The sequence below is a fragment of the Sphaeramia orbicularis genome, chromosome 17 (assembly GCF_902148855.1).
Source record: "Sphaeramia orbicularis chromosome 17, fSphaOr1.1, whole genome shotgun sequence".
NCBI lineage: Eukaryota > Metazoa > Chordata > Actinopteri > Kurtiformes > Apogonidae > Sphaeramia > Sphaeramia orbicularis.
This window is the reverse complement of record NC_043973.1, coordinates 5,338,885-5,456,546: the sequence shown is the minus strand read 5'-3', so window position 1 is coordinate 5,456,546 and position 117,662 is coordinate 5,338,885. Positions and strand designations below refer to the sequence as shown.

At 37.8% G+C, this 117,662-nt stretch overlaps 4 protein-coding genes and 1 long non-coding RNA gene across 10 annotated transcripts; 4 read left to right on the top strand and 1 right to left on the bottom strand.

The window, feature by feature from the left end:
- Window positions 1-898: 898 nt before the first annotated feature.
- exoc3 (exocyst complex component 3) lies at window positions 899-20,912 on the top strand. Of its 4 annotated transcripts, none has more exons than XM_030159538.1 (16): window positions 899-1,095; window positions 1,507-1,692; window positions 3,675-3,894; window positions 5,498-5,670; window positions 7,149-7,361; window positions 7,941-8,119; window positions 8,516-8,632; window positions 8,841-8,958; window positions 11,937-12,062; window positions 13,959-14,059; window positions 14,165-14,275; window positions 15,045-15,186; window positions 15,441-15,563; window positions 16,089-16,250; window positions 16,742-16,863; window positions 20,371-20,575. In XM_030159538.1, the coding sequence occupies exons 2-16, from the start codon at window positions 1,549-1,551 to the stop codon at window positions 20,573-20,575; spliced, it is 2,256 nt and encodes a 751-aa protein (XP_030015398.1). In that variant the 5' UTR covers window positions 899-1,095; window positions 1,507-1,548. The 4 variants fall into 4 exon arrangements, with proteins under 4 accessions (XP_030015398.1, XP_030015397.1, XP_030015396.1 ...); XM_030159537.1 differs by having other exon boundaries at window positions 1,494-1,692; XM_030159536.1 differs by having other exon boundaries at window positions 900-1,095; window positions 1,488-1,692.
- A 5,468-nt stretch (window positions 20,913-26,380) lies between these two features.
- dnajb6a (DnaJ heat shock protein family (Hsp40) member B6a) lies at window positions 26,381-35,948 on the top strand. The gene is made up of 8 exons (XM_030159544.1): window positions 26,381-26,553; window positions 27,828-27,934; window positions 28,886-28,995; window positions 29,104-29,169; window positions 29,826-29,936; window positions 30,473-30,613; window positions 30,718-30,913; window positions 35,057-35,948. The coding sequence occupies exons 2-8, from the start codon at window positions 27,870-27,872 to the stop codon at window positions 35,160-35,162; spliced, it is 795 nt and encodes a 264-aa protein (XP_030015404.1). The 5' UTR covers window positions 26,381-26,553; window positions 27,828-27,869; the 3' UTR covers window positions 35,163-35,948.
- A 5,236-nt stretch (window positions 35,949-41,184) lies between these two features.
- LOC115436636 (potassium voltage-gated channel subfamily B member 2-like) lies at window positions 41,185-64,603 on the top strand. Of its 3 annotated transcripts, none has more exons than XM_030159534.1 (4): window positions 41,185-41,413; window positions 43,748-43,787; window positions 43,900-44,504; window positions 58,521-64,603. In XM_030159534.1, the coding sequence occupies exons 3-4, from the start codon at window positions 43,920-43,922 to the stop codon at window positions 60,525-60,527; spliced, it is 2,592 nt and encodes an 863-aa protein (XP_030015394.1). In that variant the 5' UTR covers window positions 41,185-41,413; window positions 43,748-43,787; window positions 43,900-43,919; the 3' UTR covers window positions 60,528-64,603. The 3 variants fall into 3 exon arrangements, with proteins under 3 accessions (XP_030015394.1, XP_030015395.1, XP_030015393.1); XM_030159535.1 differs by having other exon boundaries at window positions 43,748-44,504; window positions 58,521-60,141; window positions 60,172-64,603; XM_030159533.1 differs by having other exon boundaries at window positions 43,748-44,504.
- Window positions 64,604-65,775: 1,172 nt separating this feature from the next.
- Window positions 65,776-114,601, top strand: LOC115436635 (E3 ubiquitin-protein ligase RNF31-like). The gene is made up of 24 exons (XM_030159532.1): window positions 65,776-66,289; window positions 70,188-70,386; window positions 73,726-73,872; window positions 74,778-74,933; window positions 77,844-77,900; window positions 81,587-81,773; window positions 82,699-82,873; window positions 83,038-83,171; window positions 83,858-84,030; window positions 84,788-85,021; window positions 85,103-85,288; window positions 90,852-91,019; window positions 91,390-91,575; window positions 92,465-92,671; window positions 93,280-93,453; window positions 99,205-99,303; window positions 99,982-100,071; window positions 101,628-101,742; window positions 102,796-102,908; window positions 105,624-105,734; window positions 105,998-106,046; window positions 112,622-112,718; window positions 112,910-113,075; window positions 114,360-114,601. The coding sequence occupies exons 2-24, from the start codon at window positions 70,189-70,191 to the stop codon at window positions 114,411-114,413; spliced, it is 3,276 nt and encodes a 1,091-aa protein (XP_030015392.1). The 5' UTR covers window positions 65,776-66,289; window position 70,188; the 3' UTR covers window positions 114,414-114,601.
- Window positions 85,570-102,694, bottom strand: LOC115436645 (uncharacterized). The gene is made up of 3 exons (XR_003937857.1): window positions 102,683-102,694; window positions 101,382-101,391; window positions 85,570-85,696 (listed from the first exon to the last, which is right to left on the bottom strand). It is a non-coding gene; the product is annotated as an uncharacterized LOC115436645 (long non-coding RNA).
- Window positions 114,602-117,662: the final 3,061 nt, after the last annotated feature.

Here is a 117,662-nt window from a genome sequence, read left to right as displayed (position 1 = left end):
AACATTTAGCAGCAGCAATGAATTTTTTTCCCCCTTTCCTCATACAGCCCCAGACAACAACCAGTGACCACAACAATCTCCTGATCTAAACTGTTTGACACCTGCTGATCCACTAATCCTATCAATAATAAAATACAATTCTTCATCTTTACATGATCATCAGATATCAGACCATATTTGGATGTTCGGATACTCCATAGTTACCGTGGAAACATTTTCATCTTCTACAACATTAAGTCACCAGTAAAACCCATTGAGTTGGATCAATGACAGTATATGGGAACACTGGGTTTATGTTCAGTTGTTTATATTTTTTTCTTCGGTTTTCTCTGTTTAGATACAATAACCTTTGAATTTACTATGAATATTCATGAAGATTTGAATTTAAAATTGGAAATTAAATATAGGAAAATACATGATTTATGGTGAAAATGCAAAATATAGAGGATAATATTACAGTTAAAGCTGCTACATCACTTGAAAAAGGTTAAATGGAGAGAAACATTTATTTGGGAATTGGAATTGAATTTGGAGCACATTGTCCTCTTCATGGCTGATTTAAGAAGGGGGAGCAGTTTTTGTTAGGGAGTAGAATTCGGCACAACACCGGTATCCTGCATGTTTTAGATGTATCCCTCTTCCAACACACCTGATTCAAACGATAAGCCTGTCATCAAGCTCTGCAGCAGCCTGATAACGACCATCAGGTGTGCTGGAAGAGGGAAATATCTAAAACATGCAGGATACCGGCCCTCCAGGACCAGGATTGGACACCCCGCAGAAAATCTTTTTTTTTTTTTTTTTTTTTTTTTTTTTTACACGCCTGTACCGTTTTCTGTACCCGCCCTTCCAGTTACGTAACAGGCGGCACATCGGTACAAGCAAATGGAGCACACCGGAAGGAAAGCAGAAGCAGCTGGTATTAGGCGGAGTTCTAAAAGAGGAAGTGGAACCTCTATATACTGTATTTAATAACACATAATAGAAATATAGCCATATTCTAAAAACCCTCATTCTGGGAGTGATATCAGTTTTGTATTTGTAGAAATGCAACGTCGCTTCTCTTTTTTCGCTGTGATTCGTTGAGTGCGCGAGGTGAGACTGTTTCATGGTTTAGTTAGCTTAGATAGGCCTAACAGTTGTGTAGCAAATGTCTGTTGTAGTATCCCGTTATATTATCCCGTCCCCTGTTGGGCTATGTAATAACATCAAAGGGTCTGCGAGATGTGATATATTGATAAACTGACTTGGCCTGCTACTGAAATGGCGATGTCATGTCCCAGCAGTCGAACTAAAAACGACATAAAGTAAGCTAGGTAGCTGCTAGCTCTGCAGCTGTCAGTCACCTCTGTTTACTGAAGAACTCCAAGAAAAACTGGACTAGAGACTGAAGAAACATTTTCAAATTTTACTCTCGTTAACGCTTCTAACTCCCCCCATTTACAACAATTTATAATGTGTGATGCTAAAGTGTCATTTTCTTTCAGCCTCAGTGCTCTGCTGAAGCCTTTAAACAGAACTAGTGACGGCTCATTGGGCATCATCACAATGGAGGAGACCAGTCGGGAAGCAGTGGCCACGGCAGTGCAGCGCGTGGCTGGGATGCTGCAAAGATCCGATCAGCTGGACAAAGTAGAGCAGTACAGAAGAAGAGAAGCTCGCAAGAAGGCATCTGTGGAAGCTAGACTGAAGGTGAAGTGGTAATATTAGCATTATAAATTTTATCCTGTCTGCTAAAGAGAACGTATTTCCATCCATGACTGTTACGTGAACAAAAGGTACAATGTTTTGAAAAACACTTTCAAACAGTACAGATTGTTCAAACTAATAATGTAAGTGTTGTAATTACTTAATGAGCATAATATAATGTACATGTCCCACATTGTCCCAGATAAACATACAGTATTGTCTGCACTACATTTTGATCATTGGAATCCGGCCTCTTAATTAATATACAGTGCATACAATGCCACTTCAGGCATGGCAAGGTTTATTTATATCAAGCATTTCATATACAAAAAGCAATTTAGTGTGCCTTACTTAAAATAACATCTATAGGGAAATAAATATATGAATATGATTAAAGATCAGAACATTAAAAATTATAATTAGAGGAGTGTACAGGATAGATAAAATCAATAGTAAAGAATAAAATTCTTTTATAAAATCCATATTAAAGGATCAATATTTACATAACTATAAGAATTAAGACTTACAGCACAATAAGAAAAGAGTGTAAGTTATAGAAATCATTCATAGACACATGAATTTGATTTAAAATTTTCAATATTTGGGACAAATCTAAGCTCTGCAGACAATGTGCTCTGGTTGTTCGTCTGTATAATAACATAAAAAAAACATATCATTTATGTACTCTGAGCTTAAACCATTGAGTGATTTGTGCAGTCATCTGGTGACAGACACATTTATCTGTATCATCTTTCTGCATAATTGCATAACTGTAGTGTATGTTGGGTCAGTTTTAATTTGTGAAACCATTGTGTTCTGTTACCATATGTGACATTTACCTAGGGAAAAAGCATCCACTTTATGATCTACATTTGTTTTTCTTTTTAATTAAATAATATGTAACATTAATCTTTAAAGCAGCGTATGACTTTCATCTCAAATTTTTCTTCAAATTTGTAAAACCCGAGTGATACTGTAATTGTCACTAATCCATTAGTCTTTTTGTGCTTACACACCTAAATCACTTCTCTCATGGTGAACAACTTTGAAGATGACTCCATCACAAGCATCACAAGGAATCTCTGTAGTCAATTGTTATCTTATAATAGTGTGATAGTGGAAAAAATACCTAAACATCAGCTTCATGGCATTTTCGGAATATGTCATTGTGTATGCTTATCATACACACCTCGCAAGCATACAGGGTATGACCGGGCACTCACTGCTCACTCCCTCATTGCAGTATGTGTATGATAAGCCTACACAATGACATATTCCGAAAATGCCATGAAACTGATTATATATTAAGCAAGTCGTATGAAGATCTCTGATGAAGTATTGTTTTTTAACGGTCACACACCCCATATTATAAGATCACAGTTGACTGACAGTGATTCCCTCCATTTCTTCTGACCCAGTAGCAGTTTCATTGCTTGTCTCCATGTTTGTTGCTGCTGCGGCTGCATGGAATTCCCATTCCCACAATTCACTTTGTGACAAAATTTCCAAGAAGGCCTGAGTGACGTTTCAGCTTGATATGTAAACAAACGGACTGCTTGTGATGGATTCATCCCTGAAGTTGTTCACCGTGAGGGAAGTGATTTAGGTACGTAAACTCAGAAAGACTAATGGATTAGTGGTAATTAGGCTCTCACTCGGGTTTTACAAATTTGAAGAAAAATTTGTGACGAAAGTCATACTCTGCTTTAAGTCCAGATTTTTCCATCTTAACAGAATCCAGACAATTTCCAATAGCATGTATTTCACCCTAAGTACATTAGTTTAGAAATTCATGAAATGAGTGTCTGATAATTGGCTCAACAGCAATCATACTTAAGGCAGACTAGTCTGTTATGGATGGTGGGATGAGTAAAAGTCAAGTAAATATTCAGAACATACACTGCCGTCTTTATTTGTCAGTGATGGTAAAATCGACACTAATGAACAGTATTACATTGCAGTGGATGTTCTCTCATGTCATTTAGGCAGCCATCCAGTCACAGCTTGATGGTGTTCGTACTGGACTGACCCAGCTGCACTGTGCCCTGCTGGATGTCAAAGAAATTCAAAGCTCACTTGCTGATGTGAGCAAAGACTGGAGACAGAGCATCAACACCATTGAGAACCTGAAGGATGTCAAGGATGCTGTGGTTCAACACAGTCAACTTGCCTCTGCTGTGGAAAACCTTAAAAACATCTTCTCAGGTACATAAGACCAGTGGACATGGCTTGTAATATTGGTTCACAGTTACTGTTCATTCACACTAACTGCCCAGGTGTAAAGCAGTTGCACTCATTAAATCAAGTATGAACGCAAATGAGATCTAGTTTGGCTCAGATTCATCTGATAAGAAAGATTGGCCAATAAATTTCTACTTTTGTATTTTTTTTACAGCCATTATCACACTTGCCTCTTTACTATGCCTGCTGTTCTCACTGTGTGCTTTTTACAAATACACACTTCAACACATCAGTAAACTTCTGGTGCCAAATGCGCCATTAAAACATTAGAGGTTGTGCTCTTCACCATAAGACTACGATGTCCCTCAATCTAGAGTGAACTACAAAACACAAACAGCCTGAAGCATTGCTGAGACGAAGAAATCGATCTCAGTGTCTCAGTTCCTAAAATGGTCACTTGGATTGGTTTAACTTGTTTCATCTTCCACTCTTCTATACAATCAATAACTCAAACAATCTATGTTATTCATAAAATGGGAAAAAAATAAATGAAAGCCTCTTCCAGGTTATTATAGAAACATACCTATGCTATTCTCCAGGTGGGCAACCAGTTCCCCTGTAGATATGCAACCCCACAATTCCAGAAAAGTGTGGCCGCTGTGTATACTGTAAATAAAATATTGCAATGAGCACAATGGAAAAGACAAAACAAATGAAATGTTTAAACTGAGGGGAAAAAAATAAGGTAATTTAAAAAATTTTTGCAGCAACATGTCTTCAAAAAGTTAGGATGGGAAACAACAGGCTGAAAAAGTAAGTAATACTGAAAACAAACAGAGGAACATTTTGCAACTAATTAGGTAACAGGTCAATAACTGGACTGGACATAAGAAAGATAATCCTAGAGAGGCACCATTTCTTCCAAGTGAAAATTGGATGATGTTGACCAATCTTGAAATGTTCATTTCTTAAAATTTCACTTTTCTCAGTTGAAACACATTTTTATGTTTTTTTATTTACATTTTACACAACATCTCAACTTTTCTGGAATTTGGGTGGCATGTGACTTGAAGGGTAAAAAAAACATAATGATAATTATTCAGGTGATGTCACTAATGAAAACCAATAAAAATTTGGAGTATAATATTTTATTTCTGTAACTGGATCCCCATAATTCTCCTAAATTTTACACACTGGATCTGAAGTGTTGTGAACAAGAAGGAGACGTTCAGTCAGATCTGTCTACTGTCTTTGCATTATACTTGAGTCCTCATGAACATTTATACCAAAAAACATTTTTTATGACATTACAGTGACCTTACATTTGACCAGCCAAATATACTCAGGTCTTTGAAGTGAATGTTTTACCTAATTTTAAGACTTCAGACTTCAGACTTGCTTTATCGTCATTCAATAAATGCACCATCAGTACTTAAGATATTCAGTCTGGTTATAATGGTTGTTAAACATAACAGAGACCAATGAATGGCTGGACAGACTTTGTTATAGAAGTGCACTGTGGATGCATCTAATAAGTGGACATTAAAATGAGACAAATGTGACCAGAAAAAATAAATGATAACAAACTGGCTGTGTTTATAGCATTGTAACACAACTTTGTATCCAGTTCCAGAGATTGTGGCAGAAACCCAGCAGTTGATAGAGCAGGCTGAACTGCTGCAGGCACACAGGAAGCTGATGGAGCTGGAGTGTTCACGTGATGACCTCATGTATGAGCAATACCGCATGGACAGCAAGAACACCAGCGACATGAACCTGATCTCCAACTACTTTGAAGATGTAGGTATAAATGACAGAGTATTTCCGTTGAGGACACAAATTTCATGTCTTCATCATACTTAGATTCGTTATATAGCCTACCTGTTTTACCGTTTCTTTTCTCCAGATTCTGAATCCTAAACACAGGTCCAGCTAGGAAATATGAATATTATATGGAAGTTTTTTAATCTTTGTTCTCATTTCTGCAACTCATACATTATTAAATTGTATCCTACCTGCCACCACAGCTTGCCTCACCTTGGAAAAGACTTGCATAAGCACTACATTTACTTGCTGTCATTGTACACAGCCAGGCCAAAAGAAAGTACCACAGTCTTATATTTGACAGGGATGCCTTTAGCTTCGATTATGGAATGCATTTGCTATGGCATTGTTTTCATTAGCTTATGCAGTATCACATCCATAGTTGTGTTCAATTTTGGCCAAAATCTTGTATTGATGATGGGAGGGTCAGGGTACTGCCTAAAGTCTTCTTCAGCACATTCAGAAGACTCTCAATGGAGTTAAGATCTGCACTCTATGGTGGCCAACCATCACAAAAAAATCCACTGATTGGAAAAATCTGTATATTCAGGTAGTCAGCTGACGTCTTTTTTTGGAGTGATAATGTTGCTGAACCTAGATGAGACCAATGGGGGCAACACTCATAACTCAGCTCCCACAGGCTTGTACAGTTTTTAGCTGTTACAACTTGTCATATGGAGCATATTAACCACTGCAATAATTATCCAATGAAAGGTTCTCACCAAGCTCTTACCAATTTGCCTGGTTCAACCTCTACAGCAATGTTTTTTGGCCAGGCAGTTGTTGGCTATTGCAGGGGGTCAAGCTATTACATGAGCAAACAAAATAAAAACTCAAAAACTGTAAAACTTCAGTTTGGCTTTTATTTGTATTTCAAGGTAAACGTGACAATGTAGCACTGTGTCCAGTACACTGGTTTTGTGTTGAGTTCATTGTCATATCAGGTCATGTCAGAATACCTCCCACAACACTTGGAAAGTTCTTCTAAAGCCATTAACTCTAAGTGTGTGTGTGTGTGTGTGTGTGTGTGTGTGTGTGTGTGTGTGTGTGTGTGTGTGTGTGTGTGTGTGTGTGTGTGTTGGTTTGTTTGTGCTGATTTAGCAATGGATGATACAGATTGGGGAGGCATTGATTGTGAAATTCTAAGCACATACTAATGTTTAGAATTATTATTTGGCTGATGTTGATGTTTTACTTTGTTGTTATTAATTCCACCTTTTGTGCAAAAGAAACAAGGAACATTAAGAATATCTACACTGTTTTAAAGCAGTATAATATCCTCAGACCATCTGATAAATTACAAATTATTTCTTACAAATTTATGAAACAGCTTAGATATTGGCTTACCCAAATGTTGAGTCATTATATTGGTACATCCCTAGTATAGACAAGAAGCTAACAAATTGTTAAACCTAATTAATTTTGATTTTAAAGCACTGACACTTTCCACACAGGTCCAGGGGTTGTCAGATGAACTGGCCAAACAGTTATGGATGGTACTACAGAGATCCATGGTAACAGTTCGCCGTGACCCAACCATGTTAGTGTCTGTAGTTCGTATCATTGAGCGGGAAGAGAAGATAGATCGGCGTATGGTTGACCGTAAGAAGCAAACTGGCTTCATCCCACCTGGGCGACCCAAACAGTGGAAGGACAAGATGTTTGAGGTATGTGGAAAAAGGATTCATTTGAATAATAATGCTCTAAAGATCCTCAAGGAGATTAAAATGTATACAGAGGCATTTGAATATTAAAGTGGAGATGAAACGCCTCTGCAAAGTGTATTGAAAAGAGACCCATATTAATCACATGTGACCCTTTTACTAATTATAAAAACTTCATAACACAACAGTTGTTACACAATATTTACCATTTTTACTAAAACTGTTTATTTAGCAACTGTTTGGTACATACTGATACCTTCATATATTTGGGGGGCCAAGCAAACCCTATAAACCATATTAGTCCCTTCATTGTATGCATGATGAACCACCACTCTCTCAGTGTGAACAGCGCAGATCACACTTCCACTCTTTGTTCCAAGTAGTTTTAACATCTTCAGTCTCTTTTTCAACTTTTTTTTGTTTTTTTAATTCTTCCTCTGTTACCCCTTTTGTCCTTACAACATCTTTATCCATTTTGGTTTTGATCAACAGTAAGGCAGATCTACATTGCATAGAGAATATTAAAACAAATTTCTGTCTTGCATCACTTAATTTAGCTTCATTTTGATCTCTTACCCACAGGTCTTGGAGGGTACAGTTAGCACTCGCATCGAAGGTACCCAGGCAGTGACAAGGGAGGCTGACAAAATGTGGCTTGTTCGCCTTCTGGAAATAACCAGGAAATATGTTCTAGATGACCTCATTGTTGTCAAGAACCTCATGGTGCAGTGTTTTCCTCCACACTACAACACTTTCAATAGGTAACAGCTACAAAGAAATGTCAGAATGAAATGACAGTGTGACAAATATTTGATAAAATTATAGGTAGAACATTTGAAAAAATTGTCGTTTAGATTAAAATTAGTCTAGATGTTGCAATGAAAATGAGGATGTTACAATATAACATCCTCATATATGCTATGTGTATATTGGTCTAAAATCCATTATAATTAAAGAGCTTCATAATGGGCATTTGCAGGGTCACTGAGGCCTTTACTGCATCTGCTTTTGTAGAGTGACTTTTGCAACTTTTTCCTCCCATTTCCAGTCGTATGTGTAAAATCATTGGAAAATGCTGAAGTTATTGATATTGTGTGGAGTCCTGTTACACATTAAGGTGTGTGTGCGTGTCCTTTCACATGCATTTGTGTTTCCAGGTTTTTCAGTCTTTATCACAATGCTGTTTCCTCTCGTGTAAAAGAATTGGCCTCTGAGGATTTGGAGGCTAATGAGATTGTGTCCCTGTTAACATGGGTCCTCAACACATACAAGAGGTACACACACACTTACACTGCTCAAATAAAGTCTTTTTTTTCCCTAATAGCTTTCTAAAGTATTGTGCAGAAGATCTATTGATATATTCATTTTGTAACATCTTATCAGACTTGCATAATATACTAAGGGCTGTCAGAAGGGTTGTTTTTTTTTTCTAATTGCAGACTGTATGTATATGCTGTTTGTGTGTGCACATGGACATTTCAGTGTGGATATGATGGGCCATCCAGAACTTCGTTCAGAGTGTGATATCAACCAGTTGGAGCTTTTGCTGCCCCAGGATGTGGTGGATGACCTGCTCAGCAAATATGTCCAGACTTTCACAGTAAGCAGCACAGACACCAACAGGACAAGTTGTCAGTACAGTGGAACCTCAGAGCATGAATTTAATTCATTCCATGACTGTGTTTGTTATCCGATTTACTCTTTTTTACAAATCAGTTTTCCCCATTGAAATGAATTGAAATATAATTAATTCATTCCAGGCCCCAAAACTACTCAAAAATCCTTTTTAAGGGTTTTTGAAATAGAAAAAGTGCAATAATAACAATGATTAAAAACAAATAAACTGGTTTTATTAACTTATTTACCTTTAATTGAGGAGGAGGAGGAGGAGGATTATTTCTGGCATTTTCTCTCTCTCTTCACTTAATTTTTTTTTTCTGGCCTCACTTTCAATCAGTTGAAATTCAGTCGCTTTTAATTTCACTGTCCACAGTTGCAGGTTGTTTCATTTTCATTCAAAATAGAAACCTTTTGCCTGTGAGGTTTGAAATGAGCCTGTAGAGGCATCACCTGTTGGGAGGAGCACCTGCTCTTACTGTGAATTTCCTCTTGTATTTCAAGAGCCACGGCTTATAAAGTAAATTTCTTGTACTATGGTGCACTTGTACTGTGTGGTTCTACTGTATATCACTGAAACGATTCAGGTTGTTGCCCCTTTTCATCCTGTAAGTAAGGAAGATGAAAGAAGTTAGGTCACAATTGGTCACAATATAGGTAACAGTTAAATCAGTGAGATGCTGCTGGGAGTAAAAGGTAGTGTTCAGAAACTCATATAGTATGCTTTTAAGCCTTGAACTTTCCCACATGAATGTTTGCGTAGTTGTGTTAAGATTAGGCCTGATGACAAAGGATCATGATTAAATTAATGTCGACTGTAATGATTACCGTGTTTTCCGGACTATGCACCTGAATATAAGCCGCACCCATGAAATTTTAAAAGAACAAAATATTTTTACATATATAGGCTGCACCTGACTATAAGCCACAGGTGTCCACATTGTAACATGAGATATTTACAAAGAAAGATGGTAAACAGAAAGATGATTTAAATATTTATTTACATACATTAACTGCTTTTTTCCAACCAGTGTCTGTAACACGGCAGTAAAATGGCAGTAACATGGCTGGTTAAAAAACCCAGAAAAGTCATTGATCACTATCTTCATCTTCCTTCTGTGCATTGAAACCCCTGAAGTCGTCTTCTTCAGTGTCAGAGTTGAACAGCCTCAGAAAGGCTCCGTCACACACTTTCTCAGTCTCTGTTCCGCTGTCGCTCTCACTGGCAGTTGCATGCAGCAGCTCTACTTCCTTCTTGGACAGCCAGATCAGTTGCTTTTAACTTAAAAGCTGCATCATATGCATTTCTTCGTGTGTTTTCCATGATGAGGGTTTGTGCATGACATGCAAAATGACTGTTAAAAGTTAAGCTTAAAACTCCTCCTCTTCGCATCACCTCTTCTACCTGTCTGTCTCACTTTTGCACTTCCTGCTAGAACGCCCCCTGGAGGCAGTTAGCCCGTCAAAATCTATACTTGAGCCGCATTGTTGTATAAGCCGCAGGGTTCAAAGTGTGAGAAAAAAGTAGCGGCTTATAGTCCGGAAAATACGGTACATTTAGACATTGTTATTTAATTTGGATAGATCTAGTAGCCTGTGGTGCAGACTAAATAAATATTAAATACAGACAAAGCACCACATGTTAATTATTTACGTTTCTGAATCTGTTTGGGATAAAGGCAGGTCAATGTTTGGACCAAGTTAGTCATATGACAAAACCTCTGCTGTCACTGTGTCTTTGTCTCATTCATAGTAAAGGTGCTTTTGTTGTTCCTGTTTTGTGCATTGGAGCATTACACACAGACAAAAAGCTCCTCCGGCGGCCTCCTCAGGCCTGGCACCTTGAAATGCATTTTAGCAGAGATTTCCATAACAAAGATCATACACTGTTTGCTGCAGCACTGATATGAAACTGTGTACACTTCCTGACTCCTAATTGGGTGTGGTCAGGAGGGTTGAGAATGTTGTGCCAATAAAATAAATGTAAGGTTTACATAAAATAATACCATAATATATTTTTTACTTGTAAGTAACAATATTAGATTAAATTATCTTTGATTCTTTGGTTTTGTCTTTGCATTTTTTACCTCCTTTAGCCTCCTGAGAACCAGGAAAGTACAAGTTCTGGCTTTTTTTAATCAAATAATTGCCTATGTTGGAAACATGATGCAACAGTTTTTTCGGATGCATTTTTTTTTTTTTTAACTTATGGAATGTCCTTTGCAGTGGACAGTTTTGGGTTTTTTTTTGTATAAAGCTGTGAAACTCTTGTCCACAAACATGGACAGAAAACCCATAGCTGGGTCTTAGGAGGTTCGATAAGACTTGTGCTGGTAGATCTTGCAGGAGTGTCAGAAGTTACAGAAGATATGGTGGTTGTGAAAAATTGATCCAGTTGTTACTATGGTGAAATGGTCATATTTCTTGATCACATTCACATCTTCCAATAGAATCAATGGGACAAAATCTGTAGAGGAGTGAGATAGTGTTGATACTCATATGGCACAAAAACATGAAATGACTATTTAGTGGACTGTCTGGTTTCGAAACCATCTTTGATTGTAGGAATTGAGCCAGACCCTTAAAGTTAGTGTATTAATATCAGTTTCTGGGTCACAAAGAGGAGGACTGAGGAGGCATGAAATATAGGGGGAAAAAAATGAGCGTCTTATCTTTCTATGTTACCTAGAAAGTGAATGACAATCACCTGACCTAATGAACGCCTCATTTCTTACAAGATAAATTTATGATGAAATGAAATCATATTAATGGCCCATCAAATAGAAATAGGACACATAAAATAGGACTGGAATTAGCAGCCTAGTGGTTTGCACTCACACATGAGCAAACATGCAACCGTGCAGTCAGCTAGCTGTCATGCACAGGTGAGGTAGGTAGTGTGTTCCAGGTGTACAAAGTGTTGTCTCTGTATGGGCACTGACTCTGTATCCATGTGTACAGTCTAATATAACTGGCTGGCTGCGTAAAGCACTGGAAACGGACAAGAAGGACTGGCAGAAAGACACAGAGCCTGAGGCTGACCAGGATGGATACTACCAAACCACACTGCCTGCCATCGTCTTTCAGGTAACGCTCAGGCACTCTCTGTCTTGCTGATTCTGAATGTCAGCCAAGTTAAAGGTTTAGACCAGATGCTGGTCAAGTTTCACTGATACCATTAAGTTAGCCTAACTCCTTATCTGAAGAGTAATGGTATGCTCTGTGGTATTTGCCTTCTGTCTTCTGTTTTGTTTTGTTTGTTGTTACAAGAAAATACATTATTTGCAGAGTCATAGAAACACCAAGGTATGGTTTGACAGCTCTAATTTTGGCAAAAAGGTTAATAGGCTCAAGGAAGGAAAAAGATTTTGGCAGACAAAGGTCAAAGGCCACTGTGACCTCATAAAACATATTATATTGTGAAAAAGTTGCAAGATACAGTTGTTATCAGGTATCTCTGGCAAATTAAAACAAAGGCTTCAAATATTTCTCTAAATGTGCAATAAATGTAAAATATATGAAAGTGTCACTGTTTCTATTTAAATTATAGAATAAAATTAACTTTCTGTAGTGGTCTAATTTTTATATACTCTGTATATATATACTTTGTACCTCTGCCTATGACTAGGATTATGTTTTTTTATTTTCTGTTGGCAGGTACTTGGACTCAAAAGACGCTCTGAGCCGTACATACAGTGGTATCTTGACTTACGAACGTACCAACTTACAACTTTTTTGAGTTACGAGCCGTTGCTCAACCAATTTTTTTTTTTTTTTTTTTTTTGCTTTAACTTGCAAGCCAAAATCCAAGTTACAAGTGAGCTTCAGATATGCTGCTGCTAATTGTCATAGCCAATAACAAGAAAAATGTTGGAAGACAGCTAGTAGGTATTCTCCTGCCGGATCTTCCATCTCTTTGCTCACCACAGTGTTTTGAGGAGTACTGATGGGTTCCTCCTGGCAACCTCATTTTTATTTAGCCTATCAGATGGCTCCGGAGCCACATGCGGTTCTTTCATCCCTCTGCTGCGGCTCCCTGAGGCTTTGGAAAATTAATAATGAATATTTAATATAAGTTTTTTTATTTTAGTTTTTCAGTTTTTTTTTTAAATGTAATTCTGAGTTTGATGATTATGATGATATTATGGATAGGTATTACAGGTATTATCTCCTGCTGCACAACAAAGTCCAGTCTCTGTCCAGAGGGGAGGTGCTGAAACGTTTTGTTGTGTGTGGAAGAGATGAAAAGAGGCTGTCCAGAGCAGGTCAATATGCATTGGAGATAAGTTTGGTATAAATTACACATAAGTTCAAAGCTCGTTACTCATAGGTTAGAAATATGTTTTGCATACGTGAGACGTTATCTCAATGTATTTGGACTTATGAGGCTGGTATGGAATTGGGATTATTGGCATTTCAGTTAAATTCAATAGGGAAAATTGATTTGATATAATAGCTGGGATAGTCTCTAGTGACCCCCATGACCCTAGTAAGGATAAAGCGGGTTTAAAAAATGAATGAATAAGTGAATGAATGATTTGATATACGAGCAAATTGAGTTATGAGTTGGTCACGGAACAAATTAAACTCATAAGTCAAGGTACCACTGTAGATTTTTACAATTGTACTGAACATTGAAAAAAATTGTTTTTTTTTTTTGTTTTTTGGTTTTTTTGAGCTGTAAACAAAACTATATGATGTAAACACACCAGTACTGGTGATGATACAATGATAAGCAGTAAAAAAAAAAAAAAGTCGAACACTTGTTTAGGACCTAGTGTGTTCTGTAGAGGTGTCCTCTTTGTCATGCCCTGAGCAACTCCTGTCACGCATATCCACTCCTAGCTAGCCACTCTTTCTTTTCTGAATTATGCAGTGGATGGAGTTAAACTACAAATAGGTAAAGTTATGCTTCAAGTACTTATTGAAATCACTGTTTGTTTGATTCCTATTCCTTCTTTCCATTCTCCACTCTGTTGTCAGATGTTTGAGCAGAATCTACAAGTTGCTGCCCAGATTGATGGGGATTTTAAAGAGCAAGTTTTAAAACTTTGCCTGAAACAAATGAACACATTCCTTATGAGGTAAGCTTTTCCACACAATTTGTAAAAAATGTCTCTCATGAGTGAAGTATTCAGTATTCATAACAAATCCAGTGTGAGGGTGCCAGCCATGTGTCTTGTGTTTAGGTACAGAGAGGAGGCAGTGGTCTACAAGGAGGAGCACCTGAGAGACCGTCAGTTGCCTCAGTGTTATGTTCAGTACATGATAGCCATCATTAACAACTGCCAGACATTCAAGTAAGAAGATTCTGTACTAAAGTCGCAACCAAATACTGGATTTGCATGCCATACTATGATTCCAATTAGATTCTCACCAAAGTTAATTGAAGCTAAGGTCTTAGTTCTGTCATTATTGTACCTACACTACCGGTCAAAAGTTTTAGAACACCCCAGTTTTTACAGTTTTTTGTCGAAATTCAAGCAGTTCAAGTCCAATGAACAGCTTGAAATGGTACAAAGGTAAGCGGTGAACTGCCAGAGGTTAAAAAAAAAGGTAAGGTTAAACAAAACTGAAAAATAATGTACATTTCAGAATTATACAAAAAGGAGAACAAGAAATGGGTTAACAACTTAAAGCAGTTCTGCAGCAATGGAGGTTGATCAAGCCTCGAAAGTTGGTGCTGTCAATGTGAAGAGAAGACTTCGAGTTGCAGGTTTGATCAGTCCATAACACCTTCTTCCAGTCTTCAGTAGTCCACTGGCGGTGTTTGTTGGCCCAGAGAAGCTTCTTTTTTTATTCTCAAGTCTCAGCAATGGCTTACCTTTGTACCATTTCAAGCTGTTCATTGGACTTGAACTGTTTGAATTTCAATACAAAACTGGAAAAATTGGGGTGTTTTAAAACTTTTGACCGGTAGTGTAAATAACATCATTCACTCATTAAAATGATAGTCATCTTTGTTGCTGTGGTTTCAGCCATTTTCTGTTTTGTTTACGACTGAATCATCTTTGAAGCTTAAAGATGCTGGCTTTAAAATGTTTGACAACTGTCCCATGTTTACCTCAGAGAGTCCATCAACAGTCTGAAGAGGAAGTACTCTCAGTCTTTGGAGCCTACAGACAGCGATGCTGCCATTGAGAAGACACTGAATGAGGTGGCCAAGGAGGGATGTCAGTTCCTATTGGATGAAGTTTTCTTAGACCTCGATGTAAGAAAGGCACTTACCAGACTAAATTGTAATAAGAGAGGATGTTTCCTATGTATTTAGATATCGTATTAATATAAAAGTATCAGCTAAATGATTGCTTCATAGTTTCATAGGATTAGGGAGTCTAAATCATCATTGCACAAGAGCACTGTATTTGGCAGTTTTGAGACTAGTATAGAGACAATTCTACCAATGAAAGAAAAAAAAAATCAACCCAATGATCTTTTTTTGTTGAACTCACTTGTGTGTCCCAGCATCATCTAAATGAACTGCTGACTAGGAAGTGGCTAACGGGCTCTCACGCTGTGGACACTATTTGTGTGACGGTAGAAGACTACTTCAATGACTTCAACAAGATCAAAAAACCCTTCAACCAGGTATGAATAGGAGATCACAGCATCTACACAGTGTTACATACCTGGTGACACATTCATGTTGTGCCAGGATTTCCCCTAGACCAGTTTGTAACACTATCTTTTTCACAAGTAATGGCAAGCATCAAATGTAACTTTTTCTTAGTGTTTACTATAAAATGAAATGTTGAGCTGCTATAATGTCAATATGCTAGCTGTGGTCTAGAAGGCTGGAGAAGCTGCTTGTGAGAGAAGGGTTGCCAGTTCAGTACCCTGGACCAGCAGAGAAATTGTTGGCCCATTCACCCATCATTTGCTGCCAGGGCAACTGACATGTGAGCCACTGCTCCAAGTCTGCAGTGTGTGGTGTGTTCCTGCATGTCAGTGATGGGTTAAAAGAGGGTCAATGTTGGTGTGTGTTGCAGTGTCCACATGTAAGAGATATATGTTGACAAATAATGACTATTCCTCTAATGCAGGCAGAATATAATTTTGAACACTGTCTTGATGCCCCCTATGCTAACATACTGTGATTTGTCTGGATGACAGGAGATGACGAGTGAGGCACTGCGCAGAGTGGTGGTGGAGTACATTAAGGCAGTAATGCAGAAGAGAATCACTTTTAAGAACGCAGATGAAAGGAGAGAAGGAGCTGAGAGGATGATTAAAGAGGCTGAACAGTTCAAATTCCTCTTCAATAAGCTGGCTGCTGTGAGTTAACATGTACAAGTTTTAATTTTTGTACTTAAAAATAATATACTCTGCACACACAAAGATTTATGTCTGACAGTTCACAACCACAAGTGCTAGATTTACTAATACATTGCATGCGTCTCTTTTTGGCACAAAAAAAATTACTGTTGAGATTTAATTGTGCATTGAATAATAATAATAATAATAATAATTATTATTATTATTATTATTATTATTTCATACAGCAATTTGCAACAAAGAAATAAAAAAACAAGAACTGAGGACCTGATAAGGAGGACAGTAAAAAAAACCTTAAAATAAAATAGTAAGTGTAAATTGAGGGGAGGAGGTTGGTGCTGTGGGGTGTCAACACTCGGGTTGAGTTTCCCTAGTGTTAACATAAAACATGAACCGATAAAAAATACCTTTAAAGTGTCAGATAAGCAGTAGTGATGTGTGGCAAATAGGCATGTGCATAACTTGTAATTTTGGTTGATCATTGAATGAAGGGTGAAGACACAGAGCGACTTTGCGGAGCCATTGCTGCCATCGCTGAAGTCTTTAAACTGACTGACCCAACTCTGCTTTTCCTGGAGGTCTCCACTCTAGTCTCAAAATATCCTGACATCAGGTTTGTACACAAACACATGACACACATGTACTTTACAAGTCTTTGTTGCAAGCATATTCAAATATAATCGATAATAATGTACATTTTGGTATGTAAAGGCAGTTGTGTGTTAACACTGTCTGGCTTGAAGCACCGCATATTAACCCAGAAGGAGCCAGTGTGACTTTTGTGGCAGTTCCCAAAAGAATTTTTCTCTCTGTTAAACATTTTTTAAGTGATTTATCACTATTCGTTATAATATTATCCTCTGAATTTTGTATTTTTTCCAGTGAAAATTGTCTATTTTCCTATGTTTATATCATCATATATATGTTCATAAAAGCCCAGATTAAAGTCAAATGTTATTGTATCAAAGCAGACTAAAATGAAGAAAATGTGTTTTTTTTGTCAGTCCAATCTGTCATTAGCTGAACATAAACCCAGTGTGTCCATCCAACTGTCATTGATCCAACTCCATGTGTTTTATTGGTGAATTAGTGTTGTAGAAGATGACGGTGTTTCCACGGTAACTATGGAGCCTCTGAACTTCCAAATGGGTCATATCTGATGACCATGAAATGTTGAATAACTGTATTTTACACCAATTGTTTACGTGGATTTAGAGGATTAGTGGATCAGCAGTTTAGATCAGTAGATGGTTGACGATGGATGTTTGGGTCTTTATGAGTTAATGTTAATAATGGTATGTTGGACACTCACTCACTCATTCTTCCCATGGCCCCATAAGCCATAGGGGTGTAATGACGGACGCTTGGGCAGTCAGCCATCTCCAGTGTTCATGATCTTCTGCTGTGCAAAGCAGGGTTTGGATGCTGCTACCAGTCCATTTTTTGATGTTATCCATCCAAGACTTCCTCCTTCTGCCTCTTTTTTGCATCCCATCTACTGACCCCTGTAGGATGGTCTTTGACAGGGGGGTTTGCCTTGTGATGTGCCCGTAACAAGTCAGTTTACAATGTTTTACTGTTGAGAGTAGTGACTCTTGTTCTCCAGCATGGGTGACAGCTATAGTTCTCTGAATGAATTGTACAGTCTGACTGTCACAGGAAAGCCAATGGAGTTGATTTTCCAGACACTGGAACGCCTTGTCATGGCTGTTGTTGCTATGCCTATTCTTGTTCTTATTTCTTTTGTGGAGCTGCCACCTTCACTCACAAATGACATGAGGTACTTGAAGTCCTTCACTTCATCCAGCGTTTGCCCATTCATTCTGATGTTGTTTAAGTTAAATAGTAGTAGTTGTTGACAAGGATCTTGCTTTTCTGTGTCAATATCATCAGTGAAGTGAAGGTTGGAGATCAGTCTTCCACCAATGATTATGGAGGTGTGGAAGCCTTGTAGTGCTTCTTGCATGATGTTTTTCAGAAGGATGTTGAATATGACAGGGGAGAGGGGGCAGCCTTAACAGACACCAATAGTTTTTTTTTTAAAGGTTCTCTGATATGGTTTTTTAATAAAACTGCACTGCTCGAGTCTGCATAAAATGCTTGGATGACCTGTATGAGGTTTTTATCAAAGTTGTAGTTTCTGAGAACCTGCCAAACACGATCAAAGGCTTTCTTGAAGTCAATGAAGGTATGGTACAAGTCGCACTGGTACTGAAGACTTTTCAGTCAGTAGTCTGATGTTGAAGATCTGTTCAGTGGTGCTCCTTTTTGGTCTGAATCCTGCCTGTTCTGGTAAAATTTCCTCTCCTTTGTTCCTCAGTCTGTTCAGGATGATCTATAGCATTGCTTTGCTAATGTGACAGATAAGGTTGTTTTGCAGTTTTGGCCTTGTCTTGGGTTTTCTTTCTTGGGAATGGGGATAATCAAGGATCAATTTTTGGGGCCTCTACCTGATTTCCCATACCCTTTGTCAGATATGTCTGAGTGCTCTTATCATGCCTAGTCCTTTATGTTTCAGAAACTCTTCTGGAATGTTATTGATGTCTGGCAGTTTACCAGTTTTTAAACCCCTTTACTGTGTCCTCTACTTCGACTTGAAGTATTGGTGGTCATTGCTGGTCATTGTGGCATTAGCTAGAATGTTGGGGTCTGGGGTCAACGTAAAGTTGTATAGCTCCTAACAGTCCATCTTTTGATTACTGCTGTTTTCTCTATTAATAACTAGCCGTACAGTACAGTTGGTGTCGGCTGCTGCCTTATCGGTACAGACAGCTGCCTGTCAGCCAGCTGAGCCCATAAAAAAAAAAAAAGAAGCAAAAAATAAATAGATAAATAAATTTAAAAAATAACAAGCCAACCTTGTCCTCGAATATTGTTGATGCTGGTTGCTGTGTTCTTGTCAGTGTCTTTCACGTAGTGAAGGCTGCTTTGCTGTTTCTCTTTTGCATCCCTGCCTCTAGGCTTTCACACTGTGCTGTGATCCACTTCTCTTTATCCTCCATTTTCTGGCTCGTCCTCCTTTGTTTTCTTCAAGGTCCTCCTCTGGTCACACAGGTTTAGGATGTCGTCAGTGACCAATGATTTGTTATTCCTCCTGTCCTTCTGTTTCAGTTGCTACTTCTGTCAATGTTTCCTCCATGCTATCAGGACAGTGATCAACAGAAAACTAGACTTAGGGCCCAACTCACTGCGGTCCTTTTTTCATCCACAAATGTGACATCTTTTACCTCCAAAGTTACCACTTTCATTGACAGCCCTGAGAAGCAATTTAAGTTTTTGTAGGCTCAGTGGTTTTCCATACCACATACATCTTTAAAAGCGGTGGGAGACTGTGTAAAATGTAAGGAAAATGAGATTGCAGTGATTTACAAATTTTACAATTTGTAATTGAACTAATATTTTTTTTCAAAATTTTACGTAAGCATACTAAATTTCTTCCACAATATATATCAGATACTTTATTTTGCTTGTAAATATACATATAAATTGAATATGTTTGTTGATAATGAGCATATTTTTTGAAGCAGAATTGTTTGTATTCATTTACAGTGGTATTCTGGGGCTCGATAAAGGAGCAACATTGTGGCCCAAATGTAGAGCAAATTGGATTTCTGGATCAGATCAAGCAGTGCCATCCCAGCCACATCATTCATCATCAAATTGCAGAATTTCTACACTGCTCTGTGTTTTTATTTGGATACTATTTTATAGAATAACTGACTTGGTCAGTATGTCCTTCAAATTAGAAATGATTCATGTTATTGTTTTAGAAGCATTTTGTCATCAACCCACAATAATGATAACACATTAATCAGACAAGACACAGGCAATTTAGTGCTATCCTTGCAGTAATGGTTTGGTATTGAAATAAGATGTGGAGTCCCCTTTGTGTGTAGGTAGACAAGACTGGATGAAAACACTGCTCATTTAGAGACAATGTGGTCTGAAGACCAAGATCTTAAGTACTGCAACTTAGAAGTTGTCTTGCAAGTTTCCTATTGATTACATGAAAAAGCAAGATGTGAATTCATTCTAGGCACTGTTGTATCCACCACTTCTGTACCACCTCTGTACCCAAACTAATTCAAATGTTTGCTTTTGTCATTGCTGCTCTCTGCAGGGAGGAGCACATCCATGCATTGCTGGCAGTACGTGGGGACGCCAGCAGGGAAATGCGACAGATGATTATTGGCACTCTCAGCGAAAACAAAGTCTCTTACGCTGGAGTCACACAACCCATCTTCAAAGACATTACCGTGCCCACCATCACTATGACAACCATGACTACCATGACCTCCATGGCAACGGCAAAACTGCTCAAATAAATGCAATTACCATGACATCCGTTCTACCTTGAGCATATTAAGAAACTCCAACATACTGATTTATTTTTCCCCACACTTCTCTTTAATGGTGTAATGCAGGCTGTTGTGTTTTTACCTTTTATTCAGTTGATTTGTTTCATTGATTACAAGTGTGCTGCAGCAAAATAAATTTCTAGATGTAAAAATGGACTGTGGTTTGTCTACTAATTGGAGGTGAGTTCACTGTGAATGCATGAAAAGAAATGCACAAAAAACTGACTGATCGACTGATGGTTCCAGAGAAATTCTTCTTTGTGGAGTTCAGAAGAATACCTTATATAAAAGGATAAATGTTTTTAAAAAAAACATACATTTATGAGAGAGGGACATGGAGACCAGTTTTTTTGATAATTGACCATTGTGACCCAATTTGCAATAGGACTCGATTTTCAAAATGCATATTTGATGCATTAAAAACATTCATGACAATTTTAACTGAGATTAAGTAGAAAATCAGCTATTTTGAAGGGATACATAGTATTTTTGATAAATGAATTCTATATTAATGACTACTGTTACCACTGCCAATATTCATAACCAAAATCTTTTGAAACACTTGTGGTACCTTGCCTAGTGTTTGGGAATGAATACTTTAAGAAAAGTGGGAATTCAGGGATTCAAGTTCAGCACCTGACTAAAATGAAAATGTTGAAAAGTGCTATTTTCCTTTTTACTCTTCTCACATGTTCTTTTTCCTCATCACCTGAGGCTCCTTCTCCAGAGGCTTTGGATTTTATTTTTCGCCAAAAACAAAGCAAGACTATTGCAAAGAAACAAATATTTTTATTAGTACCTTGTGAACTAAACATTCTTGGAGGATGCTCTTCGTGGACAACAGTTCAGCGTTCAACACAATCATTCCGGACATTCTACACAACAAACTGCTCCAACTACAGATAGGGGGATCTGCCCACCTGCCCCTGGATTAAGCACTTCCTGTCAAACGGCCCACAATTTGTCAAAGTGGGCCCCTCCCACTCCTCCACACTCACACTCAGCATAGGTTCAACCCCAAGGCTGTGTCCTGAGCCCCCTACTGTATGCCCTATAGAGCACAGGTGTCAAACACGTGGCCCGGGGGCCAAATCTGGCCCGCCAAAGGCTGGCCCTTGGGATGAATTTGTGAAATGCAAAAATTACGCTAAGATATTAACAATGATTTTAGTTCAGGTTCCACATTCAGACCAATTAAATCTCAAGTGGGTAGGATCAGTAAAATACTATCATAATAACATATAAATAATGACAACTTCAAATGTTTCTCTTTGTAAATGTAAATATTTTCATGTATTTACACTAAAAGAAAGTAGAGTTTTGCAAAAAAAATGTGAATAACCTTAAATGTGTTGAGAAGTAAGTACAATTTTAACAAAATTCTGCCTGTTACTCAATGTTTTGTGTATTTGTAGATCCACTGTGATCTGTAAGTTATAATAAGTACATGTGTAAATGATAAACTGAGGCCTAATATTGTTAAGATTACACTTATTTTTTCAGTTTGTTCATGTTATTCACATCTTTTGAAAGGATAGTTTGTAGATGTAAACCTTTTCATAATGTAAATTAACTTTTTTCGCTCTAAAACATAGAGAAAAGTTTGGAGTTGCCATTATTTCTATATTATTACGTTATTATTTTACTGATTTGGCCCACTTCAGATCAAATTTAGCTGAATCTGGCCCGTGAACTAAATACGCGGATGACACTAGTGTGGTGGGACTCATCCGCCAGGGGGACTACACAGCATACAGGGATGAGGTTGAAAGGCTGTGCTATGGAATCACAGGAGTGCCAAAATTAAAAGGAAATAAATGTGGAAATAAAAGGAGAATCAATAAAAGAAATTTGGTAATAAAAAGAGAATCAATAAAAGAGAATCAAAAGAAATGTGGAAATAAAAAGAGAATCAATAAAAGAAATTTGGAAATAAAAGGAGAATCAATAAAATAAATTTGGAAATAAAAGGAGAATCAATAAAATAAATTTGGAAATAAAAAGAGAATCAAAAAAATAATCAATAATAAAAAATATACAAATGCAGTTATATCATTGCTTTTACTTATTCCATTTTGACATTGTCTTTTCCATTTGCATTTTATCATTGCTTTTACCTGATGGCTCAAGCTGTCAATGAAATGGCTGTGGGCGGGTCTTTCTGTCCTGGATAACTAGTCGATACCCGATCAGACGATTCCAGCTTGACAGTGGCTATGCAGTAGCTATGTTTATGTGTTAGCTCTCAGCGCGGGAGACAGGAAGTAGCGTCACAGGACGTAGACACGCATACACATTTATCTGAAGTAAAAAGAGGGAAAGTTAAATATGGTTGACGTGGACGAATTGAGAAGAGGCGTTCAACGAGAATTATTAGCAATTGCTCGGTATGTGGAGGAAAATTTTACAACGGACTATATTTTAAGGTTGGTGGAAGATGTAATGGAAAGTCTTGGAGAAATATCTGCGCTGACGAATGCAGACATGGTTCTAGTTGACACATGTGTATGCGCGTCTACATCCTGTCCGTGACGCTACTTCCGGTCTCCCGCGCTGAGAGCTAACACATAGCTACTGCATAGCCACTGTCAAGCCGGAATCATCTGATCAGGTATCGACTAGTTATCCTGGACAGAAAGACCCGCCCACAGCCATTTGATTGACAGCATGAGCCATCAGGTAAAAACAATGACAATAAGCAAATGGAAAAGACAATGTCAAAATGGAATAAGCAAAAGCAATGATATGACTGCATTTGTATATTTTTTATTATTGATTCTTGTATTGATTGTCTTTTTATTTCCAAATTTCTTTTATTGATTGTCTTTTTATTTCCAAATTTCTTTTATTGATTCTCTTTTTATTTCCACATTTCTTTTATTGATTCTCTTTTATTGATTCTCCTTTTATTTCCAAATTTCTTTTATTGATTCTCTTTTTATTTCCACATTTCTTTTATTGATTCTCTTTTTATTTCCACATTTCTTTTATTGATTCTCTTTTTATTTCCAAATTTCTTTTATTGATTCTCTTTTTATTTCCACATTTATTTCCTTTTAATTTTGGCACTCCTGTGATTCCGGACAATAACCTGAGCCTGAATGTCCAAAAGACAAAAGAACTTATACTGGACTTCAGGAAGCATAGACAGGCCCACACCCCCCTCCTCATAAATGGAGTACAGGTGGAAACTGTCTCCACCTTCAAGTTTCTGGGCGTACATATCTCAGCTGACCACTCCTGGACCCCAAACACTACGGCCCTGGTGAAGAAGGCTCAGCAGCGGCTTCACTTCCTGCGCGTCCTCAGGAAAAACAACCTGGACCAGAAGCTGCTGCTGGCCTTCTATCGCTTGTCGGTGGAGAGCGTACTCACATACTGCCTGGGCGTGTGGTACACAGCAGGCTCCACAGCAGAGGACAAGAACACGGTGCAGAGGGTTATTAAAACTGCCCAAAAGATCATCGGCTGCCCTCTGCCCACCCTGGAACACCTGTCCACATCCTGCTGTTTAAGGAAGATTTAAGGAAGGCCGTCACAGGAGACCCCACACACCCCGCATACCCACTGTTCGACCTGTTGGCCTGGGAGACGCTACAGGTCGATCAAGTCCCGCACCAGCAGGCTGACCAACAGCAGCTTCCCGTGGACTATTCGCACCGCCAGCACCAACGGACTCATACGCACACATCCACACACAGTCTGACACAACTTCCGCACCTGTACAACCTGCACACTGCATTTAACTTTGCACACTGTATTTAAAAATTTTTAGTCTTCATCGTTTTTATCACACTGCATATATATATATATATATATATATATATATATATATATATATATATATATATATATATATATATATATATATATATGTGTGTGTGTGTGTGTGTGTGTGTGTATATATATATATATATATATGTACTGTTATTTGTTTTGTATTTTTAATATTACGTGGTGCAGAGTAGCCCCACCGCAATTTCGTTGTAACTTCTGTGCAATGACAATAAAGGCTATTCTGTTCTATCCTTTAAGGTGATGGGTTCATATTTTTTGTAAAAAAAAAAAAAAAAAAAAAAGAAGAAGAAAAAAAAGACTGATGTTCTACTATTTTCTGGGGCCCCTGTCAGTGGGCCCTTAGAATCAACATCACTTTTCTGACCTACAGTGCCCCTGTTTATAGTGTCTCTCTCCAATTAAAGCCAGATGTGCATCAGAAGAATTTTCAGCAATTAAAAAAAATTTCATCCTGCATTTGTCCTGCTTAGTTCGTAAGAGTCATGAGTTTTAAGACTTAGCTCACAAACAGTCATGTAAACATTGTCAAGAACCAGTAGGTGTGCACTGCAAGCAAACTTGACTGGATTGCAGGTAATCAAAACAGCAAAATGGCAGCAAAATGTAGTTTGGTGTGTATTCTGTCTGTACAAAACTGAGATTAAACTCTTCTGTTCTGCTCTGCTTAATTATTCCACTGCTATACATTAATTAAAGTAGTTTTAGCTCCCCCTACAGGCAGGAATATTGTCTTCACATCTCAAGTATTATTTTTTATTGTATTCTTGATATTTCCTTTTGTAAATCCTGTGGAGATCAATTTTGAATTCAATTTAAAATAAAACAAACATCTCATAAGGGAGATGGTTGCATTATCTTGCAATTAATGACCCTGTAAGAGTTGTACAAATTCTGGTCTGTAAAAAATGCTTCTGGTGCATGCAATGTATGAGGTGTGTCAGTTCCATACAGTAGAATTATTCATGTTGTGTCAAAGGAATGAACTCCTGAATCCCTCCTCATTTAAATGGTACATATGCTCAGACTGCTTCTACACGCTAAAATGTCTGCTCTGTAAAAGGTATACAGGTGCTGATCACAACATCCGAATGAAGTACAATATACGCAACCATATAACTGTCCATTTATTATCATTCAGAATACTTTTTATTGCCAGGTAAAAAGCACTTTCACAGTATGAGGAATTTGTTTTGGCGATAGGTGCATCCACTGACAGAAAAGGCAGGAGAAATAAATAAAGTACTATTGTAGTAAGTACTGTTTTAAGTAAACAGAAAGAGAATCAGAATACTTTGTTAATCCCAGGGGGAAATTGTTGTGTTTTACAGTTGCTCAATTCATGTATAATAATAAAAAGTAGATGGAAAGAGATTATAAAGTCAACAAAAAATAAATAAATAACATACGCATATAGATAGCTCTAAATATTTATATATGTACACCAAATATACATATTAAAACACTATCAAAACAAAATTAGAACAACAATTTGTACAATATGTACTATACAATATATTATCAATGTGATAATTAAAAGAAATATTGTTGTGTTATTAAAATGATGTGGTTATACAATAGAATTAAACAGTCTGATGACCACAGGCAGGAATGGTTTCCTGTGTCGTTCAGTATGCAGTTGGGTCGTATCAGTCTACTATACTATTGTTTTAAAATGTACAGCTATAAACAATGAGAATAAAGTGACACCTATAGGATGCAGAATAACGAATAGGACTGATCATGAGTTGACCTGAGCTGTTTAAGTTTTTCAGTTTCTTTTTAATTGGTGTAAATATAATCTTTAAGTCTTACTCGAAATGGAGGATACATGTGGTTTTAATATGAGATATCAGTTAGAAAGACATCAAAATGTCCCACTTTGTTCCTCCCTCTTTCCGTATCCTTGATTCTAACAGTAAAACAGTTCATCTCATTACCTGCAGGGGGCAGTAACACGAAAATAACATTTAAACAGTTGAAAACCGTAGAAGAAAGGAGAGCGAGTAAGAGGACGTTTCGTCTAATCAAAGCATCTGCAGAATACTGAGCATGAAAAAAACTCTTTAGTCCCCGTTTTGCAACCTAAACAGTCTTGTCTGTTTGTCCGACATCATCCCCGAGGACACGGACAGTTTGACTTGAATTGGGTAAGAGTGTTTTGGAGCCTCGTTGATGATGTGTACCGACGGCCAGTGCAAAGCTAACAGTCAACGTCGCTTACGTTCGGTTAGCCAAGAGCAGATAGTCAGCAAACACGTAACGTACTGCCGCAAAGACAAAAAGACGGAGATTAATATACTTTACATGCTTTATATGGAACTGGTCCAACACTGTCTCGTAAATAATAAAACAGTTACACATATTGCTAAATAATGTACCTTTACGGTTGGTAGCTCTTTGTGTGAGGAGCCAGTGAGGGTCGCAGTGGGATAAACAGTACAAGCATCACTGAAGAGCTGAAAGGAGCTCACTTTATTCACAGCTGCTGTACCACTAAACAATAATTACCCTCATCCTAATACGTATTTATTGTTATATTGTGGGAATGACAATCGTCGCACTGTGTTATTCTTTTCTCTTTTGTTATATTTTTGATCTTTTGTTTTACTAAATTGTGGTTAGAGTATTTTGATATTGAATAATTTGTCTAGATTTGTGAAATTTTCTGCTGTTCAGTATCCGTCAAGATCTGAATAAATGAGTTTGAAACCCTAAATTGGAGATAGATCACTTAGTTTAGCTGATTAAGCAGTGATGATGCGGATGCTGTGTATTGGCAGATCTCGGCTTCGACTGCGGCTGATAAGTGATGTGAGCTAGCTCTGTCTGAATTACTGATTTACGATTTTAAAAAAAGAAACTAATAGATTTACAGATATTCTGTAGCTGAGTTATTTGTTACACAACTTAGAGCTTGGTGTTTAATTCAACAGTTAACGTGTTTCCATGACAACGATCATTTCCAGTGATGGCTGATTGGTTGGCTATCAACTTTTATCCTGCTTGTAAGTGTTGTCATTATGTCAGCATTTAAAAATTCACAATCAGTTGACCCCTACCACAAATCTTGTAAGTCATTGTCATCTTGTCGACGCAGATTACACTAATTATTTCTGGATTCATTTTATTTGTTTTGAGTGTATCAGAATTTTACAAATGAATTAAATAAGCACTAAATCACAGAATTCTATATTATAGGTTTTTGGGTTTTTTTTGCCTTTTTGAATGAAATGGAATGCAAGACCCGTAAAGCTTTCACAGTAAAAGCCTAACTAACTTGCAGTTGTTTCAGTGTCTTTTACATTGTTTTATTCCAGTTCTGTCAAAATTCTTGTATTTGTTCAGTGTATAGTTTTGTGCTGTTCTGCTTCTGTGTGGTTTGCATATGTGTGAAATTCATTAGCTGTATTTGCTCTTCCAGATTCATCAAGCTCAGTAAGGTTCTTTCCTTCATCCACTCATAATGGTGGACTATTACCAGGTTTTAGGAGTACGAAGAGAAGCATCTGCAGATGACATCAAAAAAGCGTGCGTTGATGAGTATAACCAGTCCTTTTATGGTTTTAATTCCCTCAGAAATATACTTTACAGTTTTGTAAATACATAGCTGTGTTCAGAATAGCATACTACTTTCTATTGAGGAGTACCTCAACTGATGATTATGACCTAACGTAAATGACAAAAAATGTACATAATGTATATAACCAAAAGTTTTAGAATACATGTATGGGAAATAATGGTATAAGGCATTTAAACTTTCCTTTAGCTGGAAAAATATTTAGCTGTTCAATCACAAATGTAAATACTCTCATATAAATCATAGGGCTAAGCAACAACAAATGATGAGAAAACAAGGACAAGGAATCATTGTGCTGAGATTTCAGAATGATGAATCTTTTTTGAATCCATAGAATCTATTGGGCTTTACGTTCATTCCGTCATTCAGACAGATCAGTCTGTTGATACATACTGAAGTGTTTTGACATGTGTTGCTCTCAGCTTCATGTACACATGTATAATTTTATTTATTTTACTCAATAGACTGTATATAATATCAATTTCAGATAGAGCAGAAAACCAAGATGGAGAGAGACAGACAGCCCAGTGATGGGCTACACAGTGCAAACTATACAGTGAATGAAGAGATTGAGCAGTGGGAGCAAGAACAAAGAATTAAATCAGAAATAAGACATTCTCTCTGACTGTTTCATATTGGTTATGTTACAGTAACACACCCACATTTTCACACAGCCCTGAAAACAAGTGGGTCAGCTAGCACAGCAAATGAATAATATGGGGATTGTATCAATTTTGTTGATTTTAAAATTCTGTTGAATTTTTCTAATCAATCACAACACTAATGTGAAGTTTGGCAGCACTGTAAAGTTCAAAACATTTTAAGTCTTTGGACTATCAGTGCACTCTCCTCTGGTTTAACTTGTAGCTTTACAGTGGACTTGTGTTCATCTCCTCATACAGTTATAGAAAGCTGGCCCTCAAGTGGCACCCTGACAAAAACCCAGAGAACAAGGAGGAGGCCGAGAAGAAATTCAAGGAGCTATCAGAGGCATATGAAGTCCTGTCAGATGGTTTGTATTTGTATATGTATATGTTCATACTACAGGGGGTTTCTGTTCCTGACTGAACCTTGTAGTTCCGACTGACTTTATTCTCTTTGCTATTGTTATGTTTTCTAGTCAACAAGAGGAACATTTATGATCGCTATGGCAAAGAGGGGCTGACAGGGAGCAATGGAGGAAGAGGTATGTTTGTAACGTACTGAGGTATTTAGCTGATGGATGGATGGATGGATGGATGGATGGATGGATGGATGGATGGATGGATGGATGGATAGATAGATAGATAGATAGATAGATAGATAGATAGATAGATAGATAGATAGATAGATAGATAGATAGATAGATAAGGAAATACAGAGGGTCATCTAATAACCAGAGGGTTGGCGGTTCAAATCCTGTTCTGTCCTAGTCATGTGCCATTGTGTTCTTGGGGAAGACACTTCATCCTCCTTGCCTCCAGTGTCACTCATACTAGTGTAGGAATGTGTATAAATGTTTGGTGGTGGTCGGAGGGGCTGTTTGCCGCAGATTGGCAGCCACGCTTCCGTCAGCCTGCCCCAGAGCAGCTGTGGGTACAGATGTAGTTTACCACCACCAGTGTGTGAATGTGAGAGCGGATGAATAATGGATGGGATGTAAAGCGCTTTGAGTGCCTTGAAAAGTGCTATAGAAATCCAATCCATTATTATTATTATTATCATTATTATTATTATTGTTATTTTACAGACATACTTAGAATTACAACCATTTTAAGTAAAGTTTCCCCAGAGGCTCAAAAGTTATGTGGTTTTGCAAAGCATAAGCGTATTGTATTTCACAAAGATATGATTATCTTTCAGGAGGTCATTTCCACAATGGTGACCATTTCCATGAACCCTTCACATTCCGCAACCCAGAAGATGTCTTCAGGGAATTCTTTGGTGGCAGAGACCCATTTGCAGATTTCTTTGGTAAGTTCTTAGACTTCAACCAATACTAATGTCCATCAGGATTTTGGTAAAATATCCAGTTTGTAAAATTTAGAGGGATGTGGAGAATTTAATTGGAGAATTATAACTGAAATTAAGAATTGCCATTTTTGTTACGTCGGAATGAGCTTTTAATCTACAGACAGAGCAACTTTTTTTCATAACTCCTTTTTTCCATTTCCATTATTCATTACTGCTCCATACAATGTTTGAGTGTAGACCAGACTTAACTTAAGGCCTAAAATGGGCAAACCAAACACAATCTGTAAAGGTGGACCCCTACAGGGGAGGTAGAGGGTAGTATTCAGGTTAATGCAATCTGCAGCTACACTACTAAATGGGACAGCGAGAAAACAACAACAATAAAAAAATAATGTGTGAGGAAAAAAGACATAGAGGTAGATAGAGAGAAAATAAACTAAAAGAGAGAGACTCCCACCCACTCTTCACATGGACATTCAGACACAGCCAAGCTCAGTGCACAATGACCCCTCTTCGTGTCTTGTTCTCATTTGCAGATACATTTAGTGATGATCCATTTTGCAGCAGTGGCAGGAGGCATCAGAGTCGGGGGAGTCACAGCAGGACAGGTGGCTCTTTCTTTGGGGGTTTTGTTGGTTTTCCACCCTTTGGTGCTGGGTTCTCACCTTTTGACCCAGGTCAGTATGCACAGTATAGGTAATTGGATTTGTGAAACACTTTTGTCTTTTTTTGGCTGAAGCACTGTCATCTTTCTAAATTTCTGTGTCACTTCATTTGTCAGGTTTCGGTTCCTTTGGCTCCATGAGTGCCATGAATCATATGGGTCACATGACAACCATGGGAACTCTGGGAGGTGGAGGCTTCACCTCTTTCTCATCCACTTCCTTTGGTGGAGGTGGTGGAGGAGGCATGGGCAACTTCCGCTCTGTGTCCACCTCTACCAAAATTGTCAATGGCAGGAAGATCACCACTAAAAGGTAGATAACCAGGAAGTGGAACATTGGATGGATACATTTATTCTACAATTCCATCCACACCACTGAAAAAATTACGTCAAACAACTGTCACCTGTAGATATCTTTGAATTTTAATTGGAGTATGAATGGTTGCATGTAAACAGGAAATTAATGGAAACAAGGACAAAAACCTTAGCATTAGCCTGCATGTCAACATGGTGAGTTAGGCAGCCTCAGAGAGATTTAGTATACGAACACTAGTTTTCTTTCATATCTCTTAACACAATTATTTCACAAATTTACTGTTTTCTGTCTTTATAACAAGCCTCTCACTCTACAGCAGCAACTTTAACTGACTGGTGAGGCCAGCAATGGGCAGTGCCTATAAAAACTATTCATCGCCTTGGATGTTTTCCCCTATTATTGCCTTTATAAATTGAATCATGGGCAGTGTAATCTAGCTTTTTCTTAGTGCTTCATTTCAAATTCTCAGTGATGGTGTAGTGAGGCAAAATTTATGTCACTGTCCAAATACCTACGGACCTGACTGGATGATGTAAAATAAGTGATTACATAAAGATAGACAGTGACTGACCTAATTTAATAGAGGTCCAGGCAATATCAATCAATCAAATTTTATTTACATAGTGCCAAAACATAACAAAGGTTTCTCATGACACTTTGCATATGGAAATGGTCGAAACTAGACTCTTAAGCCAAATTACAGAAACCCGACAGAATCCTCCAGCAGCAAACACTTGGTGACATTGGCAAGGAAAAACTTCATTTAACAGGCAGAAACCTCGATCAGACCACGGCTCCTGGAGGATGGTCATCTGCCTTGACCAGTTGGGGTTAAAGGAACAGAAAGAGATTGGGGGAGGGGGGAAATAGGGGGAGACACATGGATGCACAGCAAACTGAACTAGACCTGTTAAAAACTAGAACAGCTAGTGCTAGTATAATTACCAATAGCTAGAACAAATGTCCATAACTGTTAATACTACTACAACAAATACAAGTATTAACAGAGGATATACTACTACCGCAACTGTTCGTACAAATAATAGAAACCTCTACCATCTACCTATCTATATAATAAACACTAGCACAACTATACTATGCTATACTATACTATACTAACTACTATAATGATGATGATGATGGAGGCAGGAGAGAAGCAGGACCACAGCAGCAGGTCCAGAGATGGTCCAGGGAAAACCTGTGAGGTGATAAAGCACAGAGAGTCAGTAACATGTAGTCAGTAACATGTATTTGCTGAGACGTGAATAGAGGAGGAGCACAGAAGAGCTCAGTGTATCGTGATGAGCCTCTCAGCAATCTAAGCCTATAGCAGCATAACTAAAAGCAGCCTGAGCCACCCTAACTATAAGCGTCAAGCGTCAAGGCTGTTGTGGAGGGTGTCTGTCTCAGTCCAGGAGGCAGACACCCTCCACAACAGAGGAGCTTGATAGCTGAAGGCTCTAGCTCCTGTCCTAGTTTTAGAGTCTAGGAACCACCAGTAAGCCTGCATGTTGAGAGTGTGGCGCTCTAGATGGATTGTATGAAACTAAAAGCTCTTTCAGATAAGTAGATACCTGGCCTTGAAGGGCTTCATAAGTGAGGAGGAGTATTTTAAAGTCGATCCTAGCTTTCACAGGGAGCCAGTGCAGAGAAGCCAACACAGGAGAAATATGGTCTCTGATATTGGTTGTAGTCAGTACTCGGGCAGCTGAAGGGTCTTTAAAGACTTTTTGGGACAGCCTGAGAAAAGAGACTTACAATCATCTAGTTTGGATGTAATAAATGCATCAATTAATTTTTCTGCATCATTCTGTGTTAAAATATGCCTGATTTTAGCAATATTACGCAGATGAAAAAAGACACTTCTAGAAATCAGTTTGTGTGAGTTAAATGATAAATCCTGATTGAAAATAACACCTAGATTCCTTATAGTGGTTTTGGGCTCCAGGGCAACACCATTTAGGGTGACCACTTCACTAGACACTGCATCCCTAACATTTTTTGGAACAAGCACAATGACTTCAGTTTTGTCTGAGTTTAATAGCAGAATGTTGTTGGTCATCCAATCTTTAATCTCTTTAATGCACTCTTGTAGTTTAGTTAGCTGACTGGCTTCATCAGGTTTAATAGATAAATATAATTGGGTACCATAAGCGTAACAATGAAAATTGACGGAGTGAAGTACTGAAGTACTGAAGGAAGCATGTATAACATAAACAGTATTGGTCCAAGAACCGAGTCTTGAGGAACTCCATGACGAACTGTGGTGCACTGAGAAGGTTCATTTTTAACATTAACAAATTGAAAATGAGCTGTTAGATAGGATTTGAACCACAATAATGCCCATCCTTTGATACCAATTGATTATTCCAGTCTTTGCAGGAGAATGTGATGGCCAACAGTGTCAAAAGCCACTCTAAGGTCTAATAAAAACTCAATAGGTGCTAGTAGTCTCACGTTTGTTAAATGGAGATCACCTTAGTGCAGTGAATGGTTCCTAAGATACTGTAGTATAAAGTCACCATTGTCTGAAAGGTCCAGTGGTTAATCAGTATTCCTATCTGCACTTACACCATGAAGACAAAAGAACACTCTAAGCAACTTTGAGTAAAAGGTGATTGAAAAGTTTGTGCTGGGGGATGAATGCAAAAAAATTCCAAGACACTGAGAATCTGTTGGAGATCAGTTAAAAGGCTGAGGTTACAGCTTAACCCACTTTATTATCCCTGTATTTAGTCTCTGCATTTTACCCATCCTAGTACACACAGTAGTTAGCATTATCACACAGTACACATCAGGAGCAATGAGCTGCCACTGAAGGCACTCTGGAACCAACTCCAGATACTCATCAGCGCCATAGTCAGCGGCACTGTTAGGAGAATTAACTTCTATGTAGCTGTTCTTCATTACATACGAGGGCCGTTCAATAAGTTCATGGCCTCACCCAGAACAGAACAACACAGACTGATAATTTATATTTTATTTTTCAACATAATCTCCATTTACAGTAATGCACTTGGTCCATCGATGTTCAAGCATCACTATCCCATCATGAAAGAATGTAACATCCTGTATTATAACAACCAGTATTTCTGGGTGAGGCCATGAACTTATTGAACAGCCCTCGTACATCAGAGTGAGTGATCATATCAGAACACTAGTGAGAGATACCATCAAGACACCTATGACAACTCTGAGGGTGTCATCAGCTGTGGTGGAAGGGACATGCAAAAAGCACATCTTGTCCAGATTCTTCACCAGTTAAAGCTTGGTAGAGAAGTTAAGAGGAATCCACTGCCAAAGAACTCTTGTCTAGAGTTCATCTAAAGGGATGTCAAACTTCAGGCTTCATGCTTCCCCATATTGAAACATGGATGTAGCAGCATTGGGGATGCTTCTCAGCACCAGTCCCAGGAAGAATTATAAAGGTAGAGGATAAATGAATGCAGCAAAATGTAGTGGAATTCTGGAGGGAAATCTTATTCAGTGTGCAAGAGAACTACAACTTGGGAGACAATTTATTTTGCAGTAAGACAGTGACCTGAAGTATACACCGAAAGCTACGCAGAAATAGTTGAAAGACAACAAAGTGCATATTCTGTAGTTGCCTAATCAAATTCCGGTCCTCAATCCAATCAAGAATTTGTGGCTAGATTTGAAAAAGGCTCCTCTGGCACAGTCTTCTAGCAGATTGACAGAGCTTAATCAGTCCTGCAAAGAACAATGGAGTTAAATTGCAGTGTCGAGATGTTTAAGCCTGACTGAGAGCTATTCACACAGACTCAGTTTTGTGATTGTGGCCAAAGGTGCATCTACTAAATACTGGCTTTAAGGGAGTGAATATTTATGCAGTCACTTACTTTAAATTGCTCCTTTTTCATTTGTTTTCACTATAATATTCAGGAGTAGTTTTTGTTATTGTTTTTGTAGGAAAAAAGAAAAAGCCATTTATACAATCAATAAAAGTGGTAACATCTAAGGGTAGTTTTTATAGGCATTGTAGTAGATGTCCATGTTTGTTGTCTCTTGAAGCTCATTGATGCTCTCATCCATGGTATGATTTGTGCGTGGTTGTGTGTTGGTAAAGTAAAATCAGGTTTAAATCACATATGTTTCTTGTCCTCATCATCTCACCCTCAGAATTGTGGAAAATGGTCAGGAGCGAGTGGAAGTGGAGGAGGATGGGCAGCTTCGGTCTTTAACTATTAATGGCAAAGAGCAGCTGCTGCGATTGGAACACAAGTGAAGACACAAGCCTTCTGAGCTGGAGAACCATTACCTCAGCGCAAACCCACAACAAACTTGAGCTCACAACAAAAAGCAACAAAAGTGTGTAATAATACTGCTCTACTATTGGATGTAGATACTTAGTTTGTGTTCATTTCCCCATGTGTCCTCTCCCTGTGGACTCATTTGTCAACCAACAAGTCACATCAGCGGATTTGGATGCAGACTTTTCTATGCATTTTGTTAATGTATTTCTTATTTGTAGCTGTCGTTATATTTTTGCTCAGGGTGGTGTTATTATTTCAGTCTTTGGGACCATAGTTTTTTCAGATGTAAAACCTCAGCTTCAGGTTTTTTTTGTATGCACTCCAAATTGTCAGTCTGTTAGTTTATAACAGACTTGAAGAAAACAAAGCATGTCTTTGTTTTTGTTTAATTTTTTTTTGTTGTTTTTATGTGAGCAGAAAAACAAGTTGAAATTGATTTTTTTAAGTGCATACCAAGAGTAGAGCATTGCCCCTTTGGTTTCCTGCTTATTAAACATTTTGAGTAATAATTTTTTAAATTAAAAAAGTTAAAATGCTGGTAGGATGAGTGATGCAATTTTCTATGTTCTAATACCAACGTGTTTCTGCTTATTTAATTGTGCATGTACACCTGTTGATGTTGAGTCTTAATGTTACAGTTGCATTGTAATGCACAAATAATGGAAGTCATTCTGTAAATAATATATGAATATAGGAAGAATTTTGTGTACTTTGTAAACCAATAAATCTGAGTTTGTCCTGTTTTCAGGATGCTGACATTTTGGGTGGCCCATGTTGTCTACGTCCCTTTATACTAAAAACCTGAGACCAGCTCTATAAGTCCCACTCTTCATAATTGCTTTATGCTTAGTGATAAGCTGTTGCATTGTGTCAGACTGTACAACATTTGTATCCCTTATTGCCATGTCCATTTAAATTTTGAAGAGGATTCATCAGTTCAAGCAGATTAAAGTCATGTTTACTTACAATTTTCATCTACATTTTTAGAAAACCTGCAAAAACTGAGTATCTGCTTGTTTTTTCCAAGAGTAAAATCAGTATATGATACAAGACACTCATCTACCAAAAGATAATTTAATTTAATGTAGATAATTTAGTTGTTCATTAGTAATGAACAAAATTTAAGTCTTATTCAAATGTATTGTTTTTTATTTTAAGCAGCAGGAAGAGAGATTCCAAGTTGAGTGTGGTCGAACCAAGGAGATTACTTAAATCGTCTGCTTCTCAGCATTGGTAATATGGTTCCACACAACCATACTCTTTCTGGTTCCAAACATTGTTTCAGCTAAAGACCCAAAAGCCAAACACACCTGGATCCAAAACTATTACAAATCGGGATTCTATTGACATAATTGAACTTTGGTTATTAAGCCACATAAGGGAAAATCATAGACCAAAGACTCTACTACCATTACAAATCTTGCACTATATGTGGAGGGAGCCAAGTGCTGGAGACCCAAATAACATTTCAAAGCTTACCAAAATAATAATATTACTTTCATTTCAGGTTAAGCACAAATGCAACAGCCACCATTACCATTGTGTATATTATTATAGTCTTCTTGTAAAGAAGTCAATATTTTTAAAGTCATACTTGTTTTTACATTTCTACATCATGCATGTCACTTGGAGGTATCACACAAATTAGTCCAGCCAGTATCCCATTTTCAGAGAAAAAAAATAGACTAAAACTAGAAGTGTAAGTGTAGCTGTTCACATCACACTGAAAATTATCTTTATTGCTCATGTTGTTGTGAGGCCCCTGGTTAGTTGGAAAACTCCACATTAGGCCCAATTCCCCACTGCCATAGAAATATGTATTCTAGGTTAATTCTCCTGCAGTTGTGACTCCTTGGTTTTTTCTTTGGAAACAGCCAAGTGAAATAACTATAAAAGAAAACCACCTCAGTAGTGGTGCAACAAAGGAATATACAGGGTGTCCCATAAGTCTCCATACATAGGAGACATAATACATATGGTTCTAACATGTATTTCTTTATATTTCTTCTTTATAGTTCTTCAGCAGTGGAGGACACACACTGAAATGTGTTCCCAACAAAATGGCAGTCATATAGAGCATATTATATAAATAAAAATGGTTTATGTCAAGAAACGTTTATTTTTCCTATGTATGGAGACTTATGGGACACCCTGTATATTCTTAGTCCCAATGTGTCATCTGCTGGTTCTTGGTCAGGGCATTTTGATGCACAGCATACTGCTTGAGCCTAATTTTGCTTGTGAAATTTTTCAGTGTAAGCTAGTCTGGAAGTCATGTAGACCACAGACGAAGTCGCATAAACCAACTGCTGTAGTCCTCAAGGTCGAGGGAAAGGATAAACTATGATTAAACCTCAAGTTTATTTATGTAGCACATTTAAAACAATGCAAGCTGCCCAAAGTGCTGTACAAAGATATAAGTAAAAATAGAATACTAAAACTGATAAAAACAGACACAAAAGCTCTGGGTGAAACCCGGAGTAGATAGTTTTCGGACACAAAAAGGCAAAGGTTGGAAACAGAGCTCAAACAAAGGATTTATTGTCCATACAAAAGAACCAAAAACAAAGAGGAGGTCTGGAAGTTACGCAGGGGGCTGGGGAAAAGATGTCTATACAAAGCAGAATCTTCTGGCACTATGGTGGTGGCTAGACCAGGCTTAAATACTGAGCTGGAGGGAGAGGCCTACTGGAGATAGTTGTGCTCATCTGTACTCAGAGGAACACAAAAGAAGAGGGAAGGAGAGAAAAACAATAAGAAAACACTGACCACCACAACAATAATGGGATAAATAAGATAATAAAATCTAAAACTCATAAAAGAAGATAAAACAAATAAGACACATATTTGTATTTAAAGCCAGTGTAAATAGGTGCATCTTTAAAAGAGATTTAAAATGTTCAATAGACTGTGCACATGTGATTTGGTGGGGCAGAGTGTTCCAGAGCCTCAAACCTGCCACAGAAAAAGCTCTGTTTTCTTTAATTTTTTGATGGGTTTGTTCTACATCTAAAATCAGGTGATTTGAGGACTGTGTTTCTCTAGCCAGGAATGACAAATTAGAAACACAAAGAGAAAAAAAAAAATAGATTACATGAAACATGTCATAAACCCTGGTCTTATGTTAAAGTTCATAAATCTCAGCATCCCACCAAAACCACCTCCTTCTAACATTTCTGCATGAAGATGTTACAATGTCATTGCTGAAGGGGCTGCCATCCATTCCATCCCTTTTCCTCAGGCTGTGGAGGGAATAACCCAAGGAGAAAAGCAAAGAGTTCCCGCTTCTCCGCCACCTCTTCCAGCTCCTCTGGAGAGACCTACAAGCCTTCCCGGGCCTCCAACATGTCCTGCATCTGCTTTAAGATTTACCCCTGATTGGACATTGCCAAAATACCTGACCAGGGAGGTATCCAGGAGGCATCCTGACCAGATGCCCAAAGCACCTCCGCTGGTTCCTCTGGATGTGGAAGAGCTGCGGCTTTGCTCCTCTCAGATGGTGGAACACCTTACCTTGATTCAAAGAGTCCAGCCACCATGTGGCAGAAACCCTTTCACTCATTACCAACAGCTCGTGACCATAGCTGAGGGCAGGAACATAGGTTGACCAGTAAATCATGAGCTTCATCTTTCAGCTTAACCAACTCATCACCAACATACTGGTATAGAATCTACATCACTGCTGGCACTGCTCCAATTTGCTTGCTGATCTCCTGCTCTACCCTTCCCTCACTTGTGAACAGCACCTCAAGATAGTTTAACATCCCAACTAACTCATCCAAGCCCCAAGGGACCATCATCTGTAAAGAGCAGAGATGTGATCTTGAGCCCACCTGACTGGTGACAAAGGCCAGCCTCAGCATTTTGATCGACTTCATGCTATAATATATATTCCAAAGTGGAGCCCTACGTTTTCTCAAATTTGACAATTTTGTATTATTGTTATTATTTACTAATATATGTAATTTTTCTTGATGATCTTTCAGTATTCTATGTATTTTCATGCTATGCATAACAAATCTAAACTAAGTGAAGGTTTCACTGTTTGAATTCAATTACAGAAAAAAATAAATCATTCATGCTGTACCGACATGCTGCAGCAGTGTGTGTGAGATTTTTTATTCTTATTTTATTCAGTTGGCTCTTACCTTCTCTTTGATCTGTCAGTATGGCCTTCTTACCATTAAAAATAAAAAAAGACTACAAAGTATTGTGGAGGTATGCTGCAGAATTGCATGTGTGACCTTAAATGATCTTCCACACTTGCATAAAATCAAGTAGGTCCTAAATGACCCCAGCCACCCTCTTTGGTCTGAATCCACATTGCTTCAGACTGGTTGCAGATACACCCTACCACCTTGAAAAACATGCACACAGGAACTCATTTATTCCTGCTGCTATTAGATTCCTGAATAGTTTGTGATTTGTGTTTTTGTTTTTATATTTGTATTTCCTATTTGTGTTGATGTGTGTACAGCTGGCTGTCCAACAATTTGCCCCAAGGGGATAATAAAGTATCTTGAAGATGAAGATTGAGGCTGCTTAGTATTATATAATTCCTTTTTCCATTCTGAAAATTTCATGAATAATTAATTTTAATATTTTAATTCTACTTAATATTAATTTTTTTAAAATTTATTTTATATTTAACCAGGTAAGTCATCAAGAAAACATTCGTATCTACAATAAAACCACCTGTAGCCTATTTCATTGAATAAACGTTGCATGTATGTATTAACCCCCCCCCCAAAATCAAATCTCCATCAGTGACCAAAAGTATCTACTTATGTAAAATGTTTAATACCTGTTGATCCATTAAACCTATCAATACATGTAAATAATTGGTGTAAAATGCAGTTTGTCCTCTTTTCATGGTCATCAGATATGACACATTTGGACATTCAGAGGTTCTGTAGTGAATGTGGAAACACAGTCATCTTCTATGACATTGATTCACCTGTAAAACCCATGGAGTTTTATAAATTCAAGAACAGTTTTTACCCAACAGCAGACACCACACTCAATACTGAAAAACACATCTAATGTGCATACTGTTTTTTAAGGGATTCCTGCAAGAACAGAATGTATACGTGTGTGTGTGTGTGTGTGTGTGTGTGTGTGTGTGTGTGTGTGTGTGTGTGTGTGTGTGTGTGATGGGTTTCTACTTTTTTTTTTTTACCTATTTATTTTAGCTGCTTTTATTTGTATGTTTATAGCAGATTTTTATATGATGCACAGATTGGATGGCACTTTTAAATCTTGTTACAATGACAATAAAGATGTTCTATTGTATTCTATTCTATTCGATTCGATTCGATTCGATTCGATAATGGATGGACACAATTAGTTTATGTTCAGGTAATGATAGATTTGACTGTAAAAGTCACTTTTTCTTGAGTTTTCTCTGTTTTTGGTAGAATACCCCTCAAATGAAGCATGATGATTATAGCACATGATCAGTAAATGAAATATAGGAAAATACCTGATTTTCACAAGAAAAAAAAAGCAAAATAGAGAGGATAAAATTATGATAAATCGCTTAAGAAATGTTAGAGAGACAAAATTTCTTCGGGAACCACCACAAAAGTAGCACTTCATGGGTTAAAATAGTCAACAGACTAATTTACACAAGTCTGTCGTTTTACTCTGCTCTGTGGGTTCTACGGATGTAATAATGCTTTGTGCAAAAATGTGCACATTGTATCTTAAAGTGTCCTTAAAGTTCTGTTTCTGAAATCTGAAGGATTTTAATTGACTCCATTGACTTTAACCCTCTCCTGTATTTTTTTTAATAATAAAAAAAGAAGAAACAAGCAAAAGAAAAGAAAAAAAAAAAAAAAAGAAAAAAGAGAAAAAGAAACTGGCGTCGTTTGAGCTCCGCCGCAGAAGTTGGAGGAGCTGGAGTTTAAGAGTTTAGCCGTTGAGCTGTCCTTCGTACTGAATGTCTCAATCCAATTACCCCATCACCCCCACCCCCACCCCCGCTTTCTCGCTCTCTCTCTCCTGTCTCTATCATCCCAGGTCCGGTAGCTTGCCGGGCCAGCCGTTTTTCCTTCCTCTGTTTCTTCTGTGTGACTGCTTGTTTTCTGATGCAGACGCAGGTCTCTGGAGCCTCTGACTGCTTCATGCTTCATGATTTAGCGGCTGGAACGAAGGCGAAGTAGCGCGGATAAGTGGGTGCTATGGTGGGACCTCCTGGGAAATAGCAGCAGATTCCATACAGGTATGCGATACAGCCTTTCGCTTTCTTGACAGATGCTCATAATTTTAAAATAAACAGGATGCGATACGATTGCTGAATGAAGCACATAAAAAGCAATACAAAACTTGATTGTGCTGTACTTTGTAACTACTTTGTACACTTAATGGACACTGATGCATGGGTTAAGCCCGGTTTGTCTTAATCTCTTAATAACGATTTAGAAAAGTACGTTCTCACTTTAGCCTTTAATTCTGGATTTTACCTATATGCTTCACTATATGCTGTCTCTGGTTTTCTTTAAACGTAATTTGGTTTTGTTGGGATTGGTGAAAAATAATCAGTTTCCCCTTTGACCTGTTAGTACCCAGTAGAATTAGAATGACTGCAACAAAGTCCTCCTTAACACAATATGTAATGATTAGATTAATGTCGTTATTATTACTATTTGGACTGGGGATACTCAAAAAGGCCCATCTCTATTTATGTGTCTGTGACGTAGCAGGTTGATGTGTGACGTAGACGTATGTCCTATGAGTGTCCCATGAGAAGATAGACAGTCTATAATTAAGGCAGACTTGAGCTAGGGGAGACGAAGCCTAATACCACTACTGGGATTTGTGGAACTCCATTACACAATCAGATAAAGGTCCAGCAGTCAGAGGACTTCTAACCTAAGCCTTTATAGTGCAATAGGCAAAAAGCTTCCAAGAAAAAGGTGGAATTTAGATTTCATTCATTCTGTTGGAGTGGATTAAAATAGACATACAATTTGAGTGGATTAGGATGTACTAAATACTTATTATTTTGATTTTGTGTAAATCTCTGTGCTGTGTCTGTATCAGACTGAACTGAAATAATTCACTCTAAGTGTACAGTGGGATCAGAGAAGTAAAACTGGCCCCAAGGTGTCTCTTGACCTCTCACTTACTGTTCTTCCAATCAGTGTTCAGGACACAAGAAAGAATATTCCATTGATTTGATTTGATTTCAGTTTTACTTAAAGACTATTTGCTTAAACATCTATGTAGAACAGTATATCATATTGCAACTGAAATACTTCAGTTGTAGTACAGTGGGCCTCTATGAGAAAGCACTTCAGTATGTCAAACTCTTAGCAGTTCATAGGCTTCACTATCAAAGTCACAAGCATGTGACAGCCAAGGTACCCACTTCTCCAGGGGCCTCAAGGTCTCTGAAACAATACTGATTTTAAGGCCCAAAAACTGTACACATCACACATTGCATGAGGCAACAGCAGCTACAGCTCAATTGGCATAAAAGCTTGATTGTGGAGTTGGTGGGTTAATCTCCACATGTAATTTGTGGAGCCTTTCAAACCTCTTATGGGTCTTGGTGAATTTACAGCATTTTGTGCCACTTTGAAGCCTCAAGTCTGATACTGTGTCTGGTGCCATTTGTTTGTTTGGTCTTTGTTTTTTTTAAAAACAGAAATGACTGCATTTGGGAGGAGCTTGGGAGGCTAAAGGGTTGACCCTCATCAAGCTAATGCTAATCTACGGAAAACACTGATCACTTCTATTTACACTGTCATGTTAAACGCCATCAAATCATTTCAGCTATTTGATAAATGTTTCAGTATAATTTTGTTTGTAAACAGTAACACCAGTTTTGCATAATGTATAAAGATACACTAATTACTGTTAGCCTAGCCACCTAGCCTAATTAACAAGTTAACTGGTACATAATTCAGTACAAATTAATGCTAAGTGTAAGGTGGTTATGACAACTGGACGTGACAGACTGGCCGTAGGAACGGGATATTCTATACTCTAGTTAGCCAAATGGGAAATATACCAATGTTGATGTAAGGAGAAATATGCTAGCAGAATATGGGTGAGAATATCAGGTATAATAGAAATAAGTTCCAGATGTGGGGGTATCGAAAGATTAGAAATACAAGAGAATGCAATGTACTCGGAGAGAAACTATGCTGCCTTCTCTCAGCGCTGTTCAATAAAGAAGTGTCAATGGAAGATCATCCTGTCAGTGTACTTCGTTCATCACATGCAGAAGTCAACCTATCATTAAGAGCAGCATACAGGGCAAAAAGCTGAATTACATATAAATTCACTCCAATACAGTCGTCAGGAATGGGGAAGTAACCTACAGGAACCTTTTTTGCTTGGCTGTTAGTATGTTCTAAAGGTGGGCATTTTAACATGTGGGGCTATGGGGCTTGAGTTACTTTTGGGGCCAGCCTCAAGTGGACATTCTAGGACTTGCAGTTTTTAGTACGTCATATCTGTGGGCTTGTATAACAATACTTGTAGTTAAAGTCTGTTGCCATATTTGTCTAACATGTCTGTGTTGTTTATGTTTTGCTTTGTTTTTCAGCCATGGATCTAACAGACCAACCATAGTTTGAAACAGCCAGGTGAGCTTGGTGGGCCTGGTTAAACTAAACCCTAACCCACTCTGCCCACCACTATCATTATTTTATCACAAACACCCACATACACCAGTGTAATCTGTGATTGTGACTCTAGGTCAACAGCACACAGCAGACATGTCAGACAGGGTGAACTTCAGCACACCAAAAGCTGCCCCCCGACCTGCAGCAGCTCCTGTACTCCCCCCTGAGCCCATCGACATCATCCGTATCAAGGCCCGGTCCCGGCGGGTGCGTCTTAATGTTGGAGGTCTCACACATGAGGTCCTGTGGAGAACACTGGACAGGCTTCCCAGAACCCGCCTGGGAAGGCTACGAGACTGCAACACCCACGAGTCACTTCTGGAGATCTGTGACGACTACAGCCTCAATGAGAATGAATACTTCTTCGATCGGCACCCAGTGGCCTTTTCCTCAATCCTGAACTTCTACCGAACAGGAAAGCTGCACATGATGGAGGAAATGTGTGCCCTGTCTTTTGGACAGGAGCTGGACTACTGGGGCATTGATGAGATCTACCTGGAGTCGTGCTGCCAGGCGAGGTATCATCAGAAGAAAGAACAGATGAATGAGGAGCTCAGGAGGGAGGCAGAGACACTAAGAGAGAAAGAAGGGGAGGAGGAAGACCTCGGCTGCTGTCCTGACAAGAGGCAGAAGCTCTGGGATCTGCTGGAAAAACCCAGCTCATCTGTGGCTGCGAAGGTAATAGCTGCACGCACTCTTCACCAACTTTCAAGGATCAATATTTTTTGCAATAGTGTTCAGAAGACAGGATTCACAGAAAGGGATACCACTGAAGTAGCTGTTTAAAATAATTTTCTTAAATTTCTAAGCAACCAAGACACGATTACCGTTGGTAGTCTTTTGAGTGTTACAGACGTGAAATATGTAATTACTTACTCTATCATGCATGTAGACAAGAAAAACGACATCCATTTATGCTTAGCATGAAAGATTGATTTGGTAAAGTCACAGGATGCTGGTATTAGGATTGTGCCATGTGTCCAAAAATACTACTCTACAATTTCATATATGATGATAATCACAATACATTTTGAATCATCAATTCTTTTGTCTATTTTTGGTCCTGTGTGAAAGTTGAAGTCACCAGATGGGGTTATTTGTGGTTTTTAAACCCTTCTTTATGTTAAAATCATGGCAAACACCAAATAGCAGAATTTTATTACCAGTGTGAGGTGGAAAACAAAACACATGTAATGGTAAAATCTTTCTTCAACATCAAAATATGCATTTGTTAAATTATGGAAAACAGAATACTCTAAAATATGTTTTAGATGGCCATGTAAACATTGTAACAAAATTAACAAAATACACTCTAAAGACAAAAGAAAATGATTATAACATGACAGTTATTTTATGATCTAAAATAGGTCACTAGCTTGTATTTTGTTTAGTTGTGTTTAATTGTAGTGTTCTGTTTGATTTAATATTGTTTCTGAATGTACAGTAAGTTCATACAGTAGGAGAATCTGGTATCACTTGAGACAGGTTTTCTTACTGTATAAATTTACTGTGTAAATTTTTGGACGTTTGTAGTAAAAACATTTGATTAGCTTTTGTACCTTCTCCAGTGATTTTCTTATATCCCAGAATGAAGGGGAGCTGTTCAGAGATACAGGACCTCTTCTTTTGTGAAAAAATGTGCAGCCTGCTAGTACATGAAGAAGTAAAATACTACCAACAATATATAAACTGACTGCACACTAAAATATTTTCCTATTACATTTATTTGGCATTTTAGCATGAAATTGTTTTACAGTAAATATTATATTTGTTGCATGTCATCAATGCATCATTTACTCTTCTCTTACTCTCAGTATCATTCTCAGAGCTATTAGGACCATAGTCCTCCTTCAACTGCACTGTAAGTACTAAGGATGGAAGCAGGAGGATGAACTAATTAGCTTGTATTCCTCTATTTTCAGGCTAGATTTTTCTGGATTGGACCATTGATTGGGGTGTTGTTCTTTTCTCACACTTGTTCTCACATCATGTTTTTGAGTCTTTTAGCAGATTTTTGCAGGTGTGATTGGCTTATGTCTAAATGTCTGAAGGAAACAGAGCATCTTCCATAACAACACGTAACCCTTATCATCCTTCATAGCTCATCAATTGTCAAGACAACAGACAAACAGCCAGCAAGAAATTCTGATTCATCATTAGTATTTTTTCTGAGCTGGTCTCTAGCATTTTGATCCACCCCATTATCCATTTTATATTGTCAGAAGTTTACAAAATTACAGATTCACAGAATTACAGATTAATCACACAAATTAAGCTATAAAATACTTCAGTTTTCTTCTGCTAAAACCAAATCAAATGTAAATGATGAGGGGTGGTTGCTTGTTACAGTAACATACTTTACTGCAAATTAAATTCATTAAATTCATTTGTCATGGTTTGTGTGACTCAGTATGTGAATGTTAGATGTCTGGATTTGTGTGTGTGAAGAGGATTTCCCATGAGTACCAACAGCATTGCCTTAGAAAATCAACAACTGAAAAATTTTTTTGCTGGCAGATATGCCGCTCATTAAACAACAATCTAGCTGAGGACCTGTCCATTATTGTTGGTGACATCTGTTTGTTAGTACTAAACAGACAACTGCAAGCAAGTCCTCCTTTCTTTGTATAGGGAATAAAATAGGAGAGAGGAGAGGAAAGGAGAGGAGACTCTTAGTCTCTATTGGTTTATGGTTTGTATGATTTTATCATGTTCATTGCCAGTGTTGGGTTCTTGCTGGTGATAGGTATATTGCCAATTGGTAATATTTTTGGGTGTCCTGTTGTACATGACATTTTTTTTTCCATCCAAATTTTTTTTATATAGTTTTGACAAAATGTAATACAAACACAGACAAGTGCAAAATAATTCAGTACCTTTACCCAACCACTTAGGTACCTTTTATTATCTTACTGTTTTATTATTTTATCTTATATCTCCTATAAGGTATAACATAAACACAAAATCTGTTTTTCTGATAAAGCACAAATATTAAATCATCATGTTTTAAATGTAATTTTCATATCTGTGCGTGTCACAGTGAAAACTATGAAATTTTATGTTTTAACGTGCTGGAACCATAAATCAGGGGAAAAACAGTAGAAATTGAAAATACTCACTCACCTCTTGCAGCTCCGTCTTCTTGATCCAAACAGATGTCATCAACAATAATGGACAGGTCCTCAGCTTGATTGTTTCATGCAGATGTGAAAAAATGAAGTTAAAACAGGAGTGCAGTCATGCTTGTTCTCTGAGGAGAAATGAAGCACAGCAGTAGACTCAGGTTTGAATCATCACAGTGATGGGTAATTGAAGCTTTTATTTAACCCTCTCCCTAATTCAAAACACCCAAAATTGGCCAAAATCATGTGTCAGGGAGTCAGTTCTCAACAATACAGTCTGGAGAAGGGTCTATTTCAACTGAATTGCGACATGTTGAAAGGTAGTTACAGAATATTTGCCCAGTGATGGAAAAAATTACAATGCACTGAAATATTAAAAGAGATCAGTTTAGTGCCCTGGATATCATTACTGTTCTTTTATTGTTTTTTAGGGAATTTTATTTTAGTGATGGTTTTGGGCAGTAGTAGAATACTTCCAAAATCTGACAGAGGAGTGTATGCAGCACAAGGCTCTATAATTGGAATGTCATTATTTTTTCTCTCACATACTGAACACCTGTGTCCTTGTAGTACAACAGTAAAAAGCATGCATACAGTTTTGCAAACAAATCCTACTTGCTTTAATATTTTTCCTGAAAAAATCTATCTTCAGATATTTAATGTTAGTCCTAACACCTAAGATATTATTCTATAAATACAACAGCACTGGCCTTTAGAAGTCCATGTGACAACAATGAGAACCATAGTGTCAGCAGGAGAGAAGCTGCTTAGGCCACTCTGCACTGATACCAGCCATGTGTCACCCTGCAGCCACAGTGATGCAGCTCAATTTGAGCCAATAGGAAAGTCTCCTCCTGGTGACATGACCCAACAGTGCTATATAACTCATTACAGCGGAAGCATTAACTGGCCATTTAAATAACATGGACCTCAGACGGTGGTTCGCAGTCCAGATGGACAAGTATCCAAAGCAGTTGTTACTTTTATTGGATAATATGAGTATTAAATGTCCCAATAATAGAGATTAGTTTCATACACTTTACATAATCAGTGTAATCTTTTTGTTTTTGGCTCTGGCGAACTGTTTTTTTTTTTTTTTCTTATCAAAGATGGCAGATCACAAACCCACACACAGATATAAACACACAAGAACCTGAAAGAAACTCACTGACTCCTTCATGCATGTTCACCTGTTTAGTTGCAGGATAAGTGTACAGATATGTGCATGCACACACAGTATGACCTAGGAGTATAGCTTAATCTCCTTTGGAGCTTTTACCAGTGTTGCTGCCGCTGCAAATAGACTAACTGTGCTGCCAACAGTAAGTTAGATAGTCTGTTCTGTCCACCGTCTGACCTGCATAAGGGAGGGCAGGAGGATAAAACAGCAGAGCAATTGTCAGCCATCACATCACATTTCCCAAGATCAACAGGGGATGTACCATATCCAAACACAAACAATGGCCAATCTTCAAGCTATGTGTTTAAAAATGTTTCAAATATCTTAAAAAATCAATAAGGTTTGGGTCTTCTGAAATGTGAAAATAATACTAAACACCATATACACATAAATCTTTATTGTATGAGGTTTATTTAACCTCCTAAGACCCACTGTCCACATTTGTGGACAAGAGTTTCACAACTTTATACAAAAAAAAAAAAAAAAAAAGAAAACTGTCCACCACGAAGGACATTCCATAAAAATTTAAAAAACTACATCTGAAAAAACTGTTGCATCATGATGTTTCCAATATAGGGACTTATTTAATAAAAAACAAAAAAGCTCATACTGACATGTCCTGGGTCTTAAGAGGTTAAAGCATCAGGGGCAACATTTGTCGGCGTCATTGATCATAAATAAACCTTTCAGCATATTGTAATTAAAGAGGCCTTTGAAGGAAATTAGATTTCTGTATCTCTTCTTGGCTCTGTCTTCATACTGAAGAAAAATGAGCCTTTGATGGAAGGTTTTGGCCAATCACAAATCATTTCAGAGAGGGGGATGAAAATGTAGAAATTGACAAATGTTACCAGTCACTGACAAGACTCTGTCAGCAGCGTCTTTACCACAGACTGTGTGGCTTGTCACAGAAGCAGCAGCACCTCCCTCTCCCAACTGTGATGTTTTTCAATTTTCCAAACAGCACAAAATCCAATGTTGTACCTCTTTATATTTAGCAACTCTTAGGACAGAGAAGAGAGAGCTGCAGAAGGAGAGACTCAAATTCTGGTTTGTTCTGGATACTGTCAAAACTGTTCAAGAAGCTCTAGGCAGAAGTTGTTCTCAGAAGGACAATATCCTCCCTAAAACAGGCATTCAATGCTTTTTTCTTAAGAATTAGTTTTACCAGCTTGTTGTTGAATATATTATCTCTACATTTTCCCATGGAAACATCCTTGAAGGACCTCAGGTGTGTTTGTGCTATTCCACTGTGATTCCCAGCTCAATCAGTCACACTTGACTAATTTCAACATTTTACTGCACAGTTAAATTACATTACATTACATTTTATGGTTACAGCATGGCCAGGTCTGAAGGCCATTCATTCTGTAGTGTTTGAAAATGTATGTACACTGAGAGTTCTAGACAGTCTTCATCAGTCTGTTGAAAATCTTAAGTTCCACTATCAGGCTTCTACCAGAGGATTTCAATCAGGGTTGAGTTATATGGCCAAAATTGTTATTATTAGAGGTACTGATAATCATTATGTTAAATGTCAAATCATTGTTTGCTGAAGTGTGGCTTTGGTCCTGACTGAAAGTGGAAGACACCAAGTTATTTAGTCATAAATTATTCATAACAGATACAAAATAAAATGAGATGAAAGCATTGTAAAAGATACAACAAAAAGAAAACTGTTTAAAGTATAGAAAACATGAAAACAAAAAAAGCATAAACAGGACAATGTAAAAAAACAAAATGAAAATGACAGAGGAGACATTAGGAGATGTAAAATATCTCATTTTTATTATTTCATTTATTTATTCATTCCAATCCGAGTGATTGGAAAGGAGCAGGATGAAGAAAACTTATAATACCTTCCCCTTTCTTAAAACATCTGCTTACATCAGATAAGTTACTGTTATAGCTATTACAGCAAATAGTTTACATGATAGTAGAAAATAAACAAATCCAAAAATCCACAAGTAAAATTATTATATACATGACAAACAAACATGACAAAAACAATGAAAAAACAATGCAAAAGACCGAACCAGATAAAATTGATATAAGAGATGTAGGAAAACAAAAGTAATGTCCCAACAAAACAAGGCAAAAAAGATGAAAATGACGTAATAGAAAAATATTAAAATGAGAATACAAAACAAGTGTTCATTACAGTCCACTTCAAAACTGAACACAATATCCATCAGTGGAAATAGGCTACATTTTGACAAATGAAATGTACTATACCATAACTTTTTTTTTTTCCCCTTTACAGCTTTTTTATCATTATTACAGAAATGGCTGTATTTACATTAAAATGTGCCTTGATTTAGGACACACAGATGTAGTAGTAGATATTTTTGTGTATTATATAGGTACTGTGACACAATATACATTACACTCTGTAGCCTGCAAGAGCTGCCTGATTTTTTTCTTTTTCTTTTCAAATACAACACCACACCGACAGACAGAAACAAAGGGGAAAACATATTTATTCTGTAATGTGTTGAGTGACACATTAATCTGAAGACAGCATGAGTCACTTTTGGCTGAAATATATTGTGTTTTGAAGTGCATTTTGAACCAAGTATTTGGGTTCAATTTCATGTACAGTAAAAAGTGTAACGAGTGATAAGGGTTTAAAATGGCCTTAATTCTTAAACTGGTCAATCACATTACACTTGATTTCAAATTCACTATTGTAGATTTGCAAAAGAGTTTTTAAGGTACTGTTAGGTGATGTGGGTTGTGTACTGTTTCTATCACATTGTCTATTGTAAAACTGAATATTTACAGCAAGCTTTGATTCTCATTGGTTAGTAGTTTATTGGCCTTGTTGTTCTATGGTGGAAAGCAGAATTGTGTCTACTCACTAATGTTCTGTAGCTTTCCAATACGTGATGCATTAATTCAAACAAGCTGCTGAAGAGTGGATTGCTGTCTATAGCAAAGCTCTGCTCCTAATGGCCGTAACTCTTAATGTCAGACTGTTCATAGTGTGGATGGGTGTACTGCAGCTCATGAGCTGCAAGACCATCTCCTTGGCTTCGGCAGTTGTTGTCTGTTTGTTTGTTTTTAGTGACATTTTTGCTGCTGACACTGTTGATGCATGGATGTACATATAGAATTATGATTCTCATTACAAAACATGTTTAAAAAAATTTACCACTGAAAAAGTCTTGCATTTTTTAACCTCTTGAGACCCAGCTATGGGTTTTCTGTCCACATTTGTGGACAAGAGTTTCACGACTTTATACAAAAAAAAAAAAAGAAAACTGTCCACCACAAAGGACATTCCGTAAAAATTTTAAAAACTGCAACTGAAAAAACTGTTGCATCATGACATTTCCAATATAGGCACTTATTTAATAAAAAAAACAAAAAAAGCTTGTTCTTTGCTGATATTTCCTGGGTCTCAGGAGGATAAATCAAATCCCTCTCCTCCCCGGAAGTCCTGTTGAAGTTGGCAGCAACAGTTTCAGAAATGACTCACAAAGTACTAGAAGCTAACATAACACAGGAAATGAGAAAGACACATGTAGGCTAAACCAGAGATATCCATAAGTGATGCCTCTCGACAGGGGTTATGTAAAGCAGCAGCATGATTTTTTTATAAGATGATTAGAATTTAGCAATGATATACAGTACATATAGCTCTACAAACTTTGCACAGTAAGTAAGTAAGTAAGTAAAGCTTTATTTATATAGCACTTTTTAAAACAACATGTTACAAAGTGCTTCACATAAAGGGGAGATAGATCAAATCAAATCAAATTTTAAGCCAATTTACAGAAACCCAACAGAATCCTCCTGGAGCAAACCCTTATGACTGGTGACAGTGGCGAGGAAAAACTTCCCTTTAACAGGCAGAAACCTCGAGCAGACCCAGACTCCTGAAGTGTTTTCTGCCTATATGTTTGATCTAACTCAGTGAAAGATACAGTGAGCAGTGTTTGTGGCATGGTATAGGTGCAGCCCCCACAGTGAATTTAGTTTCAAAGCTTCTTCTTTGCACTTCTTACTCCTAAATTTGTGTCACAGTGGTACAGTGGTGAGCACTGTTGCCTCACAACAACTAACCACAGTACAAAAACATGCACCTTAAGAGGGTAATCAGTAAGTCTAAAAAAATATACTGTATGGGGGGGTTGGTTTGTTGTTTGCCTTTATATGTCAACCCTGCAATGAACTGGAGGTGTCTTTTCCCGCTTTTGATAGACTCCAGCACCCATGTGACCCTCTTGAGGATTAAGCAGTTCAGGAAAATGAGTGAATGAATGAGTAAACAATGAGATGCTGAATCAAATCAAATTTGATCATTTTATGAAAATAGGAAGGGGAGTGATTCATGCAATCTCTTGTTTGGTTCTGAGACTGAGACTGATCCGAGGGCAGAGACAGTGCGGCTTCCTTAAATTATTATACAGTTTGTATTGCAGCATTCCTCTTTTGTTACAGTTTGATATGAAGTCACTGGTGAACTCTGCTGATGCACTGACTCTTTTAGCCAAATTTGCCTGTATGATAAACCATAAGCATTACCACATGTAGTAATGTACATTTTTTATATACTCAAATTTTCCCTTCATTGCACATCAAGTTAATTTCATGACAGAAAGATAATAAAAACAATAGGGTAAATGTATTATGTTTCTAAATATATTACTTCAGTTCTAGGCATAAACCACCCACTGAGAGCTGTTATAGTATAGAAAATGTACCTTTGAATTTGCTTATCATTTCTGAATCTCAAAGCAGGAGGATTTTGTTCATTAAAGCTGCAGGAGTTGAAATCAGGGGGGATTGTCCGGTGGAAAGATGACCTGATGCCATTTCATATTGCTGTAGAAAAAAGAAGACAGTTTTCCAAAGTACACAGGTTGAGCCGTGGAATAGAGCAGTACAGTCATGACTGACTGAATCTGATCATTAATCAGTTATCACAGCAGTCATTTAATCATGCACTCAACCTATACTTGTGCAGCCAAGAAAGCCTGCAGAAGTTAGTGGAATTCCTTTTTCATCTCAGATCACTTGAATTGCAAAATACTGAAAGGTAATTGCGGAATTGTTATCTAATGACATCAAATAAAACACTTAAGTACTGCAGTTTACCGTTTGAAAAAAAAAAAAAGAGTCAAAAGTCAACAGCTGTCTTTCCATAAAATGTCATGCCCATTTGAAGAGTTTGAAAACACACAAAAACAAACAAAGGTGTGAATTATGTGTGTTTCCATATACTGGTTTGCAATAATACTGACTGTGTTGTCATCGGCATTTATTGGTGCAGGCTATGTTATACATGGTTCTCATAGACAGTAAAATAAGCATTTTGCTGTTGTTTTAAATCTAAAATTGCTGTGATGTCTTAGATGAAGCAAAGGAATAATTTGGTCACTCCATCAGTCCAGATGTACCTGTTGCTATTTACAGATCTGTTTTTTCACTGAATTGGAATACCATGCACTGGCATTAGCTTCTTCTTATATAGCTGTCATATTTTGGTGAGGGAATCAGTTAATCAGCCATAATTTAGAGGAAAGGGTGTTTTCAGTTCCTTTTGTGCATTTACTCTTCTCTGACAAATAGTAAAAATCCCCTTAAGCTAATCTTTTTGCAAAATTCTGCAAACTTTTTTGGAAGCAAATGCATTAAATAAATTCATGAAAACAAACCTATTATTACCACGCTTTGTCTTTTCAGAGTCAAAAAGAGTGAGAGCTTAAATTTACCATGTCTTTAAGGTGCTTAAGAACTGCTTCTACAAATCCTGGATTGTAACAATTAGATTTATTGAATCTTGCTTTTTTTTTTTTTTTTAATTTGTTTCTTAAACTAAAAGTCATCATAAAGATCACAGGTGGTCTCAGTGACACACGTCACAGCAAATGATCCACAGTAGAGCTGCTTCAGTTGTAGTTCAGTGTGAGTATTGTAGTCATTGTTCACTTGTGATGACTAATTACTATTATCTTAGCTCTGTAATTTTTTTCTCACCTTTTCCCATGTTTTGTCTCCCTATGTTGGTGGGTAAAGAGAGCATGCTTACATATAGTTTCATAGTGTTTTTGTTAAACATTCCTCAGACTTCAAATTTTGCGATCCAGTCTTTATTTATCTAAGGAGCAAAAAAAAAAAAAAAGCTAGGCAGAGCATGTCCACATACTTTTCAAACACTTCTGCAACTGGACAGAGAATCTCACCTTATTTCCCCTTTGTATCCCATTTATTTTATTCAAAAAAGCATATTAATTTTTTTTTTAAACTGTGGGAGCTAAGAAAGGATGGAATTAAAAGTAGTCTTCTCCTCTCAGTCCCAGTCAAAAACTAAATATAACAATATATGACCTGATGTCTTTTATAATGTTGGGGAAAAGTTAAGCCACATTTTCCTGCTTATGTGAAGAAGAAAGGATTCAGGCGGTAGAAGTGCACTTAAGTCTTAAACTATCAAGCACTATATCTTTTGAAGATACTTCCTATTTTCCTCCTTATTTATTTGGTTCAAGGAGTAGAAATTGTATTTCAAACAAATGTGTCTTTTTTAGGAGTAATATTGCAACAATCACTCTCTTTTTGCTTATACAGCTCAGATTAGAACAACATGACTTGCATCATATGTACAATTTGATCAGTTGCTTGGCTCTTCGCTACCTGTGTACCAATAATTAATGGTTTATACTCAGCATAAATAGAGCAAGGGCAATAGAACAAGGGTTAGTTTGCGATCATTTTCAATCTCACAGGAATAATGTAGTCAGAAGTTCCTCATATTATACCAGTGCAGAATGACTTTCTATTACTTTACATTGTTAAACTTATAATTCACCATTGGAGCATTTCTGTGTTGAATATACCTATTCTCTCATTCAGACCTCCAGTCCTTTGGTTGCTCTTGTCATTAAAAACAGTAATAATAATGTAATTATGTCAAACTTTGATTTTTGCGGGAAGACACAGTGTTAAAGCTAACTGTGGACACATGTGCATACTAGTAATGAAAATATTTTAGAAATACAAGCATTTCAAGTAAATGTTTTTTCTTCAAAATCAATCAAATTAATTTTGTGTATTGTCTCCTTTTTAGTCTCTCCTAAAAAAGGAGAACCTTGTAAATATGACAAAAGTTAAATGATGAGTCAGAGTGCTGTTACTATCTGGGATGTAGGTCTGGCAGTCTGGATCAGACTGTGGTTTTCCATGATGCCTTAGGAGTGTTGACATACAAGTGGTAATGCCCTCTGGATTATCCTGTGACAGTGACAGTGACATCAGTGGCATCAACATAACCTAGCAACTCAAGAAAGAAAACTACTTTTCATGACCTTACTTGTTACTAGTTGAACACATTTATAATGGTTCATAAAGGAGGATTAAATTGATGAGTTGAAAAGTGTCTCAGAAATCATCAGTATTTATTTAGATTTTCATGAAAATTACAAAAGTATTAAGAGTTGACCTGTGGTGCTGTGATGAAAGGACTTTTCTCAGCTTTAGTCTGTGTTTGTTACTGAGTGATCTGATATCATTTCTTTGTTATAAACTTATTACTTACTTACTAGGACACAAAGTTTTGTTCAGATGAATCTTAAATGTGCATCCTCCATTAATTCTTTTGCCACCGTACAGCTTCTAAAGCAGCTTGTGTGTTCCCGGTACTGCTTTAAATCTGCCCTGGGTGCCAAGGTCACAGCATTTGGCAGCCATTAAGCCATTAAGACGCTGCAGGGTGGACATACACCTGCCCTCTTCCTCCCTTTGTCCTCACACTGTTTGCATATCAGTTTCCTCATCCCTTTTCTTTCCCTTGTCTCTTGTTCTTTTTTCTGCACTGTTCTGTTAATCACAGCTTCTCTCTTATTCTTGCTTATTCTGCAATTTTATCCAGAACCTCTGATCTTAGTTGGTAAACAAAGTCATGCAGTGAATGAGACTCATGCAGTTATGGATATGCAGCTCACTGTGAAAATGCTAAACTAAATGTATTCATTTCCATCGTATGATTATACCCCTGGTATTCAGACCCTGTTGAAACAGGAATACTGATACAAACATTAATTATGGTTATAGATATTCTTTGTTCAGCCCTGCGATGAACTGGCGAAATGTCCAGGGTGTACCCCGCCTTCGCTCCTATGTAGCTGGGATAGGCTCCAAGCGACCCCCGTGACCCTAGTGAGGATAAAGCGGGTTCAGAAAATGAATGAATGAATGATATTCTTTGTTCTTTAATGATTTAGCTTGACATGAGTCAGCTATTAGGTATCAGTTGACTATTATTGTTTCTATTTAGTGATTCTCAGCAATAACTGAATCAATATATCAGCACAATTAAGTGGTGAAATGTTGCTCTTGGTCCCATGTGTATATATTAAGTGACATAGTATCTTGGGTTACAGGATGTATAATATGTATTTTAAATAACCATTATTGTTTTATGTTCATAATTTAACAATTTTTATAACACTGGTTGTTACATATGCAATAAATTGTTTCAAAGGAGCAAAAACTAAACTAAAGTTTTTATCCTCACCTCACAGGCTCCATCAGTTGTCGTGGAGGTTGCTTTAGTGTCATTATACTTTTGTATTAAACTTAAATCAGACTGTTAAACCTGGATATTAAGAGGCAATACATATCCACTTGTAATCATGTGAATTAAGACTATTTTAGTCAAATTTCTACTCACAAAGTCAAGAATGAGCCTCATTAGTTTATTTTCTTGTTCCTCAAGGCGTTATATAAACATTGCTTTAAATACAAGTGTTATAAGTAATGGTAATATGTATTCCATTTGTCTCAACTTACTCCAAAATATCACAGTTTTTAGGGGGTATTCACCCCATTTTTTGACACAGCAAGACACTTAAGAAACAAAACACAGTTTACATATATGTACACATTCTCAACACTGAAATTAATACAACATGAAGGCATTTCTTCATAATCTTGTATAAAAATATTCAAAACAGTATATATAATAAACACAATGTCTAAAAAAAGATTTAACATACATACATACATACATACATATATATATATATATATATATATATATATATATATATATATATATATATATATATATATATATATATATATATATATAAGTAGGGGACAGGTGGTAGATTTTCAGATTAAGAGCTTCTTTTACATTAGTTAAGAGATTACCTTTGGAACCTTAAATGTTTTCTTTTGTGTAGTACATTACTATATCCAGAAAAAACCTCATAAAGAATTTAAAAAATGGAAGGAACAAAGCATTGTTTAAAGACACTGTACCATGTTGATTATCTAAATGTAATTAGAAAGTTTAAGAAATGAAGCTGTCAACCTGTCAAACAATGTGACAACAACAATAATAACAATGATATGACTTTATGATATGATTTGAAAGAAATCATTTCCAGCACTTGAACTATGACTTTGAAACAAAAGCATGATTTAGTACGACTTGTTTTCTTAGGTTTTCAATGTGTGAAAATACATGTAGTTTGTCATCCTCTGTTAAAGTCAACAGGTTTTTTATATATTGGCTATATCATACCTATTCTTTCTTTTTCCATTTTTGTCATTCAATTGTGGGGGGTGTCCTTTCATTACTTGATTCTTCCTGTTGAAAGAGAGGAAAGAATGAGTAACCACTCCAAACCTATCTCTATCCTCTCTATACATAGCAATACAATCCTATTACAATTATCCTGAAATGTCCTAGCAAGGGCCACTGTGAGGAGAGTGTGACTGTAGTACATACTGCAACTCCGTCACCCAGCTTGGACACCTCACAAATATCACTAATAATATAATGCAAAAAGTATGTAAAAGTAAGTGATGATAATATATGTTAACATAGAGAGAAAAATGCCCCTGAGGTCTGTAGAGTAATTGTGAAAAATAAAAAATAAAAATTTTAGACAAAGAAAAAAAACAACACATTTTTTTTTTTTTCATAACTGAATGTTTGCTGTCCTTGGTGAAAAATAGTTTCTATTGAGTTGGTGCAAAAACTAAACCAAACCAGGAAACAGGATTTAGCTATCTGATACATAACAAGTAGCAGTGGATAGAATACCGACCGAATAGAATTTAAAAAAAAAACAAAAAAAAAACTTTAGAACTTAAATATTGTGCACAAATGTTGTCATGTTGGGGCTTTAAAAGAAGACAAATATTAATCCTAAACAGCAATTTCACAGCAATTTGTTGATATATTTTACCTAGGAGTAACCAACAACTGCAGATGCACTAGAGAAAATTTTAAGGTATCATTAAAGTTACTGAGATTTTTTTTTTTTTTTTTTTTTTTTGAGGACATGACAGATTATATTGTAGATAAGCATATGGATATATGCAAACATATACTGAGCAATCACACTAAGCCATAATTTTCCATTTGTCTTGCAGATTTTGGCCATGATCTCCATCCTTTTCATCATAATGTCCACTATTTCACTATCACTCAACACCCTGCCAGAGCTGCAAGTTGTGGATGAATTTGGCCAGTACAATGACAACCCCAGCTTGGCCCATGTGGAAGCTGTATGTATCGCCTGGTTCACAATGGAGTATGTGCTGCGGCTGCTTTCAGCACCAAACAAGTGGAATTTTGTCAAAGCACCACTAAACATCATTGATTTGTTGGCTATATTGCCTTACTATGTGACCCTATGCCTAACTGAGTCTAACAAGAGTGTGATGCAGTTCCAGAACGTGAGACGGGTGGTGCAGATCTTCCGAATTATGAGGATCCTGAGGATCCTGAAGCTGGCCAGGCACTCAACAGGACTTCAGTCTCTGGGCTTTACTTTACGAAGAAGCTATAATGAGTTGGGTTTATTAATCCTCTTCTTAGCAATGGGCATTATGATCTTTTCAAGCTTGGTATTCTTTGCTGAGAAAGATGAAGATGCCACCAAATTTACCAGTATCCCTGCCTCCTTCTGGTGGGCTACTATTACAATGACCACTGTTGGTTATGGAGACATCTATCCACAGACCCTACTGGGAAAAATTGTAGGAGGGCTCTGCTGCATAGCAGGTGTGTTGGTCATTGCTCTACCCATCCCAATTATTGTCAACAATTTCTCTGAATTCTACAGAGAACAGAAGAGACAAGAAAAAGCTATCAAAAGGAGGGAAGCTCTTGAAAGAGCTAAACGGAGTGGTAGCATTATCTCAATTAATGTAAAAGATGCTTTTGCACGTAGTATGGAGCTCACAGATGTGCTCGTTGAAAAGAGAGAAGACAGTAAGTGTCCAGTGGACAATCACTTGTCACCCAGTCGCTGGAGCTACCACAAACATTACTCAAATGCAGAAGTGGGTAGTCCTGGCAGATTCACACATTCTCATTACCAGGAAGTGGTTCAGCAGGGCTCTCCTGATCGTCTCAAGTCATGGTCTAATAAAAGTACACCTCAACGCTTTAATACAAAGCAACTGGAAGATGCTTATGATAAGACAACAACCCTCCAGGGGCAGCAGGAGAAAATTATAGAGGAGCAGTTGGAAATGAAAGCACTAACACCCTCACAAGCTATGCAAATATCACCTGAAGTCAGTGCTGTTAAGAAGTTGTCAGATGGTGATTTTTCAGGGGAGAAAAGCTCTGTACTCCCAACTGCTGTAGGGAGTCAAAATGGCTCCAGACACCAGCGTATCCCTCCTCCCTTGGATCTAAGTCAAATCAGCACCATGGAAGTGAATCGGGGCCCTGACAACATCCAGTCAATGAGCATCATCAAAGAGGGTCTGTATGAGTTTGTTCCCAAAGGCAGTGGAAGTGAAGATGTGAGTTTGACATCACAGAATGTTGAAAGCTTGGGAGTGACCTATGACAGCATTTGCAGCACTTTGCGAGATTATAGCAGCCCTCAGAAGAGGAGAAGCCTCAAGGTTGACTTTCTTGGATCTCAAGATGACATGCTTACAGCTGTGATGAGTCCTGTAGCAACCCCAGCCTCCATTAGCTCAGTCAAGCTTGTGCAACTAACGTCAGATGACAGGGCTGCTCGGTTCTCTCCAGCTCCCATCTCTGCAAAGCAGGAGGCTTTTTCTCCACTGGCATTCCTGCAATCTCCTTCCCCAGCCCAGCAATCTGTCAGTCCAAGCAACTCTCAGGGGGGAGGTGAGGGCTCAGCAGCCAAGAGCTTAGAAGGTGAAGGGCAGCTCACAGGCTTAAGCCACCAGGGAAGGAATCACATGGAAAAGGCTGCTGCTGGCTCAAGCAGTGGTAGTAGTCCACTATCATCTAAAGCCAGTCCACTCAATTGCACCCAAGAGCTTGAAGCTGTGGAGGCAGTGGAAGAAGGAGCAGGTGCAGGGGAGGGAACGGGGTGCAGTGGAGACAGAAGAGAAAACCACATTGATCTGGAGGGAAGCCTGACACCTCCCTGTGAGACGAGCATGTGAGCCCCAAACAAAAGGACATTTCGCAACAAGAAGAGCCTGTAGAAAGGAGGGTGGATTGGATGACAGTAGTTACCCAGAATGTACTGTAACAATCTGGTGTTGCCACTGCACTTGCTGACACAGACACTATTGGAAACCCATTCACCCTAAAGGTTTTATAACATTTGTGTTGCAATTTTTCTTGAGGGATGACTGTCATATCCCTCGACACCTTTGGACCTTTGTCTCTCTTTGTTGCAAGTCCCAGCAATCTGCATGGTTTTAATATGCATCGTCTCATGTCAGTGAGATTCTATGCTACCAGCAGAACAGTGACAAATGATTACATTATATCACAAAGGGCTCAGATCTGAGCAATAATGAAGCCTTGTTTGAATATGAATATTTATGACTTTACTGAAAAGTTTTTGTTGTACAGCTCTTAGCTTTAATTTACAATTTCCTATTGCTTACTATATAGGAAGGTGGATTTTTTTATAATCACCCAAATGACTTTTTAAAATGCAACTTTTACAAGACTTAAAAAAAAAATCAAAGATTAGTCTTTATCAGTATCACGGGTTTTGCTTACTCTTTGGCATTATCTTGTTATAACAGAACCATGATCTAATACAATCACATAGTAGAAGGCTTAAAGTTCCAGTCTTCCCTCTCCATCTTGGACTCAGAATTGTTCAGTCCAAGAGCACATATGCATTTGCTGTATTGTGAAAAATCAATATTTGTCTCAGTGCTTCGTCAATATGTGTTATGTTTTATGTTCACTTTGATTTGTTTTGTTTCATTTTTTTTACTCAAAGCAGTTTCTTGAAGATGAAAACATTCAGAATAAGGACTTACAGACCATCATATAGGTTGCTTATCACTGTGTGCACTAACTTTTAAAATACATTTTAAAAAAATCCTGCAAAAAATTTACATGTAAGCTTAGGAGACGATATAATACTCTCAAGAAAACACACAAAGACACACAGACTTGAATGTGCATGTGCATATACAGATGATATAAAGTTCACCGGGAAAGTGGACATGGTCAAGGATCAAATACATATGGATTGCTGCTTTACGCTGTTCAGGGGCTCTTCCTCCAGGATTTATATTTCTGACCAAATGTCAGAATAAAATGAAAATAAATCTTGCCTACATTGACCATCCTTTCTGGCTATCAGCATAAGAACATTTATTGTGTATTTGCCAGTTGTTTAATATTGTTTATAGACAGCCTTCGGGACATCAAACTTTATCAAGTACTGTTGGAGATGATGGAGCACCAAAGCTTACCTTCACTGTGGATCTGAATTTAGTGTCTTATTGTAATTTTGACCACTTCCAACTTGAGTCCTCTTTTTTGTTTCTACCAGTAATATACAAGCACTAACCAAATTATTGCTATAATCTGAAAACAAGGTGACATTAGTAAAAAGAAGTTTGAGAAACACAAAACAGCAACAACAATAAAAAGCCATCCAGATAACTAGACACATTTTGCAAACCTGAAATGTGAAAAACAAGATGACAAATAAAAGTGCAGCTGTAAGGGTCTGTCACTGTTTACAAAGGCTCTCCCTGTTTAAACTTGGACCTAAACTTGGACCTGTCCTTGCTAGGGTGTCAGGATTTTTCACGATTCTTGAACCCTTGTCTGATGTCATACTTCAGTTTGACAGAATTGAGCTGATAACTTTTGCAGCTTTTGAAAACAAGGAGTTGGAAGATGTGTTTAAGCATGCACAGGACTTCTGAGATTATAAGACTGAAGTGGCATGTGCTGTTTTCTGTAATTGATCTACACAGATTACTACATCGACCAGGAGAGAACAGTGAATTTTTGTAACACTGCATCATGCAGGCCTTGCCCACTGCCAAATTTGGCCATTCAGAATAAATGCTTCTATACAAGGCCAGAAGATATGCCTTATAAAGTAATACCTTTAAGTCATTCTTAATGTATTTACTGCAGGTGTATACTTATACAGTTTCTCTTCATTAGATGGGATGAGTAGCACCAGTCACTCATTCTAGGTTTGATCTCAAGTCTGGAGAATGAGTGGCTTGTTTACAACCTCTCTGACTCGTGTTTCTTGACTTTTTGTTGTAATGATGTCACTGTGTTCTCAGTTTGTACCCGCATGTTACTGGTGATACAATGGTATATTGACAATCGACTATGATGGTTAAAACCTCAAAAATAGGACACAAGTGGTAATAAAACGAAAATTCTTTCAAGGCATGGGGAAAAGGTTTGTCCTTCTAGCCTCTTTCAAAGATTACATTTCTGAAGGCCACTGAAAAGCCAACCTCTACATGTGACTCCTGACCATACAGCAAGTACTGTACTCAACAGAAAATGTTTATTTATAACAAAGATAAAAACTGTGAGTGTGTCTGTGTGATTTGCTCTGCATAAGTGACTGCATTGTGAAAAGTGGTGGGCAATTCACAGCACTTGATTGGAGTAATGCCTCCTTAGCAACTGTGTAATTGTATTTGATGAATAGTTTTCAATTTCATCAGCTGTGTATTAAATGTAATGCACGGCCAACATGTAAAAGCACATGCAATTATGTGCACGACGGGCAACATGTTCACAGACAAAAAAATGACTGTTTCCATGTATCATGCTTTGTCTAGATTGCAATTTTTGTTGTCATTTATACCTATCGGTGCCTTTTCATAAAAAAACAATTTATGAGAAGGCGAAAAAAACCTGTACAGATGTACAGATTTTTTTCTTTATTTATTTTCTTTCTTTTTTCTGTTAGTGGCGATAATATTTTGATATGCAAACTGACAGATTCTTGGTTTTATCAACTTCAGTGTCAGTCATGTAGTTGTTCAGCAACATAGCCTATAATTCCAATCTCACTGTGCCACAGTGTCAGAATTTTCATTTCAGTAAAGGAAAACAGCAGCTCCAATTAAATAGTAGCCAACTCAGCTTGGATTACTTTGCTGCTGCAGGATTTTGCAATTCAGTATATTTAAACAGCAGTACTGTATTGATTCAACTGCTGACATTTAGCTTTAGTTGGCTAAGCAAATCCTAAAAAGAGGTCAAAGTGGTAACAAATAGTCATTTGATATGAGAGAAACACTAATTGGCTTCAGTGTTATTTTTAATGGAAGCAGTGTGAAATAAAGACACAAATCTTATCCTTACCTAAATCTTATTGCTAAATAATCATTACTGATGAGAGTGCACACTGAGTACCCTCTGAAATTCCTACTTTTTGGCATCAATATGGGTGAGTAATTTTTTAAACTGAGAAATTTGCAGAGTGAAAAGAAAACTTTGTCTTGGTGGTGTGGATTTTGTTTTTCTTCAATTTGATGCACAGGAAGTACTCCAACAGTTGGCATGAAACTGCCATTGGCTGACTATTTCAGTTAGTGTCCTCCTCCCCTTCTGATATATGCAGGTAACCACTCCTTACATAAAAACCCCTGAGCTACAGCTACCCACTGAAAGGTTTTGATGTGCATTAAGGCAGGTCATGCTGGTTTTCTTGGTGTTTTTCTTTAGTATGGAGTCAGTTGAATGCCAGGGCTCGCCTCCCCATGCACAAAAGTTAATTATTAAATTAGTATATGTGATATATAGTTTAAGCAGTTGAAGATATTGTTTGGAAATAGGTTAACACAGGTTGCTTTGTCCATGTGATATTTTGGCTATGAAACAAATTTCATTTTGTTCACATGCCACAATTCTGTCAAAAGTGATTCATTACATGTGGCTCTGTGGTAGAGATCATGCTTGTTGGTCACTGCTTGAGACTCCTGGCTGTACACTGTTTTGGCTCTTCACTGCACAACCATATATTCATGTGACCAACTTGAAAAGTTCACAGAATCTTAATTTGTATGTGTTGGAATATTTTTGTACAGTTAATCACTGAAATCTGCTTTTTATCTCTACTGCCTGCTTTATTGTTTTGTGGTTTGTTATATGTTTCATCATCATTTAAACAGCTATACTTAGAATAGTCACATCCATTAATTGTATGTCAACATGATGATAGTGAATGAATTAGGCACCTAACATATGCAAAACAAATAAATGTGTTCATGTGACCTAATCTGACGTTTATGTTTTCCTGAGATGCATACAGTGCAGTGTTTGTGATTTCAGGCAGTTATCATTATTATATCAGCATTATTATTGTATAGCAGCAGCAGCAAAAACAGTAGTAGTAACAGTAGTAGGAGAAGGAGAAGTAGCAGTGGCAGTGGTAGCAACTGTAGTAGTAGCAGTAGTTGTAGTAGTACTAGGATGAGAAGCAGTAGCTCCATAAAAAGCCCTCATAATGAGGTTTTAATAATTTCATTCTTTTTGTCTTACATTTGTTAAATAATTCAGACTTCAAATGCATCAGACGTGATGATAAACATATAAATTTCACTTGCAGGATGAGACAAAATATAAAAGCATTGGAAAAAAGTGGTAGTAGACGTGTTATTCAACACACAAAGGCATACAGGCCCTATAATGGAAATCGGGACTTCTATATAATTGACATTAATATTGTGTATCCAAGTCTAGAATAGTCTAGTCCAGAATAAGGGGTTCATCAACGCTTTTGTATTAAAAGGTTTTTAAAAGACATCAAGCACATCAAGTTCTCACTTTGTGTAGTCAAACTGATAGATTTTCCAGCTGTTAAACTCATGTCACAGGGAATGTCTACAACATGATGGAGACCCTTTCTTTGTCTTACAGGGATACATTCTTAGATATGACCTCCTCATGTAGCTCCATGCGGGAGGGTGCTAGTGAACAAACATTTCACTAATGCAAAAGAAGATGCTGGCAAAGACAGAAAAAAAAAATGCTGTAACAATGGACTAAGAAAAAAAGAATTGTGATATTAATGTAATGCTTTTTGTGAATCTCTTTAGAACAGAAAATGTAAAACTGTAGCAATAAGAAGCCTTGGCTATTTGGCAAGTGAAAGGAATTGGTGTACCCAGTTATCTTTTTCATGTCATTTTTTATGTTTTTCATAACTTCTGAATGAGGTGAGTTGATGTCTTTTGAAAAGGTTGGACTAATGTGCTATACTAGACCATACTAGATGGACAGTTCTGCTTTTTGGGAGCAGAAGTAATAATGATAATAAAAAGACCAATTATTATTATATCAAGAAAGAAACATCAATACATTTAATAAATAAAAAAACATTTATGTTCTTTGCTTATGAAAAGGATAAATTCCATGAAAATATTTATTAAAATGCTAATATATATGATTAAAATATGGTAATTGATTTAATTAATTAAGAACTAATAAAACTAGTTATTACTTTACGTGACTGAAATGTGCCTACTAACATTAAAAAATTTGTCATGGAATATAAAGGTATAGAATTTGGAATGCGCATCACCCCGCTTTGAATCCCTTCAACGCACACTTAGCTCACATCTTTGTCTGATTTGGAAATTCTCCGTGTATATAACAGTTCTCCCATAAGGCGTCCGTTCCAGACCCTATGACGTCACACACCCTCCATCCATGTTTTGCTTCAGTCAGAGGTTGCTGTTTGAATGCATCACACCGTGGGCATTAAGTATTGCAACGCGGATCCTTTTTTTTTTTTTTTTTTTTTTTTTTTAAATCCTTTTAGACAGATGTTATGTGTTAAACAGCCGTCTCATCCACAGTCCATCTGAAAGTGAACAAACGACTGAATGAACTGAACGTGCTAAACGGAGGTGCGCGAGGGGGCAGCCCTGTGATTTCACCACCGTGGTCCCGGAGACTCGAGGTAGGCAACGACATGTCACATCCGCAGAGAGCTTACACGACGTTTATCAATTTGAAAATACCTTTAATGACGACTGCGGTCATACACAATATTGTGGCATGCAGTGGGTATGTTGCCGCATTGCATTGTGGGTGTTTGTCATTCTATGTACCACGGTCTGTGTTATGTACAGGAGTTCAGGGGGTTATTGTGTGGATGGGAGGTTAGGTGAGTGTGTGGGCGTGGCAATAGATTGTCTGGCATTTAAAGTTCATGTTTTGTTTTGTTTTTTTTTTTTGTTTTTTTTGTGAAGTGACACCATGACTGTGTCTGTACCAGTGCCGTTACCTGTTCAGACTGAGTTCAGTTGAGTAAGGTGAGTAGTAGAATAGAGTAAAGTGGGTAGTACTGTGTGTAAAGCAATGCAAGTATTTTGGAGATATGTTTGACTTCCTTCCCTTATGCGTCCCCACGTGTGCCAGAATTTTAGAAGTGACGGACCTATTGGGTCTTTGAAGGGAACAATTCACTGAAAAGAGCCATTCAAAAGACTGGCTCTTTTATGGTGTTTGCATTATTTTGAAACACCAATGTTTTAATGACTAAATAGGCTTCATGTGATGATTAATATTACATTTTAAAGGTGTTTAATTGGCACGGCAGTAAATATTATCTTACCGTAATAAAGAATAGTTAAAATGGGTAGGCTAAATACATGACATGAGAGGTGACATTAGGCAAATGCTGGAATTTGACAAGAAACATCACATTACATTATGTGGACTAGTCTGTAGTCTAAAAATGAAGAAGAAAATAAAACATGTTCTTATGAAATAACGTTTTTCTTTGGCTCATTACTCACAGGTGGTCACTCACTCACTCTCAAACTTTTCTCTGGTTTCAACCAGTTTTCCAGCTCCGCCTCCTCCTGTATGCTCACCTCATGCTTCAAACGGTTGTTTTTTTGCTAACTTCTTGCCATGAGACATGCACAAGCACTCTTTTTTTTCTGCTCGAGTATTCTCCTCCTGCCCAATGCCTTCCCAGTGACGCTAAATTGACAGGCAATCGGACACTCCCTCCTTAAAAAAAATAAATAAATAAAAATAAATGAACGGCTCTTTACAAAGACTCGGTTCCCATTGTTCATTTCAAAGAGCCGTTCAAAAGATTCGATTCGTTCATGAACGTCACATCACTAAATTTTACTGAACACTGTTCCAACTGCTAATATTCATAGCGCGATGCACTGAGATACCAGGGAGTAGCTACTAACCAAGTACAGATGAAGCGTGGAGAGAGTGGTAATGCTAACACTATCTATTCTACAGTAAGGGATTAAATGCTGTGCCAAAATACATTTGTAATCACTGTGCACCACACCTGTTTCAATTCACATTGTTTAAAGGAGGGATATTTTGTTTTTTTTAAATGGAATTATGCATTTTAAAACATTATCCTGTGGTCTACATTAACTGTCAATCTTATGCTTGGGTCTAAATTCTTCATTAATTAAACTCTACAGGCCCATCTTCAACCCTATTTTTGAGCAATGACATGAGAAAGGTTGTTTTGAGTGCTGGCTCTTTAAATGCACAATGACCCCACCCCTGTCTAGGTTGTTGACTGTGCTGCTCTGTAGAGCTCCAACCGATGAATCAACTCAAAGTAATCCAAAAAAAATCATTCAACCACAATTCTCCTGAATCAAAGCTTTGTTTCCTTCATTTCTCTGCTGTTAAACATTGGTTCCACTGTTGTGTTTCACACGGACACTTATTGTGATGCACAAAGAAGTTTCACTTCAGGAAAACTGCAATAGAATATCTCCCTTCAATCAATTCAAGTCGATTAGTCGAATTGGGACTTTTTGCATTGACTTCAAGCACCTAGTCGATTAATCAGTTGCAGCTCTACTGCTCTGTCCCGTTCAGCCACTTCAGTTCGTTAATACAGCCAACAACTGAACATTTTAGGTAATCGACTCAAAGTTTGGACATATTTTCAGTATGGACTACAACTGCTGCTGCTGACAAACACTTATGGCGTACATGGAGGAATGTTCTTCGGAAGTATTGACCTTATATGTGCAAATGTCGTGATGTAGCTAGATAGAAAATGTAACAAATTAAGAAGGAATTGAAGCAGGTTGTAGAAATCCACTCAATTTTTGCCAGAATGAAGATAAAGATAGCTTTGCAGCACCTGGAGGATTCAAATTCAAACTTTATGAATTGTTAGGGTCCAAATACACAAATAAATATAGTAAAGACTAATAAAAGTGGGTTTAGCAAATAATGACCCCTTTAAGTCACCATGTGTATTGCACCTGTTCCATTTTCTTAAATGTGTAAGAGCTTGAATGTACGGAATGGGTGGACTGTATATTTACAAATGAGATGATATTGACCACACAAAACATGGGATATGTTGTCTTCATACTGTCTACAAGGACATACAAGTCAAAGTACATTGTAGCACTGTTGCATTATTTATTTACTCATTTTTTATTAGCATTTTTCATACTGTTCCAACAACTTCTCATTTGTTGTACTAAAACTGTTGCTTTGGTTTATAAAGGTGCAGTATCATAAATGTAGCCTATATGTGCTTGTTTACATACATGTGTTTTGTTCTGGTGCCTCTGTTTTGCTTGACCTTAGGTGAAGACGGTTCTTAACCAATAGGCTAGCATTTAGTGTCTCACATGGAGTACTTGCACATGTTTATATTTCACTTTTTTTTTTCTTTTGAAAAACAATCTTCCTTAGTAGGTGTTTATATGACTGAAAATTAATATTCCAATAATATTCCTGTTGACATGCAGCCTTTATACCCTGATGAAAAATAATATTTTTCCAAGTTTTCCATTGTGGCAGGTGTCCACTCTGTCAATTCAACCTCTCCCTTTTGTTCTTTCAAACAAATTATGAAAAAAGGTCATTTTTTTTTAAGCAACACCATGTTAATATCCTCTGTTGTAAGGATTAAAATTACTGTGTGCTTCTACTTCTGACCAGAAATGTGGTCACAACCTGTGAAATGTACAAATAAAGATTTGTTTAATGAATCTGATACATATACGGTCCAGTCTTAATGTTTCTAGGACGTTAAAGGTTGTTTAAAAAATGAGAAGCTGCACACTACCTCAGTTAGGGTTAAATAACTTTTTGCAGCTGAAACATAATCACTGTAGTAATTATCCAGTGGAAAGCTCTTACCTATTTTCTTTGTTAAATCCAGGTGGGGACTTTTTTAGTCTGGCAGTATATGTGTCCAAAATCTCTATAATAAACTGAAATAATATCAGCATAATTGAAATAATTTTAATTGAATATTTTGAATTCCCAAAAAATATATCTAAATGGTATAAGCTGTTGACATGACTTGCCAAATTCAGAGTACCATCATATTTGGAGTAGTAGTGAAATAATAATGTGTATATAAACATTCTCAGTGTGGATGAGCAGAAGAGAGGCACTAAAGAACTCTGGAGCAAGTGTAAGGATTTTCCCATCAAATCTATCCCACATCTTCTACCTATCTCCTACAATACCCCCATGTATTGTGGGTGTTCTTATGAAAATAGGCAAATGAGATGTTGGGTTAGTACTGGAGTTGCTATTGTCAAAAATGACGATCTCTCAGTACAAAACCCCAAAAAATAAACAAAAATAACCCAATGTAAGCACATGAGAACACATATAGAGGTTTCAATGCCAGATGCAGTTTTTGAAACATTAGAACATCAAATTAAAGCTCTCCCTGATTAGCAATAAAGTAACCAAATATGACATTACCAAGGTACAGCAAACTGTTAAGTCAAATATTTGACTTTGCCGGTGTAAAACATCAGTAGATGTAAATTGTCAGCAGATGTTTGACATCAACAGTCAGTCCATGTATGTTGTGTGTTCAGGATGCCGTCTTTGTCAGAGCAGCTGCAGGAGGTGCGGAGTCAGGCTGAAATGTGCCTGAAGTCTGGTGGAAGGGTTGTGGAAATGCGGGCTGGTGTGATGGCCATGGCTAACTTACCCTTACCACCCTGCTCCAAATACCACCACATTGCTGCGGAGACCATGGTCAAAGAAAACAGCTTCGGCAACAACCGGAAGGAGGTAAGGACAGAGATTGAGTGTTACCATTAAAATTTTAGGTGTGTAGCCGCCCCCCCCCCCCAACCCTCTGAATGAAAAGTTTATTAGTAATTAGTAATTGTAAATTATTTTGTTGCAGTAGGAACATCGGTAGAGCAGTACACCTGCAACACTCCCCCATCCACCCTGGTTGATGAATGGACAACAACTGTAAGAAGACTATACACTACCCGGCTAATAGTGGTGTCTGCTTTGTAGAAATTATATTAGTTTCTCAAGTGTAGCCATCCAGGGCTCCAGCTTGTGATCATTTACTTAATTTGCAACCATTTTTGTGGATAGCTTCTATAGTAATTCTAGAACTAAGATCATCAGGTGCAACATGATAATGAGCCCATTTTTAAAAATATCATACATTATTTACAGTGCATTCAGAATGTATTTAGACCCCCTCACTTTTTTCACTTTGTAATCTTGCAGCTAGATGCTACAATTGTTTAAATTACATTTTTCCACATTAATCCACACTCTGTACCCCGTAATGACAAAGGGAAAATAGAATTTTAGAATTTTTTGCATAGGTTTTGTGTGGAATCATTCTAATCCAGGATGTACAATTTATGGCGGGCACAATGCACAACAGATTCTGAGAACTGGAGGGTGTAACAGAAACACTGTAGTATTGTAAAATGTTAGTATTGCCCCATCCAGATGGATATTATCACAACTTCTTTTTTCACTCTTGGTAAATACACATTTAAAAAAAGTGTATTATTTGTGGTTTTATTCTATTCTGCTTACTCTTTCTTATACTACTTTTGAGGTTTTCTTCAAACTCATGTCCCATAAACTGTATATCCTAGATGACTTCCAAGCACTGGGTTTAGTAAACCATAAATTGCAGTTATTAGACAGACAGACAGACAGACAGACAGACAGACAGACAGACAGACAGACAGACAGACAGAGAGAGAGAGAGAGAGAGAGAGAGAGAGAGAGAGAGAGAGAGAGAGAGAGAGAGAGAGAGAGAGAGAGAGAGAGAGAGAGAGAGAGAGAGAGAGAGAGAGAGAGAGAGAGAGAGAGAGAGAGAGAGAGAGAGAGAGAGAGAGAGAGAGAGAGAGATCCCAATCTGGGAAATTGCTTTGCAACAACTACAATACAAGAATAACAGAATAAAAAACACTATACATAATAAATTAAAAGTATGTAAAACCACAACTGGTTAAGAAATCTGGATAATTTAAACAGTAAGGTGCAATAATAAACTGTAATATGCAAAGTAAAATATAATTTTCCAGTAGGATGGACATGCATAAATAACAGTAAAGTGCATAGTGGAAACAAGTTCATGACCAGGTTTAACCATCAGGAAGAGGTGAGTTTATTGTACAGTGTTATGGAATATGGCAGGACAGATTTCCTGAATCTGTCTGTTAGACAGTGGAGCTGCAATAGTCTTTTTGAGAAGGTGCTCTGCTGTCTGTCCAATGTGTGGTGGAGAGGGTGCTCATCACTGTCCATGATGGATATCAGTTTCTTAAGCATCCTCCAGTCCAGTCTATTGTTGATCACCATCCCCAGGTATTTTAACTCCTCCACCTCATCCACAGCCTCCTTCCTGATCCATAGTGGCTGTGAAGGTGTCCTCCTCTTCCTGAAGTCAGTCACCATCTCTCTGATCTGGCTGACATTCAGCCTCAGGTGGTTCTGTTCAGTCCATTCCACAAAGTTGTCTATCAATGTCCTGTATTCCCCCTCATCTCCCTCTCTTTTATACCCACGACAGCTGAGTTATCAGAAAAGTTCTGCCGATGACATAACTCAGGGTTGTGCTAGAAGTCTATGGTTTATAAGGTGAAGAGAAAAGGGGAAACCACAGTCCCCTGTGGAGCTCCTGTACCACTGATCACCACATCAGACAGAACACTGCCAGACAGTGCTTTCTTATCCAGGTGCATATGAGCTCACTGCAGCAGGTAAATGACTGCATCATTAACTCCCAAATGGGGCTGATTAGCAACCTGCAGAGGGTCTAGAAACATCTTCACCAGGGTCCTCAGCTGGGCTGAGACCAGTCGCTCCAGGACCTTCATGACGTGAGCTACTGGTCTACAGTTGGCCAGGTCAGATGGAGCTGGCGTCTTGGGGACAGTAACTAGGCAGGGTGTCTTCCACAGCACCAGTACTCTCTCCAGACACAGGCTCAGGTTGTAGAAGTGTTTTAGTACAGAAGGCAGATGGGTGGCACAGGTCCTCAGTATCCTGGAGGAGATGCCATCAAGACCTGCAGCCTTCCACTGGTGAAGTCTCTCCGGCCGTCTCCTAACCTGGCCTGCTGTCATTGTCATGCTGCACTCTGAGTTCATGTTGCACTCTCCTCAGCTCCTCTCTGTCTCCAGACCTGAAAGCCCTCTTCTTCTTGTTTATAAGTGCTTTCAGGTCACTGGTGATCCTTGGCTTATTGTTGGGGTAACAGCGCACAGTGTATAAGATGAAGAGGCATGGTGGTGTTTTCACACTATTGGATATATTCTGGGATACTGCCAATCATGTGGTCAATGTCCTCCTCAAGCAGATCACAGAGCACATCCAACTCTGTTGTCTCAAAGCAGTCCTGAGGTGCATCAGTAGCCTCCTGTGTCCACTTCCTCGCCATCCTGGTGTGCACAGGCTGCTTTCTCACATGGGTGACAAAGGGGCCAACAGGACCAGGTTGTGGTCTGATCTGCTTGGGGGGGTGGGGGGGGGCTGTGGCTGTGTATGCATCACTGGCATTAGCATGCAGGAGATCCAGGGTTTTATTGTCTCTGGAGGGCAGTCAACATATTGGTGAAAGTTATTGAAAGTTTTGTCGTGTGATGCATGGTTAAAATCACATGTAAAGGCCATAAATGCATCAATTACACATTCATGGTTTCTTTTCTACTACATTGTTATCATTTTAATCTCTTACCAAAGTTTTTTCATCAGTCTAAAACTAGTTTATTTCATCATTTTATTTCATAAGGCCATTTTATTTCATAAGGCTGACACCTATTGAATAGTACTATGACAATGCTCAATATGTTTTTGTTTTTAGAAAACAGGAGATTTATGGCATAAATGAATAAACTGAAAGAGGTTACTATACAGTTACAATATTGTCAGCAGGATGAATTCATGGCATTCCATTACAAAGCACCACTAAAACATTAAAGATGGAAGAAGTATAAATATGCTATGTTCCTCTCAAGTTAAGCTATGCTTCTAAATTTTGTGCTGTTGCTAATGCTACTAGTGGAAGAAACCATCCTGGGGCCCTGACGTCCAAAAGGCCAGATCATGAATGAAAAGGGTCTGTTCTCTTTTCTTTTTTCACAGACGTTTGCATCTCTCCAGCGCTTGTCAACAGCATTGAACATACTGGAAAAATATGGCTGTAACTTAACAAATCCTAGCCGGCCAAAGTACTGGAGGACAGTGAAACACAATAACCCAGTGTTCAGGGCCACTGTGGATGCTATTCAGGTAATAATAAAATTAAATAATGAAAAACTATACTATTATACACTATTTGTGTATCCTCTAAAACACGCTAATGAAAGAATGAAGCAGTTCAGTAATTTTGAGCCAGCAATGTATTTACCTAAACATATTTAATGCACATTATGATGTTTTGCAGTAGAAAATGAATAAATGAGAAGCAAAAAAAAAACCCCAAAAAACACAAGCAGATTTAGGAGATGGTTGTTTGTCTTTAGAGTCATGTACATAGTAAGGAATGGAAACACTATTTCTGGATACAATTTGACATAGCAAACATTTAACTCACATGACTAGCATCTTTCTGAATATTCCTATGCTGCTACCACAGCTGGTACTAGCAAGAAGTAGTGGGGACTGAGTAGGAAAATAAAATTCTTTGGTCTCAGTTATTCAAAGCAACTAGTGGCATGAAACATGTTTATTTTGTATTGTTTTATGGTTCATTCAGTGACCTTCCCTGCAATTAAAAGTCCCCTGTAATTAAAAGTTAACACTTAATTGTTCAGTTTGTATAGTCTGAAAACACAACAGTTGAAGTCAAATTCTGTTGTAAAACAGTAACAGAATGCTCTGCTTCTTAACTTAATTATTATCATGTGTAAGGATGTATCTGACGACATCACACAGTCTAGTTTATTTGTAGCACAGCCATCAATCCACAGATCACTTGTATAAATCTGAACTGTAGACTAACAATACATGTCCCGTGACTTTGATTGCTGGTATCTCCAACGCCCACCCCCAGTGGGCATAAGACCTTTCAATTGTTGTCATTCATTCATTTTCCGAAAAGCTTAGTCTTATGGAGGGTTTTGGCCTTTTTTCAGCCAGACAGATAATGTACAGTTGTAAAGTCAATCGATCACCCTTTGTCTTTGCCCTGCCAGGGTGGACGGGCAGTACTCTGTCTCTATGGTTACTCCAATCAGGAGTCAGATGGACTTAGCTTCCCTGATGATGTCACAGATCCTGATGTGGGCCGAGTTGCTGCAGTAACACTAGAAGTGATGAGTCTGAGAATGGAACTAGAAATGCTAATCAAGGTATGTGCGTGTCTGTGTAATTTTATACACCTGTACACACTTTCATATCTTCAGATATTCTATTGTAACTTTGTCCTAAAAAAAAAAAAGCATTTTATCGACTCTTACAATAATACCCCCTTAAATCATTACTGTCATACGTTGTGAATAATAGGATGCAAATGCACAGTGCTGGGGGGAGAAACAGATTTGTTAATAGAAAAAACGAAGGAAGAACAAACAGAAAAATCTAACGGCGCAGTCAGAGTTCGGTGGAAAGGATGGCAGAAGAAGTCTGGGTTATTGTAGGTGATGAAATGCAATGATCCAGTGCTGCACAGCTGCAGGAAAGAACCCTGTATATGCTCCTAATGAAAAAGGAGCTGCGGATATGATGGGAATCTGACTGTTGAGGGAGGAGTCCATGGCTACACCAGAGTGGACCATGACAATTACTTCTGACCCTCTGTCCATGTTTGGGGGTGTATATCACCTGCAGAGACCCTGCCCTCTGCCTGTGTTTTACTTTTTTTCCCCTAATTTTGCTGTTTACAAAGCTGTTTTTCCCACATTACTACTCTTAGAGGAACTAAAGGTCTATTTAAGAGACAAAAGTCTGGATAAAGCACTGATCCCTCTCCTTGTTACCTGTCTACTGGGTAGAAAAAGAGAAAGGCTGTGTGGACTTTGGTAGTATTTCCCCAAAATCATTTCCTACAAAGTTTTATTACTCTGTGGGCAAACAATCACACACGATCAGAAAATAACATTTTAGTTTTTGTATTTCCTAACTTTTTTCTGACAGTCAGTGCTTACTGTCTTCAGTCTATTGCCTACTCTCCCTCTGCCCTTAATTGAGTGGAAAGAATATGCCAAGTTTGAACAATTTCTGCTTGCAAAAATGAAGTGTTTACAGCAATAAATATGTACTTTGCATTAAGAGTTTGTGTAAAACAAAATCTAAGATTTGTGTGAAAACAAATTTTACATGTTAAGAACCATTGTTGACAACATTCAGGTTACCCACAGTTTGGTACATGTTGCAGTTCTTGGTATCTTACACAGAAACAAGCATAAAAACTGAAACTGAAGAGGTAAAAATAATTATTGTGGGGAGTAAAATTATTGTGGACACAAAAAAAGTGAGAGGGTGCACACAAACAGACACTTGAAGCAGCCAGTACAATGACTTGTCATTTGACTGCTGATTGTTAGTTAACACCATCAGTCTTAAGTATTCAGACACATACCACTTAATACCTCGCTAAAATAGTAACGTTTGCCAATTTAAATAATCAGTTAAAACGGGGGTCCTTGTGCCACAAAAAATGGGGAGCACTGACACCGTTTGTCAGCACACACATCAGAATCTCTATTTGAGTGTTACACCTTGTCATTTCATGACCAAGGCTTCCCACAGTTGTGTCTGTACTTTACTAGAATTGTGAAATAATTGTTTACTTATGTGAATAACATTTGAAACTGCCAAATAATCAACTCAATTCATTGCCATACTCATCAGCCTATCTCAGAATCAAAGCTACTAGAATGTTCATGATAATGTTAGGAAGTGGGTTTGTTTTAAACTGCAGGAACCTTAATCAGGAGGTAAAAACACCAGCATTTGTCAATACACATATTCCTTATACTGCTCTCTCCTCAGTCTAAATCAAAAGGATAAATATAAAGATAGATGAACCTTTTGCCATTTGTGTGATAACACTAGTACAGGCACAGAATCCAAATGCAGTACTCAGAGGCGGAAAATAAAATTCATTGGATTTATTAGTCTCTGAATATACAAATAAATGAGTAATGATAATGAGTGACACAATCTTGAGGATAATGGATGGTGAAATCCTCTTCGGATACGTCCTCCGGGCTGAGGACGTGAATCCCTTGCTCCGTTCGGTTACCGGGGCCGTTTTCCCGACTAGGGAAAAGCAGAGGGAGGTCAGGGACGGAAACAGGACATGCACGGGCAAGCTATCAGACAGGCAACAGGACATAAGGGTTAGACAAACTCACGTACCAAAAAGTCAGGCAAGGCGGTCAGAACCAGGTAAGCAGATGAGGCAGACAAAAGACAAAACCAGAATGGCAAAAACGGGTCAAAAACAGAAAATCAGACGAACAGACAAGATCAGAATGCTGGTAAGTAACTGCAAGAGATTACAAACTGGCATCTGAACAGGGGAAGAGACTGGACTTAAATACACAAAAGGGAGGGAAGACAATGAGACACAGGTGGTACAAATCAGGGCGGAGACAGGTAATCAGGGGAAAGGTGAACACGATCAAGGAGGGGAAGTAAAGACGACAGACAAGACACATGAGGGAAAATTAACAAAATAAAACAGGAAGTGACAGACAAAACATGAAAGACAGACAAAACCAGACTAACGTCTGACTGTAGGCTTGACAGTTTGGTTCTGTTATGGTGTAGTGAAACCACTTTTCGAGGCTTCCAGGCTTGTTGAGACACTGAGAAAGCAGAGGAATTGCATTCGGGCCAATGCCTATTTCACTATGATAACATGGTCTATGTTCTCGTCATGTCATCGCATTATGCATTATTTACCTTTACAGTAGATTAGTAAAATGGAATGTTACTGTGCTGGAAACCAGCCATGTGTGATCACAAAAAGTGTGAAAATGGAGATGTTCTAGTTTTAAAAGCCTCTGTGCAGTCGTCAAACTGGTATATATGAGACTCTCCTCACTGTAATGTTTTTAGTTGGTTATGAGGCTATGATGGAAAACACAATAATTTATTTGAAACACTGTATTGCATTCATAAGAATTGGCAGACATAAGGTCAGTGCTCACCTTTCGCCCACCTAATTTTTTTCAATTCATCCTTGACCTTAAGATGTAAGTAGGAAGATAAACTGACCTTCATCTAAAAATTGTCACTGATTTTTATTGCAGGATGCTCACCCACATCCAGAGTTCTATGAGAGGATTATCCCTACGCTGAGACATAAGGTATGTGCTCATCATGTTAACATAGAAAGTGACAGTAAAATGAATCTAAAGCCTTCTGTCATTTACCTCCATCCTCTATAGGTTCTCAGGCCATTAAGTAAAGTAATAAAGCATTTGTACTGAGTTACTTCCTACCACTGATTATATGGCTTAGAAGAAATGTTAGTCACCAAACTTTTTTATCTACAGTTAAGAACAAAATAATGAAAGTGTAATTTTCTTTTTCACAAATATTTCACAAGTGCTGTTAAACAGAGCAAATATTTTTTCAAACACAGCTTTTTCAAACATCCTACTTGTGTTTTGGATGATTACATTATTTTACTCATGTACTTATTTATTAAATTAAATTCATAAAAAACAAAAACTACCAGGTTCAAAATTATTAGCCCTCTGATGTTAATACTCAGTTGTGTCTTCTTTTTGCTAGATAACAGCCTGCAGTTTGTTGTAGTTTTTGATAAGTCTCTGACACAATCTCTCAAGCTCCTCCAGATTTGATGGCCTTCTGGTATGGACCTTGTTCTTCCATAGATTTTCAATGGGATTTAAGTCAGAGCTTTGTGTAGTGAATAACGTTCCCTGTAGTCTTCTGGAGGTAGTTCTTCACTAGGAGCAACTTATGTATCAGGTTTTTGTTGTATTGGAAGACAGGCCCCTTTTTTTGCCAGGATATTTTATTGAGGTTTACAATCATGAAAGTACAGCATTCACTTCAATCACAATTTACCCTCCTTTACATATCTGTACCATTTTAATTCAAACCAAAAACAAAATAACAGCATACACAACATCAAACAGAGCTTCTCCTTTTTTGACAGTGTCCAGACCCCTTTTTGCTGCTGACTGCTTGGGGTTATCTTTCAAAATCTTCTCATCCCTCAGTCTTCAACATTCCTTTCACCTGGTTGAGATTCCCAATCCCAGATGCACTGAAGCATCTGAAGCGTAATACTCCCACCACTGAATTTTACCGTGGGGATTGTGTTTTCCCGTCTTCTCTGTGGCCAAAGAGCTCTAGTTTAGTGTCATCTGACCAGAAGACATTCATCCTGTATGCATAATCTGTCTCCAGGTTGTCCTTAGCATTCATACTACAGTTTGGCTTGAAGGTGTCCCTTCTGCAGAAGGGGAATTTTGCTTGGTTTGCAACCTTGCAGTCCATTCTTGTGCCGAGTTCTAGTGATTGTCTTCTTTAGAGACTACAATTTCCAACTTTGCTAAGTCATTCATTAGTGTCTTGGCAGTTGTCCAGGGGTCTTTAGACATATCTCTCACTAGTTTTCTTTCCAGAGTCTTTGAAAGCTTTCACTTCCTACCAGTCTTGTGCTACTGTGTGGCTCAATTGGAATTTCTTGATGATATTTCTCCCTCCAGTTCTTGACACTTGGAAATGCGATGCTAACTTTGTACACCCTGTACTGTGTGAGCATCGACAATTCTTTTTCTCATGTCTAAACTGTTTTCTTTCATTTTTGGAGTTACTGGGGTTTTTATACTGTGTGTAAATTGGAAGACAAACCTCAGTTATTAACTTGATTTTATAACCTTTGAGCATTACAAAGTTAAAGCACGTCATTGCACAGCAGTGGTTTGTGCTATGGTTCAAGGTTCAAGGTACTTTATTATCCCCTACAGACAAATGATTCAAGGTTCAAGGTTACTTTATTTATACCCGTGGGTAGATTTGTTTTGCAGACATAGTGATTGTTTTGGCATTACAACAAAACATACATTGAAAAAAGACAAACACAAAATGCCAAGCTCTCACTCACTGCCGGTCACTGCGTGTGCATGCATCCAACACAAATCCTTCAAAAGAATTACAGTGAAGATAATGAAAGTGCATACATAAGATGTAAGACATTATAAACACGTGGTCATGTGATGGAACTTTTTCAATGGATTCAGTTGTGGGAGGGGAACAGGAAGTGAGGAAGAATGTTGGGGGGGGGGGGTGTTAAATGCTTGTATGTGGTGAGTCCTTGAAAGTCTGTTTGTACAGCCAGAAGTACACACATCAAAAACAAATGACAGATGCAATACAAAAACACAAATCACACACTATTCACTATTCAGGAGCCTGGTAACAGCAGGAATAAAAGGGTTCTTGTGCCTACTGGTCCTACTACATGGTAGGGTGTGTCTGCGATCAGACTGAAGCAGCGTGAACTCAGACCATAGAGGATGGGCGGGGTCATTCGGGACCAATCTGGTCTTATTCAGAGTTCTGATCTTATGCAGGTGTGTAAGGTCATTCAAGGTCACTCCTGCAATTCTGCTGCACACCTTTACAATACCCTGGAGTCTGTTTTTTATTTTTGATGCTGAGGGAACCAAACCAACAGATAAAAGAAAAGGTTAAAACTGAGTCAGTAACACAAGAATAAAAAATCTTCATGAAAGTCCTGACATTAAAACTCTGGAACTTCCAATAATCGTCCGATGGTACATATACTCGTGCTTTTTGACAAACAGCATCCACATTGGCCTCAAAGGACAGTTTGTTATCAATGACTGTGCCAATATATTTATACTGTTCAACTGCTTCAACTGTTTGACCATTGATCAGAACAGGAGAGATGACAGTGGGATTCTTCCTAAAATCCACCATCTTCTCTTTGGTCTTGGACATATTTATGTCCAGAAAGGACACTGTTCAACCATTCTGTAAATTCATCAACCACAGGGCCATGATCAGGGTCATCATTGCTGAGGAGGCACACAATCACTGAATCATCAGCAATTTTCATGATGTGGCACCATGCATGCTGGCTCTGGCACACATTAGTATATAAAGTAAATAAAATAGGTGACAGGACGCACCGCTGTGGCGATCCAGTGGAAGAACAAAGTATGTCAGACATTATATTATTGACCCTCACACGTTGTGATTTATCTATCAGGAAAACCATCAGCTAACAGTTCAGGCCTGGTTCAGTGGTGTGGTTCTGTAGTCTTTCTGATAAAATATGTGGCTGAATGCAGTTAAAGCTGATGAGAAATCAATAAAAACAAGTCTTACAAAGGTCTTTATACCCTCCAAATGAGATAAAACCCTGTTTAAAATGGTGCCAATGGCATCTTCAACCCCTCTGCCTGTCCTGTGCGCAAGCTGGAGTGGATCCAGTTTGTTCTGAAGAGTTTTCAAAAGTACAGATTTAACAGTTCTATAACCAGAGATGTCATTGTCAGGTCTGTAGTCATTTAGAGACTTTGGACCTTTGATTTTGGGCACAGGGACAATTACTGAGGTTTTCCACAGGCAGGGGCTCAATAAAAATGTAATTTTGTAAGAGGGCTAGTAATTTTGACACTTATAGTTTTTGGTTTTTGTGAAATAATTTCATTTCGTTGTGCAAAATAAAATAAAGTAACAATCCAAAACAAGAATAGGATGTTTGACAAAGTTGTGTTTTTTAAAACACTTGTGAAAGTATTTTTTTTTTTTTTTTTTTTTTAAAAAGGAAGCTAATAATTTTGTCCTTAACTGTATATCCCACTTCACTTTGTCCCATGGCAGACTGTGCAACTGTTCCTTTTTGAACCAAAATATTGGGAACACTTTTGGGAACACTTAGTCTTCCATCTAAGCACACACAGCACTTCACATAGGTTATGCTATTTGGGTATTTTAAGGGCTCATGAGGTAAGATACTCTCCATTTTCCATTTCTTTTTTCGTAGGACGTTGGCTTGAACACAGATGCTGTAGTCTGCCGTTTATCCTCCTCCTCTTCAGGCCAGACTAAGTCTCTAGCCTTCCCACTCCCCCATCATCCCTCCTCCAGCAGTCACAGCCACTCTTTATCATCCAGTCACCAAAGTCAGAGGTCCATCCAGGTCTTTTCCTCCTCCTTAAACAAACACCCAGGTGAGATGAGACTTTGTTTTACAAGGACTCAGTGTGTGACATTAGTGACATCTAGTGGTGTAGTTGCAAATTGCAAGCAAATGAATATCTTCCATGTTTGCTTTGACCATTTGGGCTGTGTTTTTGCTGGATAAAAAGCTCTATAATCAATAGATAAAATCTGTGTGATCTACCACAACTGCAGGCCTTCTCAGTTCTGTTTGAAACCTGATGAACATAAATCTGTGTAGTTAGAGATTTAAGTTTTAAACTGAACACATTCTTTGATTTGCATGGAGCAGTGGTGTTCTCAAAGATGTGCAAACATAATATGCATGTCTTCCCATAGCAGCAACTTTGTATCTTCAATGCAGTCACCATGTTTATAAATGGGATATCCCAAATAATACCTTGCTCTTCACTTTAAACAGTTTATTGAGGATGATTGTGTTACCTGAGAGTCTTAATTTAGCTTGTTTTTTTCAGTACCTCAAAATTGTATGGTATGGTATGAAAACCACCAATTTTGTAAATGTATGTGTATGTATGTGAAATCCGTACTTATGCAACTCTTCCTATATGCATGTTAAAACTTGTTTTAGAAGTTTGCATGTCACAATGCATAAGTAGTAAAATTTCATGACTGAAATTATGGAGCAGAGTTTAGTAACCACACAATGAGAGGCTAAAAGTGATTCAGATGACACACTTGAAGTCTCTTATCATAGACAAACCACTACAAACAGAAAGACACATTTTATCAGGTAAAACATAACAGTTTGTGTACTACCGTTGATGTGACTTTTTTTCTTTGAATATCATGGAATACAATTTCTCAGTCTAGGATTCAGCCAATAAGAATGAATTCAAATTGATTTATGTAAAATACTTTATTTGCTATTGCAAGAAGAAAGGAATAACGATGATGGTACCTTTTATGTTGCAGAGAACTGCTCCATCTGTGGAATATTTCGTATCTCCACCCACTGCGTTACCTGCCTTCAAGGGCTTTGTTCAGAATGCGACAAACTGTATCACTCTTACCCTGAGAGGTCTAGACACCATCGAACAGCAGTTGCATCATCAGTATCCTCAGCATCCAAAAACATAAAAAATCACAGGTCAGAATGTACTCTATCTGATCTATGTTTTGCACATGGAAGCAATTAATATCGAACATCTCTTCACTTTAGACTCATCAACAGTATAAATAACAGATGCAAGTGTCAGAATTGAGCAGAGAAACTGACACATTATATGTAACGACACCTTGTCTTTGTCACAGTTCTTCCACCTGGCATTGCCTTCATTGTACAAAAGTGAACTCTAACCAAGATGTTCTCTGTGAGGAGTGTGAGTGCCCTCGCATGGAATCTGTCAGCTCGATAGCTGATGAATCACAACCTGCCACCATCACTGGTCTGTATTATGTTTCGTTTTTGGTGTAACAAGACAGAGAAAGTCATATTTGGGCAGAAAGCAAAAAATCTATGAATCAATGCTATGACATTTATTTATTCTTGATGTGCTGTTTGAAACCTTGTCCAACTGAAATATTTTTGCAAAATGGTGAGAAGAAGCCACTTTTTCAATGCAAAGTCTGTTTTTTGTCTGAGAGCAAAAAAACGTTTAGCTCTGAGGCATGGAGTACTGTTTTGATTTTTTTTTTTCTTTGGTTGACTCCTCTGTGACGGCTTTGCTTGATCACCTATTGTCATTTTCCGATAAAATATTGCAACTCAGACTGCTGATCTAAAAATCTAAGAGTTTAGACTCTTGTCAAGTATGAGTTAATATTTCAAAATACCAAATTTGCTGTGAATACACCTCATGTTTTTAATAGTTATTATCCTTCTGGCATATAATCTGGGTAATATAGTGTTCTGCATGTCTGTCTGTTGGTCTGTTTAATCATGTTTCCAAGGCGTAACTGATAGTCCATTCAATACTCTGTAGTCAATGAGGAAAGTTAGTAAAACTAAAATTTGCTTTTATGTAAAGAAACAAAAATGACCTCTGCAGTCATTGGTCTCCATGAATTAACTTTTGCCCTGCTTTTTGACTGTTAATTTAAGAACACGTATATGTGTGTGTTTCCCTCTCAGAGTGGCAGTGTAAGAGCTGTACCATGGTAAATGCAGCGAGTAGCATTCTATGCGAGGTGTGTGAAAGACCTCGCTTGGCCACGCGGCCTCCGGTGACACCATCACATCCTCCCATCACACCCCCCAGACCACCAGCTCCTGTACTGGGCATGCCCGGTGACCCTGATAGCCAGGCAAGTCAGTCTGTACTTTTTAATGGGGTTTTTAAAGCTTGGTTTTATGACAGACCAAAAGGTTTAAAAAATGTTCATTGTGCACACGGCAGTGTAGTAATAACTGAATGGGCAAATGAGTAGGTATTATTTGACAGTCATCTTATATTCCATCTCTGCTGACATGATATAAGTTCCCCTGATTTCATTCTTTGAAAAGACTCCAGTTTGATGTTCCTGTATTTTGATGTTTGAGTTTTGCAAGCGATGCAACAGACATGCAGATAATTATCCTCTAACTGTCTCTGTGACTGATTATTTAAAGGAGCTTGTGCTTGTAACCTTTTTATTTTAGAATTTTCAAAAATGACCTAAAATTGTCATTTGAGAAACTGCAGTTTCGATATTATGCCAAAGTTATTCATGTATTATACTGAATTCAGGATGGCACTTCTCTGTACCACTCGAGTGAGTAGTGAGCCACTCCAGCCTTAAGTCTGCCCTCACAGACTCAGTTCAGAATTCACTTAACAAGAAGTAGCCTAGCTGAACCAGGCCCTGGCCTCTTTTTAACACCACTGAAACTCTTCACATTGAGCATTTCAGTATCACTACCCTATGACAAATACAAGTTGTCATCAAACTTTTTGGGATTTATAATGGCTTTCCTTATGCTGAATAAACATCAGTCTTTATCAAAATACTGTTGTAATTTACTGACTCACATAACTTGGTTACAAAGTTGCAATCTCTGTTCTCTCTGTCTGTCACTCTCCAGTGGGTGTGTCAGTTCTGCACCTACTTGAACTACTCCCCTGCTACAGTATGTGAGATGTGTGACCTTGCCCGTCCAGAGCCTGCTCCGCTGCCTGTGAAGCTTCGGCCCCCCTCACCTGTTAGACGGGTCCCTGCCCTGCCAGTCAAATCCAAAGAGCCCACCCCAGAGAATTTGGAATCTTGGAGACAGAGGCTGATGAAGGAGGAAGGACTGAAACTGATTCAGCTGATTAGAGCAAGTGTCTCTCATAATAATGCTCTTTTCTACACATGTACCCTCTGTAACTGAGGATCATTTTCTGTTTATGTTTGTCAGGATGGGGAGAAAAAAGGAGTCAGCCCAGAGGAGGTGTATACAAGCATGAAGGTAGCTAAGGAAAGCTGCATTATGCCCTGCACATGGTTGAAGACAGAGCTGCCCATGCTGTTGGTCCAAATCCAGATGCTGGTTGCGACATCTTCCCTTCAGTTTGCGGCTGACAAAACCACAGCAGTGCCCACAGTCAGTACTGTCAGTTTTTGTTTTTACAGCAAAAGTACAAATGATTACAGTGATAGGTGTAGATAGATGGTGATAGTTATTCACAACAGATGTACACTACCAGTCAAAAGTTTGGACTCACTTGGTGTTTCTTTATTTTCATGACTGTTTACATTGTAGATTCTCTCTGAAGGCATCAAAACTATGAATGAACACATATGGAATTATGTAGTTAAAAAAGTGTGACATAACTCAAAGCATGTTTTACATTTTAGATTCTTCAAAATAGACACATTTTGCTTTTATTACTGCTTTGCACATTCTTGGCATTCTCTCAATGAGCCTCATGAGGTAGTCACCTGAAATGTTTTCTAAAAGTCTTGAAGGAGTTCCCAGTGATGCTGAGTACTTGTTGGCCATCTGAGGTCCCTCTCATTCTCTATAAATGAGAAGGTGAATCCAAACTTTTGACTGGTAGTGTATCAGCTGTGTTACTGGCATTAATGAAATACCATATGGGTGGTCATGGCTCAGGAGGCGGAGTGGGTTGTCCAATAACTGGGGGGTTGGTGGTTCGAATCCCACTCTGTCCTAGTCATGTGCCTTTGTGTCCTTGGGCAAGACACTTTACCCACCTTGCCTCCAGTGTCACTCACACTGGTGTTTGAATGTTCCGTGGTCGTAGGAGAGGCCGTTCGGTGCAAATTGGCAGCTGTGGCTACAGATGTAGTTTACAACAACCAGTGAGTGAATGAATAATGGATCAATAATGTAAGGTGTTTTGAGTGCCTTGAACAGCTCTATAGAAATCCAAAAACACATCAATTGATATACCAGTAATTCTGTCCGTCCATCCGAAATTTTTGTCTTCCATTTCTTGACACCTGTTGGTTTTTGTGACATGCATGTTCTTCACCACTAGGAGAGGTGCAGTGCATAGTTTGATGTCGGAATTAAAATTTTTAGATTTTTTTTTACAATTTTTTTTTTTTTTAAATTTCAACTTTTCATTTTTTCATTTATTTATTTATTTAGACAGGGACATTGCACAATATACATTAACCTTAAACAGGAGAGATGTAGTGTGCCAGGTTGTTGCACTAGTGCAGTCATGGCCATCAAATTTCTCGAACACTATTCACCTGGTTATTTTCAAATTAGATACACATGCTCTTTACCACTGAATTAAAATTTTTGCATTGTTTTACAAATTTTTGAAAAGTTTTTGAAAAGACTGAAAAGTTAAAACTCAAAACTAATTTCTGGGTAGGCATTGTATCAATGAACAGGAGAGGCAAAGTGTTGTGTGACCGGGCTGTGGATACAAATGTAGTTTACCACCACCAGAGTGAGAGTGAATAAATAATGGATCAATGATATGAAGTGTTTTGGGTGCCTTGAAAAGTGCTATAGCCATCTAATCCATTGTTATTAGTAGTATTATACCAAAAAAAGGGGTGGGGGAGGATGACTGGATTGAGATTTTCTCCTCTGTTTTACTGTGGAAAAAACACGTAGTATAGTGCAGCCTTCTAAAACTTGCTGGTGATTTGACAAAATGAGTCAGCACATGTCACATGAGTCAGCAGGGTGGCATTGGTCAGTTCATACTGCTGCTCTAAAGTTCTCTACTCTGGTCTGAATTGGCCTTGAACCTTTTAATTTTAGTGCAGTTTAGTAAACTAAATCTGTAGTAGTACTACCCTTACATCTCTAATTTAACATAGGCATGTAATTCCAATTGTAAAATGTAAATAAACCTAGATTTGTAAATATTTTTCTCACATTAAAACAGAAAACACATGTTTAAAATGAGAAAATCTATCATTTTAAGGAAAAAATAAGGCTGTTTTGAATTTTATGGCAGCAATATGTCTTCAAAAAGTTGGGACGGGGTCAATAAATGACTGGAAAAGTAAGTGGTAGTAAAAAGAAACATTGTGCAAATAATCGGTAACATGTCCAGGTTCAACCCTCAAGTCAGACAAATTTACTCAAATGCCTGCTTTTAATTTGACTGCATATTACCTTTAAAAGTACTTATACTCCTCTCATATTTTGATGCCTTGTAAATGAACAGACAGTATTAGGTTATATTTTTTTATTATTAAAAATTGAACCAAAACAAAGGTGTCTTGAGATTAAAAGGGAAATAAACACGTGTGAAAGGTTCAGGCTTTTGGACCAGTGTGTGGTCCAGCTGGTCCAGGACAGCCGGTCTGGAACTCCATGGTCCCGGTCCCTTTTTCACTTTCCTATTGGAAAAGTAATACAAATGCTAAAATGAATAACAGAACACATGATGACAGATTCCTACCAGTGTGATGTGACATGTCAAATGTCTGACCTGGGCAGATGTAAACAGCAGTGGACGATAGACCAGAGCACAAACAGGTTCGGAAAAAGAGGCGAGTCCGTCCGGTCCATTTCAGGTGGAAATCACAAACATAAAGAATAAATCAGTGTTCAGCTCACAGCGACAACACAAATACATCCAGTTCTGTGATTTAGGTTTAGTGTTAGACTGTTGACCAGTTAGTATTAGGTTAACTGGACTTCACTTTGGACTAAACAGCTGATGCTGCTGACTACTGTTACAGCATGGAACCAACTAAACAGGGAATATTTCTGTGATATACATACCATTGGTTTGATCGACAGTTGGATCCACTGCGACCGTTGTGGTCATTTAGTTTCTTTTAATCCTGCATAAATTTCTTCGGGTTTTGTCGTATTTCTTTAGGCTTGTGTCTTATATTTGGCTCCGACAGCTTTTACTCGCTCGTTTCATGTCGGCGATTCAAAGTCCATCACTTGTTGTAGCTTCTCTTTTGGTCTATAGGCCCTTTCCCACCGCAGGAACTTTTGCAGGAACTTTCTGTATTACCCTGAACTTTCAAAGTTCCTGGTGCGTTTCCACCGAAAATTACCCTGGTAACTGATCCTCCCCCGGCCCCGAATTTACCCTGAAGAAGTTCCTGGTAGGGAGGTAGTACTTTCCAGATTACCAGGAACTTTAAGGGGTGGAGCTGTGTGCTACAGAATGCTGAGTGGTGGACTAGACTAGCAGCATTTCCGCATTCTGTTCAGCCGCCAATATTTAACTCATTTAATTTCCACAAGCTTTGTATTTTGATAATTCAGATTAGGCATTTTAGAGAGGCAGAGTCTCTCAGAAGGGAAGTTGGGCAGAGGTTCACCAATTTGCAAAAAACTGTGTGAATAATATTCCACAATGTAAAACCATAAAACAGTACCTAATCTAATCGAAAGACTCTGAGAATCTGGAGAAATCTCTGTACACAAGGGACTAGACTGAAAATCAGTATTTGATGCTCTTGATCTTTGGGGCTCTCAGGCAGCACTGCATCACAGCTAGGCATGATTCTGTTGTAGAAATCACTGCAGAGGCTTACCACCACTGCGCGAATTCATTGTCTCTGAACACAGTTTGCCATGCTATCAATAACTGCAGACTAAAGTTTATCATGCAAATAAGAAGCCTTATGTGAACATGATCCAGAAACAGCACCCTCTTCTCTGGGTCAAAGCTCATTTAAAATGAGCTGAGGTGAAGGTGAAAATGGGTCTTTTTTCAAATGAATCAAAAATTTTAAATTGTCTCTAAAAACCTTGGATGCCACATTTTCTGGACTAAAGAGGAGAGGGACCATCCATCTTGTTATCAGCACTGCTGTGGAGAATGCATTAGTGCTTATACAAGTAGCAGCTTGGATATCTGGAATGGCACAATCAGTGGTGGCAGGTATAGCATAGCATAGCATAGTACAGTATCGTATAGTGTGGTACGATATGCAGGATTTAGGGCAACATATGCTCCCAGTCAGAGAACATATTTTTCAAGGAATGCCTTGTATATTTCAACAAGACAATGCTAAACCACATACTGGGTCTTTTGCAACAACATGGTTTTGTATTAGAAGAGTCTTAAGTCCAAACCCTCACTAACAAAATATTTAGCGTATCATGAAATGCAAATTATGACAAAGAAAACCCATGGCCCCTCTTGAGCAGATAGAATTCTATGACAGACAATAATGGACCAAAATTCCTGTTCCAAAACTCCAGCCATTTAGATCCCAGAATAGACTGTTGTTGAAAAGAAAAGTTGATCCTACACATCGATAAACATGGCACTGTCCAAACTTTTTGGAAATGCCTTGTTAGCATCACATTCTTAAATCTCTTAAATCCTTAAATCTCTCCACTGGCTCCCTGTTCTATATCGTCTTCATTTCAAAATTCTTGTGCTAACTTTCCGGGCCCTACATGGCCAGGCCCCTGCATACATTGCTTCCCTGATCCAGCCCTACAGCTCGACTCGTAGCTTGAGGTCTTCAGGACAGCACCTGCTGATGGTTCCACGGACCTGTTTTAGCACACGCGGTGACAGGTCTTTTAAAGCTGTGGCACCACGTCTATGGAATGACCTGCCTCTACACCTACGGTCCATGGACTCTGTAGAGAGCTTTAAGAAACACCTCAAAACCCTCCTGTTCAAAAAGGCTTTTTAGTCTCCCACCTGACCCAGGACCACCACAGACTGATTACACTCTATGTATTCATCATAACATACTCCATGTGTCATCCCCCCCCCCCCCCAGTCTCTCTATATCTCTATCGCTCTCTCTTTTCTCCTCCTTTACTCTCTCTCTCTCTCTCTTTAACCCCAACTGGTCAAAGCAGACAGCCATCCTTCAGGAGTCTGGGTCTGCTCGAGGTTTCTGCTGTTAAAGGGAAGTTTTTCCTCGCCACTGTCACCAATCACAAGTGTTTGCTCCTGAAGGATTCTGTTGGGTCTCTGTAAACTTAATTTGATTCTGATTTGAATTGATAAAGCACTTTGTGACTCTGTCTGTGAAAAGTGCTCTATAAATAAAATTTACTTTACTTTACTTACTTACATTCATAATTACCTTATTTTCTTCTCAAAATGGTACATTTTCTCAGTTATTTTTATATGTCAACTATGTTCTATTGTGAATAAAATATGAGTATATGGGATTTGCAAATTATTAAATTCTGTTTTATTTCTATTTTACACAGCATTCCAATCTTTTTTGGAATTGGACTGTAACTTAAAACTTTTTGGGGAAGTTGAGAAATTGTGCATTAACATAGTAAATCTCACACACACATTGCTTGTGGCAGCTCAAACAGAAGAGCCACTGAGGTCCTGCACAGAAATAAATTAAGAGATATGGATATTTCTTGCTTTTCTCATGATTATTTTGAATAATGCCTCAGTTAAGGCTTAGCTACGATATACACCTTATACACCTTTATGGATGCATGAAATGTAGATTTGCTACATGTCTCATGTGCCGTCTCAGTGTCCTGCTTAGATCAAAAATTACTTTTTAGTGGTTATCCTATTTTTGGCACTGAAAAATTGCTCTTTATGAAAAGTATGATAAAAATGGTTGCCAACAAATTAACACTGGCCTGCTGTCGTGACCTTAACCAAAGCCTCCGGTCACACCTTTTACTTTACTTTTAATGGCTGTTGTTGACTCTCCTGTTTTCTTTGTGGTCTGTGTGTTCAATGATTCTTCTAATACAGCACAGGTCAGGTATAACTGCTGCTGAAGATGCTGGGAAAGATATGAAGCCTGCAGAAACAGAAAGCGGCGTCCAACTTTCCAGAGCAGAGGCCAAGCAAGCCTGGCTGACAGCAGGGGGTGACATTGAGAGAGCAACTAGACAAGCTCTGCGGGACAGACTCACCAAGGTGACCAATAACTCTAGAAACATTGTCAGAGCTACATATGCAAATAAATGCATCACTGAACACATCTCCATGTAAACTAATATTCCACTATTATTCTGATTTTGACAGACATCATGTTAATAGTATATTCTATTTGGATGTTAACTGATTTACACTGAAAGGAATATTTCCCACTATAGTATATGCCAGTATCATTCTTATTGAGGAGTCTTTGGATATGAACTTTTGCATACATATACTGGTCATTCAGAATATGTGTCTCATTGTGGATTTTACAAAAGATTTTACAAGACATTCTGAAACACAAGAAATTCTGGAACCACTTGGAACTGGTATTGTATTATATTTTTTCAGTTCTTTGTTTTCACAGGTAAAGGAGTTGTGTTCACTGGGCTTTTGTGATGAAGCTCACTGTCATGAGGTTCTGAGGCAGAGTGGTGGTCAGGTAAGAGGGGCTCTGGCACTCCTGCAGCGTCCCCTTTTGGAGCCTTTCCATGAGCGCATTTGGAGTGATAACCCTGAGCCTCCTCTAGATGTTCATCACCCTGACAAACAGGTGAGACAGAGCATTGGATGTCAACCACACTCGATGCAGTTTAAATTATCAGTTAATTGTGTAAAATCTCACCAAGTGAAATGACAGAAAACATTGGCCTGTGTGTTGGCAGGTGTCACTCTCCTGCTCTTCTCAGTGGCTCAACAGAGAGGAATGTGGAGTAATTTGATTTTATTTAAAAGGCTCCCAAAGTATCGACCAAAGTTCTGAGCAATGTCATTTGTCATTGAAAACATATCTGCTGTTGTTGTAGTTTGGATTATTTGTCTGTGTAACAGTTCCCTCTCTTCCTTAATTAGGTGGAAAGGCAAAGGCTGTTTTTTAACACTGAGTGATAAATATTGGAATAGAATAGAATAGAATAGAATAGAATAGAATAGAATAGAATAGAATAGAATAGAATAGAATAGAATAGAATAGAATAGAATAGATCTTTATTGTTGCTGTTACAGGAACAATGAAAATCAGTTTACCAGCTCTGTTTCTTGTTTAGCAGAAAAAACACTTAAAGTGCAAAGAGACTGTGTTGATAGTATATTATAATTTGTTCTCTTTTTTCAATAATGTAATAACTGACTTATTCTTTTCTATGAACTGTATACATCAGCTGATTAGCCAAGTCATATAAAATTGGGGTAGGACAATATAAACTCGGCTTCTTTCTATTCCATTTCAGACATAAAGTGTTGTTAAAGAGCCACAATGAAATAGTTGTACATTGTGTGACATTTTTTCTTCTTTTTTTTGTTCATTTATTGCCTTCAATATTCTGAAGTGTTCTGTTTAAATTTGTAATTTTTCTTTGCCTTTTGTTCACCGTTATATTTCATTCTTACTTATGTTCGAAATAAAGTTTTTCATCATCATTCATAATGTCTCTCACTTCCAGCACATATGTAGGAGATTACTGGCAGTGTATGGTCTTCCCAGCTGGGGCCGCTGTGAGCTGGCACTTTCACTGCTGTTAGAGCACAGTGCTCCCTATTCCTTGGAGGATGTGGTGCAGGCTGTGCAAGAGTCCCACGACAGAGAGTTCATCAAGAGAGTGCTCGCTAAAGAATGTCCTATTTGCCTCTCCATCTTCCCCCATAGTAAGGTACTGTGAGCACCCGCCGTACTGTCTAATCCCACTCATTCCTTGACTCCAGCCATCCTCATTGCCTACTGTACTGACAACCTGTCATTCATGGTTCATACCAATAAAAAAAAAAATCTTATTTAGACATATTTAGATAAAATTTGTCATACAAGTGTTTGGCAGTGTGTTAGAAATTATCTCCTCTCATGCCTGAAAAATCACATCACATGAATGATGGGAGGTGCTTATAATGTAAGAATATCAAGAATGAATAACGGCTGTGGATGTAGCTAGTCATGTATTTAATCTAAATCTGAATCCATATCAAATTAAAAGGTGGTATCTATTTTGTCTTTTTTTTTTCTTTCAGAAAGGCTTTTGGTTAATCAGAGATGAATACATAGACTGCATTCACTCTGTCAACTTTAATGGTCAAGTGTGATTTATTACTCAGATAAGAGATTTATGCTTTGTCTGTTGACATTATTCTTGGACAAAATTGTTCCCACAACTCTTTGCTTTTATGTTTTGACCCCAGAGTTTCTAAACTTGAGACAAAATATGTATATATATATAATATAATATATGTGTTCTTATGTGTTGTTCCTCTTTCTCATCTGTCTCAGATGCAGTCTCTGACATCATGCCAGTGTTCTGTGTGCTGTGGGTGTTTTCAGCAGCACTTCACTGTTGCCATAAGAGACAAACACATCAGAGACATGGTGTGCCCAGTCTGCTGGGAGCCCGACATCAATGACCCTGAACACCTTAACAGCTACTTCTCAACCCTGGATATTCAGGTAGGGAGTCAGAAGAACACATGAAGGAGACAACTTCTCTGCAATACTAAATAATCCTAGTATTTATAGAACCATATTTCTGCTCACTCAGTGACACATTGGGCCTCATGGAAGAGCCACATGTTGCACCTTAAATGCCACATATGAGCGGTCGAAAATAACTTGTTGCATTAACCATTTTTTCTGTATTTTTAATTAATTTTCAGGTACAAATGTAATTTAGAAGTCCAGACCTGTAGTAGAAATTGTGTGTAATTAGTTTGCTGTAATTCAGTGAGCAGTTTTTCATAAATATTGTATATGTAATTATTTTGTATGAAATTTGAGTTTGAATTTGTCAACACTCTGTCTGAACCAGCTGGTTGCACAGGTAGCATTTTATTCATATACATTACATCTAACAAAATGTAAGAAAAAGTTTAGTTGGAAATGTGCACAAGGTGCAGTGTCTCACATTTTGATTTTTTTTTTTTTTTCAATTATCTTTATTAGATTTTATTACATTTTTTTTTTACAACAAATGGCTCAGTACAACACCCGGTCTATAAGAAAATTAAAATAAAAAAAAATAAAAAAAAATAAAAGGTATACTAATCCAAGATAAAGCAATTAGTCCACAGTCTGGAGTTATAGTGAAAATAAAACAAAGATCAGACAATCAAGCAGTGACAGGTGAGATCAGTAGTGATCTAATTGTAAACAGGCACCAAAGATTTTCAGTCATTTATGAGGTCTGAAAGCACAGAAGTGACTGATGAGTTTGTGAAACGGAGGTATGGAGTCCAAATTTTCATAAACTGTTCCTTTGAAGAATGAAGTAAACAGGTCAAATAGTCCATAGGAATGCATTCCATAAGGATTTTATGCCAAGTCGTTTTAGTGGGAGGTTTGTCATTTATCCAAGACATGAAAATATTTTTCCTTGCAGCATATGCGAGGATATCATACAGTCTTTTCAAGCTGATGTCGATAATGTCCCCACTTGGACGTCCCAAGAGTAGAGATAAAGGGTCCAGTTTCAAAGACACTCTGAGAATCTTTTCCATATCTTGTAAAATATCTACCCAGTAGGATTGAATTTGTAGACATGACCAGACACAGTGTATATAGGTTCCTACAGTAGACCTGCACTTCAAACACAGAGGTGAAAGTTGGTTATTCATCTGGTGTCTTTTATCCGGGGAAATTTGCACACGGTGCAGAATTTTGAATTGCAACAGCCTTGCACGGTTACATACCGAGATTTTTTTTGTATGGTTCCAGATTGTGTCCCATTCCTCTTTACTGATGTCTACACCAAGGTCATTTTGCCACACCTGTGCTACACTATGAGTGTTTATGTTCAACCCATTGGTCTGATTCAACACATTATAGAAACGGGATATGGTTTTCTTGACTGGGCCCTGGAGAAGTAACTGCTCCACTGATGATATTGTGCTATTAGTACTGAAAGTAGTTTTTTTAGTTATGAAGTCACGAATCTGAAGATATCTGAAAAAGTGATGTTTAGGAAGATTGTATTTCTTTTGTATTTGTTCAAAGGATAGCAAGTTAGAACCTTTATATAAATCATGCATTTTCTTTATCCCCTTAAGTGTCCAAACATTGTATCCTTCATCCAATAAGCCTGGAGGAAAATAAGGGTTACCTTGAATCGGGATTAGCATAGAGGTTAAATTGGATCTTCCCTCATATTTTCGTGTCATGAACCATGCCTTTAATGTATTACAGATTATAGGGTTATTGTTACAAAGACTCCTGGCTGATTTTAAATCCTTACAAGACAGAAGACCCAATAAGCAGCCAGTTGTTTTAGACTTCTCCAGACCCAACCATACAGAGGTAGGGTCATCCTTGAGCCATTCTGATACAAATCATAATTGGGCTGCCAGTTGATACCATTTAATATTAGGAACATCCAAACCTCCATCTGAGCTAGAGAGTTGCAGTTTTGATATTTTAGACCTTGGTTTTCTTTTGTTCCATATAAAATCACTTAACCAGCTATTGAGTAATTTTTGCACCTTATTTGATATAAGCAAAGGAATCATTTGCAGGGGGTATAGCAATTTTGACATAACACTCATCTTAATTATAGAAATTCTCCCAAGCAAAGAGAGGGGAAGTGAAGCCCATCTTTCTAGGTCTTTCTTAATAGTTTCTAGGAGAGGGTTAAAGTTCGCTTTGAACATTTGATGAAACATTGGGGTGATATGAATACCCAAATATACAAAACCTGATAACGACCAACGGAATGGGAAAGGCGTTAGGGAGCTGATATTGTCTCTGAGGCTTCCCAGAGGCATAGCTAAAGATTTAGAGAAGTTAATTTTATAACCTGAGGAAGTTCCAAAGTGGGTTATTACATTAACAATATGTGGAACAGAGATGAGAGGTTCTGATATATATAATAAAATATCGTCAGCATAAAGGGAAATTTTATGTTGCACTTCCCCTATAACAATACCCTTAATTGCTCACATTTTGATTTTTAAGTGAATGTAAATGGTGGTGATGGAGGCCAAACTTGTATCTTTATTGCGGAACCAGTGGGCAGTACAGAAACACACATTCACTTGTAGCAGTTTTTTTCTAACAGACATACACCCAGCCCTAGAACTGCAATGGTCATGTACCTCTCTTACACACCAGCAATATGCACAATTCTTGTATGCAGTGGCGGGCTGTGCATTTGGTACCTGGGCCTTCAGTGGATACTTATTTGACTTAATCCACCTCTTAATATCACCACTATGATGTCACAACTATAGAAACCATTAATACTATACAAAAAATGCAAAATAACAAGGCATGGCATTACAGAGGGAGAGAGAGATACATTTGGCATTTTGAGGCTGAATATCATTATTACTAAAGCAAGAAACCAGTTAAGACAACTCCATACCTCTACAACCACAACAGTGCCATGTCAATCATCTGGAGTAGTTCAGAAGAAGTACTTATCTAATAACATGACAAAAACATAAAACATTTAAATAAAAACAAACATCGTCAGCGACACAGTAGTGCAGTGGATAGCACTGTCACCTCACAACAAGAAGGTCCTGGGTTCAGTTCCAACCAGGGACATTTCTGTGTGGAGTTTGCATGTTCTCCCCATGTCTGCGTATCTCTCCAGTGTTATTCCGGCTTTCTCCCTCCACCCAAAGTCAAAAATTCCAAATTGGTCAACCTAAAATTGCCCATAGGTGTGAATGTGAGAGTGATTGGTTGTTCTTCTCTATATGCCAGCCCAGCGATGAACTGGCGACTCGTACAGGATGTACCCCGCCTTCGCCCATAGGTAGCTGGGTTAGGCTCGAGCACCCCCTGCAACCCTAGTGAGGATAAAGCTGTTTAGAAGATGACTGACTCACCAGATATGCTCATTATTTATATACAAGATCCAACCTCCTTTCTTTGTGCAGGAAAACTTCAATGACTCTGTCATAGAGGTGATCTGAGCATTTCAGTTCCACCATTAAGTCCTTTTTTATGGCCATGGAGGCCAAGGCTGCGAGTTGCCTCTGTCCAGTCGTATTCCTGCAGTAAGTTTCTATTCTCATGAGGGAAGAGAATGTCCGCTTGACCAGTTAGCTAGCGTTGGGGTTGGCTGACTTCCTTTCACGATGTCCAGCTTTTCTGGAAAAGACCACCTAGAAAATGGATTTTTAAGTATGTCTTAGACCAAATAACTTTTCTCTCCTCCTGTCAGCCATTCAGGGCAAAAAAAATCTACCTCAAATGTATTAATAGTTTATTTCAATTCAATTTAAATTAGCTTTATTGGCATGAATCAAAAAGAATATTGCCAAAGCTATATCAAATAATTGTTTTGCTCTTATCATCCAATCAGAGGGAGGATATTGTGGGCCAGCTAGCTGGTCCTGTAAGGTGAAATTGAAATCTGATTGGTTAAAGAAACAGTTCCAGTGCTATACAGTTTAAGTTACATCGGCCAGCAATACTGATTCTGAAGCCCCTGGGCAGATTAGATTAACCCTGGCAGCACATAGAGACTGAAATCTGATTGGACAAAATATCCACATACACATGCTGGAGGCAGTGCAGGCAAGAGAAATGTTAAGAAGTTGAAGAGAACAGTCTATTGGGAATACATTAATGCAATTTTATGTAACATATATTAGAATTTAGGTTGTAAATGTCAGTTAGTATTCCTGATAGTCTTTAGGCCAGCAGAGAAGGCCTTGCTGGCCCTGATGGCCCTCCACTGGTTGTATGAATAAAAGTGCCAGCTATTTTACAGACTTGCTGCTGCCTTGATTTTGAGACACTCAGCAAAATAGTGATTCTTAAACAGATCAGTTTAAATGAAATCAAAGAGTTCCAAAACATGAATGGAATTTTGTCAGTCACAAATCTAAGGCATTGGGTATATCATGGATTATAGTGAGGACAATTATCAACCAGCAGAGAAAATACAACACCTCCCATTGCCTTATCGACACCTCTGGTTTCAGGCATGTTCAACTAGGAGAAGACCCCAGGGCAGACCCAAGACATGCTGGAGGGATTTTATCTCTCAGCTGGCCAGGGATTGCCTTAGGATCCCCCTGGAAGAACTCAAGGAGGTGGTCAGGGGGAGGGAAGTCTGGGCTTCTCAACTTTGGTGACTGTATTTTGTATCTAATAATAATACATCTTATTGTAGTGCACTTTTCATTAAAATACAAATCTCAAAGAGCTACAAGGTTAAGAAAGCATAAAAACACACAAAAAGAAAACATAATTAAATAGGGAGCAGTTACGTAAAAGCTTTCTTGGAGAGTTAAGTCTTCAATCCCTTCTTAAATGCATCCAGAGCCTGTGGGGCCTTCAGATGGAAGATAGTTCCACAGGTGGGGGGTGGCTGCGCAGAAAGCTTGATCTCCCATAGTTCTGAGTTTAGTTCTGGGGGTATGGAAGAAGTTGCTGTTTTTAGAATGGAGATTATGGGATGTGGTTTGCTGAATGATGAGCTCATTGAGGTAGACTGGAGTGTTACCATAGAAGCACTGGTGTGTTAGGGAAGCTATTTTATACTCTGGAGGAGATGGGCAGCCAGTGAAGGGATGGAGGATGGGTGTGATATGCTTGTGTTTACACACTCTCATTAGGATCCTGGCAGTGCTGTTTTGTATGTGCTGGAGCTTTGGAACACTCTTGTCAGGTTTTCCAATGAAAATGCGTTGCAGTAATTCAGGCTGGAGGAGACAAAGGCATGGATGATTTTTTCTGCATCAGATAGGGTGAGTGTGGCAATGTATTTGAGGTGATAAAAAGATGATTTACACAGATGTTTAATGGGATGAAAGTGGAATGTCCTGTCCGGAAAAGGTAATGGTGTTTATTGGACAATGACTGGACCTGATGTGGGGTGCAGACAAATATGGCTTTACTTTCGGAGCTGTCTATTGGAGGACATTTTGGCTAATCAGTGTCTTTATCACCTCTGGGCAGGTGGTGAGGGTGAACAGTGGTAATGATTGTAATGAAGTTGTTACTGTAGCACTGTAGAGTAAGTTGAATTGGTCTTGATGTTGAGCTCTGTGTTATCAGCATAGTAATGGAAAGAGATTCCATGCTGGCTGAATACATGACCAAGAATGGATCCTTGAGGAACACCACAGGTGATGGGGAGTGACCAAGCTAGCGTATTCTGTCCTCTATCTCTATTCTTGTGACAGTGACAAATATTAAAATTACATAAAGTTTAAGCTGTTAAAATAAAGTATGAATGTTGTTTTTCAGCTACGAGAATGTTTGGAGCCAGAAGTCTATGAGCTTTTTCACAAGAAGCTGACAGAGCAGGCACTCATTAAGGACCCCAAGTTCTTGTGGTGCTGTCATGTGAGTTCATCATGAACCATTCATGAAGCATGTTTAAAAAAACACAACCCTTTATAAAATGGTGCAAATAATGAAGTAGTTACAGTTGAGGTTGAGAAACACACCTGACATTTTTATTTCAACTTTGTAAATTCTTCTTTAGCTTTTCTCTCTACTAAAATTTTGAAAATGATGTAAATGATACTTGAATTTGATATAAATTAAATTAATTATGTTGAAATGAAATATTGAATTGTGAAAAACTGAATGCATTTTACCAACATGTAAGCAAGCTTCCCTCTTAAATACTCGGTAACTACTGTTTTTGGTGTGTGATTATACCCAATATTGTCTCGTTGTACATCAGGAAGAAGTAGTGGTCAAATGGTCATGTTATAATGGACTACTTGCCACTATATACATGAAATTTGATGGATTGATTGAATTCATGTGTTCAGCTTTAGATATTATGTACTAATCATTACCTCATCATTTATTAATATGGTGTCTCCCAGTGTGTTCTCAAGTAACTGCTCTATGGTCCTCAGTAAGGACTTCATCAGGGTGAAAAACTGTTAGGTCACTTCTCATTTGTTCATTTCTGCTTTAACTACAATATTTTAAATGACTCAGTTAAATATTGAGTGCAGAAAGCTTTTATTAACTTGAATAACTCATCTCCTGCCCTTGACTTTTCAGTGCTCCTATGGTTTTATCTATGATGGAGACCAGCTGAAGGTTACCTGTTTTCAGTGTCGGAACAGTTTTTGTGCTCAGTGCAAAAAGCCTGTAAGTATAATGTTGATGTTCTCCATTCACTCTCTTTTTTTCCCTCTTCTCCCTTCCCAATTTGTGCCTCTTACCTTAAGTTTCTTTTCTGACAGGTGTTTTGGTCTGGTAAGAACTTTGTTTTGCATTTCTTGTTTTGTAGCCAGTGCTCAAAGTGGGCCAGCACTTACTTGTTTTCCTTAACATTACCCTTAAGTGTACCATGATTTTTTCTTTTGTAGCAACACTTCTCATAAGGTGCTGGTATTCTCTAAGTGGTTTTCTTGTATTTCTCAGTAACAATAACAGGTGTTTTTTGGATCAAACAGCATTTCTTTAGTGAAGCTCTTTTTTTTAGCTCACCAGCCGATAGATCATGAGCTATTATGAAGGCGCCGTGCCCAGCATCGTCTTTGTTGCTGTCTTTGTCATCTTTGTTTTCTTTCTTCAAACTTCTTCTCTGACAAAACTGTTCATCAGATTTATTTCAAATTTTAAATGTAGCTTCCTTGGAACAATATCTACAAAGTTTCTTCACAGTTTTGAGAAATTCAGATTTTAAAATTTTTGACAAATTTTTTCAGTATTAAAAATTTGCCTTTACTTATAATGGGCCATATTTTAATGGCTTATAACATGTAAATGGTTAGAGATATCAATATAATTCATACTGAGCACTGACAGAAAGTCATATATGGACTTTCATTTAATTTGTTGAGTTATCCGCCAGTGAAAGTACCGCCCACTTCTGTTGGGAGATTGAACTCCTACATCAAGACCTCGGACTCAAACATTGCGGCAGAAATTGACAACCTCACAAAGTCAACTTGGTATTGAGTCTTGATAGAACATGCTGGTGAGATACAGGGACATTGGTCCTATTTTTGATGAGGTAGCACAGTTTTGTCCTCACATATTACATTTTTAGGAGCATTTGTGACACTGATCTTTCAGCTGTGGGCTGACAAAAAATGCATGTACAGATACGTGGGTGGTGACTTGGTCAGGACATCTCCAAATCTGCTACTCATATTGGTGTACATATTTTAGTGTATATTACTAAAAGTAGTCTGAAGAAGTACAACCAGATTTCAGTGCAACTGAGTATCTGTGGGATGTGCTGGACAAACATATTCAGTCCATGGCAACTAACATAATTTAGGAGGAACTGCTGCTAACATCTTGGTGCCAGACTTCACTGCATATCTTCAGAGATCTTGTGAAGCCCCAGCCTTGGGTCAAAACTGTTTTAGCAGCAAAAATGGGGACCTAAGCAATATTAGGCAGATGGTTATAATGTTATGTTTCAACAAATGCTCAGTTTCTGTAACACCTAATGTACTTATTGTTTTGGAGATGCTCTGGTGGAGTTAACAGGTTATTCCTCTGAAACTGATGAGAGGACAAGTTGAAAACTGGCCTCAGCCCAGTTTTCCAAAAGATACATCCAGTCTCAAGTATCATGTGGGGAAATATGAAAAGAAGTGTGTCAGTTTAAGATTTGGCTGTGAACATTGGTCTGCAGGGATACATGGATGGAACTAATTTGAGTACATGTTTATATCATTTATTTGCAGTGGGAGTCTCAGCATGCGGGTCTATCTTGTGAGCAATACCAGTCATGGAAGAGAGAAAATGATCCAGAGTATCAGAAACAGGGCCTCGCTGGATACCTACGAGACAATGGCATTAGTGAGTTCACACTCACCCACACACACTTCCACAGTTCTGTTTTATAGTAGCAATTGCACAGGGTAATGCATAATTGTAGTTAGACTTCAAAAATCAAATCAAAACAGCAATATGTTACCAGCTGATACCAGTATTTTTTCCACCTTACATTCTTTTTATGAAAGCATAATCAAAATGACTAATGAACAAGCCTGCAGCATGCCATAGATCCACTGCTCCATAAACTGGATTTGAATTTAACTGGAAAAAGCTTGAAACATCTGAACGTGTATCAAACTTGAGACTGTCCCATTCTCCTGAAGTTTTTTCTGTTTACAATAATAAATATCCACAGAGTTATCCATCTGTTGCAGGTTGGTGGAGCCATGGTTGTGTTTATAGATACATGTATGGTGCTTCCTTGCTGTTTTATTTGTTAACTTGAAATATGCAAAAAGAAAATGTTTTTGTTACTGAGGTAAATTGCTTTTTGGATGGCAAAGATATAAGCATTCTGTGATGTTTTTAATCCTTTTCAGGCTTATTGACCATTAATAAAGTCGCTGCAGTGGCGGATGAAAATGGTTAAATTTGTATTTCACTGCTTTCTTTGAAAAGTCTAGTAAAATTTGTGATACATTTAGTTGCAAATCTTAAGACTTAAATCTGATTGAAGTTATGTTTTCCCATCAAAATTCTGAATCTTAATATATGTAATGAGCATTAAGTGAGATTCCTACCCCTCTGATGCTATGATGACATTAAATTTTTATCTGTTGATTGTCACACAACTTATTTTATTTTATTTTATTTTACCAGGCAAGAAATTTAGAACAGTTTATTTACAATACAGATATTTGTGTAACTCCCCAATATCTAAAGCTAAATTTTGCCACTGCTACTGACAATGATATCAATAGTAAATACTGATGAAGTAAACGTGTTATTTACATTACATTACATTAAAATTAGATACATTTGATCTTTTTTTGATAAACTAACTCTGTTCTCTCCTCCCTGTTCCCTTATTCCCTCTTTTTCTCCTTCTTTTTGTCTGTGTGGTCTTCCATTCAGCTTGTCCTAACTGTCGCTTTCAGTATGCACTATCTAAAGGAGGCTGCATGCACTTCTGCTGCTCGCAGTGTCGTTACCAGTTCTGTAGTGGCTGCAACAATCCTTTCCACACTGTAAGTCCACTTCATATGACTGTATTATATTAAATTATCATTTACTATGACTTCAGCTTATCTTTAACACTTGTGTGTAAATGTTTGCCATGTAGTATTGTTTTGTAACTAAGCATGCACATCTGATCACCACAAACTTTTTGGAAGAAAACGGTTGGTATTGAAATCAACAGTGAACCATATGAACCAAATGGGGCAGCTGTGGCCGTTCGAGTCCCACTCTTTTCTCTGTTTTCGGCCATTGTGTCCTTGAACAAGACACTTCACCCGCCTTGCTTCCGTTGTTACTGGTGTATGAACGTGTATGAACATTCGGTGGTGGGCAGAGGGGCCGTTTGGTGCAGATTGGCAGCCCCACTTCCATCAGCCTGCCCCAGGGTAGCTGTGGATACAGATGTAGTTTACCACCACCAGTGTGTGAATGTGAGAGTGGATGAATAATGGATCAATAATGTAAAGTGCTTTGAGTGCCTTGAAAAGCGCTATAGAGATCTAATCCATGATTTTTTTTTTTTTTTTTTTTTTTTAATTGATCAATCCATAGATATACCAGGAATTTTGTCCATCCATCCTAAATTTTTGTCTATCCCATTTCTCGGACACCATTCACCTGATGCTTTTCAAATTTGACACACATGTTCTTTATCACTGAATTTTTTGGGGTTTTTTTGCACATTTTTGAAAAGTTTTTGAAAAGATTGAAAGTTAAGACTCAAATCTAATCCCTGGGTAGCCAGGGTATCAGTGGACAGGAGGGGCAAAGTGTTTTGCAACCAGGCGGGCGTATTAGTAAGTTCTGCTCACTTATCATTATAATCATATGATATCATTACATTTCTTACCATGATGGTCCATATTCCATGACTAATGGTTAGGTTCACATGTTTGACTGCATTAGTCACGGTATATAGACAAAGACTAATAATGGTGAAGTTCACACATTCAACTGCATTAGCATAAAAGTTGAAGATGTTAGTGCTCTAACTGAAAAAGTGTGCATTGGATACAACCTGGAATGAAATCAAGATGCATTGTTTATAATGTCTTTGCACTGATTAAATGTAAAATACAATCAATGATTGAGTGGTAAGTAATTAGATATTTACTGGTAGACTGATTCCTCCTCTGTTTCTGTAGTGCATAGGTATGTTACAAAAGTACAAGTAGAGATCAAACAAGGAGGAGAGTTGAGGTCCTGGTTTTATTTTATCTATTATGAAGCACTTATTTTGACAAATTGTTTTATTTAGAAGTCAATAAAACAAGCACATAAACAAGCTACAAACCTGCAGTACTAGAGAAATAATAGAGAAAGACATTTTTAAAAAGCCAGATTTTAAGTTAATCTATTATTTGGTGTCTGCTTAAGAAGTACTTCTATCAATTAATCTGTTAAATCACACCATAATATTTCTATCATTTAGCACCAAATTGGTTTGTGTGGCCACTGCAGTCATGTAGACTCACACAGTAGGTGTGTTTCATTAATTTTGCTTTATATGTATTTATGTATGTATGTGTGTATGAATGGGGTCATTGGCACTTCAAGATGTGTATCGTATCACCCTCAACAATGAAGCACCGCCTGTGGCTGATTACCCTGATTCAGTGTTCATTTCAGAGACTTTTTAAAGATGATTTTGGGGCATTTTTGCTTTTATTAGTATTAGTCTTACACAGTGGAGAGAGGCAGGAAAGACAGGGTGAGAGAGGGAGGGGATGACATGCAGCAACAAGGCTGGGCTGGGAAATGAACCCATCAACGACCCTGATGGGAACTGGTTCATCAGTGCATTACATACTTAACACTGAAACAGTGTGTAACAATTGAAATCTTTTTTGGTGGCTTTCTTGTTACTGTCTATAATAAGGTTCTGTAGTTAAGTTTCAGTAGCTTATAATAATATGTAGACCTACATAATTAATTACCCAAAGTTGTACATTCTTTTCATTTTAAATTATACAATTTATAAAGAATGAAGTCATTATAAGTAAGGACAAGGCCTAAGAGTAGAGGAGCCCAACACTTCTGTGTTTGGCATGCATTTGGTGACAGAAGCTGCAGAGCGCGTCTGTGACTGCTGTCTGCCCTGCATCGAAGACCTCTACACCAGCAGGTGCAGGAAAAAAGCCCAAAACATCATGGATGATACCACCCACCCTGCACATGGACTTTTTACCTTTCTCCCATCAGGCAGGAGACTGCGGCATATACAAGCACGGACCACCAGTCCCCGAAACAGCTTTCATCCAGGGGCAGTTAGAATGATGAACTCTTGCTGAACTTGAGCCCGGAATGCACTTTAAATTGGCACTTTACTGCTGTGCACTTTATAAATAAAACTTTTTAGTTATTTATAGGTAACTTTTAAGGGGGGGGGGGGGGGGGTTATTGTTATTGTTATTGCTATTGCTATTTTATATTAGTATTTTATTATTTTATTTTTTATCAGTAATTTATACTATTTACTAAATGGTGCTGACAGTCGGGGACCTGAGTACAATATTTCGTTTCTCTGTATTTTTTATATGCTGAAATGACAAATAAACTTGAATCTGAATCTGAATCTGAAGTCTTGTATAAAAAAAAGTATTTAGTATTCACTGGTGGGTGAATAAACTGACAAAATGAAAAATAGACTTTACATGGTAACTGCACCGGTAGGTTGAGAATCCGCTGACAGTTGTCCCATTTTCTCTTGTCTCTGTCATAAGACCTGTGCAGTGGATGAGTGCAATGTGTCTGGACTGCATGCACATCACCCCAGAGACTGTCTTTTCTATCTGAGAGATTGGGAGCCTTCGAGATTACAGGCACTAATGCAGGTATGCACAACACAAACTAATCCTTGTTTACATTTCTTGTTCGGTTATAAATTATTACCCTATCCCTAACTCTTACTTTACATTTCTGGACACCCAAGGCATTTGCACACAAAGACTATATTTTTTTATCTGAAAATGTATCATTACATTTTTATTGATAAACATGTTGAGAATCATTTAGTGACTCACAGCCCCCTGGAAAACTGTGAAAAGAGGTTAACACTGAGTTATGTCCATTGTATTTTTGTCATTGTGATCAACAGAATAATGGAGTACCATTCAACACTGAGCCTCCCCCTGGAACACAGACAGGTAAGTGAAGACCTTTGTGCTTAAACTTTACAATGAGGCCTTGAGATTCTTAGAAATACAGGAGATAAAATATACTTGTTGACATAAATGTGTGTTACTATTTGTTTATATTATACAGAATCAGTCAAAATGTTATTTTGGCAAAAATATCTGACAGGAAATCAATTGAAGACATTATTTTACAATAGTCGTATTGCTTAATAATGTCCACAGAAACATATTAGGTTTGAACTACAGTGTTTTTTTTCCTTTGAAACAGTAGCCTTTTACAACTTCCTGTGATTGGCCTGAATATTTGAATTATTAACTAAGTACATTCACCCCGTACATAAACGTGTCTGACTAAAAGATGTGGTCTCAGTGAGGCTCAAAGATTAGCTTTCTGGTCCACACTGCATTGTGCAGTGAAATTGGTTTGAATCAAACTGGATAATCTGACATTCTGACTAAATTAGGTAGGTGTGAAACTGCTCCAAGAGTCTCTGCCAAAATCAATCAATCAATCGATCAATCAAATTTTATTTATATAGTACCATGTCAAAACAAAAATTATCTCATGACACTTTACATTTAGAGCTGGTCAAGTTAAAGGGGTTAAAGAGAGAGGGTTAAAGGAAGAGAGAGAGAAAAGAGATTGGGGGAGGGGGAGATAGGGGAGACACATGAATGCACAGCAAACTGAACTAGAACTTTTAAAAAACTAGAACTGCTTTTACTAGTATAACTACCAATAAGTAGTACAAATACCCATAACAACTATCACTACTACTCCAAATACAAGTACTAACAGTGGAAGTCGAGTCAGTAACATCAATTTAACACGAGGAAGAGCAGAGAGGAGGTGCAACAGGAGGGGCATAGAGGAGCCCAGTGTATCATGGTGAGTCTCCCAGCAGTCTAAGCCTATAGGAGCAGAACTAAGAGCAGCCTGAACCGCCTTAACAATTTTCTTATTCATCCATAAACATGTTATTAGTTGTTTTTTTTTTTTTTTTTTTTTTTTATACTCTTTATTTTAATATTTTGAAACACTTTTATAGTGCATAACAACACTTAATAACAAAAAAAACAAAAAAAACAAAAAAAACAAAAAAAAAAAAAAAAAAAAAAGGGGGGGGGGACAACCCACACAATAAAACAAGGGGGATGTTGTTCCTTATACATTCGACAGTTTTTCCATACTCAATCTGATATCAAGAATTTCTGTCCTTGAATATGATCCATTTCTCCCATCTTCGCTTGAAAGTTCCCATCTTAATCCTCAGTTGAAATGTTAATTTTTCCATGGAGTATATTTCCTCTATAATGTCCAGCCATTGTTGTAGTCGTAGAGGGTCACTTTTTAACCAGTTCCTTGTGATTACCTTTTTACAGGCAAGAGTTAAAATTTTAAATAAGTAAATGTCTTCTCTTTTAATTATGTCATCAGGTATTAGACCAAGGTAGATAGTCTGGGGGTCCATTGGAATTTTATAATTTAAAATATTCTCCATTGTCTGAAAAACATGGTTCCAAAACATTTGCATTTTTACACATGTCCAGAAGATATGCGAGTGATTGGCATTCATGTGTCCACATCCTCTCCAACATTGCTGCTGTTTTCCCAGTTGTTTGCTTTTAATATTTGGTGTAATAAAGAAGCGAATGAGGTTTTTCCAGCCAAATTCTCGCCAACCTTTAGAGCTGGTGGATGTTAGCTGTGTTTTGCACATAGAATGCCACTCACTTTCAGACAGGGTAACATTCAGTTCAGATTCCCATTTCGATTTAACATAATATGAATTCACACCATTACATTTTTGTAGACCCTGATATAATTTAGACACAGTCTTAGTGGGTGTGTGTTTGTAAGCTCCTGTAAAGACCTTGATCAGTTCACTGCCCTCTGATAAGTTACTTTTAATCTCTCTGTCAAAAAAATGTTTTACCTGTAAATATCCATACTGATCCTTATCCTCCAAATTATATTGTTTTTTTATTTTATCAAATGATTTAAAAGTTTTCCCCTCAATGAGTGTACAAATGGCTGTTATTCCCTTTTCTCTCCACCTCAAAAATCTATTATCAGATTTAGCAGGGGTGAATTTATCTGACTGGGAAGGCCATACCAGGAGCTTACTATCATTTTCCAAATTATATTTCTTAACAATCACATTCCATATTCTCAATTGTTCTTTTATGATGTCATTATCTCCCTTATATTCTGTGTGTTCTTTACCCCCTAAACAAGTCTGAGGTTGTGAAATGTCTAAATTTAAATCAATATGTTTCCATTTGGCTTGATACTCAGGGGAACACCAATTTACAATACACCTCATTTGGGCTGCGTAGTAATACTGTTTCAGATTAGGTAAAGCTAGACCTCCTTCTAATTTTCCCAACTGAAGTGTTTTAAGTTTTACCCTTGGTTTTGTCCCAGCCCAAATAAATCTAGATACTAATTTGTCCCACGTCACAAACTGAGAGTCAGGGATTCGGACCGGAAGTGATAAAAAGAGATAGAGTAGTCTAGGCAATAGATTCATTTTCACCACCTCTATCCTTGAACTCAAATCTAGTGTTAATGTTGACCAATTTATTATATCTTTCTGTATTCTATTATTTATTACCTTGTAATTTATCTCATACAGTCTATACAAGTCTTGAGTGATTAGTATCCCCAAGTATTTTATTATTTTTGTATCCCACTTTAATTTATATTTATGCCTGATGGTTTTACTTGGAGTATAATTTATACCCAGTATTTGCGTTTTTAAAACATTCAGTTTGTAACCTGACATTTTCCCAAAATTTTCTAAAACTGTCATAAGTTTAGGAAGTGTTGAGTTCGGGTTTTGAAGGAAGGCGATAACATCGTCCGCAAATAATCCAATTATATGTTCCTCTTTAGCCAAATTTATTCCTTTCAGGTCTTTATGTTGTCTGATTTCTTGAGCTAACGGCTCAATAAACACTGCAAAAAGTGAAGGACTCAGGCAACACCCCTGTCGTGTGCCTCTATAAAGTTTAAAGCTGTCCGTAAGTTGTCCATTAATCTTTATCCTAGCAGATGGGTCACTATAGAGAGCCTGTATACACCTAATGAATTGGTCATTAAAGCCCATTCTTTCCAATACTTTAAAAAGAAAAGGCCAAATAACCCTATCAAACGCCTTTTCTGCATCCAGGCTGACCAATGCTGTGTTTAGATTTTGTTTATTGGCGTATTCAATAATATGGAGGGTTCGTCTGATATTGTCCTGTGTTTGTCTGCCTTTAATAAATCCTGTCTGGTCCTCATTAATTAGGTCTGGTAAGTGAGATTCAAGTCGTTTAGCAATTATAGAAGTGAATATTTTATAGTCTACATTCAATATAGAGATCGGCCGATAAGATTCACATTGTTCTTTATTTTTTCCTTCTTTTGGGATCACTGAAATTACTGCTTCTTTCCATGAAGGTGGTATCTTAGCCTCTCCTAGTGTCCAGTTTAGTGATTCCAGTAACACTGGGGCTAGATCCTCCTTAAAGATCTTATACCACTCATTAGGGAAGCCATCACAACCTGGGCTTTTATTATTTTTTAGTTTACTAATAGCTTTATCTAGTTCTTGTCTTGTGATCGGAGCTGTTAATTTAGTATTCTGTATATTGCCTATGGAGGGTAGATCTAGCTTTGATAAATATTGTTTGATATTATCTTCATCCACAATTTCAGATTGGGAGTATAAGGACTTGTAGTATTCTCTGAATATGGTTTCAATTTCTTCTGGATCACAAACTGTTTTATTACTTATTGGGTCTCTAATCTTATGTATTGAATTTTTAATTTGTTGTGACCTAATTCGTTTTGCTAAAATCTTTGTTGCTCTGGGACCTGATTCAAAAAAAGTTTGTTTTGCAAATCTCAATTTCTTTTCTAATTCACCTAAAAGAATTTCATCTATTTGGCCTCTAACTTCTTTTATCTTGTCTGTAACCTGCTTATCCTCTTCCTTTTGATGAAGTTTTTCTAGCTTCCTCAAATCTTCTTGTAATTTATCATATTTTAATCTCCTAGTTTTATTTAGATATGCTGTTCTTGAGATCAGCTTCCCTCTCATTATTGCTTTGATTGTGTCCCATAATATTGTTGGTTCTATTTGGTCATCTTTATTATCTTTTATACATTCACTAATTTCTTTTTTAATTTCCTTTCTTGCAGTCTCATTATTCAGTATACCAATATTCAGTCTCCATAATGTGTTTTTAGCTCTGTTGTTCAGATGTATAATTACTTCTATTGCTTTATGGTCTGATATGTCTGCAGTGTTTATTGAGCACCCCCTCACCCTATATCTATCTGTATTATTCATTAGAAAATAGTCTATTCTAGAGTGTACCCTGTGGGTAGCTGAGTAGTGTGTGAAGTCCTTCTCTGACTTGTGGAGGTTTCTCCAGACATCAAACATGTCAAATGTTTTGATTAATCTATTTAAGTCTTTTGACATATGCGATTTATGTTTTCTCTTACTTGTTGTATCTACAGAATAGTTGAGAATTGTATTCCAGTCACCACCACAAATTAAGATTCCCTCACTTGATGAAATCATCTTGTCAAAGAGAGAATTTAAGAACTTCCTGTCGCTCTCAGGGGGCACATATACATTGACCAAAGTAACCAAAACATTATCTATTTTGCCTTTTACCATAACATATCTTCCTTCTTTATCTCCTTCTTCTTTTAAGAGTTCAAAATTAAGAGCTTTAGATATCAAAATAACCACTCCTCTTTTCCTGCTGTTTTTACATGAACTGAAAAGGGAGTGTGAGTACCCAAACTTTTTAATTTATTATGTTCTTGTTTTGGCATATGTGTTTCCTGGAGAAAAATAATCTGTGATTTGTCCTTTTTCATCTTGATCATTACTTTACTCCTTTTAACTGGGTTCCTCAGCCCATTCACATTCAAGGAAGTAGTTCTTAAATTATGCAGCCCTGTCATTCAGTTTCCACATAGTAACAGTCACCCCTGTAATGAACATTTGTAAAACTATGTGAACTATAATACATATATAAAAGAAAAAAACAAACCTCCGTAAGGGGAGGAGACTATGCTCCCTCCAACTGACCCCACTGGAGGGTCGAGGGTAAATCCTCTCATAAGGAGAGGGCCCTGAAACAGAAATGGTTACTAAGCCTAATAATAGAACTACAACCATCCTATGAGTCCAGCGTTTCTATTGTGATATCTAGACCCGCTTTTCCCAGTCCCGAGATGTCATATCATTAAGGCCAATACAATAATCACATATAATTCTTAATTGTCTTAATTACCACACCATTTTCCGTTGATTAGACTCTGATCTTACTCGGCGATATGTCTCTGGAACTCCTGCAGTTTCTCTTTCGCTCTCTGGGCTGCAGATGATCTGTTCTCCTGACGACCTGTCATCTGCTGTTGTCCCAATATGTTGATCAGTCGTGACTTTGTGTTCTCCCCTTCCTCCTTCTCTGGTATCTCTACGGTGTAGCCACGGCTCAGCAGCTCTCGTCGTACCTCCCGTGCGTCGCTGTATGTGCGGGTCCCGGTGTCCCAGTGGATCCGCATATTAGTGTATGGAGTTTGGAAACGAACTCCTTTCTCCTTCAGTATTTTCTTGATTGTGTTATATTCGCGACGCTTTTTGACAATTTCAGCCGCGTAATCATGGTCGAAGTAGAGGGCTCTGTTTCCTTGTGTTATTTTCCCTCTTTTCCAGGCTTCTCTTAAAACCAGTTCCTTTGTTGTAAACTCCTGGAAGTTGATAATGATCGGTCTGGGTGGATTTTCGGGTCGGGGCTTCTGTGCTAGAGACCGGTGCGCCCGCTGAATTTTCAGATCCAAATCTTTCAGCAGTGGTAACTCACGTTTAAGGAGATCTGTAATGAACCGGGACACCGAGTTTCCTTCTTCTCCCTCCGCAACTCCAAAAATTCGGATGTTGTTCCGACGAGATCGTGACTCTAGGTCCGTAAGTTTAAGTTGCAGGGCCTCTTGTTTTTCCAGACAGGTGCTGAGCACCTCTGTCACCTCCTGCGCCCAGTCCTCCATTCGTCCCACTCGTGTCTCCGCTTCTTCCACTCTGTCCACCAGACTCTGCACTTCCTTCGTGATGGTGTCAAGTTTACTTTTAAGTTCTTGGCCCAATAAGTTGATTTCTTGTCTCAGACTGTCATTATCTCCTTTTAGTTCGGTTTTAAGATCGTTTATAGCACTCACAATGTCGGCCGAATTTATGCTCGTTCCGGGGTTCTCCTGGGCAGAGCATGTGTCTCTGCTAGCTAATTCTGCAGTTTTCGTTCCAGCGCTGGTTTTATCTTGAGTTTTTGGCATTTTCTCCTCGTTTATTTGGCCTTTTGTTGTTCTCTTCCCACTCATCTTAATAGTTTTCTTCATAAAATTAAGTTGTCGAGTTTTTAATGAGGGGGAAAGTAGCTAATCTGGGAGAGCGTTCTCAGATGCGTCTGACTACTCCATTAGCTAACCGGAAGTCCCCCGTTATTAGTTGTTTTAATGGTGAAATTGTGATTCTCATATGATCCTCTTTACCTTCTCTGCCCTCTCTTTTTGTCAGATCTGTGCGGAGTTATAGAACAGAAGGATGAAGGAGGGCAACAGCCAGACTCGGCCTGTGGAGCTCAGACCCAACCTGGTCATGCTGGACTCTGCGAGTACGCTGCTTTGTTTCATTATCATTTGCTGCTGTCTAAAACAACATGAACACATTTTTTACAAGAATAGTGGGCATACCACATTAAACTGCACACCAGGCTGTGGTTGCACTTTTTCCTGTTACTTTTTGTATTTATTTCCTGCTAGTGTTCTGTGCAGTTCTGCTAACATGATAATCACTGGTCTCCAGGAAGCATTACCGGGAGTATCTTGTCAGCCTGATCAACAGTCACTCCATTGACCCTGCCCCCCTATACAGCTCCAATGAGCTGCTGCTGGCCTGTAGGAGGTACAAGGTGGATGATAGCCGCAGGGATGGAGAAGACAGCTTCACCTACTACAGCAGGCTGCTCGAGGTGTGTGTATATGTCTGATGAATAAGTGTATTTGTTAAAGGTGTGCAGGAAATCACCACACCTGTTCAGTTCATTAAGAGGTTGGTATTGCTCAAAGACTCATCTTTGAACATCAACCAGTCAATCAAAATTGATTTATATAGCGCCACATCATAGCAAAATTTATCTCATGACACTTGACATTTAGAGCTGGTCAGACCAGACTCTTCAATTCACAGACACCAACAGAATCCTCCAGGAGCAAACATTTGGTGCCAGTGGTGAGGAAAGATTTCATTTTAACAGGCAGAAACCTGGAGCAGAACCTGGCTCTTGGAGAATGTTCGCCTGTCTTGACCAAGTGGGGTTAAAGAGATAGAGGTAGAGGAAGAGAAAGAGAGAGAGATGGGGGAGACGGGAGGTGGGGGGGAAGCACAGCAAGCGGAACTATACCTGTTAGAAATTAGAAGTGCTGTTGCTAGAATAACTACCAATAATTAGATCAAATATCCCTAACTATTGATATTACTACTCAAAATACAAGTAATTAACAGTGAATATGCTACCACTGCAGCTGTTAGTACCAGTAATAGAAACCTCTACCATCTATGTAAGTATATAATAATCATCACAACTATATGGATAAATGAGTGATGGCAATGGAGACAGGAGGAAAAAAATATTTTCTCTAGTAATTTAATTGTTTTCGAACTTAAATGACTGAAAATAAACATATATTTTGCATGTATATCTCTGTCCTTAGCATTTGTCAAATATTTATTATTTCAAATAATAATACATTTCAAAAATAAATGACTGTACTAACAGTGATGAAGATGCTTTCATTTTGTATTTGTTAGTTTAAATGTATTTAATGTTTGAGAAAATATATATGCAGTAGCAGGTTTTTTATAATTCAGTTTTTTAATAATTGGTTGAAATATTAGAGTTTACACAGTATTTGTATAAGTTGAATGATTTCAGTGATTTAATTTTGAAATAATTTGTCTTATTTAGACATATAGTTATTTTTCTTTGACTGTGAATTAATGAATTGTAGATGTAACAACAAAGTCATGTCACTGCTTTACTGTTCCACTTAGATGGAGGACCTCTAAGAAAGTTTGATAGTGCAGCACCTGAGTTATGGTGTTGTGTGTTGACAACATGTTTTCATCTTTCATTGGACCTTCCCTGTCTGATCAGCATTCACATATATGACAAATGTAATATTGATGAATTTGTTTTAAGGCTTTTGTTTTGCTGAAGTTGACATTTGTGCAAACTCTGTGCTCTCATTTTCAGAAACTAATGGATGAAGTACCACTGGGAGACAAGGTCCCACGCAAAAAGTGCTGAACATTTAACCTCATATTTTGGGGAACTGTTATTATTATGACCTTTTAACATACTTTTTCTGTAAACGAGGATTCATATTTCAGTGACATTGTTAAGATGGAAGCTCTGTCAATTTTAATTGGTTTCATTTCACGAGTGAGATCATTTATGTAACTTGAGTCACTGTTGACTGGACCTGGAAAAGATTCGTTAGATCAGTGTCTGTTGAATAAAACAGATGTCCTCGGTCACGGGTCTGCAACCTATGGCTCCTGGGCCAAAGGTTGCTCTTAAGTCTCTCTTTATGGCTCCCTGTGGCTTTGTCAAAAAACATAAGGAACATGTTGAAGTTAACTGAATGAATCATTTTTTTTTTAACCTTGTTGTAGGCCTAAATCTATTCTAACATTGTCCATCTTCAAAAATGTGCATACACTTTGGTTGAAATAATGACAACATTTTTTAAATCATATCAACTAAAGTGTATATCAGTGCTACAGTTCTTTCCTTCTTTTTTTTTTTTTGCCAATTTCAAAATGACATCCTTGTTTTTCATTTGTTCATAGTTTTTCTGTTTCACAGTAAGGCTATTAACATTAAAATGGAGGTTTTTATCCAACAATGTTACATTAAAAACAGCAAAAATCTTGTATGTTTTCTTTATTATAGTCGTATCATCTCATAAATGCACCAAACTTTCCATTATTTTAATGGAAAAGCAAAGTTAAATAAACTAATCACAAATGGGCTACTTCTGAACAGCCTCCTCATGGTAGAACATAGATGAGTGTAGATATGTTTTTTCATGGCTCCAGACAGATTTCTTTCTTCTTTTTCGCGTCCAAAATGGCTCAAAATGGCTCTAGCTTGCCGACCCCTGTCCTAGGTGTTTTATTCAACAGACATTTATCTATAATCATATGAGGGGCTTCAAAAAGATTGTGGAAAATGAAAATAGCTTAGACATGGTTTAAATTGCATGGCCCAACTGTCCTTTTTCTACAAACTTTGTAAAGCCCCCTCATATGTGCTGATTATGAATCACACAGCCATTAAAGGCTATCTCTTATGGACAGTGGTTTGTGTACCATGATCATTGTTTTACATTCATAACAGAGAATATGATAATATGGTTTGAAGGAAGTAATGGTAATCATTCAGCTTTGCTTTGAGTGCTTTGGAAATTAGTTTGAGTTTACACCAAACGGTCAGTGTATTACAGGGATATGTACTTAAAATACATATTGTATTACTTGAGTGAATACTTAGCTACAGTAGCCTTGAGTCTTATAACCACAGTCCAACATCAGATAACCTTGTTGTACTCACCTGGCCAATGATGAAAAGAAAGCCAAGAATGGTCGAAGGAATGATCAGTATTGACGTATCACCCGCTGCCATATGAAATAATACTCAGAGTCAAAGAGGTGATGAAAATAGAATCAAATGAGAGTCAATGTTGGGGTTGCTTTCCCTGATGGGGACAGCTGTCAGCAAATAAACTGAATTAAGTTTGATCCTGAACTCACAGTGGCATTATGTTTTCTAAAAAAAAGTTGTCATTGAAGGGTGACAGTTGAGCTGTAGTGCAGGTGTTGACAAAATAAATCCTGCTGAAAAACATTCCATAGAATCAAAACTCTGGAGTTATTTACCAAATGAATAATGTACACAACATTTTTAAAATGATAGCGATCAGTAAAAACAAGAAAAGCTGAATAAAACATCACAGAAGGTGATGGATGTGCCACTGACCTGTTAGGCTGGTTCCTAGTGCTGATATTGTTTAGGCACCTGTTTCTGACCTGTGAGAAAGCTGGCTGTTTTAATCTGTGTTTTGTGTGAGCAGAGGATGGAGGATGCCGTATAATTATATAGGAGATGGGGACAGTCTTGGTAATGTCTCTGTAGAAGTAGGTAAGGATTTTTCAGGAGGTGTAAACTTCTGGAGCAGTCTGCGAAATCCTCTGAAAACATCCTCTGGTACACTCACTTGATGACCTTGGATGACTGTCATCCAATTTCAGGACACTGGCAATTATGTTTTCCAGAAACATAAGAGAATCCATTATATTTAGAGCTGAGCTGCTAGTGAGGAATTTTTGGGTTTTGATGTGCAGTTTACAATGCAGCAGTGTTATTTGAGCAACAGAATTTTTGTGTGAGGAGAAAACTTGATGCTATAGCAGATGTATGTAAACAGTAATCAGTATTCTCTGTTACAATACTGTCACCTGCTGGTGACTATTGGTGCCAAGTCTGAATCACTAGATTACACACAACCTATTTAAGTCAGATCTGATATCGCAAAACTAGTGTTGAGTAAGCTTTATCCATCATTCCTGTAGCACTAATTTTGGTTGAGTAACTTTGCATGATATGCTCATAGAACAGTCAGGAAATGCTAGATGTTAATAAAAAAAAAAAGTCAGTTGTTGACTTCTCTGAACAGTTCCGATGCATCTTTCTTTGAGGATTTAGAAAGGGATGGGTTGTACCAAGGGCTGAAGAATGTTATGGGTCCTGTGTACAATTTACCTTTTTGCAAAGGTTTATAACTGCTAAATATGACATATTTCTAAGCTTAGTGAATAAAAGGTGTGGTAAATCAAAAAGGAATATGTCTGAATGTAAAATAGCGTCATGGACCTCTGAGTCTGTTATTCCAAAAATGTATATTTCAGCACATGCAAAGTCATCAGACAGAGCCTTGAAGAAAAATGTGAGGCAAATACTGTTTCACACAGTCATGCCCTATTCCTATCCCTATTTTACAGCTTCAGTTGTTTATGTATCTGGTGCAAAGTAAAACCCTATGCTCTGTTATTTTTATTGTATTGTACTGCCCTCTTGTTTGCTTTGAATGTACTGTAATCTTTTGTTTGACTCTAAATAAACTAATGAAATATTTGGATGCTGCTTGGCTGATGGAGACTGTTAGAGTAACATGTTATCATAGAGGGGGAAAAAAAGATGGATCAACATGTTATTTTCATTTATTTTCATTTCATTTATCATTGAGATACAAGTCAGCAATGTACACTTTGGCCCAAAACCACCTGCCAGCATTACTATACCCTTTTTTGTAGTCTAGGAATCAAAAACCTGTGCTTGAGAGCAAATTCAATTATGAATGAATTTTCTAAGGCAGATCAGTCTGGCACTACCCTCAAAATCATTTATTTGATATAGGTTGGTCTGATGTGGTTAGATAAGAGTCTTTATTTTTCTCATATCTAATTTGTTAATGCAACAAAACATCAGTGTGCA

Coding starts and splice junctions, on each gene's coding strand:
- exoc3 (XM_030159539.1), top strand. CDS start 1,549: ATGGAGGAGACCAGTCGGGAAGCAGTGGCCACGGCAGTGCAGCGCGTG. Junction 5,671..7,148: donor TCTCCAACTACTTTGAAGAT/GTAGGTATAAAT, acceptor CTTTCCACACAG/GTCCAGGGGTTGTCAGATGA. Junction 8,633..8,840: donor GTCCTCAACACATACAAGAG/GTACACACACAC, acceptor TGGACATTTCAG/TGTGGATATGATGGGCCATC.
- dnajb6a (XM_030159544.1), top strand. CDS start 27,870: ATGGTGGACTATTACCAGGTTTTAGGAGTACGAAGAGAAGCATCTGCA. Junction 29,170..29,825: donor AGGGAGCAATGGAGGAAGAG/GTATGTTTGTAA, acceptor ATTATCTTTCAG/GAGGTCATTTCCACAATGGT. Junction 30,914..35,056: donor AGGAAGATCACCACTAAAAG/GTAGATAACCAG, acceptor TCTCACCCTCAG/AATTGTGGAAAATGGTCAGG.
- LOC115436636 (XM_030159534.1), top strand. CDS start 43,920: ATGTCAGACAGGGTGAACTTCAGCACACCAAAAGCTGCCCCCCGACCT. Junction 44,505..58,520: donor GCTCATCTGTGGCTGCGAAG/GTAATAGCTGCA, acceptor TTTGTCTTGCAG/ATTTTGGCCATGATCTCCAT.
- LOC115436635 (XM_030159532.1), top strand. CDS start 70,189: ATGCCGTCTTTGTCAGAGCAGCTGCAGGAGGTGCGGAGTCAGGCTGAA. Junction 85,289..90,851: donor AAACCACAGCAGTGCCCACA/GTCAGTACTGTC, acceptor CTTCTAATACAG/CACAGGTCAGGTATAACTGC. Junction 92,672..93,279: donor CCATCTTCCCCCATAGTAAG/GTACTGTGAGCA, acceptor CATCTGTCTCAG/ATGCAGTCTCTGACATCATG.